Here is a 144,179-nt window from a genome sequence, read left to right on the forward strand (position 1 = left end):
AGCCCTGTTCCCACAGATTCGATGATCTACCTGAAGATTCAGATGTACCCACCTTACATTAATAGCAGTTGATTTGTTTGTCATGAAACTGGAGTAATCCTCCTGAATTAAATGAGTCATTAGTAGAGATGAGCGAACGCGTTCGTCCGAGCTTGATATTCGTGCGAATATTAGGGTGTTCGGGATGTTCGTTATTCGTAACGAACACCATGCGGTGTTCTGGTTACTTTCACTTCCTTCCCTGAGACGTTAGCGCGCTTTTCTGGCCAATTGAAAGACAGGGAAGGCATTACAACTTCCCCCTGTGACGTTCAAGCCCTATACCACCCCCCTGCTGTGAGTGGCTGGCGAGATCAGGTGTTCGCCTAATATAAAAGTCGGCCCCTCCCGCGGTTCGCCTCAGATGCGGTGTGAGTTAGATGAGGGACAGTGCTGTTTGTACCGGAGCTGCTGTGGGGAAAGAATTGGTAGTTAGTGTAGGCTTCAAGACCCCCCAAAGGTCCTTATTAGGGCCACTGATAGCTGTGTGTTGGCTGCTGTTAGCAGTGGCAAATTTTTTTTTTCTCAAAATCGCCTCTGCAGACCGTTGCACCTGGCATTAGGGACAGAAGTGCTGCATAGGCAGGGAGAGTGTTAGGAGTGAGTGTAGCCTTCAAGAACCTCAACGGTCCTTTCTAGGGCCATATTTATCCGTGTGCAGTACTGTCCAGGCTGCTGTTAGCTGTGCTGCATTTTTTTTTGCTTCTCAAAATCGCCTCTGCAGACCATTGCACCCTCCATTGATACTGCAGGGAAAGAATTGTATAGGCAGGGCCACAACACAGTTATTATTCATAGAATATACGCAGTGCTGCCTTTTGGTGGAAAAACAAGTGGAAACAAATCTATTTGTCCAGCCTCTGTCCGTCCTTACGGGCGGTGGACACGTGTGAGCTGCGTGAAGAACATTGCTAAATCATACGCACCCAGCTACGCTTTACTGCTGGCTTCGCCATTTGCTTTCCTTAATTGGGAAAAAAATACCTGCTCTCCAAGAGTTATAATAACTCTGCTACCCTCACGTTCTGTGACACATAAGCAGGGACACAGCACAGTTATTAAACTTCTCATGTTCATTGAATATACGCAGTGCTGCCTTTTGGTGGAAAAAAACTGAAAACAAATCTATTTGTCCAGCCTCTGTCCGTCCTTACGGGCGGTGGACACGTGTGAGCTGCTTGAACAACATTGCTAAATCAGACGCACCCAGCTACGCTTTACTGCTGGCTTCGCCATTTGCTTTCCTTAATTGGGAAAAAAATACCTGCTCTCCAAGAGTTATAATAACTCTGCTACCCTCACGTTCTGTGACACATAAGCAGGGACACAGCACAGTTATTAAACTTAGATAATTCATTCACTAGAGGCAGTGGGGCCTTTCGTTTTCCAAAAAGGGCAAAAATTATATTTGGCCTGCAGTCTTGCGCCAATTTATTTCCTGCCTGTGAAATCAAATCACTGGTAATACAGCATGCTGAGGGGTAGGGGTAGGCCTAGAGGACGTGGACGCGGCCGAGGACGCGGAGGGCCAAGTCAGGGTGTGGGCACAGCCCGAGCTCCTGATCCCGGTGTGTCGCAGCCGACTGCTGCGCGATTAGGAGAGAGGCACGTTTCTGGCGTCCCCACATTCATCGCCCAATTAATGGGTCCACGCGGGAGACGGTTATTAGAAAATGAGCAGTGTGAGCAGGTCCTGTCCTGGATGGCAGAAAGTGCTTCGAGCAACCTATCGTCAACACGCAGTTCTGCGCCGTCCACTGCTGCAAATCCGAATCCTCTGTCTGCTGCTCCTCCTTCCTCCCAGCCTCCTCACTCCACTACAATGACACCTGCTCAGGAGCGGGAACACTCCAAGGAACTGTTCTCGGGCCCCTGCTTAGATTGGGCAGCAGCGGTTCCTCTCCCACCAGAGGAGTTTATCGTCACTGATGCCCAACCATTCGAAAGTTCCCGGGGTCCGAGGGAAGAGGCTGGGGACTTCCGCCAACTGTCTCAACAACTTTCTGTGGGTGAGGAGGACGATGACGATCAGACACAGTTGTCTTGCAGTGAGGTAGTAGTAAGGGCAGTAAGTCCAAGGGAGCAGCGCACAGAGGATTCGGAGGAAGAGCAGCAGGACGATGAGGTGACTGACCCCACCTGGTGTGCAACGCTTACTCAGGAGGACAGGTCTTCAGAGGGGGAGTCAAGGGCATCAGCAGGGCAGGTTGCAAGAGGCAGTGCGGTGGCCAGGGCCAGGGGTAGAGGCAGGGCCAGACCGAATAATCCACCAAGTGTTTCCCAAAGCGCCCCCTCGCGCCATGCCACCCTGCAGAGGCCGAGGTGCTCTAAGGTCTGGCAGTTTTTCACAGAGACGCCTGACGACCGACGAACAGTGGTGTGCAACCTTTGTTGCGCAAAGCTCAGCCGGGGAGCCAACACCAACAGCCTCACCACCACCACCATGCGCAGACATATGATGGCCAAGCACCCCACAAGGTGGGACGAAGGCCGTTCACCGCCTCCGGTTTGCACCCCTGCCTCTCCCCCTGTGCCCCAACCTGCCACTGAGATGCAACCCCCCTCTCAGGACACAGGCACTACCGCCTCATGGCCTGCACCCACACCCTCATCTCCGCTGTCCTCGGCCCCATCCAGCAGTGTAGTTCAGCGCACCGTTCAGCCATCGCTTGCGCAAGTGTTCGAGCGCAAGCGCAAGTACGCCGCCACGCACCCGCACGCTCAAACGTTAACCGTCCGCATAGCAAAATTCATCAGCCTTGAGATGCTGCCGTATAGGGTTGTGGAAACTGAGTCCTTCAAAAGTATCATGGAGGCGGCGGCCCCGCGCTGCTCAGTTCCCAGTCGCCACTACTTTTCCCGATGTGCCGTCCCAGCCCTGCACGACCACGTCTCCCGCAACATTGTGCGCGCCCTCACCAACGCGGTTACTGCCACGGTCCACTTAACTACGGACACGTGGACAAGCACAGGCGGGCAGGGCCACTACATCTCCCTGACGGCACATTGGGTGAATTTAGTGGAGGCTGGGACAGAGTCAGAGCCTGGGACCGCTCACGTCCTACCCACCCCCAGAATTGCGGGCCCCAGCTCGGTGCTGGTATCTGCGGAGGTGTATGCTTCCTCCACTAAAGCACCCTCCTCCTCCTCCTCCTCCTCCTCTGTCTCGCAATCAAGATGTGTTAGCAGCAGCATGTCGCCAGCAGTCGGTGTCGCGCGGTGTGGCAGCACAGCGGTGGGCAAGCGTCAGCAGGCCGTGCTGAAACTACTCATCTTAGGCGATAAGAGACACAGGGCCCACGAACTGCTGCAGGGTCTGACACAGCAGACCGACCGCTGGCTTGCGCCGCTGAGCCTCCAACCGGGCATGGTTGTGTGTGACAACGGCCGTAACCTGGTGGCGGCTCTGCAGCTTGGCAGCCTCACGCACGTGCCATGCCTGGCCCACGTCTTTAATTTGGTGGTTCAGCGCTTTCTGAAAAGCTACCCACGCTTGTCAGACCTGCTCGTAAAGGCGCGCCGGCTCTGCGCACATTTCCGCAAGTCCCACACGGACGCTGCCACCCTGCGCACCCTGCAACATCACTTTAAGCTGCCAGTGCACCGACTGCTGTGCGACGTGCCCACACGGTGGAACTCTACGCTCCACATGTTGGCCAGGCTCTATGAACAACGTAGAGCTATAGTCGAATACCAACTCCAACATGGGCGGCGCAGTGGGAGTCAGCCTCCTCAATTCCTTTCAGAAGAGTGGGCCTGGTTGGCAGACATCTGCCATGTCCTTGGTAATTTTGAGGAGTCTACCCAGGTGGTGAGCGGCGATGCTACAATCATTAGCGTCACCATTCCTCTGCTATGCATCTTGAGAAATTCCCTGCAAACCATAAAGGCAGCTGCTTTGCGCTCGGAAACGGGGGCGGGGGAAGACAGTATGCCGCTGGATAGTCAGGGCACCCTCCTGTCTATTTCTCAGCGCGTACAGGAGGAGGAGGAGGAGCATGAGGAGGATGAGGAGGAGGGGGAAGAGACAGCTTGGGCCGCTGCTGACGGTACACCGGCTGATTGCCTGTCATCCTTTCAGCGTGTATGGCCTGAGGAGGAGGAGGAGGAGGAGGATCCTAAAAGTGATCTTCCTAGTGAAGACAGCCATGTGTTGCGTACAGGTACCCTGGCACACATGGCTGACTTCATGTTAGGATGCCTTTCTCGTGACCCTCGCGTTGCACGCATTCTGGCCACTACGGATTACTGGGTGTACACACTGCTCGATCCACGGTATAAGGAGAACCTGCCCACTCTGATTCCCGAAGAGGAAAGGGGTTCGAGAGTGTTGCTATACCACAGGACCCTTGCGGACAAGCTGATGGTAAAATTCCCAGCCGACAGCGCTAGTGGCAGAAGGCGCAGTACCGAGGGCAAGGTAGCAGGGGATGTGCGTAGATCGAGCAGCATGTACATCCCAGGCAGTGCAACAGTCTTTAAGGGCCTGGCCAGCTTTATGGCTCCCCACCAAGACTGTGTCACCGCTCCCCAGTCACGGCTGAGTCGGCGGGAGCACTGTAAAAGGATGGTGAGGGAGTACGTAGCGGATCGCACGACCATCCTTGGTGACGCCTCTGCCCCCTACAACTACTGGGTGTCGAAGCTGGACATGTGGCCTGAACTAGCGCTGTATGCCCTGGAGGTGCTTGCTTGTCCTGCGGCTAGCGTCTTGTCGGAGAGGGTGTTTAGTGCGGCTGGGGGAATCATCACAGATAAGCGTAGCCGCTTGTCAACCGACAGTGCCGACAGGCTAACACTCATCAAGATGAACAAAGGCTGGATTTCCCCAGACTTCTGTTCTCCACCAGCGGACAGCAGCGATACGTAAGCAATACGTAGGCTGCACCCGCGGATGGAAGCTACGTTCTCTCTCACCATCCAAAACGGGGACATTTCTGCTTCATCAATCTGTGTCTAATATTCCTCCTCCTCCTCCTCCTGCTCCTCCTCCTGAAACCTCACGTAATCACGCTGAACGGGCAATTTTTCTTAGGGCCACAAGGCTCACTCAAATAATTTTTCAGAACAATTTTTATAAGTTTCAATGCGCTTAAAAGCATTGGAACTTTAACTTGAACCAATTTTTCGTTACACTGGGCTGCCTCCAGGCCTAGTTACCACTTAAGCCACATTAACCAAAGCGATTAATGGGTTTCACCTGCCCTCTTGGCTGGCCATGGCCAATTTTTGGGATGTACATTAGTACTGTTGATACAGCAATTTTTGTGGGCCCTCGCCTACAGTGTAATCAAATTAATTTTTAGGCCACCTGCATTACAGCTGACGTTATCTCAGCTGTGTTGGGCAATGCAATGGGATATTTTTATGTACCGCCGGTGGGTTCCAGGGAGCCACCCATGCTGTAGGTGCACACTGAGTTTTTAATACATCTGTACACTTCTAAAGAACCCGTCTGACTGGGGCATGCAGTGTGGGCCGAAGCCCACCTGTATTACGCACGACATTACTACCTCAGCTGTGTTGGGCAATGCAATGGGATATTTCTATGTACCGCCGGTGGCTTCCTGGCACCCACCCAGGCAGTGGGTCCACAGGGAGTTTAACCTACATGTGTCCACTTGTAAAGAACCCCAGTCTGACTGGGGCATGCAGTGTGGGCCGAAACCCACCTGCATTAACCCTTTCCAGTCCACTGTGTGACCTGTGAAGACATTAGGGTTTAAGGCTGTACAGCTCCGTTGTTGGTAGACGTCCGTCGGGGTTCTCTTACTGTATATTGCCAGCCTCTCTGCTGTCGGAGCCTATCCTACGTGTCAGCTCATGCAGTACTGGCTTTAGCCAGCATATAGCGCCGTTGTATAACAGCAGAAAAAGAGTAAGCCCCCTAGGAAAACCATATACAAATTGGATTGGAAAGGGTTAAGCACAACATTACTACCTCAGCTGTGTTGGGCAATGCAATGGGATATTTCTATGTACCGCCGGTGGCTTCCTGGCACCCACCCATGCTGTAGGTGCACACGGAGTTTTTACTACATCTGTACACTTATAAAGAACCCCAGTCAGACTGGGGCATGCAGTGTGGGCCGAAGCCCACCTGCATTAAGCACGACATTACTACCTCAGCTGTGTTGGGCAATGCAATGGGATATTTCTGTGTACCGCCGGTGGGTTCCAGGGAGCCACCCATGCTGTGGGTCGACAGGGACTTCACAATAGGGAGTTGTACCTGCCTGTGTCTATGAATTAAAAAGCCCGGTCTGACTGGGGCATGCAGACACCTTGACAGAATGAATAGTGTGTGGCACATAGGTTCCCCATTGCTATGCCCACGTGTGCAGCTCCTGATGGCGGTGGCACAGGATTCTATTTCTCATTGCTTCTGTACAGCATTGTGGGCTATCGCTCCGCCACTTTTAAAGAGGGTCGCTGCCTAGCCGTGCCAACCTCTGCAGTGTGTGCCTGCGGTCCCTCGTCATGGCAGACGCAATTCTAAATAGACATGAGCGTGGTGTGGCATGAGGGCAGCTGAAGGCTGCCCAGGGACACTTTGGTGTGCGCTGTGGGGGGGGAGGGGGGGCGGTTGGGCAGCATGTAACCCAGGAGAAGTGTCAGTGGATTGTCATGCAGGCAGTGATTGTGCTTTGTTGGAGGTAGTGTGGTGCTTAGCAAAGGTATGCCATGCTAATGAGGGCTTTTCAGAAGTAAAAGTTGTTGGGAGGGGGGGGGCCCACTCTTGCCGGTATTGTGGCTTAATAGTGGGTCCTGTGAACTTGAGATGCAGCCCAACACGTAGCCCCTCGCCTGCCCTATCCGTCACTGTGTCATTCCCATCACTTTCCTGAATTGCCCAGATTTTCACACATGAAAACCTTAGCGAGCATCGGCGAAATACAAAAATGTTCTGGTCGCCCATTGACTTCAATGGGGTTCGTTGTTCGAAACGAACCCTCGAGCATCACGGGAAGTTCGTTCCGAATAACGAACACCCGAACATTTTGGTGTTCGCTCATCTCTAGTCATTAGTAAAAGTAATATATTTGCAAGTACCTTCAAGATTTTAACATTAGTGGTCAACAGAGATACTAACCAAACCAAATCCCCCACCATTCATAGTCAATGACAACTAGAGTGGAGAGTGATCAGACACAGTACGTGGTAGATATTCCATTCTACGAACATAAGGAAGCAGAGATAAAGTATCGATTGGGAGATCTATTCTAAAAAGTCTATTCTGTGAACTGGAATAACAGGAGTATTGTCAAACTTCTGGATTACTATACTCACCAATCCACAGCAGTCACATGGTCAGATCATGTGACCACATTATAGGAAGTAATTGTAAACCAGTGAAACAGTGACTAAAGTGGCCAAGGCATAGAGCCAAGAGTTGAGTATAGTATTTTTTTTACACTTTACTAAAGTTTGACTGGGTGTTAGTCTAGAAACAGGGTGACCAGTGGAGGGGAGCGGTTGACTGAAAAAGGGGGCCCTATATCTGAGGTGTCTTGCAAGACATTTCAGTCACTTGACATATCGGCCATGAAGAATACACTGACACATAGTTTCTGGTACATATCCATATCTTTCTCTGATGGTTAGAAAATAGCAAAGGGAAGGACAGAAAACATGTCTTTTCATTGCCTAATTTTTCTTTCATCATTAAAGGGGTTGTCCCGCAAGAGCAAGTGGGGTTAAACACTTCTGTATGGCCATATTAATGCACTTTGTAATATACATCGTGCATTAAATATTGGCCATACAGAAGTTATTTACTTACCTACAGGGGGTCCCCCCCCTGTGCTGGCATCCCCGTTTCCATGGCGCCGACCAAACTTCTCCTCTGGTCACAGGATCAGTCGCGCTTGCGCAGAGATGATTCCTCTTCTGGATGGTCCGGGCTCATGAGCTGTGTCCTGGCTCCTCCCTCTTCTCTGCGTCATCGTGTAGCTTCGCCTCCGTCACGTGGTGCCGATCAGCCAATGGGGTGGCTGGAATCGGCAGTGGAGCGCAGACTGCAGAAGAAAATCCACAGTGCACCATGGGAGAAGACCCGTGGTGCACCGTGGGAGAACACCAGCGGCGCCACCTTGGAAAGAAGAATTTTCAAAGTTGCAGAACGGGGATCCAGGTAAGAGAATTTTTTTTTTAAATAACACATGGATGCGGTATTACTGTGGACTAACTGGGGGTCTGTGCAAAAAAAAATTTTATGTTTCGGCGCGGGACAACCCCTTTAAATTATAGTTTTAAACCCGCGCCGAAACGGGTTTTTTTTTTTCAATAGCCCCCCCGTTCGGCGCGAGACAAACCCGATGCAGGGATAAAAAAAACAAAACAGATAGTACTTACCCGAATCCCCGCGGTCCGGTGTCTTCATACTTACCTTGTGAAGATGGCCGCCGGGATCTTCACCCTCGGTGGACCGCAGGGCTTCTGTGCGGTCCATTGCCGATTCCAGCCTCCTGATTGGCTGGAATCGGCACACGTGACGGGGCGGAGCTACGAGGAGCCGCTCTCCGGCACGAGCGGCCCCATTCAGCAAAGGAGAAGACCAGACTGAGCAAGTGCGTCTAATCGGGCGATTAGACGCTGAAGATTAGACGGCACCATGGGGACGGGGACGCTAGCAACGGAACAGGTAAGTGAATAACTTCTGTATGGCTCATAATTAATGCACAATGTATATTACAAAGTGCATTAATATGGCCATACAGAAGTGCTTACCCCCACTTTGTTTCGCGGGACAACCCCTTTAATGTATACTCTAAATTTTAAATTCTGGTATCAGCTGAAAATCAAAATTCATCCAGTTAGTAAAATTCATTGGGAGTCGAACAACAAAAGAGGAATTGGCCCCTCTGGCATCTGCATCCATTTAAAGTTGTGAAAAAGGTTTTACTCGAAATATTTAGGAACCCGTCTTAAACCAACCATTATTCTACATAGATGTCACTTCACCACCAGTGGCATTGAATTCCTTAGGCTATGACTACATGGTGACTAAAGATGGTGCCACAATCAAGGTTAAAAAGCAACTTTATTTCTTCTCTATGGAAAATATAAAATTGCAGATTCCCATGCAGATATTGTAAGAAATTCAACTGTGCTAGAATTCTTTGGATAGTTGCAGGGTCTCTTGCAGCTCTTTTTCCTTTAAAAGGAGTAATTGAAGTTGAAGTGCCACCACAATTTCATCATGATTTCAGCTCTAGAACAAATGAGAGTAGAATGTTACTAGTGAAGTGTTTTGTTGATATTTCATCATTTTCCATCGACAGAGCAACCTTGACTCTGCGCAGGAAAAAATAAGTTCTCTTTCAGTGAACTCTCCCTTACTTACACTGGAGAACATTCTGTCACATTATACTACCAGCTAATAGCACATTGCAGTTATACTTAGAAACGTAGATTGAATTAAAGTTTTAATAGTGATTATATTAAGGATTTGGTACTGTTAACATTGTAATAATAGCAGAGCTTTCCTAGCACTCTGACAAATACTGTAGTTCGGTGAAAGACTTCTTGGTGCCTCCTTAATAAAACAAAAAAGGCTCGCTCACATGGGCGCATGTTGTCTGTGCATTACATGCATAATACACAGTGCTAAAATCCCATTGATTTAGATTGGGCCATTCAGACCTGCATTTTTCATGTGCTATGGGTGCTTAAATTACTCAGTAAATACACGTGTTATTTTTCCTGTGCGCTGCAATTATATATAATGAAATTCTCTGATATATTAACTCAGGCATCATGGTCCATGGGTACTATTTTACTCTTGCCCAGAATTTAACTTACATCATTTTAGAGTGATTAATGAGGAGAATAGGTTGCCACGGGAAGTGGTGAGTTCTCCTTCAATGAAAGTCTTCAAACAGAGGCTGGACAAATATCTGTCTGGGATGATTTAGTGAATCCTGTATTGAGCAGGGGGTTGGACTCGATGACCCTGGACATCCTTTCCAACTCCACCATTGTATAATTGTATATGAAGTAGATTTGGGAGGCAGGTGTGTTGACTGTGGCATGTGCACTACTGACTGTGGCATCTAGGTGGTTAGTTGCCGATTTTACCCCCACATTACATGATCTCAGGGTGCCAAATGGTTGTCAGGCAGGCAGAGGCCTAGTAAGGCCTCATGTCCACTTGCATGCATGGATTCCATTGCTGAATCCCACAGTGGAATTTGTGCGTGCCTGCAGCCATGGAGAGGAAAAATACATTTTTCTTACCTCTCTGGATACTGTGGGGCTCTCCTCTGTGCAGGCTGGATCTCCTTTTTTCTGGCTGGCAGATGTGCACAGCTTTTTTTTCTTTAAATCTCCTACTCTCCTGCGTATGCGCGGCACAGCACAAAAACAGCTGTGCGTGTGCCGCGGATATGGGCGGCTTCCATAGGCTTTAATGGAAGCCGCGGGAGCCGTCCGTATGACAGGTTCGCAGAAAAATGGAGCATGCTTTTAGCTGCCCTACGGATGCTAATTCATCTCTATGGGCAGCAAGATGCACGGATCTCCCGTGCGGGAGCCACGCACAAATTTTATAAATGAAGTCTGCACGTGGACATTGGACATAAGGGTTTCAAGGCCTCCCTTCATAATACTCTTATATAGAATGACATAGAATGTTATAGGACACTGCAACACTTAAGTATTGCAGTGTACTGTAAAAGCTATCAACAGATTGCCTGCATTCACATGGCTATGTGCGAATTGTGATCATAAAAATCTGGTGCAAAACACAAAAGAAAATGGATGTCTATGTGCTTTCCCAGGTCCATTTCACCAGACTTGAAATGTTTAAAGAGTTTTCAATATAAGGTACATTAAATGGTGCCATTAATAAGTAGGGCTTACATTATTTTATATAAAGGAACAACAGATTTTGAGACAATTAATTGATTTTACTAACAATTACTATTGAGATTAACTGTTTGTATACAAGTCTGTAATTTAGGTTGTAAGTATGCCAAAAGATGCAATATATAACTAGCTCAATAGCACAGCTCTTATGTTTGCATCATAACATTAAGAATCTTTTCGAGGCACCTTTAGTGACCTTTAGTGACCTTGGATAATGCAAGAGGTCAATTCATTTTCTCTTAATTTTTCGCTGGAGGACACGTTAGTCAATGCAGAAATACAATTATCGCATCATACATTTATTATCACACCAACATAAGCTAATTTCTAGAAAAAGCTCACACAAAGATCTTTACTAACATAGTTAATAATCAAGATAGTGGCCCAAAGACATCATGGATAAATCAAGCAAAGTCTAATTTTCCTTCAACGATTAAAAAACACAGAAAAAAGGGGTTAAAGAGCCCTTTTGTTTTCAAAAAATATTTCAAACTCAGGTCTTTATTTGCTGCTGTTTAGCTGCTCTTTCACTAAGTTTGAGTTCTAACAATTCAGTTTTTCATGTAAATTTTCAGGTGTTTTTTTTCGCTCCCCTGCTTTTTACAATCCACTTCCTCTCCCATACTTCCCATGCTGCCTTGCACAGCCCTGCTCCAATCAGCTGGAAGGCAGCATCTCTATGCCCACTACTCTGTTGCATGTAGCAACTAGCAGTGACCTAACGTCCCTGTTACTAGAGAAGCCATATGCCTAATTACAAGCAATGAATTGCAAAGGTGCTAGAAGGGAGACCCCAAGTAGCAGCAGCTTCAAACTTGATTTTCAGTGCTAAAACAAAAACATTTTTAGTGCAAGTATATCACAAAATTGGTGACATACAGAGGCGTAACTTGAAGCTCCTGGGCCCCAATGCAAAACCTGGAACGGGGCCCCCAACTATAATGCTTTATTCCTAGTACTGGGCTTCCTATATGGAGAAGAGAGGCCTTATGGGCCCCCCAAGGCTCCTGGGCCCGGGGTGCAACCGCATCCCCTGCATCCTCTATAGTTACGCCCCTGGTGACATACACACAGGCTGTTAGATGAGCATAAGCTGTGTGAAAGGTTAGTGTTCATTTAAATTCTGCATAGGCTAGAAAATATAAGTGCAGTTCTGAAGAGGAGCATTTTGTGTTGGGTTCTTAGACACTTACTTTCCTACATTAACAGAAGCTACTTTAATTTGCAGCAGTATCTTTGTCCTATTCCTTGTTTTATGCAATCACTTTTTTGTTTGCCACTAAATATAATATGTAAATTCAGGTTTGGGTTCTTCATCAAGAAAGACAACATGAATTACCCTTTGGCACTCCATTCAAAAATATGACAAACCGCAAAAGCAGAACAATGTAATATTAATAATAATAATCTTTATTTATATAGTATCGACATATTCCACAGTGCTTACAAGACAGGGGGAACAGAAACAAGACCACGGTTACATGTGGTAATCAGTTGATGGAGACAGTAGGGGTGAGGGACCTGTTCCAACGAGCTTACATACTACAGATAATGGGGTGATACAGAAGGTAAAGGGGCTGGAGATGTGCACGGTACGGCGAGGTTGAGAGTGAGGGATGCTGTACACAGATAATGGTCAAATTGAGCCATTTCACGGCTGAATCGGTATAACTGCAGCTGCCAGTTGATTACGTCTGGCAGGGACTGCAGTCAGTAGCACAGGGAGCATGTTATCAGGTGGAGTAAAGAGGGGTTTGGTTTAGGGGATATGGCACGCCTCCCTGAAGAGATGTGTTTTAAGAGCACGCCCTGAAATTATGTGTGTCAGGGATTGCCCGGATACTTTGGGGTAGCACATTCCAGAGGACTGGTGCTGCTCTGGAGAAGTCTTGGAGGCGGGAATCAGAGATTTAAGTTAGAGGGGCACTTTATCTGCTTTAGGTAGCAGAGCGGAGGGTGGGTGGTGGATTGAGGGAGGCAATACAGGGTGGTGTGGTGCTGTGCAGAGCTTTGTGGATGAAGGTAGTGAGTTTGAATTATATTCTGTATTTGACGGGCAGCCAGTGCAGTGACTGGCACAAGGCAGAGGCATCTGAGTAGCGGCTGGACAGGAGAATGAGCCTGGCTGCCGCATTCAGCATGGATTGGAGAGGGGTGAGTCTGGTGCAGGGGAGGCCGATCAGCAGCGAGTTGCAAAAATTGAGCTAAAAGTGGATAGAGTTGAGCGAACATACTCTGCCAAGCTTGATGCTCGTTCGAGTATTAGCGTACTCGATGGTGCTCGTTACTCGAACGAGCATCAAGCCGTGTTCGACCCCGCCCGAGTTTTTGGCTCCTCCCCGCTGTGACGTGCCTGTTTTGGTTCCTCCCCGCTGTGACGCAGCATGCGTCATTGGCAAATTTTTTGTCAGGGAGAGAGAGAGAGAGACGAACCTAGAAAGAAAAAAAAAAGCTCGGCATCCGGCGTCCCACATACAAAAATGCTCGAGTCTCCCATTGTAGTCAATGAGTTCGTTACTCGAGTAGAGCTCTCGAATTTTACGAAAAGCTCGACTCGAATAACGCAGACCCGAGCATTTGGGTGCTCGCTCATCTCTAGTCCCCGCTGATCAGCACAATCCAGTGGCACGGCCTCATACGCCTCACAGGACAGAACTTATAATGTTCTTCTCACTAGATTTATTGTGGCCAGGATGGAAATAAACTAGGGCAGATACACTGTGGATTATCCGCAACGGATTGGCATGCAGAGAATACCAGCAAAGTGGACAAGATTTTAAAAAACGACATTCACACACTGTGGAAAAATTCTACAGAGAATCTGCATGACAATTCACTGGTGATGCAGAATTAAATTCAGTAGTGTGCCAATTTATGTTGCAGATTTTTGCAGCAGATTTCATTCTTTAAGTGAGTGTGGTTAAATCTGCAGCGAACCTGTTAAAGAAGTTTACTGCTGCAGCGTGTACACATTATATCAGAGGAGAGACCTGGAGCAGCGGCGGTGGACACAGCGGGGAGCCAGCAGGGGATGCATCAGCTTGTTTGTTGTTTTTCAGTTTAACCATTTCTGTCTTCCAAATAAACAAACTGTTCTTCTTAATCTGACAGGTTTATTGGTTAACAGATCGTAGCATACAAGCGTGCATTCAATGCGATTGGGCTTGTGATAATGCGTGGATTGATTGTGGTAAAACAGATATGCTTTTACAAAGATGGTGGATTTTGAAGAGGAGAGAGCAAAGATGAGTCTGTCTCTGACTGGAAGTTCTGGCTGAAGTTCCTTCTTCCCACAATGCCTTGCAAACTACCCATAATACATCACTCTTTATGATAGAAAAACAAGCTGTAATACATTTGTAACACAGCTAGATGGTGCTGTAACCACTAAAACACCTAGAATGGAATGTTATGTAGCTTCGGTTTATGTGGGGCAGAACAACTACCATGTAATAAAATGCTGTAAATCATTGTGCCAGTCATGTTAACGATTCCTACATTTATTTGTAAGTGCCTTTTTTGTTGATTTTGCCTTCATTTTCTTTCCAATAGAGAAGTCTAAGGGAAAATGTCTGCAAATACCTTACACCTCATGCATGCTGCATTGTGACCAAAGAAATGCTATGGACTAAAAAAAACGCACCAAAAGTGAGGAAAATGGAACAAAAAACCTGCATTGTTTATAGAGTATGTAATAATTCCCTATTGACCTACAAATAACATCTGATGTGGCTTTTTTTGCATGAAAAATAAAGCAATTGCCTTTTTACCCAAAAAAGCTATGTGTGATCACCCCTGTAGCTTCTTTAGATGAGCGCTGTTTTCGGGCTATTAGCAGCAATAAAAGATCGCTGCTATAGAGCTGAAAAGATCACAGGAACAAGCTATTCAAGCTCCATGAAGTTGCCCGTTCACACGATCCAAGGTGCGTGCTTTCAAGACTACCATAGAAGCCTATGGAAAGCATGCAGCAAAAATAGGACATGTCCTATCTTTGGGCGCACCTTGGAGCTGAAATGCGAGTTTGCACTCGCATGACCTATCTTTTGTTGGGTGCGCTGATTCAGCGTGCCTAATATTCCCTCATGTGAACGCTTCTATAGGAACCTATTGGTTCTCATTAGAAGCGCTTTCTGTGCGCTGCTAGCAGCACGAAAACAGCACTCGTCTAAACAAGCCCTTAGGGCTCATTCAGAAGAGCGCTTTTTTTGCAACGCCTCTGAATGGCTGTGCGTGGCCTCTGACTGGTCACAGTGCTCAGCCAATCAGAGGCAGTGCTTTCTGGAGTCAGGGATTTTTAAATCCCCATCCACTAGAATACAGAAGAAGAACTGCCGGGGAGCTGCAGAAAGAAGCTGCGCCACAGTGCTAGGTGATATTTTTTTTTGTCAACTTGAGCTTATTTTCAGGGAAGGGCTTATATTTCAAGCCCTTCCCCAAAAATCATTGCAGGGGTTGCCTGCATCCCATTGCTTTCAAGGAGCTAGCTGCAGCGCCGGTCCCATTGAAAGCAATGTGGTAGCATTGCAGTCCTCTGCCACAGCCACTGACAGCTGTGGCAGGGGAGTCTTTAACCCCCGTGGGGTGTTCTCTCATCACTGAACACTGTGACAGCGCTGTCACAGTGTTCAGTGATGAGTGGACTCCCCGCGGGGATTCTTTATGCGCACCGGTTAGGTTCGTGCTGCGCACGAGAGGCACAGATGACCTATCTTCTGCAGGTGCACATATTTTGTGCCTGTAAAAGACAGACATCTGACCAGTGCCAAAAGGAACCAATGGTTCTAATAGATGCGATTTTTTTGCACATATAGGTGCGTGCAAGAAAACGCTCGTCTGACTGAGCCCTGATAGTAAACTGGCTGCTCAGAAGAAAAAGCAATATTCACAGGAAAGCAAAGGAGAATTCAAGAATGTCACTGAAGAAATGAATGGCCGGACTGCTCTGCATTTGTTTCCCATAACATAATTTGAAGATCACATGGTTCATGTAATTACATAAGAAAAATTAAACTTCCCTCCCAATATTTATTTTGGGTGATCTTCCAGTATTTTGCCTATTACGACTACGACAAGCTAATAAAAGACCCAGAGTGCGTCTCTATTACATGTGAGCAGTCTCCAGGCTGGCAAACAGTGACATTTGGAACGTCATTGTCCTATTTTCTTTGTGATAGCGACCACTTGTACACGACGGGATGAATAGTGGCTCGCCCTAGAGCACTTTGGTTGCTTCACTGCAGCTCAGTAACCAAAACTGTCCATTTTTCTCACAGGAACAATTCCACGCACATCATTAAAAGTGAAATACAAAGTTTAAGTTGACTATTATTAGAATGGAAAATGTGCAAAGACTAACCGGCGTATCGTGGTCTACAGCATCTTATGTGCACCGAAAAGGGACTTGGAATATTCAGCTGCATCGTTAACCCCTTAAGGACCTTTTACCCTATGTTGGTTTTACTGCCTTATTTTTTTCTTCAGCTACCAAATATATTTTTGCTGGTTTCTTTTCTGTCACATATACAGCTATTTTTTAAATATTTTTTTTTACTGACTTTTTTCCTTTTTTAGTTTTATTAGGTGTTAAAATCTAAAAAATCTTTATTTTTTAGATTTACAGTTGTTTATTTCTAAAATTGCATATTTATAAAATAAAGTGCAGGAATGGGTTCCACATTTTGTTTAGTATGTTTTGATATATAATTTGTATAGTCTCTGATTACTTTTAGTTGCCGTTGACAGTGGGTCATTTTCTTTTTTATATAAATATATTTTTATTTTATTCTGTGATTTATTTTTAAATTTATTTTTGTAACTATTTTTCTTAACATCTTTGACCCCCATGACTTCATATAAGACCTCTGGAGCCAAAGTTACAGGGAAAAACATCCCCTGTAGTGACAGTATTCACTATATGAGCTAATCTGTGTCCACTAAGACCCTGCAGCTCTGCTTTGGCAGGTCACATGATCGCTGGGTCATTAAAGGGGTTGTCCCGCGGCAGCAAGTGGGGTTATACACTTCTGTATGGCCATATTAATGCACTTTGTAATATACATCGTGCATTAAATATTGGCCATACAGAAGTTATTCACTTACCTGCTCCGTTGCTGGCGTGCCCGTCGCCATGGTGCCGTCTAATTTCAGCGTCTAATCGCCCGATTAGACGCGCTTGCGCGATTAGACGCTGAAATTAGACGGCACCTTGGCGACGGGGACGCCAGCAACGGAGCAGGTAAGTAAATAACTTCTGTATGGCCAATATTTAATGCACGATGTATATTACAAAGTGCATTAATATGGCCATACAGAAGTGCTTAACCCACTTGCTATCGCGGGACAACCCCTTTAAACTAATGTAATACTTCCACTTTTTCCCTTCACTACATTCCATTCACTACGCCTGTAAAGGAGAAGGCGGAAGCTCTTCAAAACTGCTTCTGCCTTCGCCTCCGGTTCCTCAGCTGTGACTAACATCTGAGGACCCGACCCGTTCCTGCTAGATTGCCGAGTAGGAACTTTAATCCCAAACCGTATTTTTACTATCGGTCGGGATTAAAGCCCAGGACCAGGCACTACAAGTTTACAGAGCCTTGTGTGGTGCAGAGTGCTCAGGCAGCAGAAATGCAGTCCTAAACTCTTGCTCATGACCTGATGGTTGCAAGTTCTATCCCCACATGGTTCAGGTAGCCAGTTCAAGATTGACCCATCCTTCCAAAGTCAATAAAATGAGTACCCAGCTTGGTGGGGTACTCCACCTGAAAGTGCTGCAGAATAAGTTGGTGCTATTCAAAAGGCAAGGTTTTTATTTGTCTACTGTGCTTGGTCCTTAAGGGGTTAAAAGGGACCTAACACCTCGTAGGCCCTGTTGTTTTGATTGCAAAAGATGCTGATGCATAGAGAGCAAAAAACCTTTTCTACATCTTTGCATTCAAAAATAATAATTTATTTTTTTTTAGCTAATTTTACCTTATGATATCTGAACAGTGATAACAGTATGGAAGGGTATGTGCATAAAGGGGAAGATTCTCAGAACTAAAGGCAAGTCTAGTTCTATCTAGTCAGTCCATGTCTACATTACTGGACTTGTAGAGACCTGAAGTTGTCACTACAAAGATTAGAGTGGAATGTTATTTTATTAAGAAAGTTCATTAATATTAACATTGCTAAAATGTAGCAATCCCAAGACCCCAGAGCTAGAGTGTATCTCCAATGACTCTGCATTTTCAAGCACTTGTCTAGCCTCTGAGCTTTATGCTTATGGGAGGACCCAATGTCTATGTTGTATCTCTGGTCACTACATTCTGGATTCGGATATGCTCAGTATTTGCATAGGCACACACGCAAAACACACTCATTCACTAAGCAAAAAATTGTTTAAGTCCTAAGTATAATCTGAGCTGAGTTGTGCTGTCCTTTGGCGCAGATTCACCCTGTATGTGAGCAGATTTGCCTTGTACGTGAGTGTTTTCAGAGTTTTGTACCCAGGTCTGTGGGTGGGCAATGAGCTACACTGAAGAACAAAGGTAAAAGCCATTTCTGCTATGTGGACATGCACCTGACATGCTTGTGAAAATGGGAGAGTATGTACCGGAGTGTGACCAAGGGACGGGGAAATTCAGACTTCTTGCTGTTACTATCAGCAAAAGTGTTGAGACTGTGTTGCTGTTAATTCCCAGGCAATTATCTCTAAAGACCAGAGCAGGACTGGGATTAAAAATCAGCCCTGGCACACAAACTAGTCTACATACAACATCATCTCCCTCCATATCATAGAAAAATACTGTAGTTGTGTGCTATGACTAATTCTGCTGTATTCTTGGAGCTGAAACTGAGCCTAGGAGTGAGGTGGTAAATGTTATCAGCTGTTATCTGTTGGATAACTCCAACAGATTAGAACTTCTCCGATTTTTCTACTCAGGTCTCATCAACTTATCCATGGTAATGACAGGGCCTTACCAGCAAGAAAATAACACCATGAAGTACTTGTATTACCCCCAGCAGTACCAACCAAATACCACCACGCAGCACAAATTCTAGTGGCACAACATACCAGAGTGTAGCACAAAATACCCCCACAGCAGCACAAAACAGATAGCACAGAATAGCTTCAGGCAGGCATCACATAAATGCCACAGTGCAACACCAAACACCCACCTAGCAGCACCAGCCATTGGGTCTTACGCGTTATTGTCATATAATTAAATCAACTTCATTGAGTAAAAACAGAAGACACCATTTTTGTAGATAAAAGGCATTTTATTAAAGGGTTCAGTTGGGGAGTTTTCCTCTCATAAACCAATATTAATCACCATGTAATAATTCAAACAGATACTTGATCACCATGACACAAGTAACCATATACCTTATGAGAACCTTGTTCTACCAACTCCAGCCCCCATATCACCATCAACTTTGTAATAATTTTAGTGAGGACTTAGTCCTACCAACTTAAGTGCCCATCCCAATCAATCAATTAAAACCACCCTCTTAATTGAATACTGCGATGGGGTAAACCAAAGGGGAGGGAGGGCAGAGGAGCTTTAACTTAGATTTGTTAACTGCTGCTGTATCACTGATCTCCAGGATTCTTATAGAACAGCTCCATAGAATCATAAAATGGTAGAGTTGGAAGGGACCTCCAGGGTCATCTGGTCCAACCCACTGCTCAGTGCAGGATTTACTAAATCATCCCAGACAGATATTTGTCCGGCCTTTGTTTGAGTATTTCCATTAAAGAAGAGCTCACCACCTCCAGTGGTAACCTGTTCCACTCATTGATCACCCTCACTGTCAGAAAGTTTTTTCTAATATCTAATTTGTGTCTCCTCCCTTTCAGTTTCATCCCATTGCTTCTAGTCTTTCCTTGTGCAAATGAGAATAGGGCTGATCCCTCTGCACTGTGACAGCCCTTCAAATATTTGTACATAGCTATTAAATCTCCTCTCAGCCTTCTTTTTTGCAAGCTAAACATTTCCAGATCCTTTAACCGTTCCTCATAGGACATGATTTGCAGACCGCTCACCATCTTGGTAGCTCTTCTCTGAACTTGCTCCAGTTTGTCTATGTCTTTTTTAAAGTGGGGTGCCCAGAACTGGACACAGTATTCCAGATGAAGTCTAACTAAGGAAGAGTAGAGGGGGATAATGACCTTACATGATCTAGACTCTATGCTTCTCTTAATACATCCCAGGATTGTGTTTGCCTTTTTGGCTGCAGCACATTGATGACTCATGTTCACTCTATGATCTATTAGTATACCCAAGTCTTTTTCACATGTGCTGCTACTTAGCCCAATTTCTCTCATACTGTATGTGCTTTTTTTCATTTTTATTGCCCAGATGTAAGACTTTGCATTTCTCCTTGTTAAATACCATTCTGTTAGTCATTGCCCACTGTGCAAGCTTTTCTAGATCTTTTTGAATACTCTCTCTTCCCTAATGTTAGCTAACCCTCCTAGCTTTGTGTCATCAGCAAATTTGATCATTTCCCCATCAATTCTGGGAACAACACTGGGCCCAGGACAGAGCCTTGCGGTAGCCCACTTGATACATTCTTCCCCTTGTATGTGCAGCCATGACGACTCTTTGAGTACGATCACTCAGCCAGTTGTGAATCCACCTAACAATTGCCTTGTCAACTGCCAAGGTCAACTAAAACTATATCCACCGCATTTCCCTGATCAACCCAGTCAGTGATATTATCATAGAAGGAAATTAGATTCATCTGGCATGACTTGTTTGTTACAAACCCATGCTGGCTCTGGTTAATTACTCCATTTTCATCCTAGTACTTGCATACATGCTGTTTAATTATTTGTTCAAAGATCTTTCCTGGTATAGAAGTCAGGCTCACAGGCCTGTAGTTTCCTGGATCCACCTTCTTCCCTTTTTTGAAGATAGGGACAACATTTGCCCTTTTCCAATCTTCTGGGACTTCTCCCGTTCTCCAGGAATTTTCAAAAATTATGGCGAGTTGTTCATCAATTACCCCTGATGCTTTCTTTAGTATCCTAGTATGCAATTCATCTGGACCTTGAGACTTGAATTCATTTAAGTTAGCTGTGTGTTCCCTCATCATCTCTTTGCTTACAGATAGCCTGCATTTTTTTATTCCCCCAATAACACAGGGAAGATCAGTTGATGTTCCATCTACTTTCTGAGAGAAAACAGATACAAAATAAGAATTTAAAAGTTCAGCCTCCTCAACATCATTCTTAACCAATTCACCATTTTCATCTTGTAAGCATACTATAGCATGTTTGACTTTTCTTTTGCCTTTGACATACCCCCAAATCCTTTTTTATTGCTTTTGGCCTCTGTTGCAAACCTTAATTCATTATTAGCTTTAGCTTTTCTGACACTTGCCCTACAGTTTCTGCAGACCGCATTATATTCTTCTTTAGATATTTCTCCCTCTTTCCATTCGATAAACATATTTTGCTTTGTTTTTAACATGTGTGCAGGTTCTGCGTTCATCCACCCTGGTTTCTTTAAATGTTTTCCATTCTTCCCTCCCTCTTCTTTACAGCCAGCCAATCAGTCCTTGTCACTAGGCCAGTAATTCTGCTTTTCATTATCCCTCCATTTTTGCGCTGGCCAATCAGATACTATTGTCAGGCCAGCTGTTACTGGGGCAGATAACACAGGTCTGCAAAAAAAAACTTTTTTAAAAATTGTTTTGATTTTGTTAAATTATCTTTATGTAGTTTTTGCACAGATTTCAAAAATGACATGTTTTTTTTTTCTATCACGTAAGGCTTGCCTACAAAATAAAGTTGAAGTATTTGGAAAAAATACAAAAAATGGAAACATTTTTATTTGTTTTTATTATTTTAACATGAAATAAAAGCAAAAAAATAACAACAATACCTAGCTAAAATAAGCATAATAGTGATACACATATGTTGCAAAGTTATTATAAGTCTTTGTAAAAACGTTTTCTTTTTCCATCAAAGCTTCTTTTGGTACTTTTTCGGCTGTGTTCTTGTGAATTTTCCCTTTTTAACATCCAACAGTAGTCTGCCATCATGTTGACATTCCATCGACCTTGGTATCTGCGCTCCATTTCTTTTAGATCTTGATGGAAACGTTCTCCTTGTTCCTCACTTACAGCCCCAAGATTTTCTGGAAAGTAGTCCAGATGTGAGTGAAGGGAATGGACTTTGGCACTCATGTTGCAGCCCAAGATTTTGTAGTTTTGTAACAATTCAGCAACCAAAGTTTTGTAGTTTGGGTCTTTTTTATTTCCAAGAAAGCCTGTTACAACAAGTTTAAATGAATTCCAGGCATTTTTTCTTCCATTTCCATTTTAGTGACAAAGATTTCATCTTTTAAAAGTTTTCTTATGTCAGGCCCAACAAAGACTCCCTCTTTCAGCTTAGCATCTGATAGACCAGGAAACTGTTCACAAAGATACTTGAAACACTCTCCTTCTTTGTGTAATGCTTTCACAAAGTGTTTCATTAGTCTCAATTTGATATGAAGTGGTGGAAGTAAGATCTTTTTAGGATCCACTAAACTTTGTCTTTCAACATTTTTAACTCCAGGAATAAGAGCCTTTCTGATTGGCCAGGTCTGCTTGACATAGTGTTGTTTCCTGTCACGGCTATCTAGTTCACAGAGGAAACATGGAAACTTTGTGTAACCACTTTGTTGACCTAGTAACATGGAAATAACTTTCAAATCCCCACAAATGGTCCATTTATGGTCAGAGTAGCTGAGCTTATTAAGAACAAATCCAAGATTTTCGTAGTATTCTTACAAATGGACTGATTGTCCAACAGGCACAGAAGCATATTGGTTACCATTGTGAAGAAGTACGGCTTTCAAACTCCTTTTTGACGAATCTATGAAAAGTCTCCATTCCTCTGGATCATACGTTATGTTGAATATTTCCATGATTCCAGGTACATTGTTGCAGAAAACTAGTTCACCCTCTTGTGTAAAAAAAGGGACAAATTCCTTTTCTCTAAGTCGGTACCATAAAAATGAAACACCGGAGGCTAACATATGTCTTTCTTTAAGTCTAGACCCTAACACTTCCACTGAATCCTTTGGTAGGCCCAGATCTCGTACTAAATCGTTCAAGTCTGATTGAGAGAAACGTTCAGGGTCATTGGTACCTGGATCACAGCTGTCATCATTACCGCTGCTACTATGTGACATTTGGTCTAAATCGTCTAAAATATTGTCCAGGGTATCTGGAGGTGAAGGAATAGGCAAGTCAGGTCCATGAGGAACAGGGCGAATAGCCGAACGTATGTTGGTTGGGTATGAAATGTCCTTCCTGTTTTTTAAATTGAAACCTTGCACTGAACAAGAACAAAAATAACAGTCATCACTGTGATTTTTAGGCTCTCTCCAAACCATGGGTACTCCGAAACGAAATGATTTCTTCTTATCTTGCAACCATGGTCTCAGTTCTTCAACACACACAGAACACACTATATGGGGAGCCCAAGATTTATCTTGGTCCCCTAATTTCATACCAAAGTATGCAAAATACACCTTCTGAACAAAATTAGAAATGTTCCTTTGTTGCTTCTTGACGGTATAAGACCCACAAATATAACAGAAACAGTTAGGAGAGTTGACACATCTTCTAGTAGCCATTTCTTCTAAATACCGTATCACAAAACTGTTTGATGCGTACACCACAATGGCTGGCTCCACACTGAGTCACTGACTGCAGTCAAGGTCACGCCTAGCAGACAGTTTAGATTCGTTGTCGTACGCGTACCGAACCTGAAAAACCCTGAAAATAAGAACATTTCAGGTGAAATTTGTGACTTATCTAGGGGTGATGGAATTTTTTCACTATTTTTACCGTAATCAGCACAAAAAATGCTGTTAAACCCACTAATTAAATATGCTACAATTTTTTCAGCGCAGACTTGTGTAATCAGGAATCTTCTAAGGTTGATTTCATCTGATCCTGAAATGAACTCAAGCACAAGGTGAGATACATAACCCTTATTACTAAGGGTGTATATAGTATAGTAACCATTAAATGCTCAGATCCCATGACGCTTTTCTGCCTAATAGTTATCAAGCTTACAAATACCACAGTGCAGCACAAAATATCTCCCCAAAAGCACCAAATGAACACAGCAGGACAGCCAAAATACCTCCACCAGGGCACCAAACAAATGTCACAGTGCAGCACAAAATACCTTTGCAACAGCACCAAACACCACAGTGCAACAAAAAATACCTCCCTAGAAGCACCAAATATGATTGGTAAGATATCATATAGGAGACATTTGGAGTGAGCTGGTACACATAAGGAATGATGGGTAAGCTGGCACACAGAGGAAATGGGTAGGCTAGCACAAAATGGGCATGATGGGTAATCTGGTATACAGAAGTAATAATGAGTAAGCTGACACAAGGGGGAATGATTGCTAAACTGGCACACAAGAGGTAATGATAAGATAGAGGCAGGGATATATACTGTAGGTAAGCAATAACCAGGTGGCAAAGTATGCCAGGACTATAGTGCTGCCTGCTCCCCCCTAATTTGTGTGTTCCTTACCTGCTGAAGTTGGGACCTGGACATAACAAAGAACGGCACTCCTGAGCCAAGTGACATCAATGCTGAATCTCCACTCACTGCTTCCTCCTGACTGAAGTTCTCGTCTCCGACATACACAGCAACAACAATGGACACCTCATTCATTTCTCAGCCCTTTCCTCTACCTGGATGTCTGGGGAGGGGAGGGAGGCAGATCGGTAAGGCAGTAGAAGAATATGTATACCACACAGCAATGGAACACGAGAGGTCAGGCTAAAAAGTGAGGCTCAGTGTAATATATCATGCTGCTTGCATATGAAACTGGTAATGGACATGGTGCCAAATTTTATTGTGCAAAAGACCCCAGTGCTTAGCTGCACTGTTCAGCGCCTGGTTCCTTCCCTACAACAGGGTCTAGTTCCTGACACCGCACTCGGTCACTTTCCAGCTATCTCAGCCTCAGAGCTTCTCACCACACTCACTGCTCTTCCATCACCACAACAACTCAACTTTCTGCTCTTGTTCCAGAAAGCCACTCTTTTGGAATAATGACTTCCTTTCTCAACTCTAGATAGATCACCCTTTGTCTCCCTGTTGTGGCAACTACAAGTTACATCTGTACACTAGCTAATATTGAATGGTTATACTTTTTTCACTTGCTGTTTAGATAGATATAGACTTGATCATGAGAGCTGTTACATACATGTATATTTTTATTTATTGTTTGTCTTTTGCTGTGTTTCTATGAGGCCTTAGTCAGACGGGCGTTTTTTTGCGCGATTTGCGCATGCGCATGCGATTCGCGCATATATAGAACCAATGGTTCGCTATGGTATCAGTCACATGTCCGCTTTTTATGCGGATATGCGATAAATTATAGGACACGACGATTCGCAAATCGCGCCTATCTGCGTTCGGCGCTTTATGTGCGCACCAAAATCATTTTTTTCGCCGGCCAGTCTAAGTTTCATGCGCATTTTGATGCGCACGGCGATTTTTCTCCGGTCAGACGGGCGTTTTGCTGCGACGATTAACGCGGCTAGGTGTAGATTTTTCCCGCGATTTTTCGCCTCTGGTCAAGCGATTTGCGCATGCGACATGCGATGCGCAAATCGCGCGAAAAAACGCCCGTCTGACTAAGGCCTATTACTGTAAAAAACATTAGTTGGAACTACAGAAGACGTCCCTTGACATATTTCTTGTAAATGCTGAAAACTGGCCTGAAATTGAGTAGATTATTAAAACTGAACAAATATAATGTGTCCTGGTTAGCATCTTCATGTTTATTACTTACAAGAAGCCATCACTGTTTTGTTGGACTTCATGAGTATTCAGATGTTTAGAGGAGGCTCTGAATTCTGAGAATTACATAAAAAGATCAGAACAATCATTCTAACTTCAGTTCTGTGAGATCTTTTGTCTTCTAACCAGAAAGGAATACATATTGCAGAGAATAGCTCCACATGCCTCGTTCCTTTGTTTCTCTGTTCTCGCTGATCCCGGGGGTCCTATAATTTTTTTTTAAGCTGAAGTGCCATAAAGTGATCTTATGTATTTATTACACTGGTTTCATAACTTGGCTTGTCCAATTATTTTGTTTGGACTTACTAGTTGTCTTTGCAGAAATGAAGACGTATTCAAATGAGATTTCTTACAGATGATTATGTCAATACTTAGATTTCTAAAATCAACGTTTTTGGATTTCTTTCTTTTTGGAACTAAAAACAAAATACATCAAACACTGAAAAAGCTTATAATAATTCAAAATACTGTACATGATCATTTAATCTGTAAAACATATATATCAAATTTCCTCTTCCACACTTTCTCAGAATTTATTAAATTAATTAAAAATATTGAAGATTCACATGGCCAACAGCGAATTGCTCCTGATATTCCTGGGTGCATCCTCCATCCATGGTGCATGATCACTCTGTCTGTGTGCTGTGTGAGGTGCGGGACTCTGCACATTACTTGCCCTGTTATTGTGCTAGACTTGCAAGAAAATTGGGCACGCAACGATTTTTCCAACTCAGACCATAGGCTGATGTGAATGAACTTATTCAAATGAATGGGTGCATTTTCTATACAAGTTCTGTCTGCGTCTGACACAGGCAGAAATCTTGTCAGATTATCGGCTATATAAATACAGTGTTATAAGGAACTTATCTTGCCCTATGAACACCATATATGAGGTAATGGTGCTTATAGGACAGGGAACAAGGGGTTCAAGGGTGTGCTTTTTATACTTACCTGGCTCCCCGATCCCCCATTGTCATCATGCTCGGTCAGTCAGTTTGACTTGTAAAGTGAGCACGCACTGTTCTCTCTGGGAGTGCATGTACACTGACTGAAGAAAAGAGTCAAACTGACTGACCGAGCACCAGCGGAGAGCCGGGTAAGTATAAAAAGCACATCCATGGACTCCCGATTCCCTGTCCTATAAGCACCATAACTTAGTTTATAGGATGTGATAGCTTCCCTTTAAGGGTGGGTTCACACGAGCGTGTTTTTGTGCGTACATACGCACGCACAAAAACACGCTTCTATTTGCAACAATGCATTCCCTGTGGTGTGTGCACTTGTCCGTACTTTGCAGGTGCGTGCCTGCAAAGATGGGACATGCGTGCACCATAGGGAATGCACGCATTGTTTTCAATGGAGCAGCGGCTGCTGCCAGCGGCTCCATTGAAAACAATGGTCTGCTGGCTCCCTGCATTCTTTTTCATGGAGGGGCTTTACATATAAGCCCTTCCCTGAAAAAGAAAGATTTTAGTGTAAAAAAGAATAAAAATGCAGTCATTCTCTTCAATGGAGCCGCTGCTGCTGCCGGCGACTCCATTGAAGACAGCGGTCTGCCAGCACACGTGAATCGTTTTTCAGGGAAGAGCTTTACATATAAGCCCTTCCCTGAAAAAGAATAATTTTAGTGTAAAAAAAAATTACTTACCTCTCCGCCGCTGCTGTGTCCGCCACGGGGATGAAGAACACATATGCCACACCTGTGGCAGATGCAGCAGAGGAATTCTTCAATTCTCTACCGCAGCTGTCACACATGTCAGCTGCGGTAGAGGATTCTGCTGCCGGCAATTGATTTCAGGGAAGGGCTTTAAATATAAGCCCTGATGATAAGACACATGGAGGTTTTAGAGGAGGAAAGTAGGGAAAAAATATTTTGAACTCCCCGTGAGCAGGCAGTAAGGGAGGTCTTACAGGAGGAATAAAGAGCAGCAGTACTGCCTTGGAATAAAGTATATACCACTTGTCAACCTGCAATTCAGGATCCAGGGACAGCTGAGTGTAAATGTGTTGTTGATCTTATTACTTATCCCCCAGCTTTCCAGGAGCCCTAAATGCCATGTTTGACTAATTATGGTGATGCATGTGGTATAAATGCATGCAGCTGGAATTCAGAATCCTGGGAGAGCTGAGTGACAATTAGAGATGAGCGAACGTACTCGGATAGGCACTACTCGTCCGAGTAATGTGCCTTATCCGAGTACCGCTGTACTTGTGCTCAAAGATTCGGGGCGCTCCGCTGCTGACAGGTGAGTCGGAGCGGGGAGCGGGGCAGAGCGGCCGGGAGAGAAGGAGAGAAAGATCTCCCCTCCGTTCCTCCCCGCTCTCCCCTGCAGCTCCCCGCTCCGCAGCGCGTCCCGAATCTTTGAGCACGAGCACAGCGGTACTCGGATAAGGCACATTACTCGGACGAGTAGTGCCTATCCGAGTACGTTCGCTCATCTCTAGTGACAATGTAATGATGATTCCATTAGTTGTCACCCAACTTTTCAGGAACCCTGTATGGCACCTCTGATTATGGTGGGGTATGCATTTTAGCACAGCTAGGCACCGATCAGCTATACCTAGCACTTTCCCCCTACTATGTAGCCAGGAGCTGTGTGATAAGGAGTGGAGGAGAGCCATCCTACAGCTGATTGAAGGGTGGGGGGGATGGAGGAGGGGAGCAGCAGAAGTTCCCTCCAGCTCACTAATCAGCAGTTCGAGGGGACATGGAAACCTTATCACACAGCAGGGGGAAAAAAACGCCACCCGAACAGTTGATTAGTGAGCCCTGGTGGGAACTGCTGCTGTTCCCTGACCTCCAACAATCAGCAGGGGAGGAGAGGCGCCCATACTATATATGTGGTCGCAGCCAGTATCGGTGTAAGTAGGACTTGCGGTCCTTCTTACACATTACTGACCGGTCCGTATTTCTGCACATTCACTTTATGGTACGCACGCACTGACTCCCCCCATCCGACTATTGGGGGGGTGGGGGGTGGAGGAAGTGTGTCTTATATTTTGTGAACAATCAAAATATAGTGGATACTACACAATAAGGAAACTGGGTAAGGAGGTACACAATGTGTATGACTTACAGAGAAAAGGACACAACTGAAAATAAAAACAGCTACAAGCAAGTAACACCGGCACTCTAGGAAATATGAGTGGATATCATATGCAAAATTTTATTGAAAAGAATACCAAAAGGGACTAAACATATTAAAACCATTTAAAACATACAAAAAAGCAGGTGACTGCTGCAGCCAGGAAAGACCACAGAAAACCATAATGCATCAATGGTGGCTGCACAATTAATCCAAAGCATGTATGTAACAAGATCATAAATATAGTACATAGCCACTTATATACATAAATACTTGCTCAGAGTCCAGGATTCTGTTCAAAGAGAAGTATACCAGAACAATTGCTAAGGAGGCGCCACCAGAATAAGAAGTGAGGCAAGGGTCTCCCTAAAGAGAAGGATTAACCCTTTCCAATCCACTGACTGATGTCTTTAGACATTCTGATTGAAGGCTGTACAGCTCTGATGTCGGAAGACGTCCGGCAGGGTATTCTTACTGTATATAAATAAAATAAATCTTGGTATTTGTATAGTGCCAACTTATTCCGCAGCGCTTTCAGGTAATTATTGCTTATTACCCCCCACCAAGCTGGGTTCTCATTTTACTGACCTCGGAAGGATGGAAGGCTGAGTCAAACTTGAGCCGGCTACCTGAATCATGTGGAGATCGAACTTGCAACCTTCAGGTCGTAGGCAAGAGCTTACACTCTGCACCACACGAGGCTCATTTATTAGTGGCTGCTCTGTTGTTGGGGGCCTCTCCAGTGTGTCCCATACAGCAGTACAGGCTCTATCCAGCAGATGGCGTCATTGTATAATGGCAGAAAGAGAAAGCCCCCTAGAAAACCCTAAATCCAAAATTGGATTGCAAAGGGTTAATGCTACATGTGGTCAACCCACCCACCCTATGCCTATAGCCAACAGATACCTGGCTTCATCAGGGATGGTTATTTACTATATTGTAGTCTCCATGTGAACAGAGACAAGAAAGCATTGCCCAGTATACCAAGTCCCTCCATCCTCAGCATTTTTGTGAAGTCACAAGGCCACAATGAGATTGTCCAACTGATACATCCATGGATATACCACAAGAATGTCTGTTTAAAAAGGTAAATCAACACACATAGGTATATAGACCATAAACAAAAGAGTGCTATATAGCGCTGCGGAATAAGTTGGCGCTATACAAATAAAGATTATTATTATTTATATTCTGAGCCTACATATGAAGACTGCTATATAGTGATTAGAAGATGATGGGTTTGGCGTATGTGGCAACGTGCCCATGCTCAAAAAAAACTATATTGGGAAAGCCATCTGAAACCTCAGAAGAAGGGTGAGAGACTACATTGATGATATGAGAAATAAGAGACATGAGCCTTTGGCGAGGCATAATAGTGATCTTGAGTCAGTAAGATTTATGGGCACAAGAGGAAGCCACTGGATAACCCACTACTTAGGAAGGATCTATATTTGTAATTATCCTCTGGGTCTACATGTGTGGTTGGAGGTAGCTGTTATTGTACTTTTATGAAATCCAATTTATTTAATATTACAAATTTTGAACGACTGACTGTTTACATGGCCTAATATGACAAAGCTTTCATTTTTTACAGAGAACATTCTACTTAGGCCTCCAGCACACAGGCAAGTCAGACCTCGATTGTGGGATTCCAGCAGCATAGTTTGACCTGGTGCCTGGCCGGAGATCCCTGCGTACCTGTCCGGTGTCTTCTTACAGTGCTTCGGATATGCCGGTCGGCGCTTCATCGCGCATGCGCAGTAGCTGCCGGTGGTAGGTGATGACGTGGTTCCCATGATATTTCCGCAGTGCTCACTGCAGAAGTGCCGTGGGACAGACGGCTTCCATTGACTTCAATAGTGACTATATAATAGTTCACACCATAACATTAAAAGGTGCCTATAGTTCTATAAAACATTTGACACGTCATGGTGACACTTCAGCGGGTTTAATTAGTGGGGGTCTAGGTACTGAGTCCTCCGCAACTGTTTGGGAAAGCTGAAGGTGCAGTGTATGGACTTACATGTTTTTATGGATCATTGCCCAAAAAACATGGCTCTCTGAGGACAGCCAAGAAAAGTCAATCAAAGCTAAAGGGGACCAACACTCAGCTGAGCACTTCTGTCAGTTTTAACACATATCGATGAGGGTCTGGACTAGAGATGAGCAAACGTACTCTTTTCGGGTGTTTTTGTAGTCGAGCGCCGCGTTTTCCGAGTAACTGACTACTCGGACAAAAAGATTCGGGGGGCGGGGGCGACATGGTGGAGCAACCCGCCATGCACCCCCGGCGCCCCCCGAATCTTTTCGTCCAAGTAGTCAGTTACTCGGAAAACTGGTGCTCGAGTGCAAAAACACCCGAAAAGAGTACGTTCGCTCATCTCTAGTCTGAACCCCACTGATCAAAACTTCTGGCATGTCACTATGCCACGTCAAAAGTTTTATGAAACGATAGTTACACTTTAATTGTTACGTTTTACATAAAACAATATACTAAGAATTCAGATTTTAAAAATTATTTTATTAAAACACTGAAATAAACATATTTTTCAAAATACAATTTTTTCCCCCATAAAACACAATAGCAAAACATTTACAACCAAAACAGTTACTATAAACAATACATAACATATATATAAATTCACTGTAAAGAACAACAGTGCGATATGTAGCATTTATTACACGCTATCAATTCTATTACCAGATATTTAAGCTGAATGAAAATATCAAGCAGTTGAAAATGGCTAAGCATTCACTACAGTCACCATGGTGTTAACTATGAAATATAATTAAATTAGGTGCGACGTTTGACGTATTATTTTATACCTGTATGTGCTATACGGTACATAGATGTGGAACGCTTTTGCAACATTAACATTACACATTGTGGCAGATTTTTTAACACTTTCAGGGCCTATTCACACAAACATATTTGCACACACACTTGTGAACTACAAATTTGTGCCCACGATACGCAGAGAATAGAACCCATTGATTTGATTGGGTTCATTCACATAAGGGTATTTTGCGCAAAATAATACACAGCGTGTTCTATTTTCCTGTGCCATTGCAAACGAAAAGAGCACATATTGAACTAATTAATTTAATTGCGCATTTCAATGAATGTGGACGTGGAGCTTATTAGCACATGAACCAGTGTTATTTTCTTTTCTTTCTGACTGTTCTATCCCTGCACCATTGCACGCGTGTTTGAAAAAAAAAGCAAGAAAATCGGTCATGCCCTATCTTTCCCGCACGTAGAAAAACTACATGCGAGAAAGATAGGGCAAGTCGTATTTTTTTTTCTCATGCTTAGTCTTATCATGCAAGAACCCCGCTAGTGAAAATGAAACCATTGAAATCAATGGTTTTGTTTCGTCCCATTATGCGGCCGTGATTTAAGCTCTATGGGCTTAAACGCATAGGCATGTTTTTGTCCCGTTATCTGGCCGTGAAAATCATGACCGCATAACGGACCAAATCGAAACCATTGATTTCAATGTTTTTGTTTTCACTATCGGGATTCTCGCATGTTAATAGTACGCGCAAGAAAAGATAGGACTTGCCCTATCTTTCTTGCATGTCGTTTTTCTATGCGTTAGACAGACAGGACCTATCTTCCAGCTTAATTTTTCAAACTTGACCATATCAGCGCAATTTTTAATAGTCAAAAATAAAATCTGGTACATGTGATAATACGCTTTATAGTAGTTAGCCTATTAGCACATGCGCCCGTGTGTTTTTGCCCTTAGGTTGTAATCACCAGTGGCAAATTTGTTGCAGAAATTTGTACGACTGTGAATAGGGCTCGCAGGAATCCATGTGCTTGTCACCAAATCAGCCCCATTCTGCATCAGATCTGCTGTGTGTGAATATACCCCCGTAATAGAACAAATGCTAACATTGTGTGAATATTCCCATTACTTTTAACTACGTCCACAATATATATATACTAAATATCACACATCTCACGGTACACATCTCTAATGCTGTTCTGAATACGTTAGCTCCACTGGTGTAAAAGAAGTTATATAATTAGAAATTGCTAAACTGTAACTAATCAACCGGCACCTGCCGTCATACCGATCCAGCCACTATACGGCCTGACCATTGTCCATGAGTATAGCATCCCTCACTCTCCATCTTGCCATGCCTTGCACATCTGCACCCCCTTTACCTTCTGTATCACCCCATTATCTGTAGTATGTAAGCTCGTTGGAGCAGGACCCTCACCCCTACTGTCTCCATCAACTGATTACTACTGTGGTCTTGTTTTCATTTTTTCTTGTAAGCGCTGCGGAATATGTTGGCGCTATATAAATAAAGATTATTATTATTTATTATTACTATCCTAGTCAAATGCTCTTTATAATGACCACTTTCCAAAGTATCTTGGGTGTCATTAGCTTACTCAATAGTTCAATTTGCTAATAACTATAACCTGTAACATGAGCGTCTTAGCAAAAAACAATGGTAAGATTTACAACCATTTACTTTATATATAGTCCAAATACACACCAATACAAAGCAATATGGCAGCCTGCACTAGATGGTGGCATTTTTCAACAGCTGGAATGTTGAAGGTTGCAGACCACTATGTTATAGAAGGAATATCTAGTAATGAGTAAGTGGTGCGCTGCTTGTTCTTCACTAAAGAAACCCTTTTTGAATCAGTCCAGTAAGCTGCTAGGCCACCCAGTTAAACAATGTTGGTCCTCACCTGCTATTTTAGGTATTGTTGATAGGTATGGCTTTGGTCTTACTGATAATAATGATATCCTTAATTGTTTTTACAGTTACTGTAAATCAGTCTACTGTGAGCCCTTCCTAGGCTGAAATTGACTATTATACTAATTCTATCCAGTTCCCTACCTTGTCAGATGAAGCTATTACTTTATTAGATGCCCCTATTACTTTAATGGATGTTCAGACAGCTATGGAAAGCTTGCTAAGGGCAAGTCACCAGACCCTGAGGGGATCCCTATTGAGGTTTATCATAAATATCTAGATATTATCTCCCCTCTGTTGCTCCAGATCTTTCTGGCAGCATTTGAAGCAGGTTACCTTTGTCCCTCTCTGTATGAAGCCAGCATAGTTGTTATTTTAATACCAAAGAAAAATCTGCTAGACTATGGCTCCTACAGGCTGATTGAACTCTTAAATTGTGATTATAAAGTATTAGCAAAAGTATTAGCCACCCATCTTAATATCGTGGTTAATTCCATTGTTAAACCTGATTAGGATGATCTACCATGGACAATATCTGTTGGGTTCAGATAATTTCACAGTTGGGGAAAGTGTTTGGCCATGATTGGATCTTGGCCTCGCTGGATGGCCAAGGCCTTTAATTCCATTGAATGTCCGCTAATGTTGAGTTTTCTCAGATGATTTGGCTTTGGGAAGAGGCTTTTATGGTGAATTACTATCCATTATAAATTTCCTTGAGCAAATATAATACTTAATGGTTCTTCTCCTGCTTTTGCCTTAGACCAGGGCACCTGACAGGGCTGCCCACTCTTCTCTCTGCTTTTTGTAAATTTTATAGAAGCCCTCAAAGGGAATCTGTCAGCTTTTTGGCCACTAAAGACCTGAATGTGGGGTGTTGATGGGTTGCTATGGCACCTGGAGGTCTAACATGTCCTTCAGATCATCCATATATGGTGGTCTATTAGACCCTGTCAGAGTCTAATAGGCCAATGTAACACACTGCAATACAATTGTTCCTAATGAAGTTCAAGTCCCTCGGTGGGACAAAAATTAAAATAAAAAAAGTTTATTAGAAATGTTATAAAATTTAAAAAATGAAAACAAGAAAGCTAAAAGATCCCCTTTGCTCACTAGATTTTTTTTTTCAACTCATGTGCTGTCCTAGTAAAAAATAGAATAGACTCGGACAGCACATGGCCCCATGTTAGTCAATGTGACAAGACAAATATCATTTTTGCTTAGACGGACACACGTATCATGAGAATACCTCATGGCATGTATTATTCTGATGCACTCTGCAGATTAGACTTACCCCTTCAAGTCAATGGCAACATAAAAAAATTTAAAATATGCAGAAAAATAGAATTTAGTCTGTTACATGACATATGGCCGTAAAAGAGCAGACACGCGGAACATATATGGATGGCACATGGAACTTACATAACTACGGAACTTACGTTGCCACACATAAGAGGTTTTTTACAATAGTGTGCATCTAGACTCACTATGAAAAAAAAGTCATGAAATGTTTATTGCCGCATTCATAACTAAAGTACGTAATTTAACCCATATCGTGAATGTCGTGAAAAAAATGTCCAAAATTGCTAATACTGTATATTTCATCTCACAAAAAATGGAATAGATACAAAAAATATCTATTTTTTTAAGCTTTCCTGCTGTGCAAAAGTAACAAAACACAAAAACTATATGAATTTGATATCAATGTAATCATATTGACCCACAGAATGATGTTATCATGTCATTTATACCACATAAAAATGATAAAATACAATGCCAGAATAAAAAGTCATATTTTCCCAAACATTCTATCAATGAAAACGTCAGCTTGTCCCACAAGAAACAAACCCACACTCAGCTCTGTGGATGCAAAATCTTACTCTTGTTGCAAGTCACTAACACAGAAGCAACTCTTTAAAGTGTTTTTAGAGTATACCAATATCAAAAAATAAACAACTTGGTATTGCCACAATGGTGCTGAGCCACGCTGAATGCTGTAGAAATAAAACAAGAAAACAATGGCATCCGCACACATCCACAGTGAAGAAGAGAGAAGACCTGGACTAAACATTACAGGAAACATCAGGCAATGAGGAAAGCAACACAAGGGTCCAGCATACATAAAAATGAAGGCTTCATTAGGAATCAAGATAAACTAAAGGGACTTTTACATGGGACAACTGATGGGGGCTTAAGAGCCCAACAGTCATCCCAGCATTTATCGTTGCGTTGCTTTTACACAGGAATGATAATCACTCACTAAATTGAGGTGGAGTGCACCAGAGATCTCTTCTGGCGGCCTGCCTCAATTCAGAGAAAGCAGGTAGTCGTATGTATATATATATATATATATATATATATATATATATATACACTACTTTGCAAAAGTTTTAGGCTGGTATGGAAAAAAATCTGCGAAGTAAGACTGTTCTCAGATATATATATATATATATATATATATATATATATATATATATATATACACAGTACGTAGTTAAAAACTCCAGATAAAAGTGAAAAAAATGGGGTTCATACAAATATATAATATGCAAAGTATGTGTATTCTGTGTTACATTTTGGCATAGATAAATGTGCGGTTTGTTGGGCGGTGTACCATCTATCGATGGTTGAAATACATCCCTAGCAACCAGTCTGTTTGAAATAGCTCAGCTGTTTAGATCAAAGCTGGATAACCACTGTGCTGACAGCTAATGGAAAGGGAACCAGCTTTATAGCCATCGGCCCATTACTCATCTCACTCTTCCATACTAATCAGTGTTTCTAAAAATTCATTAATTGTACCTACATGTTTAAGCTTCATATGCAGGATTCTGGTCTTTTTATGTCCTAAATTACAACCTAAAATTGAACTTTTATTACTTAAAGAGGTAAGTACTAAATGCATTATACTTATACAATGTGGTGTGAATATAACATGCTTTAAGTCTATATTTTAAGTCTTATCTTTCAGTAGCCCTCTCAATAATCCACACTATGGGTACGTTCCCATGAAGTGGAAGAGTTTTTTGTAGCGGATCTGTAGCAGATTACACCCTTTCAATTTTTCCGCTACGTGGGAATGTACCCTCAAGCCATCGATCAATTTACTAAATGTCAAATATTAAAGGGATTGTCTAGGATTTAAAAAACAAAAGTCTGTTGTGTTTTTTTAAAACTAGCTTCATGCTTTTCAATGAGTTGTGTCTTGTCTTTCAGCTCTTTGCATTTCAAGTAAAGGAGTTCGAACTGCAGTACCAGACACAGCCTATGTACAAGAGGGGAGCTATTTCTGGGAAAAAAAATCCTTTTTTTTTTCTAATTCTGAGCAAGCCTTTTCATTTTGCACCTTGCTTAGGCCAACTGGATGATAACAATGCATCAACAAGCACTAGTCTTCTGTGTCCTTTAATGTTGTCAGATCTGTCCTGTCCATCAATAACATTTCAAACCATCTTATTAAGAATAGTTAGAGGTAAAAGTAGTAAGGCCGCCTGCAGACGAGCGGAAATTCCGCAGCGGGATTCCCGGCAGAATTTCCGCCCGTACACGCCTGCATAGGATTGCATTACAGTACGCAATCCTATGCAGACGGCCTCGGTTTGTCTGCGCGAAATCCCGTGCAGAAAACAAACCGCGGCATGCTCTAATTCTGTGCAGGGCTCGCAGAGCCCCACACAGGAACGTCACTCACCGGCCGCCAGCTCCGCTCTGCGCTTGCAGGCCGTCTGCAGACGACCTAAGAGGGTTGGGTGAAGATTCTTTATTAGAAGTTTCCATCAACAACAACACTTTGCACAAGTTATACATAGTGCAGCAAGCTAAATACAAACAAACACAAAGCCCTATTGTCTGCTAGCAATTTACTTAAAAAACACGAAAACTATTACTGTACATTACTCTTTTCAAAACTCTCAATTAAATAAAGAAAAATAATGTATTTTGTGCACTGACCACTTCTTTATATACTCTCAATATAAACATGAAATAATATGTATACATTTAAATGTGTAAATTCTTAGTACATAAAAATAAAATTGCAATATTATGAAAACATTCTTTGCAAAAAATGAGGTATGTCACTAATGATCATTAGAATGTTCATTCATTCATTCATTCACTCATATATTTCATTTGAGTTATACTTGATTGTGACATGTTCACATTGTATTTCCACAGTAGAACTCTTATAAAACTATCTCCCTTTGTTACCATCTAACACACCAGACTGTACATTCTCTTTGTACAGCAGAAAATTGGATATGTGTTGTACTTAGAATAGACTTGAAATACTGGATAGATGTCGTCATTAAATAAACACAACTGCACATTAACTTCAAGGCCCAGTAAGCAATTGTGCCGACTCTTAATCCCTGTATTGTGGGAATTACCAGTCTATGTATTTCCAATGTGTAATTCTTCACGCTCATTCAAAGGCAGCGTGTTTTTGACAGAGCCGGTATGAGGATCCGATGGACGACCTGAAAGAGTACTCATCTTTGTGCTCAGATTTGTATGTGTCCTAAATTTTGGAATGTTCTTCAGAAGTTGCAGAAAGTTTTTCCTGAAATTCCTTCCAAAAAACCCATACAAGAAAGGGTTCAAACAGCTATTGAAGTAGGCAATACAAATAGTGATAGGCATCCCCGTGTCTATGAGGTCTTCAAATTGACAGTTGGCTATTATCTCCAGCTTATTCAAAATATCCAAGAAGGTAAAAATTTGATGAGGAAGCCAGCAGAAGAAGAACACCAGAACTATGGCCACAATCATCTTAAAGATATCGTCATTCCTAGTCCTGCCCCTCTGACCGTGGAAGGTAGCTTTCAATGTCTTCCCAATTAATGTGTAGCTTGTTAAGATGATCAAAAAGGGGACAACGAATCCAAGAACATTCTTTGATATGTTCATCCCGATCAAAACTGCTTGGGAAGAGTTGGTTGGATAGTAGAAAGCACATACAGTTATGTTGTCCTTGAGGGGTATTACTGTACGATAAATAAAGGCAGGTAGGCTTGCCAGACACGCGACGATCCATATAGAAATACAAATGATCTTACCAACCATTATTGTTCGTCGAATGCGAGATATCATTGGATGGACAATGGCTATGTAGCGATCAATGCTGAGGCATGTAAGTAAAAATACAGAGGTGTATAGATTAAGGGTGATTGCTGCCGCAGATAGCTTGCACAAAAAGGTGCCGAAAGGCCAGTTATAGTGCATGGCTGTGAATGCTGCCCATAAGGGTAATGTGATCACAAAACACAAATCAGCAATAGCTAAATTCATTAAAAAAATGCTGGCTACAGTCTTCATCTTCATGTAACAGTAAATGACGATGACAACAAGACTATTCCCAAAGACTCCTATGATAAAAATTGTGCTGTATATTATTGGAACAGCAATAAATATGTAACTGTGTCTTCCTGCTTTGGAGCATGAGACTTCAATCTGATGTGTTGACATGTTCTGCATCTTGAAATGTGTATATAAGAAGGGTTGCCTCTCTTCCTTTAAGTCTGAAAAAGAAAAACGCAAAATGAAAAATTAAGGAACTAGTTTGAATATTGACTTGAATAGTCGAATTATATGGTGCTATCGGTATATCTTTACAAATATTTATTGGCGTTACCCTTTTGTTATACACAGTAAAAAATTGTGTGAATGGTAAGTAGCTCAGCACAATCTAAGGCCTACACATTAGAGCTGTGTGCTAGGTTGTGCTAGCTCACATATTATGGCGTCCAATGGACCATGATATGCTTTTTTTCCAGTCTTATTGATACAGAATTCAACATAAAAAATTTGTGTGCTTCCACATGAAATCTGAGGTATGATTGGATGATTTAGTGATCCTGCGTTGAGTGGGGGGTTGGACATGATGACCCTGGAGGTCCCTCCCAACTGTACCATTCTATGGTATATGTAAGCAGTCCATAGAACTCTAATCATTCGGAAATATAATCAACTGATGAGGACCATTTTAGTTTCCGTGTTGATAAATTGTCCACCTGTATAATCTCTTCTGCAAAAATAAGTAATGTTTTAGTGAGAAACAAATCAAAAAAAGAAACTTAAAGTGGTTATCCCACCAAAACAATTTCTCACATATCGACAGGATAGATAATAAGTGTATGATTGCTGATGATTTGACCATTGCGACTATCTTCCCGGATCAAGAGAATACTGAACCCCCCAGTCACCTAGGAGACAATGTGTGTCCACCACTCCATTCACTTCTAAGGCACATCGCTTAGCAGTGAATGAAACGATGGTGATGCATGCAAACTAGTGCCTTATTCACAAAGGGGACTCTGGGTGCACCATTCTCATGATCCATGGGGGTCACAGTGGTTGGATCCCCAGAGATCATACAGTAATCACCTACCCCATGAATGCATAATTTTAAAAGGATAACCCATTTAAGCAAAACTTGCAATTTTCCATTAAAGGGACTCTGTTATCAGGTTCTTGTTGCCTGAACCACTAGCATTATGAACCCCGAACAGATATGCACAGTGTCCCTATATACGTTTTATTCTGAAACGCTGCGGCATTTCAGGATAGACACACCTTTGAAGTTTGACTCGGAACTGAGCTCCAAGTCACAGAGCCGGGCCCCGCTGACATTGCCCTGTGCACATCATGCAGAATGACAGCTCTCTCCCTATATGCAAAAGCAGGTTGGCAAGAGGCTGGTGTGGCCCACCTCTGTGACTCAGAGTTGAGCTCAGAGTCCAACTTTAAAGTGTGTTAAACGCTGCAGAGTTTCAGAATAAAACATACATAGGGGTGCTGGAGATACCTATTATGGGTTCATGGTACCCAAAGTTCAGGCTGCATCATCCTGATTGCAAAATTCCTTTAAAAGTAATCTAGGCTGCCCAACAAATGATATATATGCCTACACTTGGACTACATACTGTGGTCACCTTCCATATAGTCTGAACTCGATGCACTGGCAGCCTGTAACCTCTCCAGCCTGCATTGTGCAGAACACAATCTTCAGGCCAAGCAACATTGGGTTCTCCTAATTTCCCATGACTATAATTTGAAGATCAAATGATCCATTAATATGATTCTTCGCCTGCCTTGATCTACCAGTGATTTTGCTTCTGACTCTGGTGCCATTTTATGGGTCTCAATTACTGATATTAAAAACAAACAATCATACTATAATTTTCCATTTGTGAATAACCCGAATATCACTTGAGTGATGGCTGCACTGTGCAAAGTGAATATCACCCTATAATATACGTGAATGAATCTTTAATTCCATTTTCATTTAGGCAAACATTTAAATTCAATGCAGATTATTGTGATAACATAAAAGTCTATTAAATCAGGAAGCTGGGAAATAGAATACTTAATTTAAACGTCACCTTGCTCTGACATTGGGGCAACGATGAAAAATCTTAATTTTTGTTTGCTTACTTAAAGAGTTCCGCTTTTGTATTTCACAATAAATATTTTATTCGACCATTCTGTTTAATGTCATGATAATGTTCTCCGTAACCATATTGCTACGGCCTATGACACACAAAGCATGGCCGATTTCTGAGCCTAATCTTATCAGGACTAAAAGAAGCTAATTATAGAGCAGCCGAAAAGCGCAGGTCTCCAGTTTCCAGATTTGTGCTTGAGAAACAAATGTTATTGAAACAGCTGGCAAAACACTTTTATATGTAACTGGTAAGTGCAATAAATGGCTTTCAATAAGCTCCCTCTGTCTTCCAGACTTGTACTGCAGGCGTCCATATAGTGTCTTGGGTGAAAACTATGTAACACATAGAATTTATTAAGGAATGACGGATTGTTTGCTTGTCTTACGAAGACTGTTACTGTTGATTGACTCGTCGGTCACTGCCAAGTAATCCTTTTTTAATCGGAGGTCCACTTTGAGTTACATTTGCAACAGACTGTTTGTCTATTGTAAGAATACAACTTCCAAAATATTGGATGTATAAAGCAGATCCAGAGACTGTTTCAGGTACTTGTTTATTAACATTAGGAATTAAGATGTCAGGTTTCCAGCATGTTATTTGCCAGTAAGCCACTATCTATCTTTGTGCACTTCTGTGATAGGGCCTGTTATGCCGCGTATGGCCGAGAATCTAGTCTGCGAGTGGTAATGACTACCTTGCAAAAAGCAATACCAACACAGAGTCTTACTTGGTCGCCAGCGTCCCAATTCCGAACCTGCCAAGGGGCCTGACCTCCACCTAGGTACAATAAAAAATTGCTGCGAAAATAGACATACCCCTTAAATTGTGGGATTGAAAATCTGTACTATATTCGAATATAAGAGCTATGCGTAAAGCAATCCTATATTTATAAGAGTAGTTTAAGAACATTTAATCAATTCGCTTTCGGCTTTCACTTTTAGAGGCACTTTTTCAAATAAAGGCTGCTACCTGATTGGCTAAAAACTTTTTAAAACCAGTGTTGATAAATATCCCTGAGAGTGTTACATACATCTTCAAGGCAGGACATATAGAATAAAATGGGATTAGCAAAAAGTATTAACTTAAAATCTAACCTAACCAAAACTAATAAAAGTCAGTAAAAATCAGGTTCTTGTATCTGAAAAGTCATTGAAGCTTAGGCATTCAAAACTCAAAATATGAATAATATATCCTGATTTATCTTAGGAAAAAAATGTTAAAAAATATGAATGATTTAAAATGGGTAGTGCCCATTTAATAGCCATCTCTCTAATTATATATTAACACATTAGGGCCTTGTGATTGGTTGTTTAGATTGCACAGAAATGGTTCTACCTCATACAAAGCCCCTGGGCTACAATTAGAATGATATAGTATTTGAAATCCACTTGTGCTAGGAAGATCAGTGTCACACATACAAAAAGACAAAATGCAGGAAATTCAATTAAGTCTGAAAGTTCACCTTTCATTCCAATTAAAGGCTTGAAAACAAATGGGAAGAAAGTGTTCCTTGGTTACATCCTACTTGATTAACGTTTTTACAAATGCTATAATTTGAGAAGAGAGCTGGAAATGAGGAGCTTTAGTTTCAACCAGTATACACTTCATAGTCAGCATCTCATGTGCTGCATATAATATTGTGAAATATAGTCAGACTAACAGAAACAATACACTTGTTTTTAATAAAACTATAGAATATGTTGGGCACACAGCAAAATTAGAGGCACACTGAAATACAATATGTAGCCACAGTAGGAAGATCTGTAATATGGTTATGTGTATAAAGTCCAAGACCTTTTTTGGGACATAGAATACCTGCTTTTGGCCGAATGCCCATGGACGGATTTTTGCTGCGGAATTCACGGCCAGACCCCCGCTGCAAGTTCCGCAGCAATGTCCGTCTGTAGACATGCTAGGTTAAAAGATTCTCCTGCGCTTTTCCACTCGTGGGGGAGAATCGCAGCATGTTCAATTCTGTTCGGAAAAATCGCATAGATGGCTTCCATTGCAGTCAATGGAAGCTGTCCGTCCCACAATACTTCCACTGTGAGCACTGCAGAAGTACCGCGAGAATCCACCTTACAGCCCAGCGCCGGGACGTCATGCGCATGCACGCTGGCTTTCTGACCAAGACACTCATGGCGGATCTGCATAAGCGAGTATAGGGTCTCTGCGAGATTTCACAGTCGGAATCAAACTCGGCCGTGGGCTTGAGGCCTTATAAAGATTTATAAATTTTATTTTATTTTTGAAATCTTTGCAATCTTTATTTTTTCAAAAGTTGCTCTGACTCTTATCTTTTCAGAATTGTTCTTCATTAAATCAAAAATAGAACACAGTGGACTTTCCATTTCAGTGAAAGATGCAGCAAACACTCCCTCTTGCCGTGCGATCACAGTCTGCCACAATACTCTGTCTTATAAAAACAGACAGAAACCTCTTTGACCCATTATATGTCATTGGGATTTATTAGGATTGGTTATGGAATAGATTCATTATGTCCCTCAATGCTTCTAAAGGGGTGTCACTCAAGGCACAACCCTTATTTTGGCTCCTAATTGGTGTAGAACTGTACTCAATTTCAGAAGTCTAGTGTTTATCGATCACTCATGTCCCGTTTCCTTCCAGAGGTGTACTGTTCATCAGTGGGCAGCATCTGCTGGCGTGCAGTTGCCATTTCCGTAGAAGACGGTGCGCCCTTATCAAAGCTATCTTAACAGTAAGACTGTCCTTGCTGTCCATAGCAATCAATCAGAGCTCAGCATTAAATCCACTGAAAACCACTGCATTCCATAAAAGTTGGCATGCAGTGCGCTTTGTCCCACCACAGCATCATGAACTTTATCTTCTTCAATGATACCATCAATGTCAAGCGTTACCTTGATAACATGAACAAAATTTGTGAACCAGCTGGATAATGAGGAATTGCAGAATGGTTACTTCCGGTAAGACAGGGAGACTTATCCACCCCCGAAGCATGGTGGAAATTTTTTTTTTCCTCAAAGACAGATTCTTCTCAGACCTTAAAGGGTAAAGTATTTGCTAATAAACCCTGCACCGTTGCCGCATTGAAGAATGACTTTAGATGTGAAATTGTTGCAATTGACGCGGATATGTTGCAGCACACTTTAGACAACTTTCAACATCTTCTGTGGCAATTCTGAGCTCATCCAGAACCAAGATAGGTGTCAGTTTTAACGCTTATGAGATAATATCCTGAACACAGCCATTGTAAAATAATTGAGTTATATATCAATCTGAGAAATAAATGGTGGTACGTTCCAATGGATGTCATATGACTTTTTGTAGCAAAATAACAATATACATATATAATTCCATGCCATATTTATTTATAATGCTAAAGTCCAGTAGTGGTTTCAAATTGCTACTGGATTTTAGCACTGTGGATGAACATTGCATTAAATGATGCATTGCTGTTAATATACACTATGTTGACAAAAGTATTCGGACACCCACCAATTTTGTGCTGTCAGGAAAGGGTTATGCAAATCAGATGTGGTTGCATTAATGGAAGCATTAGTTATACAGGAGAGTATGAGAGTATCATATGCTCATAAGATAGTACAGAATAATGAGAAGAAGGTGGTCTGATGCTGGAAAAGAACTCCCCTCTGATGGTGCATCAAATGGCAGGAAATCGGATGTTAAAGAAGTAGATAGGTTTAATAGGTAGGAACAGATAAGGCATCCATTACAATGCAAGGTGTGTCGGTGTATAAATAACACCTTTCTCAAGCATGACAAATATACCTCCAGTGCAGAGTATATAAAGCAACCTGGATCACTAATGACAAGGAAAAAGGAAGCAGAGGTCACCAAGATACGCCTGACATGTGCGTTCCACCATCAGGTCCAGCAGGAGGAGGCACCACAAAACGGACGAAAGAGAGGAACATGCACAACATCAAAAGGTGTAGAGTTGAAAGACTTCCAATTGGGTATGGTGGTGGGATGTCACCTGAGCAGCGTTTTTGGGCCTTCCAAAGACCACTGTTGGCAATGTTATTTAGAAATGGAAAACATCTGGTGTGTGTAGTGCAGCCACATTTGGGGAGACCTCGTAAACTGTCAGAATATGGACAGCGAAGCCTTGTAAGGCATTACACACATCCTCTGCCAAAACACTTGATCAGGAGTTCTCACAGGTCATTGGAACATCCATTAGCACCAGAACCATCCATAGGGCACTGCATGCCAATAGTTACCATAGATAAACAGCTGCAAACAGGCCCAACCTTGCAGCAGTGAATGCACAGAGGTGTCTGCAATGGTGCTTGGAGCATCGTTCTTGGACTGTATATGAGTGGAAGTATGTGTTGTGGACAGCAGAATCACAGTATGCCATCTTCTGTTTAGATAGCCACACTTGGGTGTGGCATTTGCCTGGAGGGAGGTAATGTAGCATCACCTACCCTGTGGTACAGCTCCTTGTGTCTACCAACATGATTGAGCACAATGTCATACAGAATGCAGTGTTGAGGCTTGGTTTGAGGAGCAGAACATCTGCAAACATTGGCCAGCTCAAAGTCTAGATCTCAATTGCATCAAACATCTTTGCGACGAACAAGAACTCAGTATCCGCACAAGCCCAACACCCCATTTCACAATCTGAAGCTCTCCTCAAGGAATGTAGGCAAATCCCTCCACACATCTATCGGAATTTGGTGGAAATCATGCCTATAAGGGTTACTGCAGTCATTGAGGCCAAGGATGGCCCAACACTGAATTGAAACATGTCAATAAAATTTCATCACCTTCTATGTGTGTCCTATCAACATATATAAAAGAAGTGGACTGTGAAAAGTAACTTTGTTCCGTGTTTTTTTCTCTATGACTATTGTAGAGTATAGAGAGAGTGTAGAGAGCCCCTACTTGTACACAAATATGATACAGTGGCCTATTTCTCCATAGTACAGACCAAGAGGATTCTCTTCTGCACAGGTACATGATATCTCTGCTGTGTACATGAAGCCTAAATGGAAGCATAGAGGCAAAAAGCAAAATAGATTAAATCTGATGTGCAAATTCATTTTAGTCATCAATTATAATCCCATGGCTCTTTCCAACCCTACAAATATCTGTGAGACTATCCTGCACTGGGGTATTCACATGAAGTAATATATTAGTATAATTTAATTCTAGCATGAAATGACTTTCAAGTAATGGAGACACATTTACACTCAATTGTGCTCAACCCACATCCATTTTCCTCTCCTCATAGCCAGGGCCATGGCTTGAGGTTGGCTGGAGGGGCATGCATTCCGGGTGCAAGAGGCCATGCAGGGGCACTGATACGTGTCTCTACCGAGACCAGGGAATTTAGATACAAGTCTAGGTCAGTCAACTGAATCTTTGCTCCAGATTATTGAAAGCCTAGCTATAACTCTGCTCCCTCAACATCGCTGTGTATTGCTTTTACAGCATCTTGTACGTTTCAGTGAATTTGGAGTTACTGATCCAGGTACTGATTATTCTCTACCGAATGACCCATTATATTATAGTCCACTGGATATAATAATATTATTATACATCTTGTACTTATGTTACATGTCCAAGGATGATAGTGAAGTGATGTTTCATGCCAAGTCTTAACACTTCTATCTACAGTGTGCAGAGTTCATTGTGTGGAAGACACACACAGGTCTGGCTCCACTGCAATGCATGATTGATGAACATGTGGAGAGAACAGAAAAGTCTCATTAAGCCAAATCATTATTCTGCAATTTTTCGAGCAATCATTGTATAGCTGGCTCTGCTGCTGGCTTTTCTGTTTTGTTTTTTTGTGTGTGTGAGAAACAGCAGATTTCCAATAACCTTTTGTTCTAGTTAAGCCAACAGTTCATAAATTTCAAAACTTACCAGCACATTATTTTTTGTTCATCCTCATAATAACTTTTGTAATGCATGTCGCATTGAGGCCTCGGTCACACGGGCGTTTTGTCCCGCGATTTGCGGATCGCATAACGGATGCGCATCCGCAAATCGCGTGACTGGGGCCGACGATTCGCTGAAAAAGCTGCACCTAGCAGCGTTTTCAGTGAAACTGACCCTCACTGCCCACTATCCTCTGCCACAGGTGTGCAAAGCTGTGGCAGAGGAGAGCGATGTTCACCCATTGAATTCAATGGAGCCGGCAATACAGCTGTCATTCAATAGCTGAGAGCTGCCTCTGATTGGGCCCTGCACTCAGCCAATCAGAGGCAGCACTCACCCATTCAGGAATTCATGAATGGGTGAGTGAGAGCTGCCTCTGATTGGTGAGGGCTGTGACCAATCAGAGGCAGCCCATTCAGCAGGCGGGGATTTTAAATCCCCGCCTGCTGAATACTACACAGAGCAGTTCAGGAGAACTGCTGGCCGGACGCGGCTGAACTCCGTCTGCAGGGAAAAGGTGAGTATATATTTTATTTTTTTTTACACATTTTAGGGTGTTTTTCAGGGAAGGGCTTATATTTTTAAGCCCTTCCTGAAAATTCATACCGCGCTCGCCGGCAGCCTATTGCTTTCAATGGAGCCGGCTGTATTACCGGCTCCATTGAATTCAATGGGCGAACATCGTTCTTCTCTGCCACAGCTGTTACAGCTGTTGCAGAGGAGAATGATCTTTAGGTATATGTTCGCAATGGGGTTGGCGCTGCTGCCGCCGGCCCCATTGAGCGCATATATAGAACACAGCGTTGCGCAGAACGCAGATAGGCGCATTCTGCGAATCGTTGTGTCCTATAATTTATCGCACATCCGCATAAAAAGCGGACATGTGACCGATCCCATTGGGATGCATTTGGTCTATAGATCTGCAGATTGCAAGCGCATCTGCAGATCGGACCAAAAAACGGTCGTGTGACCAAGGCCTCAGGGTGGCTTGGGGCAGTGGAGGCCATAACTCAAGGTAGTCCCCAAGGTGGTATCTACCAAGCGTGCTATCTATGTTTGCCTCCATAGGTGTTAGTTGTTAGGGGCAAACAGTTAAATAACTAAAAGTTCCTCTTAGAATAAGAAAAACCTTTAAAATGGCAGCAGAAAATGATGTCCTAACAGAGGCTTAAACTAGTGAGAACCATTGCATCTACTAAACAGGCCCCCAAATGCTAAATGGGGTGAGGGCTAATTAATAGAGATGAGCGAACACCAAAATGTTCGGGTGTTCGTTATTCGGAACGAACTTCCCGTGATGCTCGAGGGTTCGTTTCGAACAACGAACCCCATTGAAGTCAATGGGCGACCAGAACATTTTTGTATTTCGCCGATGCTCGCTAAGGTTTTCATGTGTGAAAATCTGGGCAATTCAGGAAAGTGATGGGAATGACACAGTGACGGATAGGGCAGGCGAGGGGCTACATGTTGGGCTGCATCTCAAGTTCACAGGTCCCACTATTAAGCCACAATAGCGGCAAGAGTGGCCCCCCCCCCCCCCAACAACTTTTACTTCTGAAAAGCCCTCATTAGCATGGCATACCTTTGCTAAGCACCACACTACCTCCAACAAAGCACAATCACCGCCTGCATGACACTCCACTGCCACTTCTCCTGAGTTACATGCTGCCCAACCGCACCCCCTCCCCCCCACAGCGCACACCAAACTGTCCCTGCGCAGCCTTCAGCTGCCCTCATGCCACACCACCCTCATGTCTATTTAGAAGTGCGTCTGCCACGACGAGGGACCGCAGGCACACACTGCACAGGGTTGGCACGGCTAGGTAGCGACCCTCTTTAATAGGGGCGGGGCGATAGCCCACAATGCTGTACAGAAGCAATGAGAAATACAATCCTGTGCCACCGCCATCAGGAGCTGCACACGTGGGCATAGCAATGGGGAACCTATGTGCCACACACTATTCATTCTGTCAAGGTGTCTGCATGCCCCAGTCAGACTGGTTATATGCACCTTAACAGTAACCGCGTTGGTGGTAATGTGGTGGTGACTGCGGACCTAGTACCACGGTTGTATTTTGTTGGTTTTCGGAATGTGGCCAGGATTAAGTGGGCCGTGGCGGGGGGATGGTGGGGGGGCTCTCTTGTAGTGTCGGTAAAGGTGAAATTCTTGGACTGCCACCAGACGAACCAATGCAAAGGCATTTGCCAACAATGTTTTCCCTGTTGGAGGAGGAGGGGGATGTTTTTGAGGCACTACGTGTCCTCTCCACGTGTCCGTGGTTATATGCACCTTAACAGTAACCGCGTTGGTGGTAATGTGGTGGTGACTGCGGACCTAGTACCACGGTTGTATTTTGTTGGTTTTCGGAATGTGGCCAGGATTAAGTGGGCCGTGGCGGGGGGATGGTGGGGGGGCTCTCTTGTAGTGTCGGTAAAGGTGAAATTCTTGGACTGCCACCAGACGAACCAATGCAAAGGCATTTGCCAACAATGTTTTCCCTGTTGGAGGAGGAGGGGGATGTTTTTGAGGCACTACGTGTCCTCTCCACGTGTCCGTGGTTATATGCACCTTAACAGTAACCGCGTTGGTGGTAATGTGGTGGTGACTGCGGACCTAGTACCACAGTTGTATTTTGTTGGTTTTCGGAATGTGGCCAGGATTAAGTGGGCCGTGGCGGGGGGATGGTGGGGGGGCTCTCTTGTAGTGTCGGTAAAGGTGAAATTCTTGGACTGCCACCAGACGAACCAATGCAAAGGCATTTGCCAACAATGTTTTCCCTGTTGGAGCAGGAGGGGGATGTTTTTGAGGCACTACGTGTCCTCTCCACGTGTCCGTGGTTATATGCACCTTAACAGTAACCGCGTTGGTGGTAATGTGGTGGTGACTGCGGACCTAGTACCACGGTTGTATTTTGTTGGTTTTCGGAATGTGGCCAGGATTAAGTGGGCCGTGGCGGGGGGATGGTGGGGGGGCTCTCTTGTAGTGTCGGTAAAGGTGAAATTCTTGGACTGCCACCAGACGAACCAATGCAAAGGCATTTGCCAACAATGTTTTCCCTGTTGGAGGAGGAGGGGGATGTTTTTGAGGCACTACGTGTCCTCTCCACGTGTCCGTGGTTATATGCACCTTAACAGTAACCGCGTTGGTGGTAATGTGGTGGTGACTGCGGACCTAGTACCACGGTTGTATTTTGTTGGTTTTCGGAATGTGGCCAGGATTAAGTGGGCCGTGGCAGGGGGATGGTGGGGGGGCTCTCTTGTAGTGTCGGTAAAGGTGAAATTCTTGGACTGCCACCAGACGAACCAATGCAAAGGCATTTGCCAACAATGTTTTCCCTGTTGGAGGAGGAGGGGGATGTTTTTGAGGCACTACGTGTCCTCTCCACGTATCCGTGGTTATATGCACCTTAACAGTAACCGCGTTGGTGGTAATGTGGTAGTGACTGCGGACCTAGTACCACGGTTGTATTTTGTTGGTTTTCGGAATGTGGCCAGGATTAAGTGGGCCGTGGCGGGGGGATGGTGGGGGGGCTCTCTTGTAGTGTCGGTAAAGGTGAAATTCTTGGACTGCCACCAGACGAACCAATGCAAAGGCATTTGCCAACAATGTTTTCCCTGTTGGAGGAGGAGGGGGATGTTTTTGAGGCACTACGTGTCCTCTCCACGTGTCCGTTCCATGTAAGCAATAGTAGCACTCAAGACAGGCCCCAGTAACAATTCTGAAGCAGCAGTATAGCGGGAGCATAATCATGCTTTTTATGTAGAAAGAATGAAAATGGTTCTCAATGTGCATACGGGTACAGCTGACAGATTCAAGAACTAAAGTACCGGTATATATCCTCTAATTTCTGTTATAAAGGAACCTAGCTTGTAACACGAAGAATATTAGGGAATTAAAATGCCTTGAGTGCTCAGTTATTAAATCTATATTTCTGTAGTCCAACAATATGATATCATCATTCAGCTGACTAGTTGCTGTACATTTCTTAGCCCTAATTTCTTTATATTAGGAACATGCTATATACTTCATAAGTTTTCCTTTTTTACATTTAAAAGGAAACTACCATCCCTTTTTAAACATATTACCGTGCAATATGGGAATATTATATTTGTGTTTTTAAATGGTTACTTAGTTTTGATGCTATTATTTTAAAATGCATTTCATGTGAGCTGCTTGCAGTCCTTTATTTCTCTGCCTGTGTAATCATTCAGGACACATGGTGTCACTTCTCTCTTAACCCCTTAGTGACCAAGCCTGTTTACGCCTTAATGACCAGGCCAAATTTTGCAAATCTGACACGTGTCACTTTAGCATGGAAAAAGACCAGAAAGGTTTTGCATATCCAAGCGATTCTGACATTGTTTTATCGCCACATGTTGTACTTCATTTAGGTGGAAAAAAAAGACCGATAGAATTTGTGTTTATTTATTAAAAGCGCCAAAATTGGGAAAATTTTGAAAAAATCGTCATTTTTTCACATTTCCAACTGCAATATCTCAAATATGTGCAAACATAATATAGAAATTTTTGCTAAGATTTATATTTCCATCCGTTTACTTTATTTTGGGCGCACATTGGAAAAACTTTCGGTTTTTTTTAACCATTTAGGAGACGTACAAATGTAACATTACTTTTCAGCATTTTGAGGAACACTTTGTTTTCCTACACCAATCCAAGATTGGAAAGGCTCATAGGAGTCAAAATGATAGATACCCCCACAAGTGACCCCATTTTAAAAACTACACCCTTTAACGTATTCACTGAGGGGTGTCATGAGTATTTTAACCCCACAGTTTTTTTTCAGGAGTCAATGCAATTTAGAAGAGAAAAACAAAAATTTGATATTTTTGCAAATATGTCATTTAAAAGACAGGACTTTTTTCTATAGTACACATGAAAATTAGGATTTGCACCCCAGAATGGATACCCCTGTTTGTCCCGTGCTCAGAAACATACCCATTGTGGCCCTAATCTTATGTTTGGATGCACAATGGGGCCCAAAATGAAAGGAGCAATCGGTGGCTTTCGGAACAGAAATTTTGCTTGAAGGAGATTTAGGCCCCATTGCCCACTTGTAGAGCCATTGAGTGACCAAAACTATGGAGAACCCCCACAAGTGACCCCATTTTGAAAAGTAGACCCCTTAACGAATTTATCTAGGGGTATAATGACTTTTTTGACTTCACAGTTTTTGAATGAATGTAAGCCAAGCCGAAGGAAAAAAATTACAATTTTCATTTTTTTGGTAATTCTGTCATTTTAAAAGCAGTTTTTTTGTACAGCACATATATGAATGAAGACTTGCACCCCAAAATGGATACCCCTGTTTCTCCCGTGCTCAGAAACATACCCATTGTGGCCCTAATCATATGTCTGGATGCACAATGGGGCCCAAAATGAAAGGAGCAACCGGTGGCTTTCGGAACAGAAATTTTGCTTGAAGGAGATTTAGTCCCCATTGCCCACTTGTAGAGCCCTTGAGTGACCAAAACGATGGAGAACGCCCACAAGTGACCCCATTTTGAAAAGTAGACCCCTTAACGAATTTATCTAGGGGTAGGATGACTTTTTTGACTTCACAGTTTTTGAATGAATCTAAGCCAAGCCGAAGGAAAAAAAATACGATTTTCATTTTTTGGTAATTCTGTCATTTCAAAAGCAGTTTTTTTTGTACCACACATATATGAATGAAGACTTGCACCCCAAAATGGATACCCCTGTTTGTCCTGTGCACAGAAACATACCCATTGTGGCCCTAGTATTACGTCTATATGCACAATGGGGCCCAAAATGAAAGGAGCAACCGGTGGCTTTCGGAACAGAAATTTTGCTTGAAGGAGATTTAGGCCCTATTGCCCACTTGTAGAGCCATTGAGTGACCAAAACGATGGAGAACCCCCACAAGTGACCCCATTTTGAAAAGTAGACCCCCTAACAAATTTATCTAGGGGTATAATGACTTTTTTGACTTCACAGTTTTTGAATGAATCTAAGCCAAGCAGAAGGAAAAAATTACGATTTTCATTTTTTTGGCAATTGTGTCAATTTAAAAACTGTTTTTTTTGGAAAGTGTACATAGGAATGAAGACTTTCGCCCCAAAATGGATACCCCCATTTGTCCCGTGTTCAGAAACATACCCATTGTGGCCCTAATCTACTTAAAGGAAACATAGCTAGGCCTATAATGGAAGGAGCACCCGTTGGATTTCAGGGTACAAAGGAATAAATTCCAGTCCCCATTGCCCACATGTAGAGCCATTGAGCGTCCAAAACGATAGAGAACCCCCACAAATGACCCATTTTAAAAACTAGACCCCTTAACAAATTCATCTAGGGGTGTACTGCATATTTTAACCCCAAAGTATTTGAATGAATCTAAGCCAAGCAGAAGGAAAAAATTACGATTTTCATTTTTTTGGCAATTGTGTCAATTTAAAAACTGTTTTTTTTGGAAAGTGTACATAGGAATGAAGACTTTCGCCCCAAAATGGATACCCCCATTTGTCCCGTGTTCAGAAACATACCCATTGTGGCCCTAATCTACTTAAAGGAAACATAGCTAGGCCTATAATGGAAGGAGCACCCGTTGGATTTCAGGGTACAAAGGAATAAATTCCAGTCCCCATTGCCCACATGTAGAGCCATTGAGCGTCCAAAACGATAGAGAACCCCCACAAATGACCCATTTTAAAAACTAGACCCCTTAACAAATTCATCTAGGGGTGTACTGCATATTTTAACCCCAAAGTATTTGAATGAATCTAAGCAAAGCAAAAGGAAAAAATTACGATTTTCATTTGTTTGGCAATTTTGTCAATTTAAAAACTGTTTTTTTTGTACAGTGTACATAGGAATGAAGACTTTCACCCCAAAATGGATACCCCTGTTTGTCCCCTGTTCAGAAACATACCCATTGTGGCCCTAATCTACTTACAGGACACATGGCTAGGCCCATAATGGAGGGAATGCCCGCTGGATTTCAGGGCAGAACTGAATAAATTCAAGGCCCCATTGCCCACTTATACGGAAAAAAAATTGACTTCCTAAAAATAATCCCCCCCCCCCCCGCCATCCCCATTTTTTGGCATTCCCTAAATATTAGATAAAGGTAATAATATAATTGCGTTTTATGTCCGAAGACAGGGGTAATTACGGAGGCTGGTTGGGCTGGGCACATGGGGCAAGAAAACTGGGTATCCCCCCCCCCTCCTCTCATGTATTTTGGGGGGTATTTCGTAACCTCAGCAGCGGGGATGGGGTGTAGAAAGTGGCGCTGTGAGGCTTTGTAATCTTGCTGCGGTGCAGCGGTCTCACAGAGAAGGCGCTCAACAAGCTGCTCCTGGAACTGCAGGAAGGCGAGCGTTCCCGGGGCTTCTTGTAAATTACGGATTACAGGTAGCGGTCTGAATATTGCCGGGCTCACGTAGCCGTAGGCGGAATCCGCTTGCCGAGGCCCGCAGCGGATCCCAGCTGTGAGCCCGGCTGTGACCCTGCGTACGGTTGCGTAATGTACTGTGCATAACTGCCTACTCACACAGGCAGTTTTTTGTTTGCATTTCCCGCGCTGTCGCTTAGAGATGACTCGGGTACCCGCAGCCCGTACACAATGTATTTGCATATGGGGTGCGAGTATATCCGTGGTCATAGAGCACAAAGGGCTCTAGGTCGCAGATATTCGTGGTAAAATATAGCATGCTGTGTTCTGTTTCTGTGAGTGGATTACGCAATTCCGACCCGCTAATTGGGGGGAATTGTGTAATCCAATGCATGCGATTGATCCGTGGATTACCGCTGATCAAGCGCATGCAGAACCTGTAATTCCTCTCCGGTCACGCGTGACCGGCCTAATGTTAGTTCGCTACTTTATCATGTGACCGGGGACCGCTCAGCGAGGCCACCGGTCACTGCTCCAAGCACTCAGCAACCGTTGGTCGCTGGGAGCAAGGAGATTTAACATTTCCTGGGCTTCCCGGCTCCTGCGAATGTGTCCGGCATTTTGCCGGCGGGCGCATGCGCAGCAGCCGGAAGGGTCCATGGAGGATAATCACATCTGGATTCAAATGCGGAAGCTTCCGAGAAGATGTTTCATCTCCCCCCACCGATCGCATTGGTGAGGGGAAATGAAACTGCCACTTTTTAAAGAACTTTTACGTGATCGCCATTATGCATTGGATAACGGCGATCACGTGACCAGTAACCGCATACCGCGGCTCCCCGTGACATCTCCAGGCTCTTGGCTACCTTTTGTAGCCAGCAGCAGGGAGATTTTATATTTCTTGGGCAATCTTTCACTTTTGCGCATGCGTCCGCCATCATGCTGACGGGCGCATGCGCCGAAGCTGGGGTAACATCCGCGGATCAACATCCCACCAGGAACAAATCCGGGACCTTGGGTACGTAATTTCATCCCCCCTTACGGATACGATCCATAAGGGGAGATGAAACTTTAACTTTTTAAACTTTTTTTTACTTTTAACTTTTTTTTTTTTTTTTTTTACTTTTTAACTTTATATGATCACCGTTATCTGATGGATAACGGTGATCATATGACTGGAAACCGCATACAGCGGCCCCCAGTCATATCTCCCTGCACTCAGCTATCTGTGACAGCCGGGTGCAGGGAGATTTTGAATTTGCCGGGCTCGCCGGCTTCTGCGCATGCGCGCCGCATCAGCACATCGCAGAAGCCAGCGGGGGGTCCAGACACCGGCCGGAGGACATCGGCAGACCTGAGGTGAGTATTTTCACCTCCCCTCATGGATCCGATCCATGAGGGGAGGTGAAACTTTTCTTTTTTTACACTTTTTTTTTACTTTTTTGCGATCGCCGCTATCCATTGGATAATGGCGATCGCGGTACCGGGGACCGCTCACCGCAGTCCCCGCTGACATCTCCTGCCTCCCGGCTACCTACAGGAGCCGGGAGCCAGGAGATTTTAAGTCTCCCGCGCCGCCGGGCCTTCTGCGCATGCGGCTGACATAATGCCGCCAGGCGCGCATGCGCAGAAGGACGGCTGCGGCGCCCGGAGCAATGGGACAGCTGGGAGTCGTGCGACGGACATCGGTGAGTAATTTCAGCTGCTCCGATGGATCCGATCCATCAGAGCAGCTGAATCTTTAACTTTTATTGCACTTTTATTTACTTTTTTGCGATTGGCGCTAGCCATTGCATAGCGCCGATCGCAATGCCGGGGGGGGGGCTCCGAACAGCCCGGGATGACAGCTCCATGCTGTCAGCTACCTGCGCACACCGACAGCATGGAGCTGTCACGTCCACAGCCCGAGGGGCATTATTCTCTGCAGGAAGCATGTTTTTACGTCCTCAGAGAATAAGGCCCACTTCGGGAGGACGTAAAAACACTATGGGCTGGTCGTTAAGGGGTTAAGCCCCATTTACACTGATAGAGGATCGCTCAAAACGGCTTTGAGCGTTTCTTGAGTGATTCACGTTGTGTCTAAAAGGGCCTTTAGGTCGAATGCACATGAACGGGTCGGCTTCTGGCTGCGACATCTTGCAGCGAAATCCAACCCTGTGCCCCGGTGGTATCCCCCGCGTACCTGTCCGATGTGTTTGTGTGCAGGTGGCTTCTGTACTGCGGATGTGCCGCATCATCGTTGCAGAAGGGCCTCGGAATGGACGGCTTCCATTAAATTCAATGAAAGCCGTCCACGCGAGGCTCACACTAAAATGGAACATGCTGCGATTTTTTCCCCCCCACAAGAGCAGGGAAAAGCAATTTTTAAATATAATGTCTATGGGCAGTACTTGCTATGGGATCTGGAGGTGGACGCCCACTCTGGATCCCGCAGTACAAAAACTCTGGTGTGCACTTAGCCTCAGGAGCCAATTCTCTGGTTGGCCAACAGGGATGGGGTGGTAAGGCAATTAGAATATCACACTTTTTTGTTTGCACTGATCACACATTCTGTGAAAGCACAAAGGTTCACAAGATTATAGGCCACCTATTGGATGCCAGAATTCCTGCAAACCAATGTTAGACCCTTGTCAAAAGCCTGCAATACTTTATCCCCCCCATACAGGAATTGAGCTACTGAATTAGGGAAATATATTATGAAGGTTTATTTTGAAGTGAATTTTTCTGGAGCTCATGTTGCAGTTACTTGCAGTATATATAAAAGTCTGCAGGTATTGTTGTGTAGATATATATATTTTACAAACATACTGGAGGTATCAGTATATATATATGTGTATCTATGAGCAAGAAAACTACTTTTTACCGGCCATTCCCACTAGTGTAACCTCACTAGGTGCAGCTCTGCTTTCGCTGTCTCTATCTAGGCCTCTCAATGGAACAATAAAGCTAACATTCTGCCATTCCAATCCTCCACTTACTAGTTTAATGAGATTACTTTGCGGAGAACATCTTCTTACAGCAGCAGTAAAATGACACAGGGTCTTCCCTCCATTCATGATGTTCAACAGTTATGTACTGAGTACTACAGAAGGACAATATTTCAGATTTATTTATTTTGTGCATAGTAATGTCGAAAAACAATTGCCAAAAATTCTAATGAATACTGACTTAGAAAAATACCCTTTAAGACATTTTACATGGGTGTCATGTTGCATATCTTGAGTCATATCTATTATTTCCAGTATTTGTAGAATTGCCATATTACTCATTCTACATCTCCAATATTGTGTTCATGCTTTCTTGGATGGTGACTTGAGCACAGCGGTTTCTGTAAATGTTCTGGATAAATTGGCAATAGAGTTCTTAAAATACTTTTGTCTGCCAAATTACTAAGTAAATTATTTCCTGTCTGACCTTGTGGATTGTGGTAAATTGCAGCAATCCAGAACGCTGTTTTAGGTCATTTATCTCTTGTCCAACAAGAAGGAGGGCTAAATTGTTCACATCCTATTCTCTCCAGTGATTTCTCGCTTTCACAATTTCATTCCACACATTCTAATTCATGCATATATAAAACATGAACAAGAACATGCATTTACCAACCATTGTAGCTCAGTAGACACATTCAAGTAGCATTAAGCAATATTATATAAGAAAGAGAAAAGCACGAAACAGGACTAAATTCAAACATATGTTATATCTATTGAGAAATGATCACCAATAACTAATAAAAATCTAACTACCAAACCACATTTTGAAGTTGTTGTGTTCACACTTGCATCATGACTTTTGTTAATAACCCAGCCTTGGCAGCTATGCTTGATCCATTTTCAGATAGACACTGATGAAAGCTGAGGTACATCTATGTTACAGAACAGTAGACTGTTATTTTTGCCAAGAGAAACACTGCAAAGGCAATAAGGAACTCAAAGGAATTCTTGAAAGTAAATGCCAACAGGGCATAGATAGATAGATTAGAAAGAAAGATAGATAGATATGCGAGATAGAGATGAGATAGATAGATAGATAAATAGATAGCTGGCTAAATAGATATGGGATATTAGATAGATAGATAGATAGATAGATAGATAGATAGATAGATAGATAGATAGATAGATAGATAAATAGATAGATATGAGATATTAGATACATAGATAGATATGAGATATTAGATAGATAGATATGGCATAGATAGATAAATAGATATGAGATATTAGATATATAGATAAATAGATATGACATATTAGATAAATAGATAGATACCGTATATACCGGCGTATAAGACGACTTTTGAACCCCGAAAAATCTGCTCTGCAGTCGGGGGTCGTCTTATGCGCCGGTAAAACAAAAAAAAAAAAAGTGTAAAAAAAAAAAATTTTATTACTCACCTCCCACGGCGTTCTGTCGCGCTCCGGCAGGATGTCGCTCGCTCCGGCAGGCTGTCGCTCGCTCCCCGTCCCCGCCGCAGCATAGCTTTCTGAATGCGGGGCTTGAAATCCCCGCTTCCAGAAAGCTAATACACACGCCGGCAGCCATGACAGCATTGAATGGCTGTGATTGGCTAAAGCACACGTGGCTTCAGCCAATCACACTATTCAATGACATCATTGAATGGCTGTGATTGGCTGAAGGCGCACGTGTTAGCAATCACACCCATTCAATGATGTCATTGAATAGTGTGATTGGCTGAAGCCACGTGTGCTTTAGCCAATCACAGCCATTCAATGATGTCATGGCTGCCGGCGTGTGTATTAGCTTTCTGGAAGCGGGGATTTCAAGCCCCACATTCAGAAAGCTATGCTGCGGCGGGGACGAGGAGCGAGCGACAGCCTGCCGGAGCGAGCGACATCCTGCCGGAGCGCGACAGAACGCCGTGGGAGGTGAGTAATAAAATTTTTTTTTTTTCTCCACTGAATACCGGCGTATAAGGTGACAGTTGGGGGGTCGTCTTATACGCCCCGTCGCCTTATACGCCGGTATATACGGTAGATAGATATGAGATAGATAGCTAGATATGAGATATTAGATAGATAGATATGAGATAGATAGATTTCAGATAGATAGATATGAGATAAATAGATATGAGATAGATAGATAGATAGATAGATAGATAGATAGATAGATAGATAGATAGATAGATAGATAGATATGAGATAGATACATAGATAGATACACATAGATGATAGCGAGCGAGCGAGCATCGGTCTTTTCGAGCAACTGATTACTCGTCCGAGCACCATGCAAGGGGGGGTGGTGGCGGGGGGAGAGTGAGAGAGATCTCTCCCCCCCTCGCCACCCCGCAGAGTCCTCGAAAAGACTGATGCTTGCTCGAGCATCAGCCTTAAATGAGCGTGCTCGCTCATCTCTAATGTAGAATAAAGTCAGGTTGTTTGCTTACTTTCTTATTTACTTTTAAGCTGTTTTCTTCAATAAATGCTGTATATCATTTTGTAATTCCATTGCCTCCATCATATCCTGAAATATCATACAATATCAACAATCTGCTTGCATCATGCAGCCCACCCTGGGACAAAAGCATAATGAAACACTGCAGTGATAAATGTGTAATGCTTAGCTGCAGGGAACTGTTATGTAAATGCTTTGATTGTGTGTATATGTGTTTGTCCCAACTCCCGACCCGGATACAATTAGGGAATGCTCTGCAATTGATCACTGTGCTCAGAAGGGCTTGTGTGTGAGCGAATGGGAAGACATGTTGTGCCCCACGGAGTGTTGCCTTGTGAGGTATGTAAGGCAAGGTGTGGTGAAGAACTCCAACAAGTGTTAAAAGGTAGAGTGAGATTGGGTGTGTTTGAGCAGACTTATAAGGCCATTCATGCTCCTCTGGGTAATATGGAAATATTGATTCTGGGTTGGCTTTCAATTCGCAGTCCTTCTTACAAGGTTTGTATGAAGAGTCTAACATTTACTTGCAGGAATGCTGCCTTCCAATAGGTGGTGCTACAGAAGTATTGTTCCATCTCCCTTATGAGCAAAGAGCTACACAGATAGCCTTGGAAGCCTGCGTGAGTTTGGGAGTCGCAGAGTCATATGAACTGTATGAAAAATCCCTGGGGCCTCTTGTCGGGAGGAGTGTTCCCAGATAGCCAACCATAAAAGTTGCTCCAGTCATTTTTCAGCTGAGTTGCTGAGAAAGTGAGAGAGACTTCCACCACAAATACTGTGTTAACCCTTTCCAATCCAGTTTTTTTCCAGCATTTCCTCAGGGCTAACTCTTTTTCTGCCGTTATACAACAGAACTATCTAAAGCCAGTACTGCACGAGGTAGACTGTCGGATAGGGTCGGTCAGCAGAGTGGCCGACAAAGTACAGTTAGAAAACCCTGTTGGACATCTTTCGACATCGGAGCTGTACATTGTGGCTGCAACAACCCTTGTTTGATATGGGTCATGGCATTTTTGTTATAACACTGAGTCACATGTCGAGTGCCTGCAGAGTCTCGAGAGGTCTTCCTAAAGTTGAGAAACTACATTTAATTAATGTGGCCAGCAACACAAATAAGTGACTGTGCATATTTGAGAAGCAAAATCATTTGCAATGGGCTTGAGTTTGTGCTAAAGTTTGTAACTTGTAGCTGCAAAGGCTGATAAGTCAGAACAGTGTTGCCAAAGAATTCAGAACTGTGTTGCAACATTCTGGAACTGTGTGTCCAGTTCAAATGAATGTGCTGCAAATTCACACAAAGTGAATACATCACTGATTCAGCTGCTAAATAAAACTTATTCTTAGGCCGCCTGCAGACGAGCGGGTCGGATCCGGCAGCGAGAAATCTCGCCGCGCGATCCGACCCCAGAGCCTGCAGGGACGAGCGCGTACTCACCCGCGCCTGGCGGCCCCGGCTCTTTGATGTGCCGGCTGCCGCGCAGCCGGCGCATGCGCAGACCGGAGCCGGCGGCCAGGTGAGTGCGTGCCCCGCAGAAAATTAGAACATGCTGCGGTTTGTTTGCCGCGTGAGATTTCGCGCGGCCAAACCGCGGCCGTCTGCATAGGAGTGCGTATTGTAATGCACTCCTATGCAGACTTTCAGCGGCGGAAATCCCGCGGGAAATCCCGCGGCGGGATTTCCGCTCGTCTGCAGGCGGCCTTATTCATCTGACTTCACATGCACATGAAGGTCCTATACATGACCAACCACCAAGAGGAGAGAGCATGGAGTCTGCGCTGGGGGACCGATTTTGCATGACCAGGGAGGATTTAAAAATCTGCCACACAGGTTAAACTGGAGAGTACTCTGCACCCACCATAGCTGGATCTACCCTGTTTCCCTGAAAATAATGAAAACAAAGGTTTGGTACCGTGTTAGCCAGTATAGCAAAATGTGATTGTTCTCAGTAAGAGAAACCAAGTAATCTTGTAGATATGATACCTTTTAATGGCTAACAAAAATACATGATGTAATAATAGCGAGCTTTCGAACCAACGCAGGGTTCTTCAAGAACAATCACATTTTGCTCTACTGGCTAACATGGTACCAAACCTTTGTTTTCATTATACCTAATGGAGGATACCGGAATGTACTGTACAAAAATGGAACTGAAACATCTTCTGAAGAAGTTGGCACAACTGGACAGCGACATTTTCTTTCTAACCAGATGCAAGAAAAGGAACATCTAATTCCCAAAGGACTCTGCCTAAAGAATCCAACTCTGCACACTTACAACACTCGTTATGCACAATGTCTTTGCTACAGGACTTCTGAGAGACTGCGGAATCACCTTATCCATGTCTTCTACAGCAACAAGAATAAGGCCCTTGTGGACATACAAACTTTAAGAAATACACTTACAGAGGACGTGAACCTGGAAATGCAACACTATTATACAACACTACGATGCTGCCTTATACAGAACAAGGAAAAGAAACTCCAGAGACTTAGACTCAGGGCAAGCCTCTACCCAAATATGGATCAGGAGCACCCCGAGTCCGGCAGGATGGTACAGAACCCCCAATGGGACATGGACAAAGGTAAAATCAGCTGTGTTATCAATCTGTCATCTCACAACCCCAGTAAGGTGGAGCTCCGTGTTCTCTCCAGGGGACTTTCATTCTGTCCCACTAAAATGCTTGACAAAACAGAACTTTGTAGTAAGATGGAGGAATATTTCAGTAGACTAAGACTGAAAGAATTCTTTCATGATAAAGAGGACACAGAACTTTCGAGCACACAAACACAGGAGAAACTTGGGGCCAAAACGAAGACTGATTGGACGCCCTCTCCTGGCCGCAATCCCACTTTGGACAAATACATAGACTCCTTTAGGCATGCGGTGCAATCCACTATACTGGACAAGCATGGAAGTGAAACATTTCATATCAATATGCAGGAAAGAAGGACCATCCATGCACTTAAGAGCAACAAGGAAATCACCATTAAGCCTGCAGATAAGGGTGGTGCCATAGTCCTCATGAATACATCGGACTACAAGAAAGAAGCAGACAGACAGCTGATAGACACCAGATAATACACCAAACTGAATCAAGACCCGACTCAGAAATATGTGAGGAAATTGAGAAGGGTCATCAGAAGCTTGTCTGTGGGCTCCACAAAACCTCTGGACTTGATACCGGAGAACCCCAAGGTTGGAACATTCTACATGCTTCCAAAACTACATAAAGCTGGCAACCCAGGGAGGCCGATTATCTCAGGTGTGGGAACCCTCACTGAAGGAATCTCAGGATGGGTGGAAGGCATCCTCAAACCACTGGTGAGAAACACAAACAGCTACCTGCAAGACACCATGGATCTACTGAACAAACTGTCAACCGTAAGTCCCCTCCCCAATGGTGCCATCCTGGCCACTATGGATGTGGAATCCTTGTATTCCAACATCCCACATGAGGATGGACTGACTGCCTGCCAGGCGCACCTTGAGGCCAATAGATTCGCCTCTGATGCAGTGCTAAAACTCACAAGATTCATCCTCACACACTATTATTTCTCCTTTGGCAAAGAGATATTCCTGCAACTCACCGGGACTGCCATGGGCAGTAAAATAGCACCGCAATATGCCAACCTTTTTATGGCAAAACTGGAGAGTGATTTTCTGGCCTCCTGCCCCAGCAAACCATTGGCCTACTTCCGCTACATTGATGACATCATGATCATCTGGACCCACACTGAACAAGAATTAATAAAATTCCATGAGAGATTCAATGCATTCCACCCCACCATAAACTTGACATTAAGCTACTCGCATACAGAAATCAACTTTTTGGACACCACCATAAAGATTTTAAACAACTCAATACAGACATCCCTATACCAAAAACCGATTGATCGACCCACATACCTCTGATGGGACAGTTTCCATGCTAAACACATCAAAAAGTCCATTGTCTACAGCCAGGCCATCAGGTGTAACCAGATCTGCTCCAACCCAACAGACAGAGAGGAACATTTGTACCATCTTAAAAGGACATTTATAAATCAGGGCTACCATCCCACCTCAATTGATGACCAAATCACCAAAGCCACCAGGATACCCAGGAATTAACTACTCCAATACAAGGAGAAGGAAAGAAACAATTGTGTGCCTCTAGTAGTGACCTACAATCCGCAACTAGAGGTACTAAGTAAAACCGCAAAGAAACTCCACCATACCCTACACAAGGATGACCGTCTGAAAACCATATTCCCAGACCCTCCCCTTCTGTGTTACAGGTAGCCTCCTAACTTGAGGAACTTTATAATCAGGAGTGCATTACCCTCTCACACACAAAAAGGAACTTATCCCTGTAATGTAAGGAGCTGCAAAACCTGCTCACATATACTGACTGCAGACAGGATAAGGATCCCCAGGGACATTCACATCTTCCTCGTCCAATGTTGTGTACCTGATCATATGCAGTAAATGTCCTGTTGGGGGTCTTTATGTTGGAGAAACAGGACAGAAACTGAAAGCGAGGATGAGATCTCATCGCCACACGATTAAACAAAGAAAAAGAGAATTACCTGTGGCTGAGCACTTCTCTAACCATGGACATAACATAGGAGATGTGAGAGTTTTGATATTGAAGGATGGTTTCAAGTCACAAAATCACAGAAGAATTTAGGAATATAAATTGATAACAACCTTTGACACACTGAATAGTGGGTTGAATTATTCCCCAGGATTTATGTGTGAATGGGAAGTGTGAGACATTTATTGCACAGATAAGACCCCCACCAACAGTAATTCAGGGACCATAAACTTTCACTCCCTTATCAGTGTTTAGTTAAAAATGTTTGTGTACCTCTTGTAGCATTTCTTGCCTGACGACCTTTCCCCCCCCAACAGTAATTTAGGGACCATAACACTTTCACTTCGCCATCAGTGCCTAGACAAAAAAGTTTGTTTGCTGTTGCAGAATTCCTTTTAAATGCAAACCAATCCCATCCATATCTGTGCCTTGTCATAAGTATGTATGTTATAAGTGTGTATAAATATGCATGCCTCTTCAGATCCAATCCATTAGCCTGAAGAAGTACCCTGCATTGGTACGAAAGCTCGCTATTATTACATCATGTATTTTTGTTAGCCATTAAAAGGTATCGTATCTACAAAATTACGTCGTTTCTCTTGCTGGGAACAATCACACCCTGAAAATAAAACGTACCCTGAAAATAAGACATAACATGATTTGTAGCATACCCCATGGTCATTGAATACTCAGGAATATACCTTCAATTCTGAAAAAAGCTGCCCCTAAATAATATGCAGTTGAGATGAACACTGTGGTTTATGAGACCTACTGAAATAGAGCCTGAGAAAGCGGGACAAGATTAAAGAAAATAGAATTCAGCTGGATAGAAAACATATGTTAAAAATAATCGAGTAGGACAATATTCTGCCCTTTTGTGGATGTCCTTAAATCAATGTCTCATGTGGCAAAGTTTTTCCTTTCTTTTGGCACATCTTAAAAGGATAAATTGGGTTAGAGGTTAATTCCCTGAAGGTTCAGTAATGACCCTCCTGGGATTGATAGCAAATGTATATTGGGAAAAACTTGCACAAATTCCAATGGTGATGAGTAAAGGGAGGATGGGTATTTTTTGTTTCATAATTAAAGGGGGTTGTAACAGAATAGCAAGTTATCTTCAATCCACAGGATAGGGGACAACTTGCTGATCTGTGGGGGTCTCACGATCTCAACAATGAGTGTCCCCTGTCCTCCTCACTGCAGGGTTACTGCACTTTCCATAGTGAGGAGGAGACTGAATGGAGCACTGGCCGTGCAAACACGCTAGCGCTCCATTCACTTTTAATGGGACTGTCTAGACAGCGATTTCTGTTAGCCCCATTGGAATGAATAGAGTGCTGACTGTACATGCTCAGCCAGTGCTCCATTCAGAGTGACATCACTGTGTGGGGAGGACACAGGAGTCCTGTTCTCCTGATCGGTGGATGTCTCAATGGCGAGACTCCCACCAATCAGCAAGTTATCCTTTATGCTGTGGATTCTGGCACAACCTCTTTAATGGTATGCTCACATGTAGCAGAAATGCTGTAGATTTTCTGCAAAAGAAAATTCCACCGCAAAATCAGTATTTCCGCATCAAAATCCGCACGATTACCCAAAATCAGCTGTGGATTTGTAAGCACACATTCTATCTATGAATTTTGTGCATGCTGCCCTGTAGAGAGAGACTGATGCACTGCTTGTATGGTGCTCCAGTATTAATAAAACTCACCCCAAAAAAAACTTTATTTACTATTGTTGAGCAAGTAAAATGAAAGGACCAATAAACCTAAAGTAGAAACATAAAAGTGCAGCAACTAATCTCATAGGCAAATACATAAAATTTTAAAAATTCCTCTCAGATCTAATATGCCGAACGATCACTGCATTAGGAACATATGCTCAATAACAGGTTGGTCCACCTTTTAGGGCAATCATGGATTTCAGCCCGTTGATGCGAGACCTTGTTAGCGATGACATTGGAACATCAGGAGCATCCTTGTCAGTCTTTGGATATTGAATTCCAGGTGATGCAAGATATGCCATATGGTCATTGTGGAAATTTGTCCTGCTGTTGTACTGCTGGGTCACTTGGTCCACTGTCTTTTCTCCTTAGGGTGAGTACCTAAACGGTGAGTGAGGAGACTCAAAAGGCCATTCATGCTCCTCTGGGTAATATGCAAATAAGGTAGATGAAATAATCCCTCCACAGTGCAACCTATTGGAAGGCAGCATTCCTTTAAGCCCGTCCCAGGCCTCTCACTAGCAAAGCCAGACTCCTACTGTACACTGATGAAGGGCAAATACCCTAAAACAGCTGTATGTACCTGGAGTCTGGCTTTGCTTTTAATTCTCAGTCATTGTTACAAGGCTTGTATAAAGAGTCTAACTTTGGCTTGAAGGAATGTTGCCTTCCAATAGGTGGCACTGTGGAGATATTATTCCATCTCCCTTATTTGGTCCACTGTGGCATGCTCACCTCTAGGATCAACCGTATGTGGCCTGCCGCTGTGTGATCTTCTGTCGGATGTCTGTCAATGATTCAACCGGTTTTGGTTCACTCCTGCTACCGTGGTTCAGGAACAGCCAACAAGTGTGACTGTTTCAGAAATACTGGCTCCACACGTCCAAACACCAACAATCTGCTTGCAGCCAAAGCCACCCAAGTCACTACTGTCACATCCAAGCAGGACGCCTGGATCAGCAAACCTGAAATACTATGCAACTAAAGACCCTTACCCAGGGAAGAGACCTACCTATGCGCAGATATCCTGCCCTGACAAGGGCGAACCTAACCACGTACCTGGGCCACTAGCAGACCCTATGTGGGATAGGAGAAGACCACAGTAAACAAGATGAAAATGAAAATAACTGCAGTATTTAGCTTTGTGAAGACTCAGGCCAACAGGAGATCCAGCACCTAGCTCTGACTCCTATTGCAGTCAGATAAAGACTGAAATTAAACAGCACTTAGAAAAGCACTAGGCCAGATTAAATAGTCCTGACAAATTATCCACAGGTGAGACCAAGCAAGTCTCACCTAATACCACTCCCACCAGAGCCAGAAGAGACACAAACAAAACCTGTACCAGAATACTAGAAAGGAAATTATCCCAGAACCACCGCAACAACTACATTTACCCATGACCACCAAATGTTGCCTTCTACTGCACAGAGGAGAGGTCAGCACATCATCTGAGAGCAGATTGTCATGTTGCCAACTTCTACCGTGTTACTGGCCACAAGCTATCACTCACCAGCTGTTCTTAAAGTAGTAATTATGTCGGTGATGATTAAGTAGTAATCACATGTGAAAACATTCTTCAATACTTCCTGTCAGTAGTCCTATATAGAATACTAAAATCACAGAGGTGAGAGAAAAACAACAAAGACATTTACTGAAAAAGCCAAAAAATGCAATGCCTGATAGGCACACTCGCCGTAAGGCAGACACAATCGCCATAAAGTAGGCACAATTGCCATTGGGCAGGCGCCATCGCTGTAAACCCTCATAGAATGCAGTCTACAAGATTATGATAAGGAGGAGCTACTTGTTCAGTGCAGACTATTATGCAGTCACCCACTCAACCCAGCCCAGACTGGGGAGGAGCGACTGCAAACAACCATAGCCTGCACATGTGAACGATACCTAAGAAGCCAGCCAATTTGATCTCTCTCATTGAAAACTTTACTTGGAAGGAATCGTACATCTGGTGCTCACTGGATGTCAAAGGTTTCTACTCTAATATCCCCCATACTTTGGGTGTTCAAGCAGTAAGGCATTTTTTTAGGCTGCCTGTCCACGGGCGTTGCGATATCCCACGGCGGAGATCTGCCGCAGGAGCCGACACCTGGGAGCAGGAGCCAGCAGACGGATTACCGCGGTAAGCCTATCTGACAGATAGGCTCACCGTGGAGAATAGTGACAATTCGTAGCATGCTGCGATTTGCTAACCGCGAGCAGAGATTCGCTATGATTCTCCGCTCATGGACAGGGGGGCTGCACTTTCCATAGCAAAGCTATGGAAAGCGTGCACTGCGTTTCCCGCGGCCGGATTATCACCGTGGGGAACACAATGTAAAAGCCTGTGGACAGGAGGCCTTAAACAATGACCCATTAATGCCCCATCAACAAAAAACATTTATTATAGATGCGGACCAAATTCGCCTCAAGTTACACAAACCTTTTTATCGGAGCTTTTGAGAAGAGACGCCAAGACCCCCAGATAATTTTTTACAGGAGATTTTTTGAAGATATCCTAATGATCTGTGACGGTAGGATAAGTGACTTGAAAACTTTTGTTGAGATTTGAAAATGATAAAACATGGGTCCTGGAGTTCACTGGGAACTTTGACCCTAATAGAATTATCTTTCTAGATCTGGAAAATGTATATTGTGGATTGCACTATACAAACTAAGACACACTTTAAGCCGGTAGACACCTATCTAGATTTTTCCAGTGGCCAGGTGAAACATTGGAAGACTAACATTCCCCATGGGCAGTTTAAAGGAATACAAAAAATTGCTCTCAATTGAAGTTTTTAATGAACAGTCTAAGATTTAAAATCACACTTTATAGAAAAGGGCTAGCCTTCAGAACTTCATATAGAAAAGCCTTGGAAAATGAACAAAGAAGATCAAACTTTTAATACTGGTCCATGTCAGTGAGTTTCAAGTGGAGCAGATGGGTGTAAGAGGATGCAATAATGCAAGTTGAGAGTCCTACAGTAGGTCATTGGCTGAGTGAAGAGGAGTGAAGAGCACTAATAAGTTGGTCAATCATGAAACACAGGGTAATTTGTTATGTGCATGACAAATTCTAACAATTGTAGACTTCCAAAATGTGGAATTATAGAAATTAATAAGACATTGAGTGCACATTAATTTCCCATTCAATAAAACACTTTCCAGTGGACCAGAATCTCATATCCTCGTGAAACTAAACACTTTGGGACATGGGAGATTTACTTTACTACAGCGGTTATCTTTTGCATTCAGTATCTGATTTTATAAGAAAGGAAAGGTCTTAACTTTCAGTATTCTAACGCACATGGAATTACTTTTTAAGTGTTGTTTGAAGTTTCTGGCCAACAAAAGCATGTCAAAGATTTATGAACAGAGACTTACTTGTTGTGGAGTTATTAAAACTTATTTTTGTTAACTTTTCAAGAAACTTTGTCAGCCAAAATTGCTAGGTATTGGTACGTGGGAAAAAGATTCTCATCATTGATACAGCAATATTGTATTGCGAGGTTGTAAAGGAATTCCAAGACATTTTGGTATAATGTCAGAGAATTGTGAAATGTGAAATTGGAAGCAGAGGTAAGAGGAAATTGTGTAGAGTGCTTGAATATTGTATTATGATGTTTACAGTGTAGCTTTAGAATGAATTAAGTGAAGTAAGTGGATTGTGCAATCAGGTGATTCCACCCAATGGGGGGCTTTTGGGCTATATAGATACTAAATAGTGCTGTGAGTTGACGTGACTGCAACAGTGCCCTGGCGAGGTTAGCGCCATAGAGCATCCACCAATTAAAAGGCTGGTGCAGAAACGTAATGGGTGGTTACAAAATTATTCAGGACAGTTATTTTGAGCTATGTACTTAGGTAGATTAAAACAGTTTATTGAGGGATTTTGCAGAGATCCTCTATCAACCTCTTCTCTACCCTTTTTGGTATCCTGGGCTGATAGGGTTGCTTAGACCAATGAAAGTTAAAGGTTTTAGCAACAAATAATGAGGAATATTTTAATCACCTTTTCAGGCAGTTAGCTCTCTCAAGTAAGATGTTAAAAAAGTACTGAGTGCACTAAACACAATTAATGAGTGTGTTTTTAATTGTTTATGCCTGAAAAGGTCACAGATTTTTTTTAAACAACTTATTCTTATATGACAGCCAAGGTGATAACTAGCACAAGGAAATTTACTTTATTTACCCCTAAAGTACTGTCTACTGACCACTAGGGGTCTTCTTTCCTTTTGTTTTGCGGTTTAGTTCTTGTCAAGTGATGCTAGTCTCTACTAAAAGAGATAAAAATAAGGAACACAGGAAGTAGAGAAAGTTGATGACTCATGCTGCCTATAGAACTCTACTAAGAGGAAAGGGGAGAAGAAGAGAAGCAGAGACTCACACAGATGTGCTGCTGGAGCTAATAGTGAACGATTTACTTTGCTACTTTGCTATAGCTACTGAAATCATATTTACGCTGCTCAGTACGTATCTAGTATCCTTTTTGATCATATTATTTGTGTATGTGTACTGTCCATGCATTTCCTACTATAGCCTATGAAGCTCTACACATGAGCGATTTTTCACAAGGTCTGATAAGCTGTATAAAAAATGACTGCATGGCCTATTCTTTTTCATTATCATGGATGAGAATAAGACATGCATTATGTAGTGTTCCTGTACTATCGTGTGCTGTCCAATGCAAGTTACACCCAAGATTTTCAGACATTATCTTACAATACAGCTGTGTGAGAAATCATATCAGTAGGCTCCTCCCACCAACTCAGAGGAGACTAAAATAAGATTTGCAGCCTGCAGAGGGAAAAAAGGGTAAAAAAAATACATGATACAAGTCATATAATGGCCAAAAATACTGTTATTCCTCATATACATATATGGTAGTTTATTCTGGAAAGTTATCTGAACCGCCAATTATGCTTTAATGAACATATTGGGCCACATTTATCAAAGCTGTCTAAAAAAACTGTACTATGATTGGTTCTTATCACAAAATGTGCAGTCTGGCAAATAGGAGACATGAGAACTTGTCTGGCACATAGGAGAGTTGTTGGAGTAGGGGACTGCCATATGGGAGAAATAGGAAAAAAGTAATCTTCCATGTAGCGGAAATGTTAAAGTAGTGAACTGACATATATGAGAAATATGAAAAAAGTGGCCAGGCATGTACAGATTTAGTAAAGTTTAACTCAATGGCGATATCTTGCTGCAACAGATTATTTTCTCATAGCAGAAAAGCCATTGAAAAAGTATTGAAAAGATAAGTGCGAACTTTGCTATATTTGTAGGAGAACTAGGAAAGAAGGAGTCTGGCACATGATCGTTTTAAGGAGGAAATTTGTGGGGAAGAAGTGATTTTACAAATAACAGTTTGTAAAGGGTAATGTTGCTGACCCAATTTTTGATGAAAATTGCTGGAAAATGGAATTTCCCAAAATGCCTGGTACAGAGGTCAGAGTGCAGCCAATCATCAGCCAGGGTGCCTTGATGATATCACTTAATGTGTCCTCTATCTTACATATGGGCAGCAGTTTCAGTGGGTGCCTGAATCACATGACCCAGCCATGTATAACATAGGCACTCTATTACCAGTGGCCATTTTACATCTGGAACAAGATAAAGAAGCTGCAATACATTAGGGAGAACATAAATGCTGCATCATGGCATTTATATGACTATACAAAATGTATCGTGCAAATTAGACACCCCCTCTCCCCGTCAAGAATAAAAACCAACTCTATAGTATCACCTATGAGGAGCTATGCTGCAACTTCATGTCTTACTTTTAAGGGTATATTCACATGTGTCAGATTTGTTGCAGGAATTCCAGTCAGTGAAAATCTGATTCATTCACTTATAGGCCCATTTAGATAAATGGGGCAGCCACAGAAATTTCTGCAACACATCTGTGCCTGTTAATATACCTTTATAGAGCCTCGATTCATGACTTAGATTATGATCAAACCAGAGACACCAATCTGTTTCGTACTTGTAGTTTCTCATCCATAGATAGTACAATACTGATTGTCTGAGATGCAATACTGACTGTGTGAGATGCCACATGTCTTATCGGAAGGTACTGATTCTCCTTGAGGAAAAACAACAAAAACCATTGTATATAAATCAGTGATGTGTTTAAAGCCTTCGTTGGGTGGTCTAATGGTAATTAAATGGTAACTTAACTTTACAAAAACATCTGAAATGTTATAGTAACATGTCAGAACTTTTTATTGCTGGTGGTCCAACTGCCAGGACCCCCATCAATTGCTAAAATGAACAGGCAGAAGTGTTCCCCTGAGTGCTATTCCAGTTCTGCTGTTTCCATCACCAAATGGCATATGTTTTGCAGAAAGTCTACCGAATCTGTACACCACTCGCGATGGCAGCTAAATGGCCCAACGCTCAACTGAGCACATCTGCTCATTTTTTTAGCAACTGGTGGGAATCTCAGCATCTGGATTCCCACTGATCAAAACGTCTAATGTGTCACTCTGAAATATCAGAAGTTTTTAAAAACTTTAGTTATACTTAAAATATATGGCATCTCATTTTTCTTGAGTATGCAGGCACAGAAGCAGTGTACATTTTTGTTCTCATGTTTCACTTACAATTTGGAACATTCTGTCTTATTTTCAGCTTGTATTGCCCTAATATTAATCCAAACAAATTACATTTTGGAAGCCATTTAACATTGCTTGAAGACAAGAAGGATCCTAATTATATTTTTTTGGATGGGATGGGGGGGGGGGGGTGATCAGATGTGGTAGATGATTATCTTGGCAGTTGTTTTGAATGTTTTTGACATGTGGTTTTATAATCTGACAAGTATCTCCCGATGCCATTACATAAACATTAACCACCAAGTAGACTCCGCATTGCCAATAAAAATGTAGCACTATCTACAAATAGATCTAGCACTTCGCAAAAGTTTTTTTTTTCCAAAGACCACATGCCACTTGCCATATTAAACTTCTCCTTAATAAGAAAGGCAGACTGATCTGAGCACGGTGACTAGAGATTGTCACTAAGGGTCACTTTTGTTTACAGTGATATTCCCAACTGAATATTGCCCCAGTAAGTGCAAGTAATATGAAACACCATGTTGTCTTGTTTAGAACCAGAGCTAGATTAATAATGTGACAATCTGAGGCAAATGTCCTTTCTAGCAAACTTCTGCAAAGTAAAAATGCACTAAAATTGACAACCCTCCCGCTTCAGAATACTGTTTGTAAAAAGAAGATTTTATTTTCATATCCACTGTTAACATTTGCCCGATTGGTGCTCAAACCTGACGGAGGGTCTAGTGCAGACCAGAAAGGCATACTGGCTCTATTCTCTATCATTGATATCTAAGCTACAACACATAACCTGTGGATTTATGTGGCGCTGTTTTTGGTAAAGAACAGCCATGTTTTCACATTCTATACAAGAGCCCTTGCAATTGGCCGTCTTTCCAAGAACTTAGTTTTGAAAATACTTGTTCGACAGATTAGAACAAGTCAACTTTTAATGCTGTTATTTTGAAGGGGACAGCTGTAAGAGCAATGAGAGTTTAATCTTTAAAGGGAACCTGTCCCCTCCCTACATGACCATAAACTAGATAATGATGCTATTGGGGAAGATGACAGGAAGTTGGGTAATTTTTTATACTTAGCCGCTCTCTTGATCCTGTGCTGTCCCCCGCTGAAGTCAGCGTGATGAAAATCTGGCTCTTTTCAGATTGCTGTGTGTGTGCTCTCCCGTACAAGTCTATTTCCTGATTTTCTTACGGCATGCAGACTTTAGCGGCTGACAGCATGGGAAACCAGGGTGCAGATGAGTATAAAAAATACATCACTCGGCTCTCATCATCTTCACTAACAGTACCAAAACTTACTTTATGGTACTGTAGTGAAGTGAAACACTAGGCCACATAAGCTCATAGAATGGTCCAACCAAATGACATCACTTAAAATTGGCTATCCTCAATTGCAACAGTCCCAACGTGGATTCTATATGGATTTGAGGTGTAATCTGCATCATGTCAATGCCTTTTGTTCCGCATGTGGATTTCAAATCTGTGTTCAGAAAAAATGTGCGCCGTAACAGTTACAGCGCAGATTCCCATACAAACTAATGGGGCACTTTAGAGATGCAGATTTTCCACAGAATCTGTGCTGCAAAGATCCACTGTGTTTAAAGATACCCCTAATCTTCAAATGGTCCATGGAATCTACATCAACATAGCAGCTGCTTTTGTACTCATAAGCATGCTGGAAATTGCTATGCAGAATGCCAAGCTTCAGGTGGAGTTCTTCAAAGTACACTGACCTTTAATGCAGAGAAAATACTTTCTATAAAGTGTTGCTTCACCATCTGGCATCCTGAAGGATGAATGTAGGTTTAGTAGATGCTAGGAGATGGCTTTCTGTCCAAATATGTAGTGCCAATATCTCATGTTTATAGGCACGGAGTAATATCTGCACAGGCTTTTACGGTGTGGACTGGGTTTCTTAGATTCTACTGTATTCAAAAAACTATAATAGTCCATCATACAATGATACTCTAATGAGTCTAGTGCTTTCTTCTTTTTGATGTTTGGCATCAAAGAACAAGACTAGTCTCCACACAATCCTCTCCTGAACTTTATTAAAAGGGTGTCTCCACACAATAAATGTTATATTGCTAGTACTGCCACCATTCACTAGAATGGGGTTCTGAAGGCAGTATTCTTCCTTCATCTGTGTCATGTTATTCTACAGCGGCAATCCGTAACTCCCATGGTCAACTGTTGTTCCATACATACTCATACTCAATGCAGTTGTGCATGTTGGTGAACAATAATGGGAACTAAGGTCTCCCATTCAAAAGATTGGTAGGTTTCCAGCAACCTAACCCCTACCATGGTAACATTTATCCAGTATATGAGTAATAGGCGTTTTTTGCTTGATGTTTCCTTTATGTTCTTCCTCTAATAAATTGCATTATTTTAATAGACATTATAAAGTAAACAACCCTATTAATTTAGCGGTGATGGCAAAAATAGCTCACTTTATATTTCAGTTAAGTCCCTGCTATTATATGGTCAGTGTTGGTGCTAAATGGAAGTGTTATCTTATCCACAAATGTGCAGCTCTACAAAAAAAAGTGTGCGTATCTCAGCTGGTAGCGCTGTTGCATTTTAGTGCTGGGTCCTAAATTTGAACCCACAACTCCAGCACTACAAAGCAGCAGTGCTAACAAGTGAACCACCATACCTGTCCTTTCTGCTGAAGAGGAGGAGGAGCAGAGCAGGAGGAATAAATACAAAAAGAATTTAAAACATCATACAATTGTTGTCCTTATACAGATCTGAACCTACAATTTCAGCACTGCAAAGCCACCATACTAATAATTGAGCCCCCACACTTCTTTTTTTAGTCCCTTATCTAGAGGAGGAGAAGACGGAGAAGAACAATAATAATAAACACAGAGAGAACATACAAACTCAATGCAGCTGTTGCCCATAATCAGACGTGAACCTAGAACTGCAGCACTATAAAGCAAAAGTGCTAGCCACCAGGATTTTTTTCTTATTACTCCTTATTCCTGCTTCTTCTCTAGATGAGAAGGAGAAAAAGTAAGAGAAGGAAGGAAGATCTTATTCTCATTCATCTCTTTCTCTACCCCTTCTTATACTTCTCCATCCTTCCTGTTTTCCTTCTCCTTCACTTTCTTCTTCTCCTTCACCAGCGGAGGAGGAAGACGAAATTGGAAGAAGGAAAATCAAGCACGGTGGCTCAGTCTTTAGCCTAGTTCCTTGCAGTGATAAAGTCCTTACAAGGAAAACACCTACGTGGACTTTGTATGTTCTCTTTGTGTTTCTTCTGTCTTATCCCTCTCCCTCAGGTAAGGAAGACCAATGTATGGTGGCTCAAGTTTCCTGGCACTTTTTCCTTGCAATGCTGAAATTCTTGGTTCAAATCTCTCCAAGGGCAACATCTAAAGGTTTTATTTTAGTTTATTTGTATTATTATTCCCCTTCCCTGGAGCACAGCAGACAAGTGTGGTGGCTCAGTCCTTAGCACTGCTATTGCTGTGGGTTCAAATTTGATCAAATGCAACATCTGAGTGTTTTTTTTTGTTTGTTGTTCCTCCCTTCTCTGGAGCAAAGCAGACACGCATGGTGGTGCAGTTGTTAGTTCTGCTGCTTGGCATTGGTGGAAATGTGTTCATAGAAAAAGAACCCTGGAAAACATAGTGGTCTATCAAAGCCTCACTAGTCCATTAAACAGTCTGATATAATGATCACACAGCCCTAGGCACTGGTCCAAATCCTAACTTTTCACTACCAATGAGAATCTCACTCCTTATGGACTCTCACTGACTCATCCATTCCAGCTACAGTCTCTGAACAGGCAGGTGGCAGGCTGGTGGCTTATGTCCTCAGGGGCAAATGGAGTTGAGAGGAGTCTGGAAGACTGGACAGGGAAATTGCAGAGGCCGTGGCAGGTTTGACAGTGTTTGGAGCCAAAGCCTAGCGGGTAGGGCACTGGCAGTGCAAGACTTGTCAGGAAGCAGAGTTAACATACTCACAATAAGAGACAGCATTAGCTCTACCTGGAGCAAACACCCTTGAAGAGGCAAGACAACATATGGGTTTAGAGTCAGACACTCAATAGGAGCTCTTTAAATTAAAGCAGCAGTTGTACATAACGGCTAGTATCAGCAGGGGGGCCATCCCACTGATTTGTTGAATACTGCAGCCCACCAGGAATCTGCCTGGTCAGGAGTACTGACAATCTAGGCCTTCAGTTAATGCTAAGGCTGTATTTATATCAGTCAGTGCACGATCGGTGCACACGTGAAAATCGCATATTGTTTCAATAGGAAAAATTAAAAGATCGTATCGCGCTCGCCTGAAAACATGAAGTGCAATGGAATTTTTAACTGGCTCAAGGCAAATAATGGATGAAAAATGGAACGTGCTTCAGTTTTTCCATCTCGCAGCATCACGGCTGTATATATTAACCCATTGGAAACAATGAGTTAATCCATCTCACAAGATCTGTGCATTGTGCAAACATGCAGAACTTGTGCGATTTTATTGCCCATTTAAATAATCCCTTAAATATAAAGGGAGGAATGTATTAACCCAGTCTTTATCTGAAGTGTTCTGGAATAAGATGGTACATACACTCTAATGCATTTAGTGGATCTTTTGTCTGTCTGTGAAAATCAAGCCTAAGGGCTTATTCACACGAGCGCATGTCGGCCGCCATTTTCACGGCTGGTTGATATACGCTACCATCTGATGCATTGGATTCCATTGGGGGTGAGACAGGGGTGGAGCTAATCTCTGCCCCATCCTCTCTCCTCCCCTCTTAATGCTGACTGCGAAAGAGGGGAGTTTAGCTCCATCCCCGTCCCACCCCCTCCCATTGCATACAGTCGGAGGAGAGGCAAGAGGAGGTGAGTTGGCGAGGTGGGAAGGAAGGGGGGGAGGCAGGAGGAGACAGCTTAGCAGAGCTAAGCTGCCTCCCCCTGCCAGGCGGTATTTACGCCGAGCCAGTGCATCACATGGTAGCGTATATCGGCCGGACGTGAAATTGCAGGCAAAAATACACTCGCGTGAATAAGCCCAAAGCCAGATATGAGCTGGCATGTATTTGTGCTATAATTTATGGCAGTTTCTAGTGTAAATTATAGAAGATTTGTCAGGCTGCTAGAGGCTTCATGCTCCTTCATGAAAAGTGACAAGGATGATGTGAGACCTTGAAAAACGTTTTGCACAAATGAGCTTTCCACCAAATTTTGTGACTTTTTTTCTGGTGAAATAAAGGCACAAAAAAGGTATTGAAAAATGTCTTCCTATTAAGGCCTCAGTCAGACAGGCGTTTTTATGTTCGCATGTTACTTGCGTTTGCGGTTTGCATCTATTAGGAACCAACACTTTTTAATGGCAGCGGTCATATGCCCAATATTTATCTGCGAACAAAAATGTGCAGCGGTAAATATAGGGCAGTGGATTTAAAAACGCAAGTAACTGCGGCATCCGTCTTTTTTGGATGTGAAACCCCTGGATGTGACCTTGTGCTCAATGGGGCTGGCAGAAGCAGCGGCGACACCATTGAGAACATACAGTGAAGATCGCGATCCTCTGGCACAGCTGTGACTGCTGTGGCACAGGAGCGCTATGTTCTCCCATTGAATTCAATAAAGCCGGCACTACAGCTGGCTCCATTGAAAGCAATGGGCTGTCGGCAAGCCCTGCAGTGATTTTCGGGGAAGGACTTTAAATATAAGCCCTTCCCTTAAAATCATCCCTAAAATGTGTAAAAAAAATAAAAAATATATATACTCACCTCTCTCCGCCACTTACGGGGCTCAGGCGCGTCCAGCTGGGTCTACTCCCTGCACTGCTCTGAAGTGTTTCAGTAGGTGGGGATTTTAAATCCCTGCCTGCTGGAAGGGCTGCCTCTGATTGGCTGAGCACTGTGACCAATCAGAGGCAGCACTCAGCTATTGAATGACAGCTGAGACTGTTTGCACTCAGCAATTTCTGATGCTCCCACTGAATTAATTGGAATGGCAGCACACGTGTGTGACCTCTGCTCTATTCATTCTTCCGAACCCCCATTCTCAGAATTGTTGGAATCCCAGTGGTCAGACACGCACTGATCAAAACATTATCCCGTGGATAGGAGATAACTTTATAACTTAGCGCAACCTCTTTAAATGGTCCTCATAGAAAAATTCTTGCATTGTATGTGATATACTGTAACAGAGTAAATTAAAGGCAAAAACTATTAATTATCTATCATCAGGCGATCCCTGGTGATTACCTCATCGCCCGCTCCACCGTCAATGGTAGTTGAAGCCAGCTATTACACTTCAATGGAAGTTAAGCCAGCGAGAGAACTTCTCCTGTTACCTATGATGCATGTCTGGGTCGCTGCACTAATAGTGGGCCAGGTGATTGCCAGGGATATCGAACCGCGGATCCCTAGAGATTAACTATTGATGACCTATCCTGAGGATGGGTCATCAATAGTTTTTGCCTGAAAAACTCATTTTTTATTTAGTTGTGGGGCAACCTCTTTGAGGCTCAGTCCAGAGAAGTATTAATCTGTCTTTCCTGTAATTTTAATGTCAAAAGTGGCTGACTCTGCAAATGTAAAAAAGTGCTAAATGTGTTTGGTGGGAAACGCCTTAAATATCTTTTGGGTACAGTACATTCAAATACTGGCTGGGAATCAGGCCCAACATCACTATGTGAATCTGGTGAAAGCCTGTTATAGCAACAAAGAAGAATCTGCTTCATATTAATGCCCATCTTGTAGGAACAGATGTTTGGGTGTTCTCATACTTTCAATCATGTGGTGTATGTAAGATATGAGAAATCACAGAAATTTTTTAAGAACTTGACACGAAGGGGAATCCCAGGGACTTATCTAGAATGGAGAGACAGAAGAAAACTGGTAGTTTGGCGCAGCACTACAGAACAATTAGGTTCAGCTTCTCCTTTATTGGTGACTTAGTCAACAAGCATTAAAATACACGTTTTGGGGCAAGACCCCTTCATCAGTTCATCAGGATTGTATACAGTCAGGGACCTGATGAATGTAAAGTTCCAACTGCCAGGAAAGTATTCAGGGAACTCAGTGGAGGGTGCACCAGTCAGCCCTGGAGAAGCACTGTTGCCTTGCAATGCTGGGGTCCTAAGTTCAAATCTCATCAAGGGCAATATCAACTTTGAAGCACTTCATACAGAGATCAGCTTTGGTCAAATTTGAACATACGACTGCAGTGCGAACAAATGAGCCACCATGCTTTTTTCTTTCTTTCTCCTCCAGAGTAGAAAGAGATGAAGGAGAATAAGAAGATGGTCTTCTTTTCCTCCTCCTTCTCCTCTTCCTCTTACATAGAAGGAAGGATGGAGGAGGAAGACATTTGATGGCTCAGTGGCTATCATTGTTGCCTTGAAACACTGGGGTTCTAGGTTCATGTTTGATTATAGACCACTTCTGCATAGAGGTTCGTAAGTTTTCACTTTGCTTATTCTTCTCTTTCTTCTCCTCCAGAGAAGGGGGAAGGAAAACAAGCATGGTGGCTCAGTTGTTAGCACTGCTGCCTTGCAGTGCTGAAGCTGCGTGTTCAAATCTAACCAAGTGTGATGTTTGTGTGGAGTTTTTCAAAGTTGATGTTGCCATTGATGAGATTTGAATCTAGGACCCTACCATTGTAAAACAGTGCTCACCACTGAGTCACATTCATACCACCACCACACTGGAAATGAAAAGCAGATTGCTTTCCAGTTCCATCTGCCTCCCATTGAGTACAATGCAATAAAAAAAAACTGAATGGAGACGGCAAATACAGAGACGGATTGATATGGAAGACCTTCTGTTTCAATACTTTTCTACTGGCTTGAAAGCGGAAACTTTCTTTTAATTTTGCTGTTCCCGTGATGGAATAGCCAAGCGGAAATGAAAACGCTAGTGTGAACTTAGCCTTACTGGTAACTATTACTATAGGTTGTTTCATGTATTCATTTATACTATTGCTAGAACATGTAGACATGTATATGTACAAAACAATAGTGATTTAGATACAATGTATTCTTCCTCTAGGATCGCAATAAACAAAGAGAACGGGATTAATAATATATTATTGCTTGTTAATTATTATTAATTAATCATCTAAGACAGGATATCGGGAATGACAGCTTGCAGCTCCAACTTTCGGACATGATTTTACATGGCTGATGGAACTAGATTCAACCAGAATTTCTGACTGGATGAGACTGGATACCAGTCAAATGTTATTTTCAACTAGTATTCAGTAGAAGTGATGCAAAATACACAACATTTTGAGAAAATAGAAAACACATGTAAGTCTTTGTGGGGAGAACATTCCGATGAAAAATGGCATGGGATGCTCTCGGGGGTGAAATCCTTTTCTAATTCCTTAAGGAGGCATAAATATTTATTAGATCTTGAACTTTCTGGAAACTGGATATATAGGATATTACAAATGTAAAGCATTGCCCTGGGGAAAACAGATTTCCAAACATGACTGGGAAAGTTACATTCATTCCAGATGCTTATTCCTACCTCACATATCACCGCTCTGCTTCCCAAACACACAATAGAACAGATTATGTCATGCACGCCTTTAGATTAAGTTTTATCCTGGAATGTCCTCTGAAAACCCTGTACTATGAAGAAGTAGAGGTTCTGTGTCATTAGTGGATATGGCTCACTTCAGTCAATAAATCAGTTGGAAATAAGTTATATAATCAGTGATGTGGCTATCTTAGTTGCAGCCAGAGTGGATGCCACTCAAAAAGTTCCCAGGAGAAATGGAGCAGCCTGTGCTGAATTCATTGTATTCAGAAACAAAACTTAATCATCTGAGATTTTCTAAATGCCATTGCATGTTGTACAGCCCATAAGTAAACCTGCTGGGTTCACTGTTGCAAATGTTTTTCTATTTTTTCAATGCAACTTTATGAATTGTAAACATTTCAATAAATATGTCATATCATATTTGTGTCTACTGCTCTATACAGATCTACTGTGTTTCCCCAAAAATAAGACCCTGTCTTATATTAATTTTTGCTCCAAAAGAGGCACAGGGTCTTTATTTCGGGGGAGGTCTTATTATACTTACCTAGCAGGCTCGTTCCGGGTCACTCCTGGTGCTCTCCACAGCTGTGACGCACTTCCCGCAGGCCTTGACCTTGGTGGCTCATACAACATCACTTCCTGGTTTACGGGATTCATGAATCCCGTCTCCAGGAGGCGATGGCTGTGATTGGTTCTTCGACCACTGCTCAGTCAATCAATGCAGCACTGGATGAACCAATGTGATGGCTGTGATTGGTTTATCTAGCGCTGCATTGATTGGCTGAGCAGCAATGGAAGAACCAATCAACAGCCATTGTGTTGTAGAGGCAGGATTTATGAATTCGCTGAGCCGCGTTTAATGACAGCCATCGCATTGGTTCATCCAACGCTGCATTGATTGGCTGAGTAGCGGTCAATCACAGCCATCACTTCCTGGAGGTGGGATTTATGCTGTATGAGTGGCTGAGGACTGCGGTAACCGTGCTGAACCTCTAGAGAATAGCAGGTGGGACCTGGGCCGAGCCGACTAGGTAATGTCTTTTTTATGTAGTGTAAGTAGGGCTTATTTTTTGGGCAGGGCTTATGTTTCAATCTTCCCCCGAAAATTAGGCTAGGGCTTATTTTTGGCGTAGGTATTATTTTCAAGGAAACAGGTATGTGGCTCTATGGTAACAGACTACAAACCAACCCTGTGTAATTAGATCCTGCAGTCAAACTGCCATCTCCAGAATTTTTTCTGCTCCCTGCTTTCTGATAACCCAACCCATGTATGCTTAGTTAGGGCTCTTTCGTATGGGGCTTTTTTTACATCCATATTACAAGCAAATTTTTTATGTGCGTAAGAGCTTATTCACATGACAGTATTTGTCTTCAGTATTTTGTGAGCCAAAACCAGGAGTGGGTCCAAAATATGGAAGACATGCAAATCTTTCCACTATACTTTCTCTCCACTCCTGGTTTTAGCTCACAAAATACTGAGAACAAAATCTGTCATGTGAATAAGCTTTAACCTTAGGCTGAAAACACAAAAAAACTATGCTCGGCAGTACCATAGCTGTGCCTGAATGAGGGAGATTTACTCTCCTTCTCCTTCGCTGGCAGTTCACAGCTCGCGCCAGAGCCCAGGACTTTGAAACAAAAGGCAGTCAGATAGCGGCTGCCCGATCCTCCCCGCAGGATATATTCACAATCTATTTCAATGGGTTTGCTCACATTACTCTTTTGTGCACGCGCATTTTTGTCGGGCGAAGAAATACACAGCATGCTTTGCTTTTGTGTGCATTTGCGCACCAAAGACATCTTAGGAGTCTATGGGGAAGCGCAAATATTGCAAAATACATTGACACCTGCAAAACTTTTTGCGTGTGTCTGCACACAATACTGTGCATATTTGCACACACACCATTAGTTCACATAAGCGGGGGAATCACCCACAGTCTGAATTAAATGACTCTCAAGCCAAAGAGGTGCTGGTGTGTGCGGAGTCATGCAGCCTACTGCGCATACCCATGAATATACACGTGCATTTGCACACCTCCCATCGACCTCTATGGGCTCTATGGTACACAAATGTGCATGGAATAGAGCAGGTCCTATTGAAATGAGAATGAAGCCATTGCCATCAATGAGTTCTATTTTCTGCGTATTGCGCACAGGGTTTTTCCGTGCACAAGTACGGTTGTGTGAAGAAGCCTCAGAGTTGCTCTTTTGCCTTTCAGCATTCAGATACTAAGTTTGAATCTAAACGAGGACAACAGCCATGTCAAGCTTGTATGTTCTGCGCCGCTTACCTCCCGCTACGTCAGTTTTCTCCCACATATATGCTGGTAAATTAGTTGGTTTCTTATTAAATTATCCTTATTACATTGTCCGCAGCGAGTGTCTGAGATAGGTAATTAGATTCTGAGATTAATCGAGAACAGACGCTGATGTGATGACACCATGCAACGCGCTTCACGCTCTTCATTATGCTCCTGTGGATGAAGAATTGACCGGCTCATAAGGAGTCATTCATCCTGTGCAAAGCTCATATTGTGGAATTACTCACCAGCGTTAACTGGTTTTCTGGTGTTTGGGATTTTTTTCTATTTCGGATACAACCCGAATTTCTGACAATAGAGCAAATCTGCTCCGGTTACTTTGAGCTATTAAGGTTCTATAGATATTATTTCCTTGTCTGATGGTCTGAACACCTCGGTGAAGATTTTGACACAGACATATGAGGAAAAACCCTTTTAGTGTTCATTCACACGAGTGCTTTTCCCGCTCTAATAACATCGCAAAACAAAATCGCATAACGCTCCGAAGAAAATAGCGTGAATGGGCGATTTTCAGCTATTAGGTCTCGAGCTTAATCAGCAGTGAAATTGCCCGCTCACACGATCGGGAGCAGCGTGGTGCATGTTATCCAGCCCCCATAGGAGTCTATGGAGACTCCTGCACATCACGCACCAAAGATACGCCAGGTCCTATCTTTTCTAGCAGCATGGACCTTATCTGTGTGCTTTGCACACGCATGCTCCAACTTTGTTAGGTGCGAGCCTTCTGCACGTCTAAAATTCCTTCATGTGAAGGTTTCTATAGGAAACCATTGGTTCTATAGGGCGTGATCTTTTCACACGCCTATACTGCGCTAAAACTACGTTCATGTGAGCGATGGAAGCTGTATTTGCCTATATAAATGTATCATTACATGTAATGCATAAATGGTCTCTAACCCCTATAGTCACAGTTTTGGTACAAAATTAAATATCTGGTCACTCGAAGCCCTACCAAACAAATCCCATATGTTAGTTACCTTAAATCCTTAGTGACCACTCATAGTGTTTTTACATCCTGCCTAAGTGGGCTTTAATCCCCAGGGCCAAAAACATGCTCGCTCTGGGAATTAAAGCCATGAGGGCTGTGGACATGACAGTAGGTAGGTAGCCGACAACCTGGAGCTGTCATGGGAGGCCGTGCGGAGCTTCCCCTGGCAATGCGATCAGCGCTATCCAATGGATAATGGCAATCGCCTTAAAGTAAATGCAAAGTTAAAAAATTAAAGTTTCATCTCCCCTCATGGTTCAGGTTCTTGAGGGGAGCTGAGAGTACTCACTCCAGTCCTCGGCAATGCCCAGCGGCGTTCTGGTCTTCCAGGACTATACCCCGACGTCTGCGCATGCGCGCCAGACGTCATACATGACGCATACGCGCAGAAGGCCGGGAAGCCCAGGAGATTTAAAATCTCTCAGCTCATGGCTAGTATGAGTAGCGGAGAGCAGAGAGATGTCACCAGGAACTGCTGTTTGCGGTTCCCGGTCACATGATCGCTGCTATCCAATGGAAAAAAAGTCTAAAAGATTTTTTTAAAGTTTAGGTTTTCATTTCCCCTCACATATCTGTGAGGGAAGATGAAATTACATACCTAACGTTCCTGAATTTATCCGCGGACCTTACCCCAGCTCATGCGCACGCACGCGTCGCCAAAATGGGAGACGCATGTACAAAAGCCACGGATTGCCAGGGTAATTTAAAATCTCACTGCTCCTGGCTGCCATACGTAGCAGACAGCCTGGAAATTTTACGCATGCGCTAGTAATGGCTAGTAATGTTCCAGGGCTAATGTTCCAATATCACTACGTGCTCTTTCAATTCTATGTCCAGTAAATATGCCAAGGTGGTCACACCTGCTCAGTCTGGCCTCTTTCTGTGCTCTGTTTGGTGTGCAGAAAGATCCTTAGTGTGGTGAGTCAGTCACTTCCGAAGTTGCAGCGGCTTCTGCAAGTGATAAGAGTGTGAAGCAGCATTACTGTGATTGTAATTTCTCGGCATCTCTTCTGACAAGCAGATAAAACGCTGCAGCTTCAGAAGCAGCCATTCACAAGAACAGGAATCCCTCCACGTATCCAGTGGAGCAGAAAGAGAAACAAGACTGAGCAGGTGTGTGATCCTGCTGCACACCGATGAGGGGCAAAAACCCCGAAACAACTGTCTGTGTATGGTGTTCTGGCTTGGTTTTCAATTCCCAATCATTGCTCTACAGACCTGTATAAAGGGTCAAGCATTGATTTGACGGAATGCTGCCATCCAATAGGTGGCACTGCAGAGGTATTTATTGTTCCATCTTCCTTTTTTGCACCTTTGGAACAGTAACTGAGGTGGACACAGAATAGACACAGCTAGTGGCACTACGAGGGGGTGCTGATAAGTCTTTGGCTTTGTGTTCTTTTTTTGTTTCCATGGTAACGAATGTTACATCACATGAAAGCCTTATGTGTCTAATATATGTTTTCAAAATTTTGTGTTTGTAGCTTATGGCAACAGTGATCTAGGCACACGGGAAAACAAAAGAGTCTAAGGCGATATTCACAGCAAATGAGAGCAGAGGAGTGATAAAATTCTTGTTTCTGCAAGGAAAGTCAACGAAGGATATTCATGGTGATATGTCGCAGACATTGGGGGATCAATGCCCTTTATATTCTACAGTTAAGAACTGGGTGGCCAAATTTAAAACGGGCCACTTCAGCACCAATGATGAGGAATGTCCTGCACGACCGAGAGAGGGTGTTGTTCCGGAGATCGTCGATGCTGTGCACAACCTCATACTGGATAATCGGCCAATTTCAGCTAAAGGAATAGCAGACATCATGGGGATTTCTCATGAACGTGTTTGTGTCATTATCCATGAACATTTGAACATGAAGAAGCTATCTGCAAAGTGGGTCCCCAAATGTTTGACAACAGATCAGAAAAGCATGCGAGTGAAAACTTCCCGGTCCATTTGTCAACGTTTTCGGACTGATAAGAACTTCCTGAATCGACTGGTCACTATGGATGAGACCTGGATTTATTTGTATGACCCTGAAACCAAGGAGCAGTCAAAAGATTGGAGGCACAGTGGTTCTCCTCGCCCAAAGAAGTTCAGGGTGCAAAAATCAGCCACTAAGGTGATGGCGTCTGTGTTCTGGGATAAGGAGGGCGTGCTGCTAGTGGACTACCTTTAAAATGGTTCCACCACCAATGCAAGGTATTACATTGAACTTTTGGACCAATTGAAGGCAGCTCTGAAGGCCAAAACGCGCGGCAAGCTGTCCAAAGGAATCTTGTGCCTTCAAGACAACGCCTCCGCTCACACTACACAAGCGACCACGGCAAAACTGGTGGAGCTAGGCTTCCAGCTGGTTGACCACCCACCTTATTCAACAGATCTAGCTCCCTCCGACTATCATCTGTTTTCAAACCTGAAGAAACATCTCAAGGGTACTAAATTTCACACCATTTCTAATGCCATGGCTGCTATGGATGACTGGTTTGAGGCACAGCCGAAATCCTTCTTTTTGCAAGGCTTGCAGAACTTGGAACACCGATATAAGAAGTGTATTGACATCAGTGGAGAGTATGTGGAATAAATGTAATGTATCATCTTCCTATCTCATTTCTTTCTGGGTAAAGCCAAAGACTGATCAGCACCCCCTCGTATTCTAACCTTAGTCATAGAATATCCGGAGAGGTTAACATTTTATTATGTAACAGCCCCTTTAAATTTTAATATGACTACAAGAAATAGGTTTGCCTTTTGGACCACACATCATTGTTTAGTAGATAGGTGATAAGGCTTTTCCCACTCCAACATTACCAGCCTAAAGGAATTAACACTGCAATCACCCAATATTATATATATCAAGCAGTAGATGCCATAAAGACAGATCACAGCATTGCTATTGGGTCCAGAATGTCTCTCTATAGTATAGTGCAGTACTACATGTTCTGTACTGCTCTTCAGCTGTGTTAGCCAGGGCTGCTCTTTGGACACCCTGTAAGGGCGCCCACCCACTGGCGATTTTTTTCCCTGCGAAATTCGCAGCATTTTTTTCTCTGCAGGGGTCTATGGGACTTGTAATGTTAAAATCGCGATCGCGCAAAATCGCAATTTACCGCGAAATCGCGATTTTAACATTACAAGTCCCATAGACCCCTGCAGAGAAAAAAATGCTGCGAATTTCGCAGGGAAAAAAATCGCCAGTGGGTGGGCGCCCTAAGGCCTCCTTCCCACGAGCGTGACGGGCTCCGCCGCGTAATATTACGCAGTGAAGCCCGTCACGGCGCCCCCCAGAGCCCCTATACTTACCTGCGGGAGATAGCGTGAAAACGCTTCCCCGCCCACCGCCGTCGCGTCGTGTGACACGCCCACCGCGTCACGTGACGCGGCCGGCAGTGTCACGTGACGCGCCGGCCGCGTCAAATGACGCTGCGGCGGTAGGTGGGGAAGCGTTTTTTCACGCTATCTCCCGCTGGTTACAGCGGGAGATAGCGTGAACGGACGGCTTCCATTGACTGCAATGGAAGCCGTCAGCGCGTACAGCCCGTCCTCACCCGCAGCAAATAGAGCATGCTGCGGGTGAGGACGGGAGAAATCGCGGTGCGTAATTCCGCGGTGGAATTACGCATCGTGAGCATTGTGCTATTAGGTTCAATAGAACCTAATAGCAGGGGGCAACGCAGCGGATTTTTGCCGCGAATTTACGCGGCGTAAATCCGTTCGTGGGAAGGAGGCCTAAGGGTAACTCCATGTTACTTTCCAGCACATTCTGTATAATGCATAGGATCTGCAAGAAGCTCCTGTCCTCAAAATAGGAAGTGATTTTTGTATATAAGGAGTTGCTTTATCTGTACTAGCTATCTGCTTATTATTCTTTAATCTACATTCTGTATTACTTTGGACTAACATTTTGGGAACATCAGAATCAATTACCAGTTTTCCACAGAGTTATGGCTTCTGCATGCAATATTTTCAACATTTGGAACAAATTAATATTGCATGTGGAGTGACTGTTTTATAGTCATATACACTGGATCACAGGATAATTGCCACTGCAAATGTGCCTTTTTATTGAAGTGAAAACTGAACTTCCACGAATACCTTCCTTAAACACCTTATGGTCCCAGAGCTTGCTATCACTTGCCATTATCTGTTTACTACTTTATGCCCCATAGTATAGCTCTCAGGACCCGATAACATTAAAGGGGTTTCCCAGGCACAAATACTATTGATGACCTATCTTTGGATCATCAATAGTTGATTGGCTGAGGTCCGCCGCTCAGGAACCCAGCTGATCAACTAAGCAGTTGCATGCTGTCAGCACCACTATACACAGGGGTGCAGAGTGGAAGCTGTTGCTTAGACCACTATGTAGTGGCCAACACTTTTAACTGCAGGCTGGGGTCTTATTGAAATTAATGGGAGCTGTGTCTGCAATTACAAGTGCCAGTCACTACACAGGGGTCAGAGCAGCAGTCTCTGTTCTGTACCTCTGTGTATAGCAGCGCTAACATCATGCAACAGCTCAGCTGATTGGCCAGGTTCCTGAGCAGTGGCCCCCTGCAAATCAGCTATTGCTGACCTAGGTCATCAATAGTAATTGTGCCTGGAAACCCCCTTTAAGTGAGAATTGAGGTTTCATGTTTCTAGTATTGCTTTTAATTGTTTTTGTAGACTTTATACAATTTGTTACATGAACATAGCTTCTATCATGATAGCTGCCATATACGATGTGGTGACAATTTGTGCTCCTGGTTTCAGTACAGCTTGGTCGGCTCTTGGACTTGCATTGAGCTGTATGAGAGAACTCCTAGTGAGGTGTTAGAATTTGTGTCCCTCCTTGTAAAATGTTCACTTCATTATGTGGGAAGCTTTTGTTGGTCATGAACGGTGCCAGAAGACAACAGAATGCCTCGGAGCTCTGCTTGATGTTACTTACAATTCCCAAACCTCAAGGTCATGTGCTACAGAACAACTTCAGCAAAGAAATATTGTCATTTAATTTGCAGTGCTGTTGTAAGGAATTTATGGTACATTTTTCAGCTTTTTATGATGTATTCGTCTTATTAAGTTGTTGAGTAGGCCAAAGTTTTTCTAGCAGATGTCATTTGCTCTTGTTCACTGGAATGCTGACACCATGTTTGGACTTAAGTACTAAATATACAATACTGTCACTGCTGCCTTTGCTGTATGGACTGTTAATACTGGAATACCATTTATTTCACAAGCTTCATTTCTGTTTTTCTTTTTGAAGAATATGTGAAGACAAAAGTTAGAGTGCACCAAGCCTCGTACATGTGTTAATTTTGTGAACAGTTTCAAGTAAGTGGCTCTCAGCTGTTGCAAAAAAATCACTTACTATAGTCCGCCTCAGCTGATAGCGGTGGCATTGAGCGCATCACTCTGCCGTTTATTGGATCCTTCTGTCAACATAGACAGTCACATGATTGGCACTTGTGACATTTGTGTCTTTGTGAGACAGACTATGATGCTGCATCTTCTAACTCTTTTTCCCGTCTGTGATCTTTGCTTATAAACACTTCTGGCAGCAATAATGGAGGTGGTGGTGGTCATATTATGAATCATGGGACCACTATGTCCACAGTTTTGCTTGCTTGCAGATGCTCATACATATACTGTAGAAGTGTATTTGCAGAGCAGCTCTTGGAAGGTACTGCTTCTCCTTGCAGAGACTGACTGGGTGTAGGGAGTCTTACAGGTAATGCTCACTGGGAAATCTATGCAAAATACCTCCATAAGGAAGGAAACAGTCTATCTAATGCCACTTATAGGTATCTACCCTGTAAGCCGATGTCTGCCCCATTCAAAAGCTGTACAATGTGACTAGGATTATCAGCCAAACCAGAAATAGGCTTTATTATAAGTTGGACATTGGCTTATATAGATGGCATTAGGCTGCTGTGGTGACGGTTCTGTTTTACCTGCTCCATTCGAGCAGCAGGAAAGGGAAATACCCTAGCCGAACGGGTCCGTCTTATGATGCAAACAAATAGCGCCGTCCAGATCCCATTGACTATAATGCATGGAGGCTCCAGCGTAGATTTGAAAGTAGCCCTAGGCCTTCCTCACACAGCCTTTTTGTACAGTGTTTAGCGCTGCCTTTTCAGCGCAGCACTAAATGCGGTACAACGCTCCCATTCATTTCAGTGGGGCTGCTCACACAAGCATCAAAACGCAGCATCTTGCACGCTGCACTTTGACAGCGATGCATGTTCTATCTTGGGCCATTTTCAGCCTTGAGTCGCCCATTGAAATGGACAGCATTAGCAGCGCTGCTGAAAACGCAGCACAACTTGGTGCCGTGTTTTGGGCAGCGCTAGCTACACTACAAGAAAAAAAGTTATACCCACCGATGCTAGCACTGTCCGGGTCCCTGGCGCTGCTTTTCAGGGCTCCGGGCACTTGTCTGAACATCTTTTGTTAGTGACGGGGTTTGAAGACCCCACCTCTAGCAAGAGATTGCTCTGATTGGCTAATCCAGCGCCATTTACAGTCAGCGCTGCATGCACCAATCACAGCCATTAAGTGAATGAATGGCTCGCGGCTCAGCCAATCAGAGCAATCTCTTGCTGGAGGCGTGATCTTAAAACCCTGTCACCAGCAAGAGATGCTCTGCAGGCACAGACAAGTGCCTGGAAGCCTGCAGGGACTGCGCCTACTAGGTGAGTATTTCATTTTTTTAAATTTCAGCCTCCTTAGCTGCATTATCAGCTGTGCTGAAAACGCAGCTAAAACGCTAGCATAGTGCATGCCAGCGTTGCTGAAATCGCAGTAAATGCAGCGTTAAAAACACTGCATTTACTGCAAACGCCTGTGTGATGGAGGCCTTAGAGAGACAGTTTTCTTCCTTCTGTAGCACAGTTATATGCAAGCCGTTAAAGCTATGGACCACCTCTATCACTGACATGACAAGTGCCTTCATTCCACATTGATGGTCACAGATCTTGTAAACGAAGAAGAATTGGATAATAAATAGCATTGATAAGTGGCAGAACTTTCATTTTTTAACAACTGAGAGTCCTGCACCTGCGCAGTCACCTCTCCATTCAACTTCTGCTGAATGACATGGCTGCCTTGTCTTGTAGATCAGGGGTCAGTGGACTCCTGTTCTCCTAACAGGTAAAAGTGACAGAGGTAGGTATCCTGACCTACCAGGTAATTGTGGCATATGCTGTGGATACATCATAAATGCTAAGGGGGAAAACACCCTGTGATTCCCTCCAGGCACAGCGGATAAAGGGAAAATTGGTCAACATAACTTACAGAGAAAACTAAACTAAGATGAATGTGCATGCAGTATGCTTTGAAGTAAGGTACTAGTCTTAAATATGTTCTACTTATTGCCCTTGTGTCATACACATCTGCTATTTGCTATACCCTGTCTTCATTCTATTCGCTGATTTCTATCTTTGATCCATTTGTGCTTTGACTACGATTAGTGACTCCATCTTAATGACTGTTCTCAGTATAGCCGGAGTGAGTCTCAAATACAGTACTTCCAGTCTAATTTCTGATGATGTCGAAGACTCTAAAAGTTGGTTTCTTTCCATTCTTGGTCTCCCCATTGCAATGTATTCAGCAGCTCTGCTTGTTAACATTGACTGCTGCTGTTTATGAGAAAGCCAACTATATCCAACTACTGGACACCAACTATATCCAACCAACACACAGATCTACAATGAGTAATTATTTCTATTATAGTGAGTAAAGTTAATGATCATAAACTACAAGCAACCAAAAAAACTAGTAGTGTATATACTGTATACTAAGGTAACACATTTTTGATAATAGATCCTGAAGTTCATTTTAAAGGAGTTTTCTGGATATTGACATTTAGGGTATATCAATTAGATAATAAATATATAGGCAATAAATATCAATAGAGGCTACAACTTCAGAACTCATCTCGGTGAAGAGAATTGGCCAGATATGTACAGTCACTGTAGTTAATAGGAGATATCGAAACTGCTGAGTAAGCACATTCTATGAACATGCCATGAATGTCTGTGGTAGGAATCCCTTTTAAGAAAGGAGAAATATATTGTGATAGTTAATCGAATGCCCTCAAGGGCCACATTTCCAAACTAATTTACGACAGTTTCTAATGTTAAAAAGTTGCACACTTTTGCACAAACAGTATTTGCACAAAGATTTGTGACTTTTCTCCTTTCTGTGCCGACCCCACCACTTTTTCAAAATTTGGGTGGGGCTTGTCTGGAGAGAGGTTGTCCACCCCGGAACCAACAGATTTATGTATAAAAGTAGTGTAAATTATACAAGAAATATACGCACAGAGTTTCCTGAGATGTGCCGAATACATGAAAAGGCATACGCCTCTTCATGTATTCAGCACCCCATGCTCCGGGGGGAAATAAGCCTGATACAGGAAATGCTGGGCTTAGCAAATTTCACCCCCAAGTCTTAAAACCCATGGTTTCTTGTTGAAGAAGCCTTGAAAAGATTTTGATGGGTGATATTTAAATAGACATCAGATATGTTGTCTGTATTTGATTCTAATGTGTAGTAATAGTACAGTAGGACTTCCCTTTTTTCATTATAGTCCAGCTACTGTTTGCTTTGAATACATGCATTTTTGTAAAAGTGTCATAAATGTTTCATCATGGTCGTCAGTATACTTTCCTAGACTTTTCTTATTATTCTGTACAATGCAATGCAAGTTTCGTAAACAAACTAATCTTAACTGAAATATAGAGGGTAGCCGACAGTGATGAAAAGGGGTAGCATTAATAGCGCACTATTGTATGATACTACAGACCAATTATTGTAAATTGTGCTCTTTCAAGTGCCTTTACACAAAGGTTCCATAGCAACATATGGAAAAAAAATCACAAGCCACTTTGTGACCACTGCAAAAAACTCAACGTGATCTGATTTTTTTTTGCAATGGTAATGCTACAAATTTACAGTATCTTGTGGGTGATGTTGAGAACTAGCGTTGAGCAAACTGAACCAGTAGAACACTGTATTCGGTCAAACTTTTCTAAAAGTTCAATTTGGAACAAACCCAAAGGGTTTTAGCAAAGTTCTACCCGAAGCAGGGTTCTACTGGTTCATTTCGGTCTAGCAGGGTTCTACTGGTTCATTTCGGTCTACAATGGCTCTGAGCCCTGCAGTATATTACTATCTAAGAACCATAAAAGGCCTGTTAGATAGGGCTTATATGGCTCTTCGACCATATTACCTACCAATTTTAGGGGTTTTGGTAAACTTCCAGTTCGGTTGAACTAACTAAAGTGAACTTTTCAAAAGTTTGCTCATCGGTACTTGGAACAAATAATTAAATAAGGAAAATTGTAAAATATTGCAGAAAATGTTTCAACTGATTGGGCAAAAAATGACCAAAAAAACCTAGAGTAGTTTGCACATAATATAAAGTGGCTAGTCAAATTGCTTTAGCAAAAGTAATACCTGATTTTGGTAACAACACTTAACACATCACTGAGTACATTTAGATGATTTCTGTTGACAGAACATTTTCTACAGGAATAAAGAAACAACTAATATCCTTCATCTTCCTGTCGTTAACTTTGCTTACAATATATTATGGAATGTGAATTTAAGGGTCATTTATTTTATGTTGTTTATTACCATAGACAGAAATGTTCATATTAAATAAACAGGGAGTTCTCTGTATCACTAGGAAACATTCTCAAGCAGTCACTTCATAAAAGCTCTTTGTAACCTCCATCCAGAGGAACCGTGCAGAAGCAGTTAACAATTTGCTTTTGCTGTGAAACTTGTAGTTTAATCTCTACATTTCATCTTGTCCATCACTTACAAATATCACTCAAATAAATGCGGATATGTGTAAGTGAATTTAGACTGGTTTCCGAGTTGAGATACATTTGCAGGCAGGCATGTTAAAATCAGCATTCCACACTCTAATTTGTTATACACCCACTGGTCATTAATATAGAAGCTCCGTTTATTTTGGAAAGCTTCCATCTTTCACATACTCATGTTCATTAAAAACATGGCTGACACTTGTCCAGATCAGGAATCAATGTGTTACTGTTCACAGATTAATACATTAAAGGTCTAATAATTATTTATTCATCAGAAAGAAGGAAAATCTTGACATCATATGGCTCTTACTCATTATGTTGTGTACAATCACCTATCTCATATTTGTGCAAGGAGATGTTCCCCAAAAAGTTAAGGGGTTTTCTGACTTAACCAAGAACAGCCAGAGGGTAGAAAAGTGTAAAAAAAGGACCTATACTCAACTTTCAAATGTCGCTATGTGTCAACGGCAGTGACCCAGTACCCGTGCTTTCTGCTCCCAAGAGATCCTGTAGAGGTTGTGTGTGCTTAATTGCTTATATAATCACTACAGTCAATTACTTCCCATAGCACGCATGACCAGTGAAGTTCTGATTGGATGTAGCAGTCATGTGAATGATAAATGACACATGCCTGCTAGAGGAGTTTCTATGACCAGAATGGCAAGGACTGGACTGGTTGTGCTGAAAAGCCGGGACATATGAAAGCTAATTTATAGGGTTTTTTTATTATGTTTTTTTTATTATTAAGGTGACCCTTCAGTTTTGGGTCAAAATTCTGTCTTACGCCCAGACAGAGAGGGGGTATATTGCCTGCAGTTGTTCTTTTTCTGCTGTCTCTCCAATCTGCCAATTTCGGGTCCTGTTTTCGGCCATCCAAGTTGACCAATGCAATCTTCGGACTACTTAATCCTCACAGTTCATTGGTAGACTAAGACATTATACCTGCTTTCTGATTGGCTAGAACTGCTCATGTGATCAGCACTGACCAATAAGACAGCAGTGCACAGTGTGCATTAGGTATTTAGAAAATGTCTGCAGCCATCTTGAAAGGCTTAAAATAGGGCGGATCAAAACTGGTGGATCAGAGATGGCATAGAATAACAACTGCATGTAATATACGCCCTGCGTCTCCTGTCCCAAGACAGAATTTTGTCCACAAACTGGATGGTCACTTTAATCACTTTTCTATCTTTTGGACATTTTTTAAAGTCAGAAATACCTTTTAACTCAAAAAATTAGTTTGGGAACTTGGTTGGGAACTGACTGTGTTCTTTATTGTTCAAGCACTGCGGAATAAGTTGGCGATATACAAATGAAGGTTATTATTATTATTATTTATCACGAGTCTTGATGCTATATTTTCAAGGCTGATGTTAGCACTAGGCATATCTGGGCAAATGCCAACATCTATTAGACTTATTGGGATAGAGTGTATGACATTCTGCAGAAACATAAACTAGATAAACAACTAACCCTCTTTGAATTTCAGTCCAAAGGCCCAAACACATTTGGATCTGGCCCTATATGTTTTGATCAATAAACAGCAACTACCCATAAGTTCAATCTCAAGTGACATTGTTGGTCACCACAGGGGCGTAGAGGCTGAGCAGCATCACCTGCCAACTATGGAGTCTTTTAAACTTTGTTGGCTTATTGCCTTGCAAAACAGCACATGCAAAAAGTGATTCACTAGGAAATTGTAAGAGAGGCTGAAGTGAATAACACATGGCAGAAAGTGCATCTTGTCCCCTAACGGAAGAGATGAATTTGCATTGTCTACGAGTTATTTATGCTTTCTTTAACCCCTTGAGTGCAGACATCAGCTGTGAAGCTGAGCACAGTCAGCAGTGTGCTGAGTTATGTACATCTAGAATCATCAAGAATGTAATCTGCAATGTGTTACAATGTTTATTTAAAGGAGCATCTAACATAGCAACTGTGCTACAACAGATGGTTTCCATTTATGTCAAAATGCTAATGGAGAACATTGGTAGAGGAATGCAATTAATACCGCACGTTTTCTGTTTCCTTAGGAAATAGTTGACTTTGTACTCAATTATTTTACATTTTGAGAGATAATACCATACACAGTAAGACACATATATAGATGTTAATGTAATGGGAACCAAAACGTAAATTACCTATTACATATAATTGCATGGCATCGCTATGTGCAAGCAGCCGTATCAGAAAAATATTTGCCTGTGTAATCTGTAATTAACCTTACAGATCTCCAGTTTCTCCAGGAGCATTCACTTACATATCAGTTATTAGTAGCCTGTCTTACATGACTGACTTTCATAAATTGTGGACTTTAGATTTAGAGCCCCTTTCAAGAATCCATGTGAACAATAATCCAATAGTATTTACTAACATCACATTATTACCACAGGTCCTTTAAAGGACCTGGCAGCTTTCCTGTCATATCTGCTTTGATGAATACTTTCATTCACTACGAAATCTCAATTCTGAACTCTGGAATGTACGTTCCTCTATTATTCCTCCTGGAAGTGTGGGATTAATAACTGTGTTAATATGCCTCTTGTTAATAGGGCATGTGCATACTCTATGAGGGCTGTCCGAACATTGTCAGAGTGTAGACGGACATGTCTTCCTGACGAAGTGAATGGTAACGACCAGTTGTTAATTTATTAATTCATTTCCAGGAGAGCTAACAGGAAAACTTCACAATCCAGAATTCTAAGAAATATAATTTCATGATGAATACAGTATGTACAAAAAACAAACATACCGGGATTGTGTGTGGTTTAAAAGTACATACTAATATCACACGCTTCTTTGTGGTATCATACCTGCACAGCCTCTTTAGTCGCTTCGGTTTGTGATATTGAAAATGTTGACTTCCTATGGTTTGTGCTGTCTTTGCTGATGGTTCTTTGTGTCCCTGGGCATTCTGTTTTCTAATGTATTTTGCTATATGTTACAATGGGTATATCAATGTTATGCTGTCATATTGCTCCTTTGTTCTGTACTACAAGTAATGTTATTTGGTACCATTCCATTGTTAATATACACAATAAATGTATTAATATTCAAAGGTCCATTATAGTCCCTGTAAATCTATTAAGATTTCATCCTCAACTTTGGGACACGTGGCTTTGTAAGGGAATAGCACGTAGAGCAGTAAAAAATCACTGTAATGGAATTATTCCTCACTACTATAAAGGTCATCTTTTGTGATTACTGGTGCACATGGGACTTTTTAGACAACTCTGTGATTTACCATTTATTACATATTATTGTAAAGAGGAAACTGCGATTAACGATACTGAATTTGAAATGGGCACAGTTGTTGGAATTATTGTTACCATTGCACAAACAGCCAAATAGCATCATTAACAATTAATACAACTAATAACAGCTAAGATAAATCACAACTCAGCAAATGATGAAAAGGGAGATTCTTGATTCATATATATATGTTTTGGTTGAACTCTATGAACACATATTCTTGTAATACATAGTGGGTATATATAGTCCAAGAGGTGAATTAGGAAGAGGTGAATTAAAAATAGAATACCATTTAATATACAATAGTCCAAGTTACCAGTTGTACAGAATCAAAGTGACACCAGTGCAGAGTGCAAACAACATGCTACTGAACGCTGCAATGACCAATATGTGCATGGATAGATAGATAGATAGATAGATAGATAGATAGATAGATAGATAGATAGATAGATAGATAGATAGATAGATAGATAGATAGATAGATAGATAGATAGATAGATAATTGCATTACATATTGCACATAATTGTAAGTTCACCACATTTGCAACATTTGGGTAAATAGTTTTGTTAACAAGGCATTGCAACAAGAAAAAGTAACACAAAGTATATAAACACTGTCAAAACAAACATCGGAAGAGGAAAGTTATGTTACCGTAAGTTTGAATTGCTTTTACTATTTCTACAAAAGCCAAACAGAACTATACAAAAGTGTCATTTATCTGCAGTCACTTACTGAAGAGTGAAAAAGAAAGGAAAGGGCACTTACTTGTTCAACAGATGAGGATACAAGTCGGCAACCTATGAGAAAAGTCAGTCAGTATCTAACGTACTCTGTTATATCTGGTCACATAATGGAAAAAGTTTCATATGCATATACTGAGGAGGTTCTGCCCCATTTCTTACCTCGAGACCAGAATTCAACACTCTGGTATCAGCTCACGACTAGAATCGAATTCAGGTGATAGAAGCAGGAGACAACCATGATATTCATGGAAGCAGAGTCAATTTTGTGACCATTCACTTCCAGCTGTAGAGCAGTTAGAGCAGATGTCTGCCTTATCCTTTACATCAGAGGCAAGGCACGCCTCTGCTGATCTCATCTTACACTGTCTAGGAAAACACAGGATGGACAAACATTTAAAGACATAGTGATACTTGCGTCTTCACATGAAATATAGTATAAGGCACCACTCAGGTTTACTCAGATTTTCTTAAGTTTTATCTTAGTGTAGATTTTTTATATTAGTTTCTAGCAGATTTTGGCATTTGATAGGAAATGCAAAACGTTAGTTTGAAATCATTATTTTTTTATTCTTGTTATATATTTTCGTGATGTGCTATTCTGACTTGCAAACAGTCGGCTCCACTTCCTGAGGCTGTCCTTGCTCAGTATACAGTATGTGTGGCAATTAACAGATAATCCTATTTTTCTCACTGGTAATTCAGTTGTTTGTAGTTTCCATTCTATTATTTGTTACTAGGGAAATTATTTGAACGTGCAGAGAAGCTCCTAATGAGATGATCAACAGTCACACAATCTGTGGTGTAAGGCCCAATGTCCACTTGCTCGCTCGATTCTACTGCTGAATCCTGCAGTGCTATCCGTGTGTGCCCGCGGACATGGAGAGGAAAAGACATTTTCTTCCCTTTTCAGATCCAGTGCGGATCTCCTCCGTCGCAGCCGGATCTGCTTTCTTCAGCACAGGGGATGTGTCTGGATGCACCGGCTGGCGCAAGCAGCGCATGCACAGTGCTCCTTTTTTTTTTCAAATTTCCTACTTTCCCATGGATCCGTGGTACATCCACAGTGACAGCTGCAGGCCGTTGCCGTGGATCAGACGACTTCCATTGACTTCAATTGAAGCCGTCCGCGTGGGATCCGCAGGAAAATGCAGAATGCTGCGATTTCCCGGCGTGGGTTCCGCAAATCAAATCTGCCAGTGGACATTGGTTTTAAAGGTCCCTTTACATAGGATGACTGGCAACCGAAAATTAGTCTGAAAGAGAGAATGTAAACGATAGGTGTTCAACATAAACATTCCCACCGACAAGGTGATAAGGGATAATTCGATCACTAGTTGCAAGTAATTTAACTTCAACTAAAAAAAAAAATAGTCGCTCGTTAATCAAAAGTCATCTAGTGTACAGTCACAGTTGTTCATATTTGAATGACCTAGCAAAACAAATTTGCATGGAGATCCCATCTATGAATAAAATGTCAGCACACAAACCATCGGTCCATGTGAAAAAGCCCCTGTGTGTAGTCTAGATAGCTATAAGGCTGGGGTCACACAGGACATATTACCGGCAGAAAACTTGTGGTTTTGCCACAGCGAAAAACCACGAGATCTCCGCCGGGAAAGTGCAGCTTAAAAATCCACGGCACTTAGCCATGGGTTTTGGAGCAGATCGGCCGCATGCTTTTCGGTAGAGAAGAGCGCGGCCGCAACGGAAAAAAGAAAAGATTGGACATGCTGTGGCCGGGGAATCCACAATCTGATTTAGGACAAATCTTGTCCACATGGCTCACTAACCCCGGGATTAGTGGCCACAGGCGGATTTGCCGTGACAAAATTCCGGACAGGGTTTTCACAGCAAATCCACCCTGGGTGAACCGAGCTTAATGAGTCCATGTGCTGTCAGTAAAATAACAGCACATGGACCCTAAATACAGCAGTGTGAATAAGCCCAATCTTTTATACCTGGTGAGGCACATTTAACTCAAAGATAGAGAGAGATGTTTAGGACTACATGGCATCTTTGGGCATGACACTTGTCATACAGCCAAGGATTGCACCATGGCCCTGCTACATCGGAACCTAATGCAAGTGAATGTAATCTCATCATGATTAACTAGTTTCTGCAGCCCAACAATCACAAGAAATCCAAACCTGATGACTACATTCACTGTATTGATTCTTTTAAAACATACCTTTTAATAATAGAATAGCTAAAACCCATTATCTAAGTTAAAAATGACCAACAAACAGAAACTACACCCACCACCCAAGTAGACCCAAAATACAAAGAAGCGTAGCATAGACTGATAGTTAGTTTCAGATATAAATAGTTCCACTAGAAATATCGATCACACTTGGAGGACAATTTTGTGGAAAAATATCCGGCAGTATGCCTACTTTAGACCCACAGATTGTGCTCAATAACACCCAAGGAAAATAATCAGGTGGGGAGAGCAACAACACCTTGGGGAAAAGGATAGATGTTCAAGTTCAAACTACTAAAGCAAGAAGGTAGCGAAAAAACGCTAAAATCGTAGAGGGAAAAAACAAAATATGCAAAGATAGGATCAAAATTGCCAAGGAGGAGGCAGAAAGACTGATCGCCAAAGAGAGCAAAAACAACCCGAAACTATTTTTCAACTATATTAACAGCAAAAGGATATGTAAGGAGAGCACTGCCTCTTTAACAAACAATGCAGGAGAAATCATTGAAGATGATGGAGGGAATGCAAATCTATTAAATAGTTTATTTTCAAGCGTATTCATAAACAAAAAGGAAATGCCACATAAGATACAGGGGAATAAAATGAACCCCTCACAAAAGTTGTCATACCTAACGCAGGAGGAGGTGCGGAACCGATTAAAGAAGATTAAAATCGATAAATTGCCAGTCCCAGATGGAATACACCCAAGGATACTAAGGGAACTACGTGATGAGATAGCTAGGCCGCTATATCTAATATTTCTAGACACTATCAAGACCGGCATTGTACTATTGGATTGGCACATTGCCAACATGGTTCCAATTTACAAAAAGGGGACGAAAAGTGAGCCTAGTTACTACAAGCCAGTCGAGGGAATCTGGGAGACGCCATCGATGAGTACCTCAAGGAGAACAACAGAATAACTCCTCACCAGCATGGGTTCATGAAGGGTCACTCATGTCAGACAAATCTAATCAGTTTCTACGATGAAGTAAGCTCTAGGCTGGACCTGGGAGAATCTATTGATCTCGTATATCTGGACTTCTCTAAAGCATTTGACACCGCACCTCATAATAGGCTAATATACATAATGAGACAGCTCGGATTGGGTGAAAACGTGTGTAATTGGGTAAAGACTTGGCTCAATGACAGAAAGCAAAGGGTGGTAATAAATGGTTCGTACTCTGATTGGGCCACTGTCGCTAGTGGGGTGCCATAGGGTTCAGTATTAGGCCCCATTCTGTTCAATATATTTATTAACGACCTGATAGGGGGCTGCACAGCAAAATATCAATATTTGCAGATGACACAAAATTATACAATATAATTAATGCAACGGAGGACGATGTACGACTACAAACGGACCTGGATAAGCTGGGGGCTTGGGCAGAAAAATGGCAAATGAAGCTCAATGTTGAGAAATGTAAGGTTATGCACATGGGCAGCAAAAATGGATGTCACCAATATACACTTAATGGGGTACTGCTAGGGAAACGTGATATGGAAAAAGACCTGGGGGTACTAGTGGATTGTAGACTAAACTGGAGTAAGCAATGCCAGTCAGCTGCTGCAAAGGCAAATGAAGTCTTGGGGTGCATTAAAAGGGGTATAGGGGCGAAGGACGAGAACTTTATCCTTCCATTATATAAGGCACTAGTCAGGCCCCACATGGAATACTGCGCACAGTTCTGGTCACCGGTGCTCAGGAAAGATGTTACAGTGCTTGAGGGGGTTCAAAGAAGAGCGACTAAACTAATACATGGAATGACGGGACTAGAATACCCAGAGAGGCTATCAAAATTGGGATTATTTACTCTAGAAAAAAGAAGGCTAAGGGGCGACCAAATAACTATGTATAAATACATGAGGGGACAATACAAGGATCTCTCCCAGGATCTGTTTATACCCAGGACTACGACGGTAACAAGAGGGCATCCGCTACGTTTAGAGGAAAGCAGGTTTCATCACCAACATAGAAAAGGGTTCTTTACTGTACGAGCAGTTAGATTGTGGAACTCTCTGCCGGAGGAAGTGGTGATGGCAAAATCCATAGAAGAGTTTAAAAGGGGACTTGATGTCTTTCTGGAGAGGTAGGATATTATAGGTTATAAATCTTAGGTTAATTGTAAATTCGGGTTTACAGGTAGGTAGGAACTATTAGGGGTTGATCCAGGGAACAGTCTGATTGCCATTAGGGAGTCGGGAAGGAATTTTTTCCCCAAAAGGGCTAATTGGCTTCTGCTCTTGGGGTTTTTTGCCTTCCTCTGGATCAACAACAACAACACAGGGGGATAAACAGGCTGGACTAGATGGACATTGTCTTCATTCGGCCTTACGAACTATGTTACTATGTTAAGTCCTTAACAAGGGCCAGCCACATCTGTAGGAAAAAGGGGGATATATCCGCACGCACAAAAGTGTAATGCAAAATAGACCCCTAATCCAGTCGTCTCCAATAGAAGAGGAAAAATGCCTCTAAGGTGGTGGTGTACCACTGGTCAATGTCAGGACCAAAAAGGGTAATTTAAGGTATCAAAAAAGTGGAAAACTAAATTCCCTGGTCTAAGGCGCCCAAGAATCAGGAATCTTTTCCAAGTTAAAAATATGTGAATGGTTCTAAATAAGAGGTTTCAGTTCATTTCGGTTCAACGCGTTTCTGTTGTAAATGCTCAACTCATAAGGAACCGTAATGAAACAGAACAATGAAGTACTTGGAACAAACCGCCTAACATATAGGAAAAGGAGTAACACAATGGTGCCCATAAATAATATCGAAGGCTAAACTAGAAGGGGATGGTTAAATAACCTCGACTAAGTAATAATTCTGTCTACCTATGAAGTCAGACAAGAAGTTGCAATACCCAAAGCCCCCCTATAGCAAAATAATAAAAAGGTTCAGTAGCGTCACCAGAAGCACCTTTTAAATGCTCTGCTGTAGGCAGCAGGGAAGCTATTCCATGCGCAGGAGCTTCCAATAACTCCTGCTCTCATAGGACTCAATGGAAACTCTTGCCTGCTACGCACCGAAGATAGTGCATGTTCTATCTTTCTTTGGTGCACAGTGTTTTGCGCCCCTAATTCCACGCATATGAACACTTCTATAGGAACCCATTGGTTCTTTTAGAAGCGTTCATTTTGCGCATGCAAAAAGCACGCTCATCTGACCGAGGCCTTACAGATTCATTCTTGTGCTCTTTTATATGAAAATCTGCACATAAACAGTTAAATGGGTTTTCCGGGCAAAAACTACAAAATATATTGATGACCTATCCTCGGGATTGGTCATCAATAGTATTTGGATTGGAAAATCCCTTTAATTTCAGTAGCATAGTGCCAGAGTTCTATATATATTTACTCTGCAGTTTTCCACTGTAGCTTGGACGTCAATAGGAGCCCCATTGACGGGGAAAACCGGCTCCCTGTGGTGGCAACAGTACTGACAGAGTGCAGTGTTTGCGGAGATCAAGCAGCTCTACCGTGTTAGAAGGCATTGCCACCGCGCTATTCAGTACACAGTGCACATTGATTCATCTGTGCTACATGCTGAAGCAGAGGACAGAAGCAGTAACGCAAACTTCTTGGGTCTTCTCTTTGGACTCCATGGCTATCTCTGCTAGTTGGGAACCTGAAGTGTTCCTGTTAGATTGCAGGAGCTTTAATTGAATCCTGTGTTGTATATTTACAGCATTGCAGTTTTAAAGCCTATGACCAGGTACGGTCAATATGCAGTTCTTTACATAATTACTTAAAATCACGGAAAAAGGCCATACTTAGGCTAAATTCACACGGGTGAGTGCAATATTGGGCTGAGAAAGTTAGTCCAATAACGTGCTTGCCAACATGCATTTTTCACGCTGACGCAAAGTGTTTTTGAATTAATCTGTGAAAATGCAATCATCAGGTATGTGTTTCACGCGCGTCAGAGGATCACAAGTGTTTCGCATTGATTTTGATGGGCACCACCACATCGCACTTACATGCACATCACATGGCATGCAAGTGCCATGCGATGTCTTTTAAAATTCCATTGAAAATAATGGGTGAAGCATTCCAAGAGAACGCTAAAAGATAGTACATGCTATGATTTTTTTTCGTCGTAGCAAGGGAAAAAAGCGGTCATGTGAATAAGTACATTCAAAGGAATGGAGTTCATATTTATGCAAGCTTTGTGCGATGGCAATGCACAAAACTCACGTGAAATTCTCACCCATGTGAATAAGCCCCTACTGATACAAGGAAACAAGGTACAAACGCCAGGTTACTGAAATAACTGATGAGCACTCACTCACACACCAACCATTCAGGGCGTGTTGGCGGGGCTGTTTAGTATTATACTTGCACACAGATGAGGCTTCTATAATGTATAAGTCACAAGGTAACATGTAGTGCACCATGTAGGCTTACAGCCTATTAGTTGCACTCTTTCTACTAGAGTGACTTGGGCATAAGCACAAAAACGCTTGCGGTAGTGCGACTTTTTGCACTGTGAAGATCACGCTATTGTGCATATTCGCAAATTTTACTGTACTTTCTGCACTGCTGTTGATCATCCATATTGGTGCGGGACACACCAGTGCCATGATTGAAAAGGCTGTGCAGCCAACTAGTCCGCAATGTTATCAATTTCCCTGTGCAATTTCACAGGGATCAGCTGAGCATTTGGACAAATAAAGTCGTCTGAAGGCGACCTGAGTGAAATTCAATTATGCTGCATCAAACAAGAACAGCTCACAAAAATACAAGCTATAAAGTGATGCTTTTTTGTTGATATAAAACAAAAAGAAAACCAAACAGGGAAACAGTAAATACACACAGTGCATGTCAGCAGCCTCACACATCATTATACCATGCTAGCTGATATATCCGGCCTCGTCTGAGGTAATTTGATAGGTGTTTATGTGTTGTTCGCACATAAAATTTAGAGGTACCGAGGAATAAAATGTGTATACACATAGAGGAGCATAAGATTCTTCTCAGGCTGCATGAGCCGATGTCCCTCTGCAGAATGTACCACCCCCACCTCCCCTCCCTCCCACTCTCCTCACTTAGGACCTAAAAAAAGCTTGTTCCAAATGTTTGTACAACAGCAGGAAGTTACATTACAGAGGGGTGCACTTACTTTTGCAATTAGCATTAAATAATCGAATTGTGACCCCTCTACTTTTCTTATTTAGGACCTCAGGAATGCTTGTGCTAAGTTTCACACTTGTACAACACCGGGAAGTTACAATACATAAGGGTGCACTTACCTTTGCAATTATCATTGAATAATCAAGTTGTGACCCCTTAACTTTTCCTATTTAGGACCTAAAGAATGCTCCTGCCAAATTTAATGTTTGTACGACACTGGGAAGTTAGAGAACTAGATTAGGTACATTACACAGGGGTGCCAATGCTTTTGCAACAGTGACAGCTCACAAAGATAAAGCCATACTCTGTAGCCTTCTGTTCTCACATATCGTGCATCCCAGAAATTGCAGTTTATTTATAACTGCAGTTTATAACAAAAAGAAAATCAAACAGGGAAACAGAAAATATACACAGTGTGTGTCAATAGCCTCAGACGTCGTTCAAAGTCACCAGGTTGTCCACGACTAATTATTTGCAGACCTTACACAACTAGCAGTGGTTTTCTGAAAACTACAAAGCTAGCTGATAAAGCTATATAAAACTACATTAAAAGTGAAGAAAATAAATAAATAAAAAGGAAACATGCAGAAAGACGTGTTGGTGGCAAAGATGGTAGTGAATGGGCCAACTTGGCACTTCAAGCAGCTCCCACTGATGCAACAGCTCCATGTTCTGCAGGAGGTATGGCAAGCCCCCTGCCATTTCTTAAAAGTGGTTCTGCCTGTAGGTTACAACAACATCACGCAGGACTTATCCATGATGGTCCAAGAGTAGAGATGAGCGAGCGTACTCGCTAAGGCAAAATACTCAAGTGAGTATTGCCTTTTGCGAGTACATGCCCGCTTGTCTCAAAAGATTCCGGTGCCGGCGGGGATGAGCCGTGAGTTGCAGGGGTGAGCGGGGGGAAGAGAGAGAGACACCTTCCCCCCCGTTCCTCCCCGCTCTCCCCCACCACTCTCCGCCCCCCGCCGGCACCCGAATCTTTTGAGACGAGCGGGCATGTACTCTGCAAAGGCAATAGTCGCTGAAGTAATTTGCCTTACCAAGTATGCTCGCTCATCTCTATTCAAGAATATATCAGCTCCAGCGTGAATGTACTCATACATGACATTAGTTCCTGTCCAAGAAGCTAGTCATGCCCTAGGAGACAGCGGGGTAGAGTTTGGGCCTTGTCACGGCTCTACCTTCTCCCAGCTGGAGGATAACCAGTGTTATGTCCAAGGGCCGAGGGCAGGTTGATAAATGGGGAAACCCGATATTGGATTGCCTTAGTCTTTTTTGTCACAGGTGATGCCACCATTACTTCTGCAGTGGGGACTTCCTAGTTGTCGGAGTAAACCCTTTCTCGCGCAGCTCCGTGGCAGAATTCCAAGTTGGCAGAGTAAATTCACACATACACTGGTACTTTTTAAGACACAGCCTCCGGAAACAGATGGACGACTGGTCATTTTACTTAAATTTCCAATAGCCAAACAGTTCAGCAGTTTCTTGACAAATGGTGTGACAGGGAGACCTCACAGGATCACAGGAGAAACCACAGCCAAAGTTATCTGTAGGTCCTGGCCCGGCACCAAGCTTGTTTTCCTCTCTCAATCTCTACCAGTATACACTCATGAGTCAAAACGCTCTGAAGAACTTCTGAGGTTGTCAGTCTTCGAAAATCACTAGTCCAATCTCTCAGCTTCCTCTATTCTGTACCACACAGGTTGAAGGTACCTGTGTGGGCTTCCTGCAGAACTCCAAACGCTCCTCTCTCTGACAGGACCAGTACAGAACTCTCTCTGCACACCGCTTGCAAACACATATATCAAGCATCATCACGAGATGGACAAAAAGATACAAAACGCAGTCATCTCACATACTAGACACTTAACCCTTTCAGTGCTGCAGCTATGCAATACACATAATTCTTGCAACACAGAAGACACTGACAATACATAGACAATTGCATGTATACAGTTATGGAGGGGCCCCGTTGTACTGGGCCACTACATTAGCCCTTTTGACTTTTGGGTGTCTAAGCTGAGTGAGTGGCCAGAGCTTGCAAAACATGGTTTAGAGGTGCGTGCCTACCCCAGCTTTTGCTTGGAGTAGGCTTGTGCTTTGCTGTTCTGTTCACCTGGTAGAATTTACCCTTGGTGGACTTTATGACATTGCTTTTAAAAAAAACATCGTACCTACTTAGCATAGTAAAATGTTTGGTAGCTCTACAGCTGTTCCTTGGAGCTGGTCCGTGTTGTCGTCTCCTGACAAATTTCTCCCTGTAAAATTTATGACATTGCTTTTAAAACAAGCAGCACACCTGCTGTCTTCCTTAGTGCAATTTTTGATCTGGGAGACCCTATGTGGGCCTACTTTTGTTATTAGTGACACCACTGTACTATGATTGACCCCTACACCACTGTACGCTACTGTGGACCATTTTTGGGAAGAGCACAGTGTTCCCTAGATACGTGGCTGTATTTCTATAGAATTTGGGGGGGGGGGGGGGTGGCTACATTGTTGACCTTCTAAAGGGCAAATTAGTGAACCCCATTTTGATTCCCTTTGGCTTTATTGTGACTCGAAATTGAATGTCCCAATTCGCAATAATTTTCATGAAATCAGCCCGATACCGACACAAACCGATTATTCCACAATTATTCGCTCATCAAAACCGCTCTTCTCATCACTGCATGCTTGTTGTACCCACCTGCAAACAGTTTTTATGTGAAGTAGTTGCTGAACTAAGGTAGTTTTGACTAAGTTGTTCAATCTTAAAAAAAAACAAAAAAAAAAAAACACATTTGGCAAAGCATGTTTCCATGAAATACATAATATTTTTCTCCGTTTGTTTTTTTACAGTCAGATCAGTGGACGTTGGATTGGACAACTGAGAAGATGCATCGACTGTGCAATTCCTCCTTCTCACTTGACATACAAACTGTATTTCTATAGAATTTGGGGGGGGGGGGGGGGGTGGCTACATTGTTGACCTTCTAAAGGGCAAATTAATGAACCCCATTTTGATTCCCTTTGACTTTATTGTGACTCGAAATTGAATGTCCCAATTCGCAATGATTTTCATGAAATCAGCCCGATACCGACACAAACCGATTATTCCACAATTATTCGCTCATCAAAACCGCTCTTCTCATCACTGCATGCTTGTTGTACCCACCTGCAAACAGTTTTTATGTGAAGTAGTTGCTGAACTAAGGTAGTTTTGACTAAGTTGTTCAATCTTAAAAAAAAACAAAAAAAAAACACATTTGGCAAAGCATGTTTCCATGAAATACATAATATTTTTCTCTGTTTGTTTTTTTACAGTCAGATCAGTGGACGTTGGATTGGACAACTGAGAAGATGCATCGACTGTGCAATTCCTCCTTCTCACTTGACATACAAACTGAAAAGATGGTTTGGGAAGACGCTAGATTAATGTGACAATCTGTTGTAATGTGTATGGGGTATATTAGGGCAGCCTCACTATTCCCTGAAGTTGAAGTACACAAAGCATTGTTCATATTAAATTTAAACATGACAATTCATTGTTTTTCAACATGGCCTGCTAAAGGTATCTAACAGTGGTTTATAATTTTTGTCTCTTTTAAAATAAATAGGCATATTCGGTTAAAGGGGTTGTCTCGCGCCGAAACGGGTTTTTTTTTTTTTTCAATAGGCCCCCCGTTCGGCGCGAGACAAACCCAAAGGATGGGTTAAAAAATATATATATATATATTACTTAGCCGAATCCCCGCTCTGCGACGACTTCTTTCTTCCTTCTCCAAGATGGCCGCCGGGATCTTCACCCACGATGCACCGCGGGTCTTCTCTCATGGTGCACCGTGGGCTCTGTGCGGTCCATTGCCGATTCCAGCCTCCTGATTGGCTGGAATCGGCACACGTGACGGGGCGGAGCTACGATGACGACGCGGGACCAGCTCTCCGGCACGAGCGGCCCCATTCACAAGGCAGAAGACCGGACTGCGCAAGCGCGTCTAAAAACGCCAGAAGACAGCGAATTTAGACGGATCCATGGCGACGGGGACGCTAGCAACGGAGCAGGTAAGTGTATAACTTCTGTATGGCTCATATTTAATGCACGATGTATATTACAAAGTGCATTAATATGGCCATACAGAAGTGTATGACCCCACTTGCTGCCGCGAGACAACCCCTTTAATTCAAACATCCATATGTATAGAGCTGTGAAGAACTCACACTAAGAGTTGAAAATCGTTACTTGTGCCAAATCTTGGCACAGCCCATCTGAGCATTCCTACTGGACGTGTGCTGATTGGCTGAGGCTGTCACATAAAAAGGACAAAAAGGGTGTTGTCTGTAAGGAGAAGGTGCCAAGGGACTACAGAGGAAAAGCTTGGAGAAAGAGAGAGAGAGCTGAGTTGAGGTGGCACAAGACTGATGGGACTGAAGACACTGCTGCCAGGAGGATTGCCAGTCATCAGTGAAGAAAGGTGCAGAAAAGTGTGGAGGGTGGGTTTCCTAAAGATGAATGTACAAATCAGGGTATCATGGACTCCACTAAGTCTACAGTCTAAGAAGTAAATCTCCAACTTGTTAAAAGGAAGTGTGAAAGAGAAATTAAACTTATTGTTACTCATGTAACCCAAAAAGACCAGAATGGCAGACACATGACCCTGGTAAATAACTAGTAGGTGGTCTATATATCTGCCATACCAGTTAATGGATGATAAAAAGGATTTGGCGGAACTAAAAAGGAACAAGTATTCCCAATACGCCATCACTAAACTTGCCACTGATGGTGACTGTCTTAGTCTCATGAGAACATCATGGAACCTGGATCATGTCTTGCCTAACTTCCAAAGTATAATTACTGTAGTTCTTCAACTGATGTTCCAAAACTACAGTGGCCACGTAATGGAATTTCACTGCAGAAATATTGTTATATGCAGCTAGGAGAGCTTCCTGCACTTACTGCAACTTGGAGTTCTTCTACATGGGATGACTGTTGGGCACATCTGAAAGTGTGGTCACTAGAGATGAGCGAGCACCAAAATGCTCGGGTGCTCGTTACTCGGGACGAAATTATCGCAATGCTCGAGGGTTCGTTTCGAGTAACGAACCCCATTGAAGTCAATGGGCGACCCGAGCATTTTTGTATATCGCCGATGCTCGCTAAGGTTTCCATTTGTGAAAATCGGGGCAATTCAAGAAAGTGGTGGGAACGACACAGCAACGGATAGGGCAGGCGAGGGGCTACATGTTGGGCTGCATCTCAAGTTCCCAGGTCCCACTATTAAGCCACAATAGCGGCAAGAGTGCCCCCCCCCCAACAACTTCTGAAAAGCCCTCATTAGCAATGCATACCTTATCTAAGCACCACACTACCTCCAACAAAGCACAATCACTGCCTGCATGACACTCCGCTGCCACTTCTCCTGGGTTACATGCTGCCCAACCCCCCCCTGCACAACCCAGTGTCCACAGCGCACACCAAATTGTCCCTGCGCAGCCTTCAGCTGCCCTCATGCCACGCCACACTCATGTCTATTTATAAGTGCGTCTGCCAGAGGAACCGCAGGCACACACTGCAGAGGGTTGGCACGGCTAGGCAGCGACTCTCTTTAAAAGGGGCGATAGCCCACAATGCTGTACAGAAGCAATGAGAAATATAATCCTGTACCACCGCCATCAGGAGCTGCACACGTGGGCATAGCAATGGGGAACCTATGTGCCACACACTATTCATTCTGTCAAGGTGTCTGCATGACCCAGTCAGACTGCGTTTTTTTATAAATAGTCACAGGCAGGTACAACTCCGCAATGGGAATTCCGTGTGCACCCACAGCATGGGTGACTCCCTGGAACCCACCGGCTGTACATTAATGAATCCAATTGCAGTGCCCATCACAGCTGAGGTAATGTCATGTTTAATGCAAGTGGGCTTTGGCCCACACTGCATGCCCCAGTCAGACTGGGGTTCTTTAGAAGTGGACACATGCAGTTACAACTCCGTGTGGACCCACGGCATGGGTGGCTACCTGGAACCCACCGGCGGTACATAAATATATCCCATTGCAGTGCCCAACACAGCTGATGTAACGTCAGCTGTAATGCAGGTGGGCTAAAAATTAATTGGATTACACTGTAGGCGAGGGCCCCCAAAAATTGGTGTACCAACAGTACTAATGTACCTGAGAAAAATTGCCCATGCCCAACCAAGAGGGCAGGTGAAACCCATTAATTGCTTTGGTTAATGTGGCTTAATTGGTAACTGGGCCTGGAGGCAGCCCAGTTAAAATAAAAATTGGTTGAGGTGAAAGTTTCAACGCTTTAATGAGCATTGAAACGTCTAAAAATTGTCTACAAAAATTATATGACTAAGCCTTGTGGGCCTAAGAAAAATTGCCCGTTCAGCGTGATTATGTGAGGTTTCAGGAGGAGGAGCAGGAGGAGGAGGAGGAATATTATACACAGATTGATGAAGCAAAAATGTCCCCGTTTTTGATGGTGATAGAGAACGATGCTTCCATCCGCGGGTGCAGCCTACGTATTGCTTAGGTATCGCTGCTGTCCGCTGGTGAAGAAGAGAAGTCTGGGGAAATCCAGGCTTTGTTCATCTTGATGAGTGTAAGCCTGTCGGCACTGTCGGTTGACAGGCGGGTACGCTTATCCATGATCATTCCCCCAGCCGCACTAAACACCCTCTCTGACAAGACGCTAGCTGCAGGACAAGCAAGCACCTCCAGGGCATACAGCGCGAGTTCAGGCCACGTGTCCAGCTTCGACACCCAGTAGTTGTAGGGGGCAGAGGCGTCACCGAGGACGGTCGTGCGATCGGCTACGTACTCCCTCACCATCCTTTTACAGTGCTCCCGCCAACTCAGCCTTGACTGGGGAGCGGTGACACAGTCTTGCTGGGGAGCCAGAAAGCTGGCAAAGGCCTTGGAGAATGTTCCCCTGCCTGCGCTGTACATGCTGCCTGATCTCTGCGCCTCCCCTGCTACCTGGCCCTCGGAACTGCGCCTTCTGCCACTAGCGCTGTCGGATGGGAAGTTTACCATCAGTTTGTCCACCAGCGCCCTGTGGTATAGCATCATTCTGGAACCCCTTTCCTCTTCGGGAATGAGAGTGGAAAGGTTCTCCTTATGCCGTGGGTCGAGCAGTGTGTACACCCAGTAATCCGTAGTGGCCAGAATGCGTGTAACACGAGGGTCACGAGAAAGGCATCCTAACATGAAGTCAGCCATGTGTGCCAGGGTACCTGTACGCAACATATGGCTGTCCTCACTAGGAAGATCACTTTCAGGATCCTCCTCCTCCTCCTCCTCTGGCCATACACGCTGAAAGGATGACAGGCAAGCAGCATGTGTACCCTCAGCAGTGGGCCAAGCTGTCTCTTCCCCCTCCTCCTCATGCTCCTCCCCCTCCTCCTCCTCCTCAACGCGCTGAGACATAGACATGAGGGTGCTCTGACTATCCAGCGACATACTGTCTTCCCACGCCTCCGTTTCCGAGTGCAAAGCGTCTGCCTTTATGCTTTGCAGGGAACTTCTCAAGAGGCATAGCAGAGGAATGGTGATGCTAATGATTGCAGCATCCCCACTCACCATCTGGGTAGACTCCTCAAAGTTTCCAAGGACCTGGCAGATGTCTGCCAACCAGGCCCACTCTTCTGTAAAGAATTGAGGAGGCTGACTCCCACTACGCCGCCCATGTTGGAGTTGGTATTCCACAATTGCTCTACGCTGCTCATAGAGCCTGGCCAACATGTGGAGCGTAGAGTTCCACCGTGTGGGCACGTCGCACAGCAATCGGTGCACTGGCAGATTAAACAGATGTTGCAGGGTCCGCAGGGTGGCAGCGTCCGTCTTGGAGTTGCGGAAATGTGCGCAGACCCGGCGCACCTTTCCGAGCAGGTATGACAAGTGTGGGTAGCTTTTCAGAAAGCGCTGAACCACCAAATTAAAGACATGGGCCAGGCATGGCACGTGCGTGAGGCTGCCGAGCTGCAGAGCCTCCACCAGGTTACGGCCGTTGTCACACATGACCATGCCTGGTTGGAGGCTCAGCGGCGCAAGCCAGCGGTCGGTCTGCTCTGTCAGACCCTGCAGCAGTTCGTGGGCCGTGTGCCTCTTCTCTCCTAAGCTGAGTAGTTTCAGCACGGCCTGCTGACGCTTGCCCACCGCTGTGCTGCCATGCCGCGCGACACCGACTGCTGGCGACGTGCTGCTGCTGACACATGTTGATTGCGAGACAGAGGTTGCGTAGGAGGAGGAGGAGGAGGGTGGTTTAGTGGAGGAAGCATACACCGCCGCAGATACCAGCACCGAGCTGGGGCCCGCAATTCTGGGGGTGGGTAGGAAGTGAGCCGTCCCAGGCTCTGACTCTGTCCCAGCCTCCACTAAATTCACCCAATGTGCCGTCAGGGAGATATAGTGGCCCTGCCCGCCTGTGCTTGTCCACGTGTCTGTTGTTAAGTGGACCTTGGCAGTAACCGCGCTGGTGAGGGGCGCGTACAATGTTGCGGGAGACGTGGTCGTGCAGGGCTGGGACGGCACATCGGGAAAAGTAGTGGCAACTGGGAACCGAGTAGCGCGGGGCCGCCGCCGCCATCATGCTTTTGAAAGCCTCCGTTTCCAGAAGCCTATACGGCAGCATCTCCAGGCTGATCAATTTGGCAATGTGCACGTTTAACGCTTGAGCGTGCGGGTGCGTGGCGGCGTACTTGCGCTTGCGCTCAAACAGTGGCGCTAGCGACGTCTGGACGCTGCGCTGAGAGACATTGCTGGATGGGGCCGAGGACAGCGGAGGTGAGGATGTGGGTGCAGGCCAGGAGACGTTAGTGCCTGTGTCCTCAGAGGGGGGTTGGATCTCAGTGGCAGGTTGGGGCACAGGGGGAGAGGCAGTGGTGCAAACTGGAGGTGGTGAACGGCCTTCGTCCCACCTCGTGGGGTGCTTGGCCATCATATGCCTGCGCATGCTGGGGGTGGTGGCTCCCCAGCTGATCTTGGCGCGACAAAGGTTGCACACCACTGTTCGTCGGTCGTCAGGCGTCTCTGTGAAAAACTGCCACACCGTAGAGCACCTTGACCTCTGCAGGGTGGCATGGCGCAAGGGGGCGCTTCGGGAAACAGTTGGTGGATTATTCGGTCTGGCCCTGCCTCTACCCCTGGCCACCGCACTGGCTCGGCCTGTGCCCACACCCTGACTTGGGCCTCCGCATCCTCGCCTGCGTCCACGTACGCTAGGCCTACCCCTACCCCTCAGCATGGTGTATTACCAGTAGTGCAGAAACAGAACGCTGTAATTAAATGTGCCGCTTATTGGCCTGTGGTTGGAGGCTGACTTCGCTTACGGAACGCCAGGAAATAATTTTGCGCAAGCCTGCTGTAACACTTAGCTGGCTGCGTATGAATTAGGAGGACAACTACACCCAGCACAGACCCAGAACACCGAGGACAGTCACAGGCAGCCCAAATAGATTTTGTTCCCCAAATGTTTTTGCAAAGGCCCACTGCCTATATACACTGTATATGTCTTCTGTCCCTGCGTCACCACTACTGGCCCTGGAGTATGTAAAATAACTGCAGACTGTTGCACTGTGGACTGGAATACAGCGGTGATTTAACAGCCAACACAGAGCCAGGAAATAATTTTGCGCAAGCCTGCTGTAACACTTAGCTGGCTGCGTATGAATTAGGAGGACAACTACACCCAGCACAGACCCAGTACACTGAGGACAGTCACAGGCAGCCCAAATAGATTTTTTTTCCCAAATGTTTTGGGAAAGGCCCACTGCCTATATTCAATAAATATATGTCTTCTGTCCCTGCCTCACAATATATGTCTTCTGTCCCTGCCTCACAATATATGTCTTCTGTCCCTGCCTCACCACCACTACTGGCCCTGGAGTATGTATAATTACTGCAGGGCGCAATGCTCTGCACGGCCGATATACAAAAAAAAAAAAATGTGCAACACTGCAAAAAGCAGCCTCCACAGTACTGCACATGGTTAGATGTGGCCCTAAGAAGGACCGTTGGGGTTCTTGAAGCCAAAAATACTCCTAACACTCTCCCTATAGCAGCTCCGGCACCAACAGCACTTTCCCTCCTCTATGTCAGAACAAATCTGTGGCGAGCCGCGGGAGGGGCCGATTTTTATACTCAGGTGACACCTGATCTCGCCAGCCACTCACTGCAGGGGGGTGGTATAGGGCTTGAACGTCGCAGGGGGAAGTTGTAATGCCTTCCCTGTCTTTCTATTGGCCAGAAAAGAGCGCTAACGTCTCAGAGATGAAAGTGAAAGTAACTCGAACATCGCGTGGTACTCGTCACGAGTATTGAGCATCTCGAACACGCTAATACTCGAAAGAGTATCAAGCTCGGACGAGTACGTTCGCTCATCTCTAGTGGTCACCAAAAAGATGGACCAACCCGTTATCGAGTAGGTGTACCTAATATAGTGATTGTTCGGTGTATATGTATGTCTGGCTTTAGTCAGTTTAGATTGTGTTCTTGGTGGATGACAACATAGCGGTGGAGATAGTCTGACTCAATGATACTGTATAGGGCAAGAAAGCGTTGAGCATTACGAGAAAAGCTTATATCAAATTGGAGCTTTCAACACTCTATTGACTGAAATAATATAAAGCTGGGCATGCACGTCAACCAACTGGTGGGCGTATGTGCAGATGCCAGACTATTCTAGTGGTGGTATTTCTTGGAAAAGCCAATAGAAAGGCAAGAAATTCAACAGGATGATTTCTTTATCTCCTTATAAATAAATGGCCAATAAAGTCAGCCAGTGCCCATGAAACTGTTCACAGATTTAGTATGTCTCCTTTTCCCATATGTAACAGTTAGAGCAGCAGTAAACAGGAATATTCAAGTAACAAGCTGATCACACTCGTGCTTCTGTGGCTCCATGTATTATTACTGTGTCATTCTGCTTCATTATGTGCTATGGGGGGCTGATGGTCTCCAGATTTAACCTTCTGTAAACTCATTTGCTTTCAGTATTAAAAAAAATCCAAAATGACTTATCTAATGTTGTTTTTCAGCGCCATCAAATTATAAAACCCGTCCGTTCAGCCTGGATTATTACAGGCTGTAAATTGTTTTGATTTTCATATAACAATGCGAATTTTGTAAGATACTCATTAAGTCTTCATCGTCATTTCCATGAGGTCACACTATGAATAAATCATCACAAACAGCTGCTGCCTTGTGATTAGTCTATGACTGTGGAGTCATAATTACAAATCTCCGTACGATGTTGTGCCGTCTTTGCTTTTATCTTATTGGAAATGTGATGCTGTGGCTGATAATATAGAAATATATTCATTGGATGGAATCACAGATGAGGACATTTTCTTTATATAATTCTGCCAATTTGAGTATTTTTGTAACACTCTTATTTTTGAGTGCTTTACTTTATTTCAGCTACTCCATCTTACTCTCCTTTTTTTACAATTGTTCTGGAGGCTGACAAGTGTCGCTTTTCATTTTTTAGACAACCCGTACTCCAAACATCCTCCTTTTGAGATATTTATAAAACTTTCCAAAGGTTCTATTTTGTCATGGGTTCCTGATGAGTCACTCTCGGAACGAAACGCGTAGAACCACAAACTGAACCGTGATCTGAATATGAATTAAATTTTGTAACCAAATCTGAACCCTTTAGCGAACCGACTTGCTGGTCCAGCTCACTGAACCCATCATCCATGTTAAGGTTGAACCAGAAATTCAATTTGCCACTCAAACCTAGTGTATATGCATGTGGGTGATGCAATTTTCTTGCATCAGCCTCACTTGATACATGTTTGTTTGTCTTTTGCTACTGGTCCTAAAAAAACATATTTAAAGTTTTTAAATTGTATTTAATAAAGGTTATATTTTAAAGGGGTCCTCTCCCGTGACACTTCATTCACATAATGGTCCGTGTGAAAAATATTACAGCATGTCCTATACTCTCATTTTTGTGGATAATAGCACATGCAATGTGTGGGGTCTGTGAACATCGAACAGTATGTGGATGAGTGTCTGTGTGCTTTCGGATGTGTGTTGCACCGGTAAAAAATTCTTTCCTTCTTTCATATTGGATGTCACATTGAGTTGTTATTATTATTATATTATTTACAAGCACTTTTACACTTTATATGAATTTTTTAAAATATCTGTGCAGTTTATTGTTTTATAAATATTTATAAATTCTGCTTATCTGCATTAGCATTCTACTCTGGAATGCCTTGTCTTTTATTGAATTGGCTGATTTGGATTCATTGTGCAAGCATTTGCCTTTTAGTTGTTTTTAAACTGTTTTGTTCCTTTATGCACTGAACGATCCCTGCATTAGTAACAACTAGCGTGTGACATGTTGTGATCAGTATACGGTACCATGTGATGGCCATGTCACTATCTGCTCTCAGATAATGTTCTGACCTCTTCTCCATGCCAACATTTGGCAGTCATGCATAAACATGGTGACTTGAGTGACTTTGACCGTAGGCAGATTGTTGGTGCCGGAGGTGTGGTGCCAGTATTTCTGAAACGGTTGCACTTGTTGGCTGTTTCCGAGCCACAGTATCAAGAGTGTACCAAGACTGGTTAGACTATGGGCACATATCCAACAGAAGATCACAAAGTGACAGGCCATGTGTGGTTGATCCTAGAGGCAAGCATCAGGTGGCATGTCAGATAGCTCAGCAACTACTTGTGGAGCAACTGACTTAGCACTACAACAGCTGTGAAGTGAGACAAATTTCCACAATAACTATGTACCTTGTGTCGACTAGGCTTCAGTAGCCAAAGACTGACAAGGGTCCCTGATGAACCCCTTGTCATCGCAAACAACACCTCGCATGGGTCCATAAATCAATGCACCTTGGATACATGGCAGAAGGTTGTCTGAAGTACCAAGTCCTGTTTCCTGTTTAAATATACAGATGGCTGAGACCTGCATCAGCATGAAGCCGTATTCCATAGGTGAACTGTTGGGGCTCTGTAAGCATGATATGAGTGAAAATAGGATGATGGGGCATATTTACAAGTGCAATTGCATTGAAAACAAAAGTAGAACATCTCTCCATTAGCTCTGACACACATTTTAAAGTGTCGGTAAAAAGAGCCATGTCTTACAAGTTGCTGCACCATATTGCTCCATCATCATGTGCTCCTTTGATAAACATCATGCATGCCATGCTAAATATTTTAATTCCTTAGATTTCATAACCTGTATTTTTGCCATAAAAACATTGAAACTAAAAGAGCTGAGCACAGGAGTATCTGTATTACAGACTCAGGGCTTTTTCACACGAGTATATGTGTTTTTAAGTTCGCACGTCCGCGCCATAAATTTGCATGAATGGTCTAATTTCTGCGATCAAGTCCCAAGATTAATTAGCATTTTCTAATTTATTCATACGTCCAGGTGCCGCGGTTTTAATGAAAAATACGTTGCACTCCAAAAAATCCTGAAAAATTCTCCAATCCATTTACTAAAATGTAGCCCCAAACTTGTTAGGAACCTCCACAGTGCTTCACTGTTACCTGCAGACACTCATTATTGTTCCACTCTCCAGCCCCTCAGTGAACAAACTGCTTTCTCTTACAGCCAAATATTTCACATTTTGACTCATCAGACCAGAGCACTTGCTGCAATTATACTGCATCCCAGTTCCAATATTTTCATGCATAGTTGTGTCCCTTAGCCTTGTTTCTATGTTGAAGGAATGGCTTTTAGGCCACAATTCTTCCATGAAGACCACTTCTGGACAGAGTTTTCCAAACAGTAGATGGGTGTAATTTACTTCCACTGTTTTCTGTGTTATGAGCTGATGGCATTGCTAGACATCTTCCGATTTTAAAGGAAAGTAAGCATGATGTGTCATTCATCTGTTGCACTATGTTTCCTTGGCCAACCACTGTGTCTACAGTCCTCAACATTGCCTATTTCTTTCTGCTGCTTTAAAAGAGCTTGAACATCACATCTTGAAACCCCAGTCTGCTTTGAAATCTTTGTTTGGGAGAGATCTTGCTGATGCAGCATAACTACTGTAACATGATGATATTAGTTATAGTGGATAGGAAATATATTTCTCCTACAATCCTATAATTCTTGAAGCAGCCAATTCAACTGCTAATTAATTAATGGCCAGCTCAAGTAGGTGTGTGTTAGGCCCCATTTACACAGGACGCCTGTCAGGCAAACACTCGTCCCCGCAAATACTCTCCAGGTTACCCTATAACTGGAGCGCGTAGAATGTTGGATTTAGGGTCTCAATGCCCAACACTCGTGCCCGCATGTACTCGGTCCTTGCTGTTGCACAGGAGATAGTATCATTGGCTCACAGCTGGGCTGCAGGAGGAGATTTCTCTCCTCGTTCTCTCCCGCCCCTCTCCATTCAGTACTAAACGGCTGCTGTTTATACTGAACGATCATCATTCAGCTAATTGTTCATTATTTAGGCTGCATAAAATCCTGAACGATGATCGTTTAGTGTAAACAGCAGCCGTTCAGTACTGAACGGCCACTGTGTTAAGTGAATGTAGAGGGGGAGAGCGAGGAGAGACATCTCCTCCAGCTATCCTGGCCCCCTGCTTGCTGCTCTGTCAGAGAGCCAGTGATACTCCTTCATGTGCAAATAAGGGAGATGGAATAAATCCTCCACAGTGCCACCTATTGAAAGGCAGCATTCCTTCAAGCTAAAGTCAGACTTTTTATACAACCCTTGTTACAATGACCAGAAATTAAATGCAAAGCCAGACTCCATGTACATACAGCTGTTTCAGGGTTTTTACCCTTCATCAGTGTACAGTAGGAGTCTGGCTTTGCTAGTGAGAGGCCTGGGACGGGGGGCAGAAACGCTATCTTTTCTCCTTAGGGAGAGCAACTATACTATAAACTAAGTGAGGAGACTCAAATGGCCATGCACGCTCCTCTAGGTAATCTCCTAGGAGTCTCCTAAATCATGTTAGCTGGCTCTATTTAAATAATAGAAGCCATGCTGAGGATTTATACTGAGAATTTTACCCACAACCCGGTCATGGCTTTTTCGCGTTCACGCACGAAGCGGCCGACCGAAAAACGCATCGCCCGTGTGAAAAAGGCCTACTACTAAGTTAAATTAACTAAGTTTTTTTTTGCATTTCATTTCTACAAAACCCAACTGGTTCTTCAAAGCAGAGAAGATATAATAAAAACTTATAATGGTGCTTATAATGTCCATACTGCCAACTTTGCTAAATAATGGCCTCGTAATTGTGCAATAACTTTAGGCCTTGTTTTAAATGTGTTTAATTAAAAAGAAGCAGAAAACTAATTGGCTGTGTAATGTGCCTCTGTTAAATAATTATGCACAATTAAATTACTGAAATATCCTCACAGGAAGATGAGGAAATTCAAGATGAACCCCACCGCAGCTCAAAATTAGAAATGTGTTTATTTCCCATCAACTAATTGTAAAAACATAGAACCTGGACCATTACATTTAACATGAACATCAGCTATAGGAAATTGGCTCAGTAGGGCTCATGATTACTAATGACCTAGAAGAGTTTTTCTTTATTATTACGAGAGACACTGACTGAGCTACTGCAGATAGTGTCCTGCTTCTTCTGGGCTCAGAATGTAATGTTTTTCAGTTTCAATAATTAACAAGAAACTGACGATAGAACAGTCATTATTGAACATCCAGTTCTGGAATTAACAATGAGTCATTAATACAATCTTCAGACAGAAGAGACAAACAGCTCGTGTTCTCTAGCATGGCCAATTAGTTATCTTACTTGTCTTCGGAAAGGAAACATCTCTTTCAGTGCTGTCTTCATGGTAAGAACATTGGTTTTTACTAATGTTAATGTTCTACTTGACAGATCTTTAAAGTAATCTATCATGCATAACTACATCTTTAGGCCTTAGTCAGATGGGCGTTTTTTCGCGCGATTTGCGGATCGCATGACGGATGCGCATCCGCAAATTGCGTGACCGGTGCCCGAAAATCGCCCGAAAATCTGCTCCTAGCTACGTTTCATTAGAAACGGGCCGGAGCTGTCCAGCGCATTGCATTCAATGGAGCCGGCAATACAGCCGGCTCCATTGAAAGCAATGCGCTGCAGGCGAGTGTGGGATGAATTGTCGGGAAGGGCTTAAATATATAAGCCCTTCCCTGCAATTCATCCAGAAAAGTGTTAAAATAAAAAAAGTATATATACTCACCTGCTCCCGGCAGCCGGAGTTCCGCGCGGCTGGCCTGCAGTGGGTGTGAAGGGGGTGTGAGTCAGACCTGCCCCCTGATTGGCTCAGCGCTGAGTATATATACTTTTTTTATTTTAACACTTTTCTGGATGAATTGCAGGGAAGGGCTTATATATTTAAGCCCTTCCCGACAATTCATCCCGCGCACGCCGGCAGCCCATTGCTTTCAATGGAGCGGCTGTATTGCCGGCTCCATTGAATTCAATGGGCAAACATCGTTCTTCTCTGCCACAGCTGTTACAGCTGTGGCAGAGAAGAATAAGTTGTCATCTATATGTTCTCAATGGGGTCGGTGCTGCTGCCGCCGGCCCCATTGAGCGCATATAGAGAAGAGAACAGGAATCGCAGATAGGTGCGATCTGCGATTTCTGCTCTATAATTTATCGGACGAGCGCATAAAAAGCGCTGATGTGTCCGATACCATTGCAAAGCAATGGTTTTAAAAAATCGCCGGACGCATGCGCATGCGCAAATCGCGCGAAGAAACGCCCGTCTGACTAAGGCCTTAAAGGGAACTTGTCATGTCCCCATGGCACCATAAATATCACAGCTGAGTTCCCATGATTTTGCAGCGTCAGTGATGCATTTTTTTTTGTGAAAAATCGCTTCACTGCTGCCAGCAATTAAATTGTGCAATTTTAGCGTGAGAAGGTTAAGCCCTACCCCTAAAATAAGCAATAGCTGCATTCCCTGGAAAAAAAAAGAATACTCACCTCGGTCCCGTCCTCCTGCTGCTGTCCGGAGCTTCGCCGGGCATTCTGCAGTCCTCATTCGCCCACAGAAGATCACTTCCTGGTTGTGGGATTCAAAAATCTCGCCTCCAGGAAGTGATGGCTCTGATTGGTTCATCCAACGCTACTCAGCTAATCAATGCAGTGCTCAATGAACCAATCTAGCTCTGCATTGATTGGTTGAGCAGAGTTTGAAGAACTAATCACATTGTGGAGGCGGGATTTATAAATTGGCTTAGCCGCACCATTGATTGGCAATTCATTAATTCCACCTCCACAACGGGATTGCCCTTCTGGTTTGTTATCATTGCGTGTCTATTGAGTGGGTGACCTCTATGTTGGTTCATGATCTTGTTGAAAAGGTGAAAGAGACTAAACTACGCAAATGCTTTTATCTCTTTCTGATCTCAATGGACAAAGGCTGCCTTTGTAGCATTTATGCACTTGAAATAAACATTTGCTAATCTTTATTAATGTAGTGCCATAGTTCTTCTTAGTTGGTAAAAATGTATTTTAACAACTTTCAGGAGTATAAATTGAGGGCCATATAGAAAAGATTAAAATGGGAGCCTTCCAGGTACTGGTTTACATTATTACAGTATCAACCACCTAGGAAAGGAGGCCACACATTACAAGAAGGATATGGTTAATCTGGGGTGGACCCCCGTGGTCTGCCTCTATGATACTGCATGAACCTTGTATGCACTTAAAGGGGTTGTCCCGCGCCGAAACGTTTTGTTTTTTTTTAACCCCCCCCCCCCCCCCCCCCGTTCGGCGCGAGACAACCCCGATGCAGGGGTTAAAAAAACAAACCGGGTAGTACTTACCCGAATCCCGGCGGTCCGGCGTCTTCATACTCACCTGCTGAAGATGGCCGCCGGGATCCTCTCTCTCTGTGGACCGCAGGGCTTCTGTGCGGTCCATTGCCGATTCCAGCCTCCTGATTGGCTGGAATCGGCACGTGACGGGGCGGAGCTACACGGAGCCGGCATTCTGCACGAGCGGCCCCATTGAAGACAGCAGAAGACCCGGACTGCGCAAGCGCGGCTAATTTGGCCATTAGAGGCCGAAAATTAGTCGGCACCATGGAGACGAGGACGCCAGCAACGGAGCAGGTAAGTATAAAACTTTTGATAACTTCTGTATGGCTCATAATTAATGCACAATGTACATTACAAAGTGAATTAATATGGCCATACAGAAGTGTATAGACCCACTTGCTGCCGCGGGACAACCCCTTTTATTGTTTCTACTGTTGTATTCATACATGTTTGCTGGACCATTTCTGTAAAATTACTCTTTCGATGTGTCCTTGTGGAATAATAATATACTATCACTATTTTTATTGTTGACTGATTACTATGTACGGACATCTGGGGACACTTAATCAATCTTTAGAAAGCACACCAAGAATCCTTTAAAGAGTAAATAATTACTTTTTAGTCATGGTGCCTAGATCTGAATACGGCTCCATGGTTTCTACTTGATAAACTGATGTGGTGATCACTCAAGCAATTTTATTCATCTGCAGCCAAATGTCATTATATTAAATTTATCAGATAACCCAGAGGACATTTGTTTTATGCCATAAAGCAGAAATGATCTTAGAAATTGCCATTGCTATATAAAAATCAATTTGGCCTGTTTCAAAATTGTGGAAAATGTTATGTAATATTTATTAAATCATTCTACAATATTAATGTTTACAGACTGTTTTAATAAGCTTATGGCATTGATCAGAGTGGATGGGAACATGCATTGGCATTCTCAATTATGTAAACCTAAATATGGGCCAATAAAGTCAAAGGAAAACTGGAAAATCTAACATCAGTATATTAAAACATTTCAATAGAATACAGTTGCAAAGCTGTGATCAGAGTATAGAGCAATGCTTCCCAACCAGAAGGCACATGTGACTCTGGGGTCCCCCAAAGGTAGCAGCTCTAGATATTAGATCGCACATGAATGTCATAGCATTGCTAAAACTTGGAACTAGGGCAGAACACCATTTGTTTTACTTTAAAGTAGCCCATGACTTACAATAGGTTTAGAAAGTTTTGGTTAAAAATTTCCTGGACATTCGCGCTGGATGTTTCTGCAGTAGTCCGCCATCATGTGTATCCCATTGTCCGTAGTACTGTTCTTCAACGGTCACCAGTAGTCTGCCATCATGTGTATCCCATTGTCCATAGTACTGTTCTTCAACGGTCCCCAGTAGTCTGCCATCATATGTGTATCCCATTGTCCGTAGTACTGTTCTTCCACAGTCACCAGTAGTCTGCCATCATGTGTATCCCATTGTCCATAGTACTGTTCTTCCACAGTCACCAGTAGTCTGCCATCATATGTGTATCCCATTGTCCGTAGTACTGTTCTTCCACAGTCACCAGTAGTCTGCCATCATATGTGTATCCCATTGTCCGTAGTACTGTTCTTCAACGGTCACCAGTAGTCCGCCATCATATGTGGATCCTCTTATCCGCAGTCCTGTTCTTCCACGGTCCTTATTTCCTGGTGAAATCGTTCACTTACATCAGCAAGACAATCTGACCCAAAGTGACTGCTGGTCCTACAATTTGCTGCTCATGTTACACCGAGTGTTCAAAAACAGAAGTAAGTGTTTTCTCCACAAGTTCACTATAGTCTACGGCCTTATAGTTCCCAACTAGACGTCGGTCTTTCATGAGTTCCTGAAATTGTGGTTCATCGAATTTCCCTGCTTTTAGCTTCTCCATGCTAATCGGAGGAAATATTCTACATTTGTAGCCTAAACACATTTTACTTCTCTTTAATGTCTTTACACATTGTTTCATCAAACCAGGCTTGATGTGCAGTGGTGGCGATGTGTATCGTATATACTTACAGTAAGCAAATTCTGGGGGGGAAATAAAGGAATATAACAAAAATAGATAATGACATCGGGAATATCTCAAAAACTAGAGCTCCTAGAATGGAATGGATGGGATTTTCGAAATCAGCAGCACAAAAATACCCACAAAGAACAATGTCTAAAATTCCAGGCGCCATGACATTTTTTTTCTTAGTTCCCCAATGTAATTCTTAGGATATGTGGTAAAAAGGTATTCAAATAATACTAAGTGGTTATAAGGCTGAATTGTTAATTTCATGAACGCTCTTCAGCATAACATAGTGAAAGGCAGCTACACACTGTGTATTATGAAAGCACAACATGTTTTCTGTAGTTGTTTTCGATGTAGTCTTTCTGCCAAAGCCAATAGTGGATTGAAAAGAGTTGGGAAATATACAGGAAGGCATTATATTTCTTCCATTGTATCTGGATCCAGTTCTGTTTTATGAATGTAAGCAATAGTGTTCTCATCCACTGACTGCAAGCAATATCTTGAAGATGGTGGAAAATTAATTCACAAAATACATTAGGGAGTTGCAGAAAATATAGCAAAATTTAGCCCAATGCTGATAACTTGCTGCAAAGGGCCGCTCCTGCAAAAACACATTTTTCCATCCCTGCACCCCTCACCTGATTGCCTGCCACACTCTGGATGTCTCTTCTTTTTATTGCAGTCACTTCCATGCAATGCTGCCTCCTGTCTCATGCTTATAGGGAACCATCTTGATGCAGATAAACAAATTACCTGAAAGAGATGAGGAATACGTTGGTGCTATACGAATAACAAGTCCCTTCCCTAGTCAGAATTGAGAGCGCATGAACCTTCTGAGTACAAAGCCTCCAGGAGTTTTGGATAGAAAGGAATAACTAACCAAGATAACACTAGCCAACTTATATATACTGAGGAGCTAGTTACATCATGAATGAAAAAAGTTTCAGAGTGGCTCTTTAACACAACAAAAGCCATTAAAAAGCTATTAGAAAGGCAAGAAAAAGCTCTATGACAGTATATTTAATGTGCTAACTGTCAAGTTAAACCTCTGTAAATATATATAGTGATTAGAGATGAGCGAACCTACTCGGCCACGCCCCTTTTTCGCCCAAGCGCCGTGATTTTCGAGTACTTCCGTACTCGGGCGAAGAGATTTCGGGGGGCGCCGTGGGTGAGTGGGGGGTTGCAGCGGGGAGTGGGGGGGAGAGGGAGAGAGAGAGGGCTCCCCCCTGTTCCCCGCTGCTCAGGTATTTGGAGCCATGCTGACTGCAGTACATCCCACAGTTGCTGAAGAGTGCATAGAGGAGGATTCATAGAAGAAATCAAGGTGGTCCCACAGATACTTCATCGGGTTCAAGTCTGAGGAATTAGGGGCCAGGAAAGTGCTTGGAAATCTTGGCGGTGCTCTTCCAACCACAGTCAGACATTTCTAGCCTTGTGACATGTCGCATTGTCTTGCTGGAAGATCAATCTGCTATATATATATATATATATATATATATATATATATATATATATATATATATATATACCGTATATACCGGCGTATAAGGCGACGGGGCGTATAAGACGACCCCCCAACTTTCACCTTATACGCCGGTAATACAGTGGAGAAAAAAAAAATCATTACTCACCTCCTCCAGCGTTCTGCGGCGCAGCTGCAGGCTGTCGCTCCCTCCTGGTCCCGGCAGAGCATTGCTTTCTGAATGCGGGGCTTGAAATCCCCGCCTCCAGAAAGCTAATACACACGCCGTCAGCCAGTTACAGCCATTCAATGGCATCATTGAATGGCTGTGATTGGCTAAAATACACGTGGCTTCAGCCAATCACACTATTCAATGACATCATTAAATGGGTGTGATTGCTAACACACGTGCGCCTTCAGCCAATCACAGCCATTCAATTATGTCATTGAATGGCTGTAACTGGCTGACGGCGTGTGTATTAGCTTTCTGGAGGCGGGGATTTCAAGCCCCGCATTCAGAAAGCAATGCTGCGCCGGGGACGAGGAGCGAGCGACATCCTGCCGGAGCGCGACAGAACGCCGGGGGAGGTGAGTAATGATTTTTTTTTTTACACTTTTTTTTTTTGTATTACCGGCGTATAAGACGACCCCCGACTTCAGAGCAGATTTTTCGGGGTTCAAAAGTCGTCTTATACGCCGGTATATACGGTATATGCAAAAAATATCTTAAAAACATAATAGATTTACTTACCATATTCATTTATTCATCCAAGAATTCCCAACATTGCAAAACAACTTTGTTGTAGAGCAGTTCTCTGTGATAGTTCTTAGAACCAATACTCAGATAATGCATTCGAAAGTGCATACTCAATTATTTTCTTATACACCTTTTCCCATAACTGGATTTTGGAGAATGAGGAATGAGACATAGAAAACATATTTGCTGCTGTTTGCAATTACCGTAATTGTAGCTCAATCATTCTAAACTCTAATAATCATATTATTATTATTAAAATTGTGATTCAAATCATTAATATGAATGCTAAAACAGCGACAGTTAATTAGTTGAAAAGAACAGAAAAGCTTCTGAGAGAAGAACTAACAACAACAAATTAATAGATATTCAAACGCAAGTCTTGATTTGACGAAGATCATACACCAAATTGCGATTTTATCAGAGACACCTGCAGTTTCCCAAATGGAGCTTCATTGTGTGGAAATTAGACATTTGACCCCGGAGTGCAGCGTAACGTCAAGGGAGCAAGTTTTCTGTGGATCGAGCGATCTGAATGACCGCAACCGAGGCATGGTCATCAGCGCTAGACTAGCCGGGGTCAGTATTACAAAAACTGCCACCCTTGTGGGGTTTTCTAGTGCAACAATAGGGAGAGTATACAGAGAATGGCATGATATAGAAAGGAGATCCTAAGGACATAAACAACTTGTCAATGAAAGGGATCAATAGAGAATATTCTAATGAACAGGTGATGAACAGTCAATAATATTACATCGGAATATACAGTAATGTTAACACTTTCCAATCCACTGTCTGATGTCTTCCTACATTCTGATTGAAGCTTGTACAGCTCCAATGTCAGAAGACTTCCGACAGGGTATTCTTACCATCTATTGCCAGCCACTCCGCTATCGGAGCCTCTCTGACGCACACATACTGGCTTTAGCCAGCAGATGGCACTGTGGTATAACAGCAAAAAGAGAAAGCCTTTTTGGAAACCCAGAATCCAAAATTGGATTGGAAAGGGTTAATGCAGCACATGACCATTTCAAGTGTCATTGGTGTTTAAACAAAACTTAACAGCAAGACTCTAGCGGACAAGACCTGGATCACTGAGCAATGGGAAAACATAGTCTGTTCATTGAATCCAGATCTCTGCGGCAACATACTGATAGGAAGGTTAAAATTTGGTTCAAGCAGCATGGATTGATGAACCCTTCCTGTCAACTGTTCAGAGCTTCCTGTCTGGATAAGCCAATAACCCTCCAGTACTTAGTGAAATCTATGTCCTGATGAATTTACTGCGGAAAAGCAAAAAGAGGTCCAACATGCGATTAGATGGGTGTCTCTAATAAAGTGACCATTCAGTGCATACAAACAAGATTAAAAGAATAAACACCAGAAGATACTTTTTGGATATTTGGAGAGATGTCTATATTTACCTTTCTGTAAGTATAACTGGAAAGCATTTCCTAATGTAAATTCACAGGACTGATGCAGAAATGTGCATTCGGTACAAGGTCAGGAAACATAAGACTCAGTGATACATATATGAATAACATCTGTGCCTTTCTCTTCTTAAAAAAGCACTGAGAGAGCTGTCAGGACCAATCTAGCTGGGCCATGGGAACGCACATTTTCTTTTTAGTTTCTCACCGATTTTGAACAAGCTTCACACACAAACATACATGTGCAATTTCTTTTTTATTGGATGTGAAAGCACATCTGAGCACCATTTACACTGTACATACAGCTCAGTAATATTGACGGTTCTTATTGCAACACCAATTTTGTATGGTGGAGAAGTACCTAAACAGATGTCAGCGCAGCCAGTCTTAACAGATGAGAGGTGTGATAAGATATGGCAAAACAAAAATCAAGAAAATCTTCTCTGTGCCCGTTAGAACAGGAACCACAAGGTGACCACCGTGGGAAATACCGATGGGAAATACTGATGTCATATAACATAAATGACACTTATAATAACAGTCTCGGGATACCGCCGGCTGAAGAAATGACGTCACTTTCCAGGTTGAAGGACTCGGTGGGATGGCCGGCACGGCAAATACGTGCCTTGGAATGCAGTACTACTGAGGGCCGATACTGGAGCCTGGCATGCGTTCCACCTTAGCGTGGTGACATCACTGCCCAGTCTCACCCCCTGCGACCCATCAAACCAAAAAACTTTATTAACATCCACTATTCCTGTGTTTTAACTCCACGTCATAAATATTATATCTTCATTAGTAAAGTGCATAACTAAATAACAAAATGTATCAGTGTGGTCATATTAGTCATCTAAACAAGCAATCGCTTATAATAATTCCCAAATATAAAAGAGTATTTCCAACTGCATATCTTAATAATATGCACTTTCTCTGCAACATAAATACAAAGGGTAAAAATTGTTATGGATTGAATAACATATATGTATGAAAACCGGTAACCAGGAACCCCTCAGAGATAAAAAAATATATATATATAATTATAAAAAATGTATATAAAAAAATAACCTGCATTGAATGAATGGATGGACCGTGCAGGTATAAAATTAGCTTTTTGCATGACAAAAGAGAAAATATCCTAATCAACCTCTATTATGATTAAATCATGGATATGAATAAATACTCATCTCCTTCTGCTAAATAAATTAATGAACTAATATAGATTTGATAACCTGCTTCTATGAAAATAAATAGTCATGGATTCATAACCATAGAAATGCCCATAAAATCATACATATTCAAAATACATAAATAACACGTGTAGGTTAAAAATTAATTCTAACTTGACGTAAACATTATCTTCATGACCTATCTAGGTAAAAAAATATAATTATACAAAACATACAGATGTGATGAGATGGGTGTTTTCTGGACTAGGTATTCATCCTGCTAGTATTTTATGCCTTACTAAAATGCTAAGCAGCACAAGCATGACACATAACAGATCCCCTTTCATATTGTTGCTCGCTTCGATATATAACTTGTAATTTTGGTACAATTTTTAGGTGCGCTGTTTTAATTTTTTCCATCTGTGACATGGCCTAGTCAACTGCACAGTAATGGTAATGGAGGTGGTAGTATCCGTCAGGAAACTGGGCAAACCTAAGTTTGGGCATTTGCCCGGGGTTTCTTATTAGGGAAACTGTGTCAGGTTGCCACTGTGAAGGAGGAATTTAATGAGGAGGGTGATCTGCTTCTTGTCCAGAGAAGAAGAGAAATAGATGTTGCTTCTGCAAGTGCTACATTTTGAGTAAAAAGGAACGCAATATCCCTATGTCTACTGCCAGCAAATACACTATCCTACCAAAACTAATTGGACACCTGAGCAAGAATCAAAAGTAGAATTTATTTACATATGTTATTACGTATCGTAGACTCCTTTGACCCTAATGACATCGGATGCTCTCTGGTATACTTTCTACTAACATCTGATACATTTTAGCTGGTATTTCCCTCCATTTATCCATCAAACATCTTGCGAGGTTGAACATTTCAGTTCATCTCAAACATTTTTTTAGAATAGTTCAAGTCGGGACTCTGTGCAGGGCAGTCCAATTGTGGAACATCCATATCCTCAAACCAACAAAAACAATGTTTGTTTTGTGACACGGCGCGTTGTCTTGTTGGAAGTATGGCTGACCATTCCGAGAGTATTGCTACATTGTCAGAAGCACATTATTGTCTACAATGTCAAGGTACACCTCCATGTTTGTGGTTCTTACCAATATAACCAATAGACTGAGACTATGGCATATTTAACATCCCAAGACCATAACAGAACCTCCGCCATACTTAACTGCTGGCACAACACACTTGGGTAAAAGGCGTTCCTGAGACACCCTCCACATCTTGATACATCTATCCAATTTAAATGTGGAGTAGTGTGATTCGTCATTTCATAGAACATTCTTTCATTGCTCAACTGTCCAATTACAACACCAATGCATCTTCTTAGGAGGACTCACCAAACATTTGCAGGATGAATGGGGAAAAAACAGCTGAAGTGTATCAGATCTTGATAAAAAGTATGCCATAGAAAGTATCCGATGTCATTAAGGTCAAAGGAGGCTCCATTAAGTATTAATACATGTAAATAAATACTACTTTTGATTCTTGTCAGGTGTCCTGTTACTTTCGGTAGGATAGTGTATGCTTGGTGTGATAGACTGAGAAAACAAAAAGATGAATGAGAAAACTCTTTACTTACCCAAAATGCAAAGACTGCCATTGAGACTCCTACTTCCAGTAATCACTGATCCTAAGGATTCTAACTTATGATCACTTTGCTCCACCTTTCTGATTAGTTAATAAGGTGCTGTTCAGTAGCATATAAGATCTCCAACACAGCGCACTCTGCACATCTACTTTCTTACTTGAGTACTATGCTTCTTCAGTCAGATGGTAGATGTAGTGAAAGGGAATTTAAAAAAATCTAATTAGTGCTAAAGAAAAGTGAAGCACTTGTCCGTTTTCCTCTTGTGTCCTCATAACCACCATTTAACTAACTTAAAAAAAGTTAATTCATTGACTTGAATTTTCCTGGTTTAATAAAAATGTTCTCGACCATTGTAATGAACAACTCCATAAATATCGTCAACACAGTTTGAAGCAAATTAACACATCTTTAAAAAGCATCAGTATTAGAAGCATATTTGTACAGATGGCGTATGTAACCATGTGGACTATGAACCATCATTCTATTTTTGGGGAATGAAACAGGATATTATTAATTATAATAGTCCATTCAGATAGCAACTGAAGAAAGGACATATAATACTGTCCAGGGCTACAGTCTATATGTTCTCAATTCTTTACATTTCGGTAAAGGTATTGTATGTAATGTATATGCTTTCATTTAAAAGTTAAACTTAGCAGGATTGGAATGTAACGTTTTCCATTTAGGTGGATCTGACAATAGATGTTACATGAATAAATGAAATTACTTCTTAATTAGAAGTCTCTATTGTTAGTGCTACACTGAAGTGGGTACAGTATGAACCAGATAAGATTAATATCTGCTACTAATCAATCTGCAATATAAAATTAAATGGCTCATCTCACTAAAACAGCCCATTTTAGAAGAAAAAAAATGCAGCCTATCCAGCTTCCATAATGTTCACTGATCAGCTTGGCTGCTGCAGGGAAAATGTAATATAACATTGTGAATATTCAATGAATGTCCATCTATGTTATGTATGGACATGTTTGGTTTAGCACAACAAGTGCTCCCTCTATGACATCCATATGCTCTAATAGGATATATGGACAGGGTTGCCATTTTGAGCTATCCCTTTTTTTGATTCAAAAATATTTTATTAGGGTCACATGTTATAAAGAGGAACAATTGTACAACATGTTGATATAATATGCTTTGTTGGGATGAAAATATATTTCTTCTATATCGTTCATGAAAAGAATCTGTCTCAACTCTCAATTTAATTCTTTAGGGTGGCTTCACATGAACGTGTTTTATGCGTACATAGGTGTCATTCAATAGCTGAGTGCTGCCTCTGATTGGTCACAGTGCTCAGCCAATCAGAGGCAGCACTCACCCATTCATGAATTCATGAATGGGTGAGTTCTGCCTCTGATTGGCTAAGCGCAGGGACCAATCAGAGGCAGCTTTCAGCTGTCATTCAATAGCTGAGAGCTGCCTCTGATTGGTCATAGTGCTCAGCCAATCAGAAGCAGCCCATTCAGCAGGGGAGATTTAAAATCCCCATTTTATTGTCGTCGTTGGCAATGAGTTCCTCCATATACATTATGAATTCCAAAACTTCCAGCCACATCAATCTAGTTGGGGTGATGTTGATTTCCAAAATCTAGGGATAATCTGGCACGTAGCCAGGAGGATAAATCTGAGCAAGCTTTTTATAACTTTAGAGGTGGGGTCTGGAATCATAGAAAGAAGGGCCATTTCTGGAGTGAAAGTAACTGTAGCTTGGCATATCATATTGTACATGATGTTTATTTCTCGACATAGTGGAGAAATCAAAAGGTCTCCTATATATATTGCAGTCACTTCAATGCAATGCTGCAGCCACCTGTCTGATACCAACCAGGGATCCTCTTGATGATGAGATTTCTGCTTGCTCTTTAATCACTATTCAGTGCTATCAATCCCATGATGCATCTGCACATCACATGGGCAGCTAGAGTCTGTACCATTTCTGCCTGCTGGGAAGATACTGTAATTATTACTATTCTATATATTCATCTAAATAAGCTACAGACCATAATTATACAGTTAGGAGCCTGAGCTGTGATCTCCTCTATAATTACTGTGTTACAGGAGCTGTGTGACCATCATCAATAATTGTGATAGAAGTTTCTTTATCCTCCCTCTAAAGAGCTTCTATGGCAAGGTCCATCACACAGAAATTATGAGGACTGTAAAATCTAATTTGAGAACACATAAACCCAAGTAAATCTGAGCTGGTCAGAATGAGATCACATGACCACCTGACAAGAAAGACCCAAGGAGTCTCAGAATGCAATAATTAAACAAAGTAATCCCAGCCAATTTATATATACTTCGGGTTAGTTACATAGCGAGCGGCTCTTCAAATAATCTTATGCTGAAAACACATGACACAGTTGTCTGGCTTTGTATACAGATTTATAAAAAGGTAAGATAGGTGTTTGGACTCATTTGTGATCTTCTCAGTTTTACATATCACTTTATTATCAAAACATCTCTGACTTTCTGATTGATTGCAATGCTTGTAAAGTCTGATGCGTATAGAATGTATGTTCCTGTATTGCCAGTGTAATTCCTTGCACAGTAGTTCCAGGATAATTACTTACAACATCATGTCAATGATGAATAACAAACAGAAAGATAAACTGGGAAACTGTCCAAAAAGCGCTGGTACCATATGTCAAAACTGGACGGGTTGATTTTTTCATGTTTTTATAGTACACATTTGGACTGTAATATAATGTTTTTATTCATGTTTTTGGGATTATTGTCAAACAATTGGTTATACTAGTCTATATCTGCTTTTTTGCTTTAGTTATAAGGAACTTGTCGACAGTTTTGTGACTATAAAACTATCTACAGCAGTAAAACAATGGCGTACCGCACATTTCCACAGTTATTTTGTTAGACATCCTGGTGAAATCATACCTTAAAGAAAAAAAAAAAGGTTTTACATTTCATTCCCTACATGCAAATCATGATGAGCAGTCCAGCAGGAGGGCTGCGTTCCTCCTACAACGCTGCCCCTCTCTACTACTGTGATTTGAGATGTCCTCCACTTCATCAATGCAATGTCCTAATTCTCGTACATGTGCCGGGAGCTTCAGGACTGATGCAAGCAATGTGAACTGCGCATGTGCCAGTCCCAAAGCTCCTGGTGCATGTGCGAGAGTTGGAGCATCGCCACATGGAGGACGTCTTAGGTCACAGTAGCAGAGAGGGGTGGCATTAGGGGAGGAACACAACCCACCAAAGATGGGACTGCCAGCCCACCAGAGGTAGTTCAACCCATGCACTGGACTACCCACTGGGATTTGCATGCAAAGTGGAAAATTTGTAAACCTTTTTTTAAAGGTATGCTTTCACCAGGATGTATAACAAAGTAACTTTGGAAATGTGCAATACTTTGTTACTTTACTTCTGTAGGTGGTTTAAAAAAAACGTGTTACAGGTTCCCTTTAACAAAAGATTTCTACATAATTTATTGGATTTATTAGCTTCTGGATATCGATGTATATAAACTTTCATATCCTCATATGAAATACCCCTATACTCAATTTAGAACACCTATATCACACATGTCAAACACAAGGCCCATGGCCAAACTTGGCCTGCCATCTCATTTTATTTGGCCCACTGGCTGTGTAACACCGTAACAGGCACTACACTCACTCAGCCTGCAGCAGCGATCTGGTGGCGGTAAGGCAGAGTTTGTGACCGGTGACCTCCCTCCTCCCGGTGTCTGCGTGCTCTGCCCTGTATGCAGAGTAGATGCTAAGGGGAAAGATCAGTGATTACAGACTCAGCAGTAGCTGCCACCAGAGCTGCAGACTAGGTGAGTGGAATGCAAATAGGGGGGTGCTATTATTATTTGGACTACTATGGGGGTCACTTATTACTACTGGGGTAATATAAGGTACACTATTACTACTGGAGGCACTATGGGGGGCCTATAATATAATTATCCTATTAGATTCATTATAGTTAAATACATGTATTACTGTGTTTCCTTCTCCATACCATCAAGATTACTTCTGCACCATACAGAAAGACATATATGAGTATTAATAAAATAAGTGTGTACAACAGACTGTTCCCTCCATCTATAATCCCACACTTATATCGGTGCACACAGGGAATACTGCATTAATTCACAATCCACTAGAATGTAGCCAGACTGTACGGCTGTCAAGCTGGCATTTTGAGGCATGTAACATTAGAAAAGTAATACAATTGTTATCAGTGAAGAAAAGGAATGTCATGGGAAAAGGAAGAAAAATGTTCTCTTCCAAATTGCAAAACAGATAATGCAAGTTAGGAAACAAATATAAAAAATACAAAAATATAAAAAAGCTGAGATTGCAGAGATACAGAAATGTATAATCTTTATACCCAACAAAATAGGAGCTAAGATTATAAAATGAACAATACATGTGCAGTAAAATATAGAGATGATTGGTACAGAGGGCTGTGAACCTGACAAACCTTGTAGAGAGGAAACGGAGTGGGTATCATGTGAGCTTCCAGCAGCCGAAGATCAGGAAACTGGAACAGCTACTAAAATGTCATTATAGCCCATCTACACTGCAATAGTAATAAGTTATTCTGATTTGGGGTTTATTATATGTTGAATCTGAATTAAACGTGCCCCACTCTTCTTTCCCCTGACATCATCTCATAGTTGGCCAGTCCAGCTGTAATCAGTGGTTTCAGACAACTTTTCAATAATAAGTATGGCTGCCTTTAGACTGGAGCTATACAGAAAGTTGGAAGTTTTGTAATAACACTAATAAACAAAGATTTTGCTACTGGGGAAAAAACATGTTATTTATATGAAATTGAGTGCGCTGAATCCAAATCTGAAGTCAAAATTTGCCTAGAACGTTTAGATCTTAAGTTATAGGCCAACTACAGTTTGGCGACAGCTTGGTAGATTAGCCCACATATTGATGCATGGCAACATAATAATTGCTTCCTCATTGCCTGCAGCATCTCGTTCACAACACATCCCGGCAGCAGAGGGCTCCTGCAGCATCTGGACACATCTGGGCATGTCGGTAAGCTGATGTCAGCAGCTGCTCGGCCTATATAACCCGGTTGGGCCAAGTGAAAGCTTCTAGAGGACAACACTGTTTGCCTATACAGCTAGTATGTCTGTTTTAGCCTAAAGATGAGCAGGCAGGGCCGTGTTAGCCATCTGGACAATTGTTGCTACATTTGTGGTAAATACACCACATGCGTTCAGCGCAAAAACCTGACAAAGAGTGAAGGTTACAAGTATTATTTTGGGTGTAAAGTTGGAGATCAAGACAAAAGATTGGCAGCACCTCACATCTGCTGCACCGTGTGCTACTTTGGCCTCACACAGTAACTGAATAGCAAGAGAAACTTGGCGTGAACCAAAAAATCATCACTCGTCTGCTATTTCGGCACGACCAATGTTGCTGGATTTTCAAATAAGAACAAATTAAAAATAGTTTCTCCTGATTGTGAGTGATCATTACAAAGTGACGCAGCGGCTGTCCAGAGTTGGGCACACTGTTGGCAGATACAATGTGCTGCGTACATCACTGGTTGACCCAATGACAGTGCACCTTCCACCACTTATCATTAAGTTGGGCCTAATGTAAATCTTTGTTGTGGCTATGGATCATGATGGAAATGGTTTCCAGTATCTGAAGGGCAAGTCTGGAAACAACCAAAATGGAAACAAAACTAAAAGTAGGAGTTTTTGTTGGTCCTGAAATTTGTGAATTGATGCGTGATGCCACATTCAGATCCACAATAAGCGCACTTGAACTTGCTGCTAGGGATGCATTTGTGTTAGTTGTGCAAAACTTTCTTGGCAACCATTGGGCTGAAACTATGTTGAACTTGTAAGCAAAATGTTAGAAGCAGATCAGCAACTTATCGGCTGCCAAATCGCTTAAAATTCATTTCTTACATTCTCATCTGGATTGTTTGGGTGACGTGAGTGATGAACATGGGGAAAGATTCCACCAAGATATTGCCACCATGGAAAAAAGATATCCAGGCCACTTCAACCCCAACATGATGGCGACTACTGCTGGTCTATGCAGCGGTCAATAACAGACACTGACAAGCTCAGAAGAAAGTGCCTAAAGTACTTTTGAACAGCATATATGCATTGTGTAAAGACTCAAGTGAACTTTTTATTTACACGTTTTTGTTATTGTGAACAAGTTTTTGTAATCTTTCAGGTTTAAGGTACAATCTAGTTCTGTACAGTGGCTGTAAAATGAACATAAAGTCAGTTTTGTCGTGTCTGTATGACTAGCCAATGTATAACTTCAGAACCTGACGTCCTAGGCAATATCCGGCTACAGATTTATAGTCTACACACTCGGATTAGTATAGGACACATGAAATACCCCACGTAGCAAACAACATTTATTTTCCTGTGATCCAGTGTAATCAATTGATTGCTTAAATCTTTTTTCCCCATAGGGGATATTGGCAGTTGCTTAGTCAACTTGATTTCTGTAACTTTTTGTTGCCATGTGCCCAGCCTTACAGCGGTGTATATTGTGTCCCTCCTTACCTTTTATCTTGGCTTGATATATCATGAGATGTGTGTTGCAAGATGACCAGCTTTGATTATAACTAGAGATGAGCGAACACCAAAATGTTCGGGTGTTCGTTATCCGAAACGAACTTCCCGCGATGTTCGAGGGTTCGTTTCGAATAACGAACCCCATTGAAGTCAATGGGCGACCAGAGCATTTTTGTATTTCGCCGATGCTCGCTAAGGTTTTCATGTGTGAAAATCTGGGCAATTCAAGAAAGTGATGGGAATGACACAGAAACGGATAGGGCAGGCGAGGGGCTACATGTTGGGCTGCATCTCAAGTTCACAGGTCCCACTATTAAGCCACAATACCGGCAAGAGCGGGCCCCCCCCCTCCCAACAACTTTTACTTCTGAAAAGCCCTCATTAGCATGGCATACCTTTGCTAAGCACCACACTAGCTACAACAAAGCACAATCACTGCCTGGATGACACTCCGCTGCCACTTCTCCTGGGTTACATGCTGACCAACCGCCCCCCCTCCCCCCCACAGCGCACACCAAAGTGTCCCTGCGCAGCCTTCAGCTGCCCTCATGCCACACCACCCTCATGTCTATTTAGAAGTGCGTCTGCCATGAGGAGGAACCGCAGGCACACACTGCAGAGGGTTGGCACGGCTAGGCAGCGACCCTCTTTAAAAGGGGCGGGGCGATAGCCCACAATGCTGTACAGAAGCAATGAGAAATATAATCCTGTGCCACCGCCATCAGGAGCTGCACACGTGGGCATAGCAATGGGGAACCTATGTGCCACACACTATTCATTCTGTCAAGGTGTCTGCATGCCCCAGTCAGACTGGTAATATGTACCTTAACAGTAACCGCGTTGGTGGTAATGTGGTGGTGACTGCGGACCTAGTAGCACGGTTGTATTTTGTTGGTTTTCGGAATGCGGCCAGGATTAAGTGGGCCGTGGCGGGGGGATGGTGTGGGGGCTCTCTTGTTGTGTCGGTAAAGGTGAAATTCTTGGACTGCCACCAGACGAACCAATGCAAAGGCATTTGCCAAGAATGTTTTCCCTGTTGGAGGAGGAGGGGGATGTTTTTGAGGCACTACGTGTCCTCTCCACGTGTCCGTGGTTATATGCACCTTAACAGTAACCGCGTTGGTGGGAAATGGCCTTGCCGCCATCATGTCTTTGGGAAGCCTCTGTTTCCACACCCCAGAGACATACCATTAGCAGCGGTATAGGCAGAGCCCAGAATTCGTAACATTTCAGCCGTAGCATTAGGACAGGCCCCACTAACATATCAGTAGCAGCATTATAGGAGGAGCGCAGTCTTCGTTCCATGTCAGCAATAGTAGCACTCAAGACAGGCCCCAGTAATCATTCCGAAGCAGCAGTATAGCGGGAGCGCAGTCTTCGTTCCATGTCAGCAATAGTAGCACTCAAGACAGGCCCCAGTAACAATTCCGAAGCAGCAGTATAGCGGGAGCGCAGTCTTCGTTCCATGTCAGCAATAGTAGCACTCAAGACAGGCCCCAGTAACAATTCCGAAGCAGCAGTATAGCGGGAGCGCAGTCTTCGTTCCATGTCAGCAATAGTAGCACTCAAGACAGGCCCCAGTAACAATTCCGAAGCAGCAGTATAGCGGGAGCGCAGTCTTCGTTCCATGTCAGCAATAGTAGCACTCAAGACAGGCCCCAGTAACAATTCCGAAGCAGCAGTATAGCGGGAGCGCAGTCTTAGTTCCATTTCAGTAGCCTTAGTATAGCCAAGGCCCAAGTTACATTTATGTAGCTAAAGTGTAGGCCAACCCCACACACCTTTCTGTACCATGAGTGCAGGCGAAGAACATACAAATTGCTACGATTACACTGTAGGTGAGGGCCCCAAAAATTTGGTGTACCAACAGTACTAATGTACCTCAGTAAAAATTGGCCATGCCCAACCAAGATGGCAGGTGAATCGCTTTGGTTAATGTGGCTTAAGTGGTAACTAGGCCTGGAGGCAGCCCAGTGTAACGAAAAATTGGTTCAAGTTAAAGTTCCAACGCTTTTAAGCGCATTGAAACTTATAAAAATTGTTCAGAAAAATTATTTGAGTGAGCCTTGTGGCCCTAAGAAAAATTGCCCGTTCAGCGTGATTACGTGAGGTTTCAGGAGGAGGAGGAGGAATATTAGACACAGATTGATGAAGCAGAAATGTCCCCGTTTTGGATGGTGAGAGAGAACGTAGCTTCCATCCGCGGGTGCAGCCTACGTATTGCTTACGTATCGCTGCTGTCCGCTGGTGGAGAACAGAAGTCTGGGGAAATCCAGCCTTTGTTCATCTTGATGAGTGTTAGCCTGTCGGCACTGTCGGTTGACAAGCGGCTACGCTTATCTGTGATGATTCCCCCAGCCGCACTAAACACCCTCTCCGACAAGACGCTAGCCGCAGGACAAGCAAGCACCTCCAGGGCATACAGCGCTAGTTCAGGCCACGTGTCCAGCTTCGACACCCAGTAGTTGTAGGGGGCAGAGGCGTCACCGAGGATGGTCGTGCGATCGGCTACGTACTCCCTCACCATCCTTTTACAGTGCTCCCGCCGACTCAGCCTTGACTGGGGAGCGGTGACACAGTCTTGGTGGGGAGCCATAAAGCTGGCCAGGCCCTTAAAGAATGTTGCACTGCCTGAGATGTACATGCTGCTCGATCTACGCACCTCCCCTGCTACCTTGCCCTCGGTACTGCGCCTTCTGCCACTAGCGCTGTCGGCTGGGAATTTTACCATCAGCTTGTCCGCAAGGGTCCTGTGGTATAGCAACACTCTCGAACCCCTTTCCTCTTCGGGAATGAGAGTGGGCAGGTTCTCCTTATAGCGTGGGTCGAGCAGTGTGTACACCCAGTAATCCGTCGTGGCCAGAATGCGTGCAACGCGAGGGTCACGAGAAAGGCATCCTAACATGAAGTCAGCCATGTGTGCCAGGGTACCTGTACGCAACACATGGCTGTCTTCACTAGGAAGATCACTGCCAGGATCCTCCTCCTCCTCCTCCTCCTCCTCAGGCCATACACGCTGAAAGGATGACAGGCAATCAGCCGGTGTACCGTCAGCAGCGGGCCAAGCTGTCTCTTCCCCCTCCTCCTCATCCTCCTCATGCTCCTCCTCCTCCTCCTGTACGCGCTGAGAAATAGACAGGAGGGTGCCCTGACTATCCAGCGGCATACTGTCTTCCACCGCCCCTGTTTCCGAGCGCAAAGCAGCTGCCTTTATGGTTTGCAGGGAATTTCTCAAGATGCATAGCAGAGGAATGGTGACGCTAATGATTGTAGCATCGCCGCTCACCACCTGGGTAGACTCCTCAAAATTACCAAGGACATGGCAGATGTCTGCCAACCAGGCCCACTCTTCTGAAAGGAATTGAGGAGGCTGACTCCCACTGCGCCGCCCATGTTGGAGTTGGTATTCGACTATAGCTCTACTCTGTTCATAGACCCTGGCCAACATGTGGAGCGTAGAGTTCCACTGTGTGGGCACGTCGCACAGCAGTCGGTGCACTGGCAGCTTAAAGTGATGTTGCAGGGTGCGCAGGGTGGCAGCGTCCGTGTGGGACTTGCGGAAATGTGCGCAGAGCCGGCGCGCCTTTACGAGCAGGTCTGACAAGCGTGGGTAGCTTTTCAGAAAGCGCTGAACCACCAAATTAAAGACGTGGGCCAGGCATGGCACGTGCGTGAGGCTGCCGAGCTGCAGAGCCGCCACCAGGTTATGGCCGTTGTCACACACGACCATGCCCGGTTGGAGGCTCAGCGGCGCAAGCCAGCGGTCGGACTGCTGTGTCAGACTCTGCAGCAGTTCGTGGGCCGTGTGCCTCTTATCGCCTAAGCTGAGTAGTTTCAGCACGGCCTGCTGACGCTTGCCCACCGCTGTGCTGCCACACCGCGCGACACCGACTGCTGGCGACATGCTGCTGCTAACACATCTTGATTGCGAGACAGAGGAGGAGGAGGAGGGTGCTTTAGTGGAGGAAGCATACACCTCCGCAGATACCACCACCGAGCTGGGGCCCGCAATTCTGGGGGTGGGTAGGACGTGAGCGGTCCCAGGCTCTGACTCTGTCCCAGCCTCCACTAAATTCACCCAATGTGCCGTCAGGGAGATGTAGTGGCCCTGCCCGCCTGTGCTTGTCCACGTGTCCGTTGTTAAGTGGACCGTGGCAGTAACCGCGTTGGTGAGGGTGCGTACAATGTTGCGGGAGACGTGGTCGTGCAGGGCTGGGACGGCACATCGGGAAAAGTAGTGGCGACTGGGAACTGAGTAGCGCGGGGCCGCCGCCTCCATGATACTTTTGAAGGACTCCGTTTCCACAACCCTATACGGTAGCATCTCAAGGCTGATGAATTTTGCTATGCGGACGGTTAACGTTTGAGCGTGCGAGCGCGTGGCGGCGTACTTGCGCTTGCGCTTCAACAGTTGCGCAAGCGACGGCTGGACGATGCGCTGAACTACACTGCTGGATGGGGCCGAGGACAGCGGAGATGAGGGTGTGGGTGCAGGCCATGAGGCGGTAGTGCCTGTGTCCTGAGAGGGGGGTTGCATCTCAGTGGCAGGTTGGGGCACAGGGGGAGAGGCAGGGGTGCAAACCGGAGGCGCTGAACGGCCTTCGTCCCACCTTGTGGGGTGCTTGGCCATCATATGTCTGCGCATGGTGGTGGTGGTGAGGCTGTTGGTGTTGGCTCCCCGGCTGAGCTTTGCGCGACAAAGGTTGCACACCACTGTTCGTCGGTCGTCAGGCGTCTCTGTGAAAAACTGCCAGACCTTAGAGCACCTCGGCCTCTGCAGGGTGGCATGGCGCGAGGGGGCGCTTTGGGAAACAGTTGGTGGATTATTCGGTCTGGCCCTGCCTCTACCCCTGGCCACCGCACTGCCTCTTGCAACCTGCCCTGCTGATGCCCTTGACTCCCCCTCTGAAGACCTGTCCTCCTGAGTAAGCGTTGCACACCAGGTGGGGTCAGTCACCTCATCGTCCTGCTGCTCTTCCTCCGAATCCTCTGTGCGCTGCTCCCTTGGACTTACTGCCCTTACTACTACCTCACTGCAAGACAACTGTGTCTGATCGTCATCGTCCTCCTCACCCACAGAAAGTTGTTGAGACAGTTGGCGGAAGTCCCCAGCCTCTTCCCCCGGACCCCGGGAACTTTCGAATGGTTGGGCATTAGTGACGATAAACTCCTCTGGTGGGAGAGGAACCGCTGCTGCCCAATCTAAGCAGGGGCCCGAGAACAGTTCCTGGGAGTGTTCCCGCTCCTGAGCAGGTGTCATTGTAGTGGAGTGAGGAGGCTGGGAGGAAGGAAGAGCAGCAGACAGAGGATTCGGATTTGCAGCAGTGGACGGCGCAGAACTGCGGGTTGACGATAGGTTGCTCAAAGCACTTTCTGCCATCCAGGACAGGACCTGCTCACACTGCTCATTTTCTAATAACCGTCTCCCGCGTGGACCCATTAATTGGGCGATGAATGTGGGGACGCCAGAAACGTGCTTCTCTCCTAATCGCGCAGCAGTCGGCTGCGACACACCTGGATCAGGAGCTCGGCCTGTGCCCACACCCTGACTTGGCCCTCCGCGTCCTCGGCCGCGTCCACGTCCTCTAGGCCTACCCCTACCCCTCAGCATGCTGTATTACCAGTGATTTGATTTCACAGGCAGGAAATAAATTGGCGCAAGACTGCAGGCCAAATATAATTTTTTCCCTTTTTTGAAAACGAAAGGCCCCACTGCCTCTAGTGAATAAATAATCTAAGTTTAATAACTGTGCTGTGGCCCTGCTAATGTGTCACAGAACGTGAGGGTAGCAGAGTTATTATAACTCTGGCAGAGCAGGTATTTTTTTCCCAATTAAGGAAAGCAAATGGCGAAGCCAGCAGTAAAACGTAGCTGGG

General features: G+C 43.2%; 1 protein-coding gene across 1 annotated transcript; it reads right to left on the reverse strand.

Annotated features, from left to right (window-relative positions):
• Positions 1-36,028: 36,028 nt before the first annotated feature.
• Positions 36,029-98,456, reverse strand: AGTR1 (angiotensin II receptor type 1). The gene is made up of 3 exons (XM_066599264.1): positions 98,335-98,456; positions 98,198-98,229; positions 36,029-39,058 (listed from the first exon to the last, which is right to left on the reverse strand). The coding sequence occupies exon 3, from the start codon at positions 39,012-39,014 to the stop codon at positions 37,932-37,934; it is 1,083 nt and encodes a 360-aa protein (XP_066455361.1). The 5' UTR covers positions 39,015-39,058; positions 98,198-98,229; positions 98,335-98,456; the 3' UTR covers positions 36,029-37,931.
• Between the last annotated feature and the right edge of the window lie 45,723 nt (positions 98,457-144,179).

The sequence above is a fragment of the Eleutherodactylus coqui genome, chromosome 1 (assembly GCF_035609145.1).
Source record: "Eleutherodactylus coqui strain aEleCoq1 chromosome 1, aEleCoq1.hap1, whole genome shotgun sequence".
Taxonomy (NCBI): Eukaryota; Metazoa; Chordata; class Amphibia; order Anura; family Eleutherodactylidae; genus Eleutherodactylus; species Eleutherodactylus coqui.

Excerpts from the sequence above, each read along its gene's own strand:
- AGTR1 (XM_066599264.1), bottom strand. The coding sequence starts at position 39,014 with ATGCAGAACATGTCAACACATCAGATTGAAGTCTCATGCTCCAAAGCA.